The 141,668-nt window shown below is 47.2% G+C and overlaps 2 protein-coding genes and 1 non-coding gene across 4 annotated transcripts; all 3 read left to right on the plus strand.

Annotated features, from left to right (window-relative positions):
- Positions 1-2,587: 2,587 nt before the first annotated feature.
- Positions 2,588-109,580, plus strand: PPP1R16B (protein phosphatase 1 regulatory subunit 16B). Of its 2 annotated transcripts, none has more exons than XM_081560348.1 (11): positions 2,588-2,713; positions 31,459-31,800; positions 86,699-86,769; positions 91,520-91,665; positions 93,925-94,028; positions 96,003-96,127; positions 99,039-99,164; positions 99,686-99,761; positions 100,414-100,543; positions 100,636-100,804; positions 104,639-109,580. In XM_081560348.1, exons 2-11 carry the CDS (start codon positions 31,551-31,553, stop codon positions 105,146-105,148), a joined length of 1,707 nt encoding a protein of 568 aa, XP_081416474.1. In that variant the 5' UTR covers positions 2,588-2,713; positions 31,459-31,550; the 3' UTR covers positions 105,149-109,580. The 2 variants fall into 2 exon arrangements, with proteins under 2 accessions (XP_081416474.1, XP_081416475.1); XM_081560349.1 differs by having other exon boundaries at positions 100,640-100,804.
- A 2,913-nt stretch (positions 109,581-112,493) lies between these two features.
- Positions 112,494-135,162, plus strand: SACK1D (scaffolding CK1 anchoring protein D). The gene is made up of 4 exons (XM_081560347.1): positions 112,494-112,995; positions 125,756-125,923; positions 130,180-130,304; positions 133,738-135,162. Exons 1-4 carry the CDS (start codon positions 112,519-112,521, stop codon positions 134,705-134,707), a joined length of 1,740 nt encoding a protein of 579 aa, XP_081416473.1. The 5' UTR covers positions 112,494-112,518; the 3' UTR covers positions 134,708-135,162.
- A 2,073-nt stretch (positions 135,163-137,235) lies between these two features.
- Positions 137,236-137,370, plus strand: LOC145533627 (small nucleolar RNA U109). The gene has a single exon (XR_014074214.1). It is a non-coding gene; the product is annotated as a small nucleolar RNA U109 (small nucleolar RNA).
- The last annotated feature ends 4,298 nt before the right edge of the window (positions 137,371-141,668 follow it).

Genomic DNA, 141,668 nt, shown 5'->3' on the forward strand with positions numbered 1-141,668 from the left:
GTACATCTTCTTTGGAGAAATGTCAGTTTTCACTCCTTGTTCATTTTTTGTTATTTGCCTTTCTATTACTGAGTTGTAAGAGTTCCTTATATATTCTAGATACAAGCCCCTTATCAGATAAATGCTTTGCCAATATTTCCTCTCCTTCTGTGGGTTCTGTGGGTTATTGTATTTGTTTGCTAAGACTGCCGTATCAAAATGTCACAAATTGGGTGGCTTAAACAACAGAAATTTCTTTCTCACAGTTCTGGAGGCTAGAAGTCCGAGATCAAGGTGTCTGCAGATCTGGTTTCTCCCAAGGGCTCTCTCTTGGACTCGTAGGTGACCGTCTTCTCCCTGGGCCCACATGGCCTTTCCTCTGTGCCGGTATCCTTGGTGTCCTTCCTCTTCTTCCGAGGACACTAGCTATATTGGATCAGGGTCCCACCCTAAGGGCCTTAGTTTGACTTAACCACCTCTTTAAAGAGCTTATCTCCAAACACAGTTACAGTCTGAGATACTAGAGATTAGGACTTCAGCATGTGAATTTGGGGGGAACACAATTCAGCCCATTACAGTTATCTTTTCACTTTCTTGATGGTATCCTCTAAAGCATTTTAATTTTAGTGAAGTCCGACTTGTCCGTTTTTTCCTTTGTTGCTTATGCTTTAGGTGCCATAGCTAAGAAACATTACTTAATCTAAGGTCATGACTTATGTCTATGTTTTCCTCTGAGAGTTTCATAGTTTTAGCTCTTACGATTCAGCCTTATCTGTTATGAGTTAATTTCTGTATATGGTGTGAGGTAGGGGTCCAACCTCATTTTCTTTTTTTTTTGCATGGTAATCCAGTCATCCAGCACCATTGGTTGACAAGATGATTCTTTAAATTGTCTTGTCACTTGTTGAAAAGCAATTGGTCTGAAAAGTAAGGGTTTTTAGCTGGAATCTGTTTTATTCCATCGATCCCCATCTATCCTTATATAGTACTGCAGTCTTGATTATTGTAGCCTTGTGGTAAGTTTTGAAATCAGGAAGTATGAGTCTTCCACCCGATTCTGAGTATACTTATCTTCAATATCAAAACGTTGTGAATGGTGTAAATGAACAGCACAGCACGGGGATCTGGGCCCATACTCCAGGCATCATTTCAGGAAGGCAGGCTCCAAGTTCTATGCATGCCTGGAGAAATGGACTCCAGCCTTCTCAGCCTACAGCTCTTCAGGATAAATCAATGGAAACATTTTGCAGAGAACAATGATCCCCTAGGGTTACCTGAAACATCTCTTGAAGTCTTCCCCACCTGTTCTGCTCTCTAATTCTTCTACTTTGAAACAGTGTCATTCAAAACTGGATAATTAATGAACTGAGAGGAAGCCAGGGGGCAAATTGGGAAGCTGGCTTTCAGAGAAACTGGGGAGGCTGGAGGCAGAGAATAAACCCAATCCAGGGGTTTTCCCTTCCCCAACGAAGGTTACGGGGTTTTTCTTAGCAAACAGGAAATCACTAAACTCAGGTTATAGTGTCAGCCTCCGAAGAAGGTTGCTATACAGTACCGAGTAAAGGAGTTCTTTGAACAAGACTGCTAGGAACTGAACTATCATCCCCGAACTCCTCAAACCTAAGCCTTCTCTGCGCCCCTCTGGCTGGCCCTGGGGTGCCTCGGGCTCTAATCTGGAGGCTGGGAAAGCTCAGGAAACAAGGCCCTTTGTGCAGAAGAGAACTCGATTGTTCTAAAGCCAGTGTTCAGTGAGTGTGGATTCCAGAGAATGTTTGGGGATGGATTTGTTTCCCCTTTGTTTGTTAACTTTCTCTCCTCTTCCTGGGGGATGGGGTGGAGAGAAGGGTCTTCTCAATCCATTGTCCTGTAGAGAAAAGATGGTGCTAAGTGCAGGGGCCTTCAGCCCAGGAAAAAGGATTGGGTTAGATGACAGGAGCCACTGGCTGTGTTTTGCTTTCTATTTTAAGCGTTAGGTCTCAGGAAGGCAGCCCCTTTCTAGATCCTGCACCTCTCAAACAAGGGCAGACGTCAGTGGAGCTACAACCGCTTCCTTCCTCCTCCGCTTCGCCTCGGTCCCTCCCAGAAAGAGCAAACAACGCGATTCTACGTCGCGGGCCTTGGCCCCCATTCTCCCACTAGTCTGGCTCTCGTTTCCCACCCCTCATTTGGGGATTGGCTCCCACAGACCTGTCCCCAGTGCAAAGCCTGGCTGGGCTCCTTGACGTCCTAGGAAGCCTTCTGATTCAGGCTTCAAGGTAGGAGGAGACATGAACTGCTGGCACTGGTTTTAATGCTGTGTGACCTTGGGTGGTGTACTGCAGCTCTCTGGGCTTTCGTGATGCCCTTACATCAAATGGGAGCAAGAATACCGTCCTGGGCTTCCCCCTTTCCGAAGCGGTGATGTTGGAGGGTGGGAGGAAGACCGTAAGGAAAACTCTTTTCCGAACCCTGGTCGCGTCTCATCTGCCTTCAATTTCCAGCTGGCCAAAGGTGGTGGTGGAGCGGGGTAGGGGACCCTTGCCGGGAGCTCCCGGACCGTCCAGGGCGCGCCGAGAGCGTGCCCACCCACTTCCCGCGAGCTCAGGCCCCGCCTCGGGGGAGGAGCCGAGGGGCGGCGCGGAGGCCGGCGGCCGTACAGAGCTGGCTTCTGTCGCCGCACCGGCAGCTGCGGCTCGGGGACGAAAAGGACCGAGCCAGGGCCGGGAGCCGCCCGGGGCAGGGCTCGGGAGAGCGGGTGAGTTCCCCGGCGGCACGGCTGGCTGCCCTGCGCTCTGCGGCTTGACCGGGCGGGGGATGAGGATCGCGGCGGGGAGATGGACCCAGCCTCTGAGGGTCTGGCTGGGGGTGTGTGTGGAGCTTTGGCGAAGGGCCGGCGGCAGGAGATAACGCGGGGCGGGTGGGGGGGTGGGGGGTGGGGGGAGGGAGACTGGAAAGGCGGGTACCAGGCGAGCAGGGCTGAGGAGTCAGGCTGGAATGGGGGCGTTCTCCCAGGTCTTGCGCGCCGGAGACGAGGCCAGGGTACGGGGCTCACTGGCAGGTTGCTGGCTGGGGTCCTCGTAGCCGGATCTTGGGGCGGGCAGGGGGCTTGTTGGCGGATTCTGGTCTTTTGGGCCGCCTTCTGCCGAAGGGGCGCAATGCCAGGCAGAAAGAGCCCCAATCGGCACCAGACAGTCCGGGCTTCCAGCCTCGGGGCTGGCACGGGGGCGCCGCCCCCTCGCGTGGCGGCGCTCGGTCCCCGCAGGCGGTGGCAGGGCGCCGGGAGCGCTCCCTGCCTGGGCGGGAAAGGTCCCCAGGGCAGGCGCCCCCGCGTGCAGACCTGCCCCCCGCGGGATCCAGCTGACGGCGCCCCGCGGCCGCGGGGGAGACCCCGCGCGGGGTTGTTCCCTGCCTCCCCGAAGGGCCGCCGTGCGCCCGCGGCTGGGTCCCCGGCGTCCGGAGCGCTCCTCTCCTCCTGAGTCCCGCGCATCGACTCCGGCCGGAGGAGCGCCCCCGAGCGCCTAGGATGGACTGAGTCTGTGCAGCCTTCCTCGGAGAGGTCGCGCAGAGGGGTCTCCCCAAGGTCACCCGAGCTGCCCAGACCGTCCCGCGTGGACAGCTAGAGATAGGGTATTCGCCTTCTCCGAGGCCGGCTTCCCCCCGCCCCCCACCTCCTCCAGTTTGGACCAGCTTAGCGGGAGATGCTGATGATGCAGTTCCCAGCCTCGCGCGGATAATTGGAGCTTTGAATCTGGCCCTCCCAGGAGGGCCGTGCGGAAAGCCCTAGACTCGGAGCTCCCGGGCATCTCAGAAACCCAGTGAGAAAGAGACGCGGCTCCCTAAGAGCTTCTCAGAGCCGAAAGCCGAGCTGCTTGCGCGCGCATGTGATTGAATTCCACATAATGGGCCACTGTTCTCGCTATCAGAAGCGCCCACCAGCTCTCGGCGGCCCTGGGCACCAGGTGCCGCCTCTGAATCGCCCTCTGTGGAGGATCCGGGGCCCCGGGGTACCAGGCGCCCTTGCCCGCCGGGCTCTCCCTGGAAGGCGCCTGCCGTTAGCCTCCTGGGCCGGCGCGGGTACTTCCCAGAGGGCCCTGCCATTTCCTGTGGCTGGCGAAGCACCGGAGAAAAACCCTCTGTCTGGGAGGCCTCCTCCGAGGCTGGTCATAAGCATCTTAGCTTAGCCAGTGACTCGCTTTCTCCCTGAGGGCAAGGCACTTGGCCTCGGAGAGCCTCAGTTGCCTCTAGGAGATGGGGCTAATCAGGCCGTGGGAGGATGGGGGCAGGACCGTGTGAGGTCCTGGCAGCGGGATGCTCCGAGGTTAATACCCGGGCCTTTCAGAAAGCTTTGGAGTGGGGCGTGTCTCCTTTTAGGCAGGAGCAGAAGTGGAGCCCTGGTTGGTGGTTCTGCAGGCGCTGGGGGTGTTTCCACATCTTCCTCCCTCAGCTTTGTCATCAAGAGGCAGCTTGCAGGCGGCTGGTGGGCGCTGGTGAGTCCTTTGAGCTCCCAGCCTGCTCCCGGGCCTTCCCACACAACTCCCCTCCCCAGCCCCTCATCTCCCACCTGCCACCAGGATGTCGGAGGCAAGATGTCAACCAGACCACTTTGGACCTTCAACTTCGTGCTTCCTTGTGAATTGTAGTCTGTCCAGCAGTGTCCCTCTCCCTGGAACCTTCCTGACCCCTCTCCTGGTCCCAGCTCGTCCCATCCTCTGAAATGTCTTCTTCAAGAAGACCACTTGATCCTTCCTCCCCCATCATTTGGTCTCCTCCCACTGTGCCACTCATCTGCCAGGCTCTGGGTTGGGGCTCCTCGAATCCCTGTGCTCTCTGACTCTCTGAATCTTCCTTGGCTTGGAGGGACATGGCAGGCAAGGTCCAGTGCACGCGCAGACTTTGTTCTCTTTGGTTACTGACACAGGAGCGGAGGTTAAATTCTAATCCAGCTGTTAAGTTCAGGAGCTGGAGCCACAGGGCTAAGAGGATGCTAACGCAGGAAAGTGGGTTTTCCCCCAAGGCAGTAACCTTCTGCAGAGCATCTTTGTTCTCTTTGGAAACTGGGGCCCCAGGTTCTTCTCAAACCCCGCTCCATACCCAGAGTCAGCGTTCTCTAATCAATGGAGTCTGTGGCCAGCCTGGTTTTTTTGTGGGTCATGGAAGGCAGTACCTGGCTTCCTGGGCTGTGTTTGGACTTTCAGGAACCTCAGCCAACTTTGACCCCTCTGCCAATCTAATCACCCCTACCCCTATGCCACCTGTGCCCGGGACATGAAGCACTCAGTGTAGAGTGCGTCCCAAGTGGTATTTTTCCAGCAAAGGCTAGGATGGTCCTTTTTTATCCTGAGTTCATCCTAGACATTGAGATTTTATTTTTTTGGTTGTCCTGGGTGTGTGTTGCATGCAGGCTTTCTCTAGTTGTGGTGAGCGGGAGCTACTATTCATTGTGGTGCATGGGCTTCTCATTGTGGTGGCTTCTCTTGTTGCAGAGCACAGGCTCTAGGCGTGGGGGCTTCAGTAGTTGTGGTGCACAGGCTTCGTTGCCCCGCAGGATGTGGAATTGTCCCAGATGCCAGGGGTCGAACCCATGTCCCATGCATTGGCAGGCAAATTCTTAGCCACTGGACCACTAAGGAAGTCCCAAGATACTGGAATTTCAGGAGGGCTAGGACAAGCCTGCCTCCTACAGAAAGCCATAAAGTTGGAAGAGCAAGGGAGCCAGATAGATCTAGTTCAAATTACAGCTCTCTACCTAAAAGCTCTGTGACCTGGGTAAATTATTTACTCTCTGTGACTCCTGGTTTTCTCATCTGTAAAGTGGGAGTGATAGTAATGCCTCCTTTGTGGGGTTGTGAGGATTCTCTGAGCCCGTGATGCATAGAAAGTGCTTAGTGCAGCACCTGGTATGGGCAGGAATACAGGAAATGATGATCATCACCACCACCACCATTTCCTCCTTTGCACTGGCCTCTCCTAGGCCCCCTCGCCACCCCCTCCCACTCCAGGGGAAGTCAGAACTCTCTGCCTCTAGCTAACAGGACAGGGAAAGCCCCTCAAGCCTGGGGGCGGTAGGGGGCTGGTTTCTGGGAATCCAAGTTCAGCATCAGCCTGTCTCTAGGAAGTCTGTCATTTTGCCTTTCTCCTCTGGCTGCCATTTTGCAGGGTCTGTTGATTCATTCAACAGATGTTTACTCCCTTTTAGCCATGGTGCTTAGCGAGGGATTTCAAGATGAATAAGGCAGCTCTCAGGCTTCTCAATCTCCGGGCAAAAAAGTGATAGTGAGAACACAGCTTCCCTGGCAAGAAGAGAAGTGAAGAGTAGAGGGAGGGATGAACAGGTGGCCTCAGCTAACGAACCCAGGCTTCATTCCTGAATCTGCCACCTCACAGCCAGCTGGTGATGGACAGATGTGTTACCTCTGAGTGGTGATGTGAGGCGAAAAGGGAACCATGTGGGTAAAAAACCTCACTTCAGTGCCTTCTAGATATTAATCATTTCTTGCACATGTTGGCTGCTATTGTTTTTTTAATTTTATTTATTTCTTTGGCTGTGCTGGGGCCTCATTGCTTTGTGGACTTTTTTCCTCTGGGGGCTACTCTAGTTTCAGTGCACGAACCTCTCATTTTGGTGGCTCCTTTTGTTGTAGAGCATGGGTTCTAGGGCACAAGGGCTTCAGTAGTGGCAGCACTTGGGCTCAGCATTTGTGGCTCCCGAGCTTTAGAGTGCAGACTCAGTAGTTGTGGTACATGGGCTTTGTTGCCCTGTGGCATGTGGGATCTTTCTGGACTGGGGATTTAACCCATGTCCCCTGCATTGGCAGGCAGACCCTTTACCACTGAGCCACCAGGGAAACCCTGGCTGCTGTTATTATTAGTCTGCAGTCATCAATAGCAGGTGGGCAAATTTTGCTGTCGGAGCACATTTGAGCCCTTCAGACACAGTTTTCCAGGTGGCAGCTAATAAGGTGGGGTGGGGGGCAGTGGGCAGCCTGAGCTGAGAAAACAGCTTGTGCAAAGACATAGAGGCCTAAAAAGCATTTGGTGTCTTAGAGAGCAGTGGGCAGAGTTAACAGCTGGAGGGCCATCAACGTAGGGCATGACGGAAGCGAGGTCAGGGAGCAAGAGATCATTCTGCTAAGGGGTCCCGAATGATTAAATGCTTGTTCACCCAAAGCAGGACTCCTGCAACTTATGGAGCCATCTGAATCCAGTCAAGAATTTACTTCTGCAAGGGAGGAATGGCTGGGCTTTGCACGTTTGCTGATACGTTAACTGTCCTTTCCTCTTCCTTCTACCCGGAAAGCACAGAAGTTCCCTCCTTCTTCCTGAGATGCTTTTGCTACTTGCGCACCCGTGTCTCTCACCCTGGGACATTTCTCATTTGGAGGAAGGGGGTGTGGGTGGAGGGAACTCCACGATCTCACTCCCTTATTGATCATAAGAGGGTACTAAGTGCTTTTCTGGATCTTGGTCACCGTCCAAGGTCTTTGCTTGTATTGCCATCGAATCCTCATACAGACTTACTGAAGTAGATGCATTTATCCCCACTGCACAGAAGAGAAAACTGAGGCATAGAGGGTGAGGTGATTTGCTAAAGGGCTTATAAATGGTGAGAACTCATGTCTAGAGGTCTCTGAAGTTACTCTGGGCTTATGTGTACCACCTCATGCATGCTGTTGGTAATGCTGCCTGCAGAATGTCTGGCTTCTTTCACCATGCACCCCTGGATGCTAGACTGCAGGCACCTTGGCGATGGGTCACAGTGGGGTGTGCTCCGGGTATCTGGTGACTACCCTAGTCTCTCCTGGCCTTGACTTTTGGGAAGTTCCTGAGTGCAGGCGCTTGGCGATGGGGAGCTAATCTTGGATGTCTCAGAATTCAAGGCGACCTTCCTCGGCCTGCTAGTGTCCCACAAACGTGCCTTGACGCAGGCAGTTTGCAGCTTGATTGATGCAGCAGGTGTGGCTGAGCTCCACGGTGACCCCACGAAGGAATGAGTCTTTTAGGATGGCGGGTTAGAGCATCACGTGACCACACACCCTACCTGTTTACAGAAGACGTCAAAACAAAGGCTTGAATTTCCTTTTCCACAGGAGGCAAAGTTCAAGGCCAAGGTTCAAATCCTTCTGTTGCCTTTCACTGGCTTTTGGACCTTGGGCAATTTTTTCACTTCCTTGCACTTCAGTTTCTTCATCCAGAAATACAGATCATATATGCATGTATGTGTGTGTGTGTATAATTCAGGGTTGTGATACATAAAGATTTGTAATCCAACATAAAATCGACTTCCACATCATAGATATATTGATGTAGCATCCATAAAATTTTCCTCCATGGTGCTTAACATAACTGTGATTGTATGGCTATTTGTGGTCATTATTCTTTTACTGTCTCTCCCACGAGGTCAGTGGTTCTCGGCTGGGGACAGCTTGGCTTTCCAGGGGACATTTGGCAATGTCTGGAGACATTTTTGGTTGTCACAAGTGGGAAAGTGCAGAGGGGGCAGGGAGCTACTGGAATCTAGCGGGTTGAAGCCAGGGATATAGCCAGAAACTCTGCAGTGCCCAGGGCAGTCCCCCTCAACAAGGAGTTGTCCAACCCCAAATGTCAGTAGTGCCAGATTTGAGAAGGCTTACACTGGCCATGAGGCCCCTAAGGTCAATGACTCTGTCTGATTCATTCAGCCCTGTGTCCCCAGTTGGCCAGCATGATGGCGGGCACACAGGAGACAATAAACATTAAAGGGATGAATGAGGACTTGGAAGGACTTATGTCTCTTGGAGTCCAGGAGATTTGGCTTGTAGGACATTTTGAATGAACAGGAGAGAGACTCAGATGAACTTGAACGATGAACATTGGTCATTCAGGCCAAAGAAATTCAGACCAAAGCTATTTTCCTCCTCTGCCCCACCAAGGAGGCACTTGGGGGCCCGAATTATCTGAATTGTTCTATGATCACGGCTGCACTTTGCTCACATAGACACAGGTCTGCCCTTTATCTGGACAAGCAGGCTGGGGCGGGGGAAGGTAGGTGCTCACAAGGAACACCCTCTCAGCTGGGCCCCAGGGATTTGCCAAGCTGGGGTGCAGCTGCTGTCAGCTTCCTGTTTTTTTCCCTTTCTGGTGGAATGAAGGAAACCACTGAATGGCTGTTTTTCCACTGACATTTACAGCAATGTGATAGGCCTTGGATTAATGAGGTCAAGCTCCAGTGTGAAATCTGCCTGATAACTTGAAGCTTGGCCAACAGGAAGACACGGCTTGTTTTCTTTGGGCATTTGATGTCTTTGGATGGCTTTGGCTAGGGAAGTAGGGGTCACGACTCTGTACAAAAGACGGGAATGTTTTACGCCCCAGAATTACAGAGGCCAGAATTGTTGTCTTTTTTTTTTCCAATTTATTGGGAAGGTTTATTTTCACATGGACTTGGAAATAAATAATTCATCAAAACGAAGGTTCGCTGTGAGCCCTAGGCTGGCTGCTACATCGGGGCCATTGAAAGGATCACGCTGTTTTTCTGGGGCTCCCTGGGAGTCTGAAGGAAAAGACTGGCCCCAAAGGGTTTTTGGACAGGATAGAGCTGCACATGGATTAGAACTTATCCTGATGGGGGAAGGGGTCTCAAGCATATGCCTCAAATTTGCTCAAAATCTTGCGGGTTTCTGTAAGAGGCAGAATCTGATTCCTTAGGTCTGGGGTCTGGGCATCTGCGTTTAGAATAAGCTCTCAGAGGGAGTCATGTGCTGCTGGTCTGTGAACTGCACTTCGGGGAGCAAGGGTCTGGGGAACCCCAGGTCTACAGCTGAGGGGTCCCTGGTGTCACCCACTCAAGCAAATTCAGCCTGTCTTGCGTGTTCGCACAGCCGTCTGCTCTGTGGGCTGGCTTGCAGGAGAACAGACTTACCGTGCCCCGTCTCTGTGTGCTCAGACCTGGGACCAAGCATGAAGGAAAGGCTGCTTGCTCCCAAGGAGCAGTGGAAACATCCAGAAGAGGTGTGAGGGGCTTCTGGCGCTTCCAGAAACGTGTGTCGGGGGGACACACTGTCTTGGGTCCCCTGGTCACCTGGGGCTTGTTAAACACACAGATCCCTGGGCCCTAGACCAGCCTACTTGCATCAGAACCTGCCACGGTGGGGCCCTGGGAGTCTGTATTTTTCAAAAGCATGCCAGCCAGGTTGGCAGAGGGGAAGGAAGCCAAGAGGAAGAGCTGGCAGCATGTGGAAGTTCACTGCTCAGGAGGCCAAGCGTAGGGTTGTAGAGTTGTGGACTGCCTGATGGCACCTGGCTGATGGAGGGGCCAAAAGCTAGCTTGCTCCACTTGCCAAGCTTTGCATCTGCCTGGCAGGAAGGGCACCTTTTTTCTTTTTTCCCTTATTTATTTCTTTTTTGGTTGCACTTGGTCTTCGTTGCTGCTCTTGGGCTTTCTCTACTTGCGATGAGTGGAGGCTACTCTTCATTGCAGCGCACGGGCTTCTCACTGCGGTGGCTTTTCTTGTGGATCGTGGGCTCTAGAGTGTGGGCTTCAGTAGTTTAGTAGCAAGGCTTAGTTGCCGCACAGTATGTGGAATCTTCCTGGACCATGAAATGAACCTGTGTCCCCTGCATTGTCAGGTGAATTCTTATCCACTATACCACCTGGAAAGTCCCTTTTTCTTAATATTAATAATAATGGTTAGCATCTAGTTCTTATCTTATGAGCCAAGCACTGTTTAACTTTTGGTCCTCCTAGCAACTCTTAAGAGGTGGCCTTACTATGACCCTGATTTTACTGCTGAGCAAAGTGAGGCACAGAGAGGTTCCATGATTTGCCCCAGGTCACACAGCCAGTCGGTGGTGGAGTTAGGATTTGAATCCAGGCTGTCTTGCTTCTAAGTCCTTGCACTGAATCATGACACTCTCTGACTCTGGGCAAAAAATGCGGTTGTACTTCATAAGCTGTCCCTGTCCTGAGGGAGTGCCTTTCTCAGAGTTCTCTCTCAGGTGGAGGAAGGGCTGGCAGTGACTTTGGCTGGCTCTGGAGTCAGACCTGGGTTGGATCCTTCCCTCTCCCACTTACTGTTACCTTGAGAAGTTATTTGCTAACTTCACTGAGCCTCAGTTTCCCCATGTGTAAAATAAGAATAATAATAGTATGAGATGATATGATTATTTAACCTGTGTTGGGCACATAGGGTGTACTGGATACATACCAACAATAATCATTACCTTAGTATCTGTGCAGTCAGCCTCTGGGAGTCGTAGCTTCAGACAGGATAGGCGAGTGGAGCCCTATCACTTATGTCCCTGGTGCTGGGTCCGTTGTTTTGTTCACCCTGGTTGCTTATGTCTATTAGTTAGAGGCATTCCTAGCCTTTGCTTCTTGGCACTGGTTACAGGCCCCAGTATCCATGCCAACCTGGTGAGTTCTCAGAATTTCTTACCTCCCAGAACATTTTAGAGTCTCAGTCGGAACTGGCTTTATTTCCTGTCATCTAAGAGCAAGTAAAAGGCACTTATTCTCATACTTATTTTCTTCAGGGCTCTTGCCTCTTCTCGGTGACTTTCTCTGTCCCCAGCTTCCTTTCTGGAACTTGGTAGTCGTCACCTGTTCCCCCGTGAACTGGGCAGAGAGCAAACTCTTTAGAGTCATTGCCTACTGTCTTATAAGAGAAGGGGACTTCCTTGGTGGTCCAGTAGCTAAGACTCCATGCTCCCAATGCAGGGTACTGGAGTAGTTGCTTAGTCATATCCGACTCTTGCGACCCTATGGACTGTAGCCTGCCAGGCTCTTCTGTCCATGGCATTTCCCAGGCAAGAATGCTGGAGTGGGTTGCCATTTCCATCTCCACCCGATGCAGGGGGCCCGGGTTCAATCCCTGGTCCGGGAACTAGATCCCAAATGCTGAAAATAAAGATCCTGCAATGTGTAGCTAAGACCTGATGCAGCCAAATTAAAATAAAGAAACAGGGAAGACTTTCTCCAGAATTTCATTTATTTTCTTCTTTTTTTAATATAGAAAATCAAGCTTTTGTTTTCTTATTGCTGTACTTTATGCTTTTTAATTATAAAAATAAAGAGAAACTAAATTCAAGCAGTACAGAATTCAAGCAGTATAGAAACGTGGAAGATGGAAAGGGAAATTTTCCCAATGATCATCCACTCATTTCTTTTTTCCCAGAAGAAATCACTGAATGTTTTATGTCTTTCCATACATTTCTTAGGCATGTACAAATCCACATGCATTTATGTATATCCTATCCTCTTTTCTTTTTAACACATCTATACAACCCTTTTCCGAAACTTCCCTTTTCAGCTAATTTATCTTAGCACATGTCGACACATATATAGGTATACCTCAGTCCTAAAGGCTACCTGATGGTCCCATAATAAAAATTTACCATAATTTGTTTTCTAGTCCCTTGCTGGTGGTGAAGATTATTTCCGTTTTGTTTTTTTCCCCCTGCTACACATTATGATGCTATGACATCCTTGCTTATACAGTGTGTATCTTCATACACTAAGGTGATTTTATCTGTAAGGAAAATTCCCTGCAGTTTGAACTATGACATTGTCAAATTGTCCTCCCAAGAGGCCAAACCAGTTTCTTTTTCTTTTTTCTTTTGGATGAGCCACAAGGCATGCGGGATCTTTGTTCCCTGATCAGGGATTGAACCACTCCCGCCCCCTCTACAGTGAAAGCTCAGAGTCTTAACCACTGGACCGCCAGGGAAGTCCTGCAAACAAGTTTCTATTCCCTAGACTCTGTATGTGTGAATGCCCTTTCTCTAACATTGAGTATTGAGTACCTTTAATTTTTTTCCAGTCAGATAGGAATAAAATAGAGTGTTTCTTAGTCAAGTTCCACAGTACTTCAGATTTTATGATCATTTAGACTGTGGCTACATATTGTTAAATATTCAAGAACTGCATTTTACCTGACCTGATGCTTGAAATTAGAGATAAAAAATGAACTCAAACCAGTTCTTGCCTTTAGGTTGGTCCCCATCTCCTGAAGGAAGCAGACACATGGACAAATGAGAACAAAGAGGTGTGGTTCCAGCTGTGCTAGAGAAATGCATAAGTGAAGTTCTCTTTGACAGATTTCATGAATATTACAAATGAATGTGTAAAATACAGCATACACTGTGCCCCAGTGGGAGGGGTGATACTTGACATCCTCAAAAGAAAATGACTTGGTAGAAGCAGAAAAACCATGTAGCTTAGCTCTAGTGGTGGCAGCAGCAGAGGTGGGCAGCTAGGAAGGGATAAAGTAATTTTGAAATTGACTTTTTGGTGGTTTCCATGTTTACTAATGTTTGAGGGAGGCTGTGCAGAAACCCAGCTGAGTTTGCAGCTGGTGTTGATTACTGCTCACTGTTACCTGGGCAAGTGTGTATGTTAGTCCAGAAAGAGTGAGAACAAAGGTATAGAAAGCTGGTTTTAAAAATCCACAGGCTTGGAGCCCATTGGGGTTGGATGTGGGTGGCATGAGTTGGCGGTTACCCCGGGGGTTACAAGGAGGTGTGCTTTGAATGTACCCATTGTAGACTACATGCACAGAATGGGTGTTGAATGAATGAGTGAGCATCAAAGATGTCTCTGTCCTATAAAAGGGCCTCCTACTCAAAAAGAATAGATCCATTTAGAAATGGCTATGACCACCTGATCTTCACACCTGTGGGGAGACATGCCTTAGCTATACATTTTCTTTGGGCCACCTGTCACGGATAGCTCTTCATCCACTAGGAGATCTTAAGAACCACACACACCATGGCAAGGAGCAGTTGAGAATATCTGAAACAGTGCTGTGGAATGGAGCTCACCATCATTTTATAGCAAAACTTCTAAGCCAGGATCTATAGAGCCAACTTCAAAGCGTGCAGAGTTGAAAAGAGGCTGTGGAGCAGAGGCAGTCCTAAGTCATCCTTTCATGGATGGCAAGGCAGGGGCCGGGTAAGGTACATCTTGGGTCTGGCCCCTATCTTACCCCAACAGCCAGGTCTATTTTGTCTGGTTTGATGCTAGAGCTGTGGTTCCAAGCCAGAGGACCACTCCCTATGATACAACTGATGGAATAATGTCAGTGAATTTTAGTCTCTTCATCTCCCACCCTCCTGTCTACTCTCTCCCATTTATAGAATGTCTACTGCATGCTGGGTGACTCTAGGGTGCAGTCCCTAACCTTTTTGGCACCAGGGACCAGTTTTGTGGAAGACAGTTTTTCCATGGGCTGGAGGGTGGGGTGGGGGCATGGTTTTGGCACATTACATTATTGTGCACTTTATTTCTATTATTGTGATTATATAATGTGATATACAATGAAATAATTTTTCAGTTCATCATAATGCAAAATCAGTGGGAGCCCTGAGCTTGTTTTCCTGATATCCACACTATAATGCAAACGATGGGCAGTGGCCATAAATACAGATGAAGAAGCTTCCCTCATTCACCCACCGCTTACCTCCTGCTATGTGGCCTGGTTCCTAACAGGCCACACACTGCTATTGGTCCGTGGGCCTGGGGGTTGGGGACCCCTGCCCTAGGGTGGGATGGAAAGGTAAATAACATATTTCTTGTCTTTTGAGAGCATATAGTCCAGTGGAAGAGGCAGATAGGAAATTAACATTTGCTAGTTGAGAGCCAGTGGTCCATGGGGTTGCAAAGAGTTGGACATGACTGAAGCGACTTAGCATGCACACACAGTTGAGAGCTGCAGTAGAGATGCGGTCAGACTCTTTGGTATAGAGGAGAGAGAAACCCATTTGGCATAAGGCAGATAAAGAGCAATTCAGAGGGAATAAAAGGAGCATGGAGACAATATTGTGTAAATGAGACAAGGCAAGTCAAGTGCTGAGCACGGCGCCTGAAAAGCATTTAAGAGATGATAGATACTATCATTACAGCACTTGGGCTAGCTCTTAAAGAATGGGAGGAGCTTGCCAGGTGGAGGGAAAGAAGGGTATCACCACCCTAGGGAACAGTATGAATGAAGGACAGGTGGTGAGTGTGGAGGAGTGAAAACTCCATAGCTTCATAGAAGAGAAATCTAAATCTGGGTTCAAATCTTAGTTCTGCTACTCACTAGGTGTTACTTTGGGTGTGTCAAGATGAACCTCCCTTCTCCTAATCTATCTACTGGGGATAATGAGACCTGTTTTTATCTTTATTTTTTTATTATTTTAAAAAATACTTATTTATTTGGCTGTGCTAGGTCTTAGTTGCAGCATGTGGAGTCTTTGACCTTCATTTCAGCACACAGGATCTTTAGTTGCGGCACTCAAACTCCTAGTTGCAGCGTATGGGACCTAGTTCCCTGACCAGGGATTGAACCCAGGGCCTCCGCATTGGGAGCGCAGAGAGTCTAAGCCATTGGACCACCAGGGGGGTCTTGCTGCTGCTGTTGCTGCTAAGTCGCTTCAGTCGTGTCCGACTCTGTGCGACCCCATAGACGGCAGCCCACCAGGCTCCTCCGTCCCTGGGATTCTCCAGGTAAGAACACTGAAGTGGGTTGCCATTTCCTTCTCCAACGCATGAAAGTGAAAAGTGAAAGTGAAGTCACTCAGTCGTGTCCAACTCTTCGTGACCCCATGGACTGTAGCCTACCAGGCTCCGCCATCCATGGGATTTTCCAGGCAAGAGTACTGGAGTGGGTTGCCATTTCCTGCTCCAAGGGAGGTCTTGAGACCTGTTTTTAAAGGCTCCCTGTGGGAGTTAATTTACAGGTAGTATCTGACACATAGCGGAATTTCAGCTAATGGTGGGTACCATTGCAGGGGTGTGAATCCATCAGACCTATTAAGTGTAGCTGGAAAATTGAGTGTTTAGTGGACTGAGGTTGGGGAGGGAGGTTAGGATGGCCAGAGATAAAACTAAGCATGTCAAGGCCAGATACTGGATGGTCTGGACTGTGAGGCTAAGAAGTGTAGACTTGACTCTTTGGGCAGTGTGGAAGCGTTAAATGCTTCCCTACAGGAATTTCCTGGCAGTCCAGTGGTTAAGACTCCCTGCTTCCACTGCAAGGGGTGTGGGTTTGATCCCTGGTTAGGGAAGAGCCTGCCTGCCATGAGGTATGGCCAAAAAAAAAGGTTCCCTACAAGGGAAATACAGGATCAGACTTCAGTGCAGAATGAAAACTCCACCAGTGGTGTAGCTTGTGGGTTGGAAGGTAAGAGATGGAGGCAAGGAGATCACTTGGGGAAATGCTGCCTCTGACATTCCTGTCTTGGCAACCCACAGCTCACATTAGCCAAGTGAAAACTCCAATAAGTCCTGCGGACAAGTGCTGCCTGGAGAGGCAAATCAGGGCAGTGATTCAGTGCATGGGCTTCAGTGTCAAGGCCAATGTGAATTTAAATCCTAATCCTGCCTTGTACGGGCTTCCCAGATGGCACTAGTGGTTGGTAAAGAACCCGCCTGTCAATGCAGCAGACGTAAGAGATGCGAGTTCAATCCCTGGATCGGGAAGATCCCCTGAAGGAAGAAATGGCAACCCACTCCAGTATCCTTGTCTGGAGAATCTCGTGGACAGAGATGCCTGGCGGGATACAGTCTATGGGGTCACAAAGAGTTGGGCACAACTGAAGTGACTAAGCATGCACGCGGGCACACACCTGTCTCGTACTGGCTGTGTGACCTTGGGCAATTCCTTAACCGCACTGAACTTTAGTTTAACTCTTCTTTAAAATGAGGATTAATAGTACCTTTCTCACAGACTTGTTGTGGTCTTAAATGAGATAATGTAGATAAAGCACTTAGCCTAGCTCTAGGAATGTAGTAAGTGTTCAATGAAAGTTAATCATTAAAATTTTAAAAATTGTTTATTTCACCACAGAACTCTTCTTCTGTGTAATATCTACTGGTGTTCTACAGAAAGCACCCTGCTTTAAACTTTCTGGAGAACCAGCAGCACTTTCTGCTCCAAGAAATAAACAGTGAAGAGGGTTGCCCAGTTCTAACACAGTGGTTCTTGGAGGTGCATTAGACATACCTGGGGAGCTTTTGGAAAATTTCAAGGCCTGATGTGTGTGTATGGCTGAGTCCTTTCGCTGTTCATCTGAAGCTACCATAGCATTGTTGATCTACTCGATTCCAATGCAAAATAAAAAGTTTAAAGTTTGGAGAAAAATTTTTTTCAGGGCCTGGTTGCAAGTAAATTAGAATCTCTTGAGATGGGACCCTGTATTTTTTAAATTGTAATGTTTTGTTAAGGTAAAGCAAATACAGAAAAGTACACATATCCTAGGGCTTCCCTTGTGGCTCAGCTGGTAAAGAATCTGCCTGCAATGCGGGAGACCTGGATTCGATCCCTGGGTTGGGAAGATCCCCTGGAGAAGGGCACGGCTACCCACTCCAGTATTCTGGCCTGGAGAATTCCATGGACCGTATAGTCCATGGGGTCGCAAAGAACTGAACAGAACTGAGCGACTTTCACTTCACTCACACACATATCCTAAGTGAATGAATTTTCACAGATTGAACATGCCCAGGTAAGCCATTCAGTATGGGGCTTCCCTGGTAAAAAACAAAATATTAGTACCTCCCTGCCAGTCCAGTGGTTTAGACCCTGAGGTTCCATTGCAGGGGGCACGGGTTCGATCCCTGGTTGGGGAACTAAGATCCCACATGCTGCATGGTGTGGCCAAAACAAACAAACCAGAATATTATCAGTGCTCTAAAAGCCCTTCTTAAGTGCCTTCCCAGTCACTCCCACCCCAAAACCGTGACTTTGATTGATGATAACATCGATTCTTTTTGCCTGTTGTTGAACTTTATATAAATGGAATCATATAGTATGCATTTTTGTGTTTCGCTTATTTTGGTTTGCAGTGTGAGAGATCCAGATTGTGGTGTGTAATTGTGTATTACTCATCCGGGCTTCTGGACTATGTTCCACTGTGAGTACACCGTAAGTTTTTTTCCAGACTCAAGTTGGTGGACATTTTGAATAGTTTGTACTTTGAGATTATTATACAAATAGTGCTGTTAACATTCTTGTAAATGTGTTTTGGTGAATGTATACAGAAATTTCTGTTGAGTATATTCCTAGGAATGAAATTGCTGGAGTATAGGGCATCATATGTTCAGCTGTAGAAGATATTGCTTGAGCAGTTTTTTAAGTGGCTGTATCAATTTATATTTCTGCTCAGTTTATAAGAATTCTTGCGAATGAGTGGTTATTTTCTGTCTTAAAAAAAAAAAAAAAAAGGCCATTCTGGTGGATATATAGTAGTCTTGCTCTGGATCTTAATATAATTTCCCAACATTTCCAGGTGATTCCAACATGTAGCCAAGTTTGAGAACCTCTTTCCTAACAGGTTTTGAAAAAGCAAAACATAAATTAATGGAACTGTATAAAGAGATGTTATAATGGCAAGTGCCTCCCCATGGCCCCTCTTTGACGTCTATACCCAGAGTTTTTTATAGACCTGATCTGTCTAATCAGCAGAGGAGGATGCTTTTGTGATGAAAGGAGAATGTAGAGGTGTATTAAACCTGACAGCCTGTGCCTCATTCCTGTGTGCTTTATGTGGGCAAATGGTTCCTGATGGAGTGATCTGAAAGCTGGAAAGAGCCCATGACAGGATTTCAATCTCTTCTTCCAATTTAAGGCCTGAAAGAGAAGGGAGGACATGAGAAGTGACGAGTAGTCTACACAGATGTTGTCAGATGAAAATATCTGTTCTTCAGGATCAGGGTTTAAGGTTTTTTTTTTTTTTTTTTTTTAAGGGTTTAAGATTTTATGTTATATTTTTGCTCTCCAAAGCTTACCCAAGACCTGGCGCTTGGAAGGTGCTCCAGAAAAAAAAAAGTCATTGAAGTTGATATTAGAACTATGTAGAGGAAGGTACTGATGTGGATTAAGCTGATCTGATTAATAGCTTTGCATCTCTTCTTTGTGCTTTCTGTTTGGCAATTGCTATTTCATATTTGCTCATTTATTACTAGCATATTTTTCTTTATACCCTTAAAGGAAATAAAGGATCATCTTGAGGTAGATCTCTATTGATTGCCTTTCCTCTTGAGTTTGAGTCATATTTTCCTGTTTACTTTTTTAAAAATCTGACTGCACAAAGGCATGTGGGATCTTAGTTCCCTGACCAGGGATCAAACCTGCACTCCCTACAGTGGAAGCACAGAGCCTTAACCTCTGGACCACCAGGGAAGTCCATTTCCTGTTTGCTTAAAAATTGTTTTTCTAGTAATTTTAGGTTACATCTTGCATATTATGAGTCAGACGTAAGAGATCCTAGGTTCTATTATATTCTCAGAACAGTAATGACTATTCATTTATTTTTTTGGCTGAACTGGGTCTTGGTTGCAGTTCTCAGGATCTTTGTTGTGGCATGCATACGGGGTCTAGTTCGCTGACCAGGGATGGAACCTGAGCCCCCTGCTATGGGAGCGAAGAGCCTTAACCATGGGACCACCAAGGAAGTCCTAGTGAAGACTTTTTAGAAAATTAATCCGTTGACTTGACCAAACAAATTTTAAATTCAATTTCCCCTGGGTAGGCAGCAGCTGAAATCTTTCTTCAGTTCTTATAGCCCTAGTTGGGCGGCTTGGAACCTGCCCTGCACATGCATCATTCAGAGAGATTTGGACAGAATTTATACTCAGCATTTGGGGCTACCATCTGTGACTCTTTTCTGGGATGCTTTCTTCTCACTTTCCAACTGTAGTCACCTGAACTCTGTCCTTTAATTCCTCAAATGGTAAGAACAAAGGTTTTCATCCAAGTTGTAGCCACCATGTACAATGCTGAGTGGGGTCTGCTCTCGGGTAAAAAGCTACAAAAACACAGAATTTGCTTAGTGCAAATTTCTATCAAGTGTTGACTGCCCTTCAGTTTCTGTCTGCTTGCGTTTGAATAAATCTTGCTATTGTTCAGTCGCTAAGTCGTATCTGACTTTTTGCAACCCTGTGGACTGAATATCTAGTGCCTTCCAATAGGTAGTGTGTATGTGGTGTGTAGAGTTCACAATAGTTAAATGTGAGGGGATGCTATAAGAGTTACTATAAGAGTCCTATAAGAGTTACTCTGCTGTTACTAGAGCAGAACTTTTCTGATCAATAGTTTTGTTTACTAAGGGAGCATTAGGACCCCTTGCTTTTCTGACTAGCACATAGGAGAGTGAAAAAGTTGGCTTAAAGCTCAACATTCAGAAAACTAAGATCATGGCATCTCGTCCCATCACTTCATGGCAGATAGATGGGGAAACAGTGGAAACAGTGGCTGACTTTATTTTTCTGGGCTCCAAAATCACTGCAGATGGCGACTGCAGCCATGAAATTAAAAGACGCTTACTCCTTGGAAGGAAAATTATGACCAACCTAGATAGCATATTAAAAAGCAAAGACATTACTTTGCCAACAAAGGTCCATCTAGTCAAGGCTATGGCTTTTCCAGTGGTCATGTGTGGATGTGAGAGTTGGACTATAAAGAAAGCTGAGCACTGAAGAATTGATGCTTTTGAATTGTGGTGCTGGAGAAGACTCTTGAGAGTCCCTTGGACTGCAAGGACATCCAACCAGTCCATCCTAGAGGAGATCAGTCCTGGGTGTTCATTGGAAGGACTGACATTGAAGCTGAAACTCCAGTACTTTGGCCAACTGATGCGAAGAGCTGACTCATTGGAAAAGACCCTGATGCTGGGAAAGATTGAGGGCAAGAGGAGAAGGGGACGACAGAGGATGAGATGGCTGGATGGCATCACTGACTCGATGGACATGCGTTTGGGTGGGCTTAGGGAGTTAGTGATGGACAGGGAGGCCGGGCGTGCTGTGGTTCATGGGGTCGCAAAGAGTCAGACACGACTGAGCGACTGAACTGAACTGATGGCAATAAATGTTTGTTGACTGGCTAAATGGAAGCAGCTTTAAATTAAAAGTGGAATTGAATTAGAGGAGCAAATTACTAGAAAATCTTGAGATTGGTTACTTGTTGATGACAGGCATAAAATATATAGAGAGAGTTTGGTAATTTTCTGGAGAACATGATGAGAGGGTTGAAATAATATTAGGGCTCTGAGCGTAGAGTAGACCACAGTCACTAACAAAGTGAACCTGAGATTTCAACACGAGGAGATACTTTCAATTGTGGGAGTTATATCACTTTCATGGGGTTGAATCTATGGCTTATGGAGAATTTTCAACGGAAATAAAGCTGGTCAGAGGGGGAAGCAGAGATATGCTTAGAGTTCTGCACACCCAAGAGGAGCCAAGAGGAGGGAATCAAAGTGAAGGGACTTTGGCTGGAGATCAAAGAAGGGAGGAATGAAAGTAATGTAAAGGCAGTCGACTACAGCTTGCTTCTCTCTGCATGGTGACCTGGAAGGTCACAAATCCCACACGGAGAAACTTCAAAGCCTGTGTACTGCACAGAAACTTCATTTACCAAAATGCAGAGTGTCTGGAAACTTCCTGATTTATTCTACTGACAGTTTTATCGCCCAGAGAGCAGAGGAGAGAGGACAGTTGCTGTTATGAATCTGGTTTGGGAGCTGTTGAGTGAGGTGAAAATGAGAAAGTGCTCACCACGAAAGGGAACACTAGTCATAGGGGGATGAGCTCACAGGGTTTGGAAGGCAGATTTTATGAAATTCAGGATGAGATACATATATTTCCTGCCTAAGCCTCCAAAGGTGATGACAGCTCCAACAGTAAGGGAAGTTATGACTGTAATCAATTATCTTCACTCTGCGTAGATTTCATTTATTTTCCTGCAAGGACTCCTTTTCTTGCTCTTAGTCGTGCTTTTGTGGGCCATCTTTCCTCTCTGACATTTTCTCTTATTTTCAAGCAGGGGAGATGATAAAAAAAAAATACTTAACCATCATAGCATATGATTGATCAATCAGAAGAAATACCAGCCATAAACAACTGAAATAGTGCTCCTTACAGGTTCCTTAACCTGAGTCTCAGTTTTTTCCCCTTTGAAATGGGAACAAGACCTACATTACAGAGTTGGTGCAGTGATTCCAAGAGATGTTACATATAATGAATTGGACCTATGGAAAAATATGTTGTGCATAGAAGCTGCCATTATAACCCTGCATTCTTTATCTCTGGGTTCATTTTATCTACATATTTTATACGTTCTGTGATGCTTATGTTTAATTTCATTAAGCATATTTTTTTTACTCTATACTGATTTCAACAAGTATTTGTTTTGTTACCAATTGATCTATCTGGTTTATTAGTTAATCATCAACACCCTGGATTTCCTGAAATCTTACATTTCATGAGGAAGTTGTTTTAAAGCAGTTGTGACTCTTTTTGGCTGCGCTGGGTCTTTGTTGTGGCACATAGAGTTTCTCCAGTTGCGGCTCAAGGGCTCTAGAGCCCGTGGGCTCAGTGGCTATGGCCTGCAGGCTTAGCTGCCCTGTGGCATGTGGGATCTTAGTTCCCTGACAAAGGGTCAAATCCACGTCCCCTGCACTGGAAGGTAGATTCTTAACCACTGGACCACAAGGGAAGTCCTTCCTTGTCCTCTTATGTATGTAGACAGTAGAATCAGACAGGCCTGGGTTTGGATCCCAGTTCCCCCACTTATTGTGCAGTTAATTGGTGTCCATTGTCTGCATGGCTCTAGTCCTTTTCCTTCTCATTGTTTCTTCCTCCAGGGTAGGACTTTCTCCTTTGAGTCCAACTCTCTGTTTTTTATCGTCCTTGTTTCCTTGGAATTATTCTCCAAATCTCCATTAGCAAACAATATGAAAAAATTTTTTAAATTCCCATCCCAGCTGTTTTCCAATTGACTAAAGGGAAGGTGACAGCTTGCTAGGGATACCTTTGAGGTTTCTGAAGAGGAGAAAGGGACCTTGTTAGGAAGCAGACCACAGCCGTCTTCCTCCTTTATGGTGGTAATGGTGTGAAACCCAAGATGCTTAGGATGGAGGAGAGAGTGATCCCTGGCTGATGGTGCTCCTTGCCCCTCCCTCTTCAAGAGTGGACCCCATCTAGTTATAGGATGGGATGCTCATCTCTGGGATACGATTGGGAGAGATAGCAGTTCCAAAGGGGCTGCCATCCTTATCTTGAGTTGGCTCAGCGTACTGCTTTCTAGAACCAGAATCCATTCAATTTAAGGGGATGGAATCACAGAGGACAAGTCTTCATTTTACCCCCTAGCACAAGGCATTGGAGAAATTCTTATTAGAACCTAAGCTGTTCTTGACGCTAGTCTACCTTTGAGGCCATCGTGATTTTTGGTTCTTGGTTGAATGATATACTGAAATTGAGGGGCCCTTCTACTTAATCTGATAACTCTCTAGATGTTTGTGTTTAAGACTAGAGGATTTTGAACAATGGGGCGAAGGCAAGTGTTGAAATCCAAGTAGGCAAGTGTAACGTAAAACAGAGCTGCCTGCCCAATACCCACGCAGCCACTCCTTTATCTGTGGCAGACATTACTAATCGATCACCACATTCATTCCTCCTGTCATCACACGTGGCCTCATACCCTCTGCCCTCAAAGTGCTCCAAGAAGCCACTACCAACCTAAGAGTTGGCACAACAGAGGAAAACTTGGCCAAGGATGTCATGCTGAGAGAGGGAGGCAGAGGTGGCAGAGGCCCTCAAGGCTTAACCAGTGTGAACCAGTGTGAATAGCCCTCCTCTGTTCAATAAACGTGTAACCCAGGAGGGCCTTCTGTGGCCACAGGTGGCCTCCTTTGGAAAATGATCCTTCTAGCTGCAAAGGGAGTTTTTATCTCTCTGCAAGGGAGGGGGTGGACCACACTCCCTCAAGCCTGGAGGAGCAGTATGTGTAATTTGACTCCCATTTCCCCGTGCTTAGCTATTACATAAGCTTCTTTAGAAGACTGGCTGGTTTAGCACCGTGACTGTGACTGACTAATGTGTTCGTAGACATCATGTCAGCTTTGCATGTGCCCCATCTTTGGCACCTTTGTTCTGTCCCCTGCAGCCTCCCCCACACTGACATTCTTACCCACACCTATGTGGGCCTCTCTGTGGGTTCAGATTCATGGGGAGAAGCTCGGCATGGAATATGGGTGTGTTCACAGGTTTTCCTTTGCCCATTTGAGCTGTGGCTTCCTTTGAAGTTTTCTTGGAGCTGAGTCTGAGACAGCTGTCTCACCTTCACAGGTAGAAAGAATCTAAAATATCACCGATCAATATCTATTTGGAATGGTTCTTCCAGGCTAGGCTCGTGGGTACCAAATGCCGGGCAGCAAATATACATGAGTCTTCCTCCTAATAGAGATGATCTCTCTGCCAGGCTGGGAGTGGGGCTCACTGGACCAGTCCCTCCTCCAACCCAATATGGACCTTCTCTCAGCAGCCTCATGAGTGGCCACTGGAGTTCTCGGTGGCAGGGACGCCAGCATCACACCATGGCTGGACTTTGTTGAATTGCTGGTGTTGAGACAGTTTTTCCTCATTCTAGGCTGATCCTACTTCTTTTTCCTTCTTTTTTTTTTGCTGTGTCACTCCCCATATGAGATCTCTAGCTCCCCAACCAGGGATTGAAACTGTACCTCCTGCAGTAGAAGCATAGAGTCTTAACCACTAGACTTTTAGGGAAGTTCCAGGGTGATCCTTCTTCACTTTGCCTATGATCACAACTCTGCGTTCTAGAGAACAATGCTAATCCTTTCATTCATGGATTTTTATTAAGGCCTGGTCCTATATTCCCAGTGTGGTCCAGCCAGTTCAGATAGAGGTCATCTGGGCTATTATCTCAATGCTGGACATGATTCTCTTCCTGAAAGCTCAAGGTGCTTTAGTTGATCCAGCACTCTGTTCTTGTTGAACTTGTGGTTTTTGAGTCCTGCTATCTTGCCCTCTCCTCTACCCTTCTCCTCCAGTTCAGTTCAGTCGCTCAGTTGTGTCTAACTCTTTTCGACCCCATGGACTGCAGCACGCTAGGCCTCCCTGTCCATCACCAACTCCCAGAGTTTACTCAAACTCATGTCCATGGAGTCAGTGATGGCATCCAGCCACTCCTCCTCCAAGGTCTGGCCAAATTGGGTTGTAGTAAATGGGCTTCAGAGTACAGTGACAAATGAAGGCCAAGCCCAGGACCACCACTCAGTGGTCTGAATGAAGGAGCACAGCTGGGAGAGGCAGAGTTAAGGAACAGACCCTTGGAGACCCAAGTCCTACAACAGATTTTTAAATCAGAATGTCTGTCTAGGATGACTGTGCCCAAAATCTAGACGGTTTATGACAGCAGGAGTAGAACAGAGAGTCTACAAAATCCCATGAGAATGGGGATATGGGGAGGACAAGGCTAATAATTTCTAATTCAGATATTTGGGGCACCAAGGGCCCCAGAAGTCTCTTTGCGCATGCGTAAAGCATCTTTATACTGGGGAGTGGGGTGGGGGTGGGGGTGGGGGTGGGGAGGAAAGAGGAAATGATGCTATTATTCAAAGAAATGTGTTGTGGGAGGGTGGGGGTGTGTATCCTTTAGGCGCGAAAGTGGGTCCCAAGTGAGCTCGGAGGAGGGAAAGCCGTTGCAGTGTTTTGTTTTCCTTTTTCCCTCGTGCTCAGTGCTACAGGAAGCACGAGGCGCAAGCACTCACGGCCTTCCTCCAGGGTGCTGCCAATATTGTGTGGAGAAGAATAGCTGAAGAACAAGAAAAAAAAAAAAAAATCTTAACGTTTTCTTTCTAACAGCGTGAACTTTGAGACACCATCTGACTCATGTTTTAAAGTCTCTTCAATTTGAATTCACCTTCCTTCGTGTTGTTTTTCTCAAGGCACCAAGCTAGAGTCCAAAGATGTGTCAGGCAGCCGCTACCCTGGGCTGGAGGCGTCGCAAGGCCTGGGTCCCACCTCAGGGGGTGGACTGCTGTGGGAACTTGGTGTTGACCTTCCCCAGCCCTTCTTCAAGGCCAGCCCTCAGCTTGGGCCAGAAGACCATAAATGGCCCTTTCAGGGGTGGTGGAAATGTCTGGTGATACAGCCCAGCAAGAGACCACTCGTCTTGCTTCAGGCAACGTTGCCTCCTGGGGCTCCCATTCATGTATCCCTAAAAGTAGCATTAATATCTGTTAGTGTACTTTTGGCTACAAGTACCAAAATTCAGTTCAATTGGGTTAAATAACAGGGATGAAGTCCAGAGGTCCCTAAATTAAAGGACCCTGTTTCTCTCCTCTGACTCCCCCAAGCATTGGCTTTATCCAAAGGCCGGCTTCCTGCATGGCTAGGGCAAGATGACTTACAGCGGCAACCGGGGTTCACGCTTCCAGTTCATGAGCGGGCTGTGGCCAATCAGGGCCCAGCACGGAGTGATACTGGGCAAACTACAGAAACCACTACCAGACCGAGTCTTTCGATGGGCCCATGCCTTTCTTCCTCTTCTTGCTTTTTCAGAGACGAATCATCCCCCAAACAGCATTCCTGTAATGGTCTTCTTTTCACTTCGGAGGAGGGGAAGGGTTCTGTCATGCACCTCAACCTGGCCCCCAATCCCCGTACAGGCTTCCTCGCAGTTGCCCTCAAGGCTCAGCTCTCTGGAGCGCAGCCCTTGCTTCTCTACATTGCTGTTTACCAACTGGTATCAAGTTCAGCTTTGTCAGAGAGCAACCCGAGGCTGAATTGAGGCTCATTCTAGTTGTCTGTTCCGTCCTCACTGAGAGTGAAGGGCCTTGCCCTCAGACCTGGGGGCTGCCCACACGAGGGCTGTTTTGGCTCACCTGCCCAGACCTCACATGGCTATTGGTTGGAATAATTAAGTACCCTGCCCTGTTTCCCCCTTGCTTCTGATTTCTCTTCTCAAAGCGCACACACTTCCTGGATGACCTCACCCCGACATGGCCTCTGCGGTCCCCTCCCCTCCCCGCCTCTCCAGCCCTGACACCTGATTGTCTGGCATCCCCATGTGCCTAGTTCTCTGCAAGATGGTCCATCTGGGTGCTCCAGCAACACTCTGGGCTCAATATGTCTCCATGGAGCTGGTTTTCCTTCAAATGAGCTCCTTCTTGAGGATCCCCTTTAAGAGTTGAGGATTGCTGGAATTCCCTGGCGGTCCAGTGGTTAGGGCTCCATGCTTCCACTGCTGGGGACCCAGGTTAGATCCCTGGTCAGGGAACTAAAATCCTGCATGCTGGGAATTGCAGCCAAAAATTAAATAAAAACTCCCCCACTCTTAGAGAAAGAGTTGAGGCCATTACTTCTCCCGCATCCTGGCAGTTTGGGCTGTGTCCCCATCACCAACCAGGGCTATCTCTGGAAACATGGGCAGATGCACTGGGTCTCACAAGGGGGCCAGTCCACAGCTCATAGGAGCCAGTACTTCTGCGGGCTGCCCCAGCACCCAGGCCAGTGCCCTGCCTTGGGGGCTGCCTGGCTGCTGTGTTAGCAGCACTGATGGCAATTCTTTAATTAGACCAAGCAGGGTTTTCTTGGACGGGGGTGGGAGGAGGTGTGTGGGTCTATTGGGGGAAACTAGGTCACCTGAAAACCAGCAGTCAAGAGGGAGCTGTCCTGGAGCCCCAGCTCCAGGGAACCCAGAGGGGCGAGCCAATTGGGGGCTGACAGAGCAAAGTCAGAGAAAGGTGCCCTGGCCCCCTTTCTTGGCCCTTGGGAGGCACTGTCCTCAGCTTTCTCCAGGGGGCTGGGCAACTGCCCTTAATTCCTTTACTCAAGCAGACTGTCCAAGCCAGGGAAGGCACAGCAGTGACTGTCTCCTCTCTGCATGGGGCGCACCACCCTGGGGCTCAAGAAGGGAGCACTATACTGGGAGTTGGGCTCAGGATTCAAGTTACTGCTCATTCTTTGTATCCTGTGAATGTGTCCTCCACTCCCTTGTACCTCTGTTTTGTCATCCATCCAATGGGCAGGGACCGTCCCTGTCTTTACCTTGCTGTATCCCTAGCTGTCTGGCATGTGACAGATGTTCCATGAATATTTGTCAGCTGAAATAATAAGCTCTTAAGAGAGCTTCTTTTGTCAGATTGTTGTCATTGAGGATCAGTGGCCAGGTGAGGGATTCCCAAACATCAATCACAATTTTTGCCAGCATTAAATGCCATCATTCTTTAATTTTTCTTTGCTACTTCCTTGCAAGATTTCCAAGGGAAATAAAGAAAATTTATTTAAAAAGGAAATTTTATATCACCACCATAAATAAACAGTAACTGTGAAACCAGATCCACAGGGGAAAAAATCATTGTCATTACATTCTGTCGTAAATACTATCGTTTGCCCAAGGCTATGAGCCTGAGGCTGACTTTCTCTTTGTTTATAAGGGAAATTGACATTGTTATAAAAATGTTAAAAGTCTATTAGCACCCAACTGATAACTTTCTTCTGAAGAAAAAATTGATAGATTATTAAAAAAACAAGTGAAAAGGAGCTAACTTGCTGTCTTTGAGTCCATGTTTTATTAAGTCTTGTCCTGAACTTTTGTAAATTCCCTTGGAATGGGTTTTCTTTCTACACTTAGGGAAACACTTGGCTGGGACGATGGCTGGGGAAGTTCTTAGAAAAGGATTAAAGGCTTTAACAGAGTGATTGATGTGACTATTCCTAACTTCAGTCTTAGCATGTTTTTGGCACTTCCCACTTAGTAGGTGATCAGTGAATATTTAATAATGAAGAAATGGGTAATCATCTGTGTACAGACTCTTAGGGCTGACAGAAGATGTACAGAATACTTAGGCTGATCTGACATCAGTGGAAATTTTATTCTCCAGTGAGTGATGGAGAATTTGTCACTTCTAGAGACATCCCCTGGACCACAAGCCCTTGTTCAGTTGCTTGTTGGACAGCTCTGGAGGCCAGGTGCCTGTTTTTGGGTGCACACTGCCACTCCCCTGTATGTTGATCCTGGTCTTTATGGAGGAGACGCACAGACTGCCTTCTCTTTCTTGTGCAGATTGGACCTGTGGCTATTTCACCTAAGGCAGGGCTTGCAAACTGAAATGATTATGGGAACTACAGTGGTGGTGGTGGTTTAGTCACTAAGTCATGTCCAACTCTTGTGACCCCATGAACTGTAGTCTGCTGTCCATGGGATTTCCCAGTCAAGAATATTGGAATGGGTTGCAATTTCCTACTCCAGGGGATCTTCCTGACCTAGGGATCAAACCTGTGTTTCTTGAGTCTCCTGCATTAGTGGGCATTCTTTACCACTGAGCCACCAGGTAAGTCCTATAGAAGCTAGCAAGTGATGCCGGTTAGTGAAGGAGGTCAGATGGGAGTAATGGGAGGTAGTGGGCACTATGAAAAATGAGATGTGCCCCATCTAAAGCGGGCGGTCCTACTCAGTACTAGCTGATCGTTGCCATGTGAGCCCGCCATGGGAAGCTACTCAAGAAAGGCTGAAAATCTGATTTGGGGTATCAAAGCTTCAAGTTTTAAATATTAGCAGTGAATGACAATACCATAAAATATGGTGTGAACCCCAAACCAACCAAGCAAATATGATGTGGACCACGGGGGACTTTCTGGCTGTCTGGCCTTAAGCCACAAGTTACTCACTGCTTCCTCCAAGACTTCTATTCCCTTGGGCTAGGCAGCCCCATCCACTTCAGGCCATGTTTTTATTTTATTTTTTAATATTTATTTGTTTGGCTGCATTGGGTCCTAGTTGTAGTGCATAGGACCTTCATGCAGGATTTTCGCTGCTGTGCATGCATTCTCTAGTTGCGGCACGTGGGCTCCTGAGTGCTCAGGCTTCAGTAGTCGTAGCAAACAGTATTAGCTGCTTCACAGAATGTGGGGTCTTAGTTCCTGGACCAGGGATTGAACCCATGTCCCCTGAATTGCAAGGTGGATTCTTAACCACTGGACCACCAGGGAAGTCCCTCAAGCCAGGTTTGTGTGTGTTGGCTCCCAGAATTCCCTTCATGGTATTCAGCCCCTCTACATGCCTTTGAATATTGCCAAGCTCCTTCTCAGCTCGTGTCTGCCTTCCTCAGTGAGTGAACTCCTACTCATCCTTGGAGATTCAAATCAGTTGCCTCCTACTCTGGAGAGCCTTTCCTGATAACCCTAGCCAGAATAGCTCATCCATTTTCTAGCTGTGTGATACCGGATAGGTTAATTAGTCTCTCTGTGCCTCACTTTCCTTATCTGAAATGGAGATCAGAATAGTACCTAGTCTCATTAGGTTATCAGAAGGATCAGGTTAATTTACAGGTAGATGACTCCATGACAGACCAGCAGATGTGGTGTTTTCTAGAAGGCAGAGCTGATTCTCGATCCATCTCTGAACCAGGACTCATCACAGGGCAGGTTTCACTGTTTGATTCCTTGAGGAAGTGGGGAAAAGTAAATAGGTGGTCCCTTAGCTCCCAGTGAGTTCCTGCCATCGTGATGATTCAGCATGATTGTGAATTCAACTCTTCTGAGCTCCTTACTTTTAAAAAGGAGTATCTATCTAAGTGGCTAAAAAGCTGAGCATGCCAAGTTCTGGCAGAGAAACTGGATCACTCATAGATGGCTGGAGGGAATGAAAAATGGTACAGCCACTCTGGAAAACAGTTTGACAGTTTCTTATAAAACTAAACATGTAATTACTGTACAACCCAGCAACTGTACTCCTGGGCATTTACTCCAGAGAAATGAAAACTCATGTTCACACAAAAACTTGTGTGTGAATGTATTAGCCCCAGGCTGGAGACAACTGACATTCTTCAGTGAGTGAATGAATAAGCAAACTGGGGCACATCCGTAAAGTGGGGGTTGTTGTTGTTGTTCAGTCATGTCCAACTCTTTGCGGCCCGATGGACTGTAGCACGCCAGGCTTATCTGTCCATGGGATTCTCCAGGCAGGAATACTGGAGTGGGTTGCCATGCCCTCCTCCAGGGGATCTTCCCGACCCAGGGATTGAACCTGCATCTCTTAGCTCTCCTGCTTTGGCAGGCAGGTTCCTTACCAGTAGCGCTACTGGGGAGCATCAGGTCTTAGTCACGGCGTGGGTGATCTTCGTTGCCACACTCCAGCTTCTCTTCAGCTGCCTCATGGGGGCTTAGTTGCCCTGTGGCATGCGAGATCTTAGTCCCCCAACCAGGGATCAAACCTGTGTCCCCTGCATTGGAAGGTGGATTCTTAACCACTGGCCTCTTCAGAATAAGGTTCCTAAAGAGCTTATGTTTCTGTAGGTTGTATCTGTCAATATTTACCAAGTTATAAATTAATACAGAGACATTTAAAATACAGTACTCGCTTCTTTAAAAATAAGAATAAGAATAACCCCCTTCCATGTTATAACAATAAACTCCCGTATGTGTTATAACAGTAGAACAACCTTATATGAAATTATAAGATGACCACCAAAAGTAAGGATTATTGTATGACTGTGATGGAGGTGTTAACTAACAGTTGTAATCATATTGCAATATATAAGTATGTCAAATCAACACGGTTGTACAATTGAAACTTACACAATGTTATAGGTCAATTATATCTCAATTAAAAAGAAATGAAGGAAGGAAGACAATAAAATAGGGGGGCAAAGCGTTTGAAAGGTGGGACTGGGTGACCTCATCAGACTGGAGTTCTGAGCGTGACTCATGTCCATCCGTGTCTCTCCTGCTCCCCGCCACAGGCCCCAGCATGCCGCCCCAGCCCCGCAGGAGCGCCCCGGCCCCCGGCGTGCCGCGCTAGCCCCCAGCCAGGGCGCAGGGAGGCGCGGAGGCCATGGCCAGCCACGTGGACCTGCTGACCGAGCTGCAGCTGCTGGAGAAGGTGCCCACGTTGGAGCGGCTGCGCGCCGCCCAGAAGCGCCGGGCCCAGCAGCTGAAGAAGTGGGCGCAGTACGAGCAGGACCTGCAGCATCGCAAGCGCAAGCATGAGCGGAAGCGCAGCACGGGCGGCCGGCGAAAGAAGGTGTCCTTCGAGGCCAGCGTGGCCCTGCTGGAGGCCTCGCTTAGAAACGATGCTGAAGAAGGTAGGCCAATCTTGGGCCTGGTTGGTGGGTGGCCGCCTGGGCCTCTTGGATTCTGGGTTCTGTGCCATGGAGGGGGGAGCGTGGTGGGTTTGGCCCTCCTCGCCCACCTTTGGGCAGCCCCAGGCATCTTAGGAGGTGGATGTTCCTAGGAAAGGCGCTGGAATCTGAGACTTTTTTTTTTTAGACAAGAATGCCAGCCTTTGGCTAATATGTACTTATTTTCCTTCCCTCACACTAATATTGACTGCCAGCCTCCGTCTTGTATATTACAATTCCAGATACAGTGGTGAACCAGTTGGATCTGGTTTCTCTCCTCCGGGAGCTCAGTACTCAAGAGGACCCTGCCATTTCCTAAGCCCCTTCTCTGTGCCCCAGAACTATGCGCTGGTCCCTTTTATCGGGTCTTCACTGCAGAGGTAGATGGGTTAGACAGGTGGAGAACAGTGTAAGTAGACTCTGAGGTTAGATGACCCGGGTCTCAAACTGGTTTTGTCAGTTATTCCCTGGGTGACCCTGGCAAGTAGGCAAGTCTCTTCAGCTCCCTATACCTTAGTGTGTCTGCCTCTGTAAAATGGGGATAATAATAGCATCCACCTCCAGGGCTTGCTGTGAGCATTAAAGTAGAGAATACCTCTAAGTCCTTGACATGGTCCCTCATACTGTGTGAGTGATTAGTATGTTTTATTTTATTATATCATTACTATGTTTCATTATATACATTTATATAAAATTATGATTATGTATATTAAAGTATATTTATATAAGGAGTGGGTATATTTATATAAGGACACTCCTTATATAAGGAGTGTCCAGAAAGTCTGGAAACAGACAGATGTACACAATGTTGTCTGGGACATTTCCAGTCTGTAAAGCAGATGAATAAATAAATATGAACACATGCATACATTCATATAATGTTTCCAGATTTTATGGATACCCTGTACTTGTTATGTTTTATTTAACTATGTTATTATTATTATATGTCCTATTATCCAGATATCATAATACCCAAGAGGCAGGTGTAATAATACACATTTTACAGATGGGGAAACTGAGACCAGTGAGGTTCAGAAACTTGAGCAAGGGAGGAGAGATGGGATCAGAACTCCCAGGATCCAGGCTCTTGCCCCTGTGGCTCCACAGCCTTGTGGGTTTGCTCCCCATTGTAAGAGTGAACAGAGGATCTGTAGTTTGGCGGAAGCCCTCTTCTCTGAGCATCCTCTGAGGGCTCATGCCGGCTCTCTGTGCAGCTGAGATGTGTCCACGCATCCTGTGTTGCCTTTGGTAGGCACTGGTGCCTCCCTGAATATGAATCTCTTCTGCCTGTACTTGGAGGGACCCAGCCATGTTTCTTGGGTCCCTCTGGTCTCCTGCCTTCCCACATCCTCCAGACAGTTGGTGCTAAAGCAGCCAATGAAAGAACGGAGGGGTGGAGGCACTTACCACACTAGTGGGTATTAGGGCTTATGTATGTTGCCCCTTAGGTTCTAGAAGCCTCTGAGAAGCACAGGTCCCTTTCTTGTCTGGTTACAGAGCGCCCTGGGACTGGGCAGAGAGGCGTCCCCAGAACCCCTCAGCTGCAAACTACATAGCTAGAACCCGGGGTGAGCAGCCCTCGTGAGAGAGGCCTGAAGTCTCAGGCTTGGGGGACGGCCGCCCTGCGGGGCTCTTTCCTGCGTGTCATTTACCGGGTGATTCGGCAGGTCCCTCCCACTCAGTGGGCGGTGCGTCATGATGTGTGATTTTGTCGTGGGCGGCAGTGCCTCAGCCCTCCTTTCACACTCGTCTTCCATTCCCTTCTCCCCTGAGCCCCGTTTCCCTTTGCGGAAGGGGCTTTTCAGAGGCTCTGTGCGCTGCTGCAGAGCGTCCAAGCACCGCTTCCCACCCCGCCCTGCGGCACTCCCACCCCTACAGGTTAGAAAGAGTGCTGGGCTTGGGTCCAAGGTCCAGAGGCCCCTCGGTCCTTCCGTCCTGACTGTGACCTTGAAGAGCTTGTTTCACCTCCCTGGGTTCAATTTCTTAATCTATAAAAGGGGTTTTGAATACTTGCCCTCAAGGGGTGTGGCAAGAATTAGACAAGATCCCAGATGTCACAGCTGTTTGAAAAGGGACCCTGCACCAGTAGGGTGATCATTTTAACACATTTTCTCCACCCTGTGTGTGTGTGTGTTAAACAGACTTTAGTGTTTTTAAGAACGCAAATACATGCTTCTTGAAAAAATCAAACAACATAGAGATATAAAAGTCCTTTCCTTCCTCCCTCCTTTCCTTCCTTCCACGATTGATGTATTTCCTTCCACGATTGATGTATTTCCTTCCAGGCATTTTTCTCATTTACCTATGTGTTTGTAGACTTGATGAACTATAGAGCTAGTTTGCGATTTTTGTTTGCTTTGTTTTTTATGTAACTGGTACATACTAGATACATTATTCTGTAGGGTTTTTTTTTTCACTCAATAATATATCTTGGAGGTGTTTTCATGCCAGTACAATGGAATAATATATCTGCATTCTTTTTAACTGCTTCATAGTATTCCACAGTATGGATTCACCAATATTTTTAGCTAGTTTCTTTTTGTTGGCACATAAGTTTTTTTCAGTAGTTTTACTTTTGCCACAGTGAATGTTTTGTGCACACATGCAAATGTTTATCTGGATATTAAATTTGAATGAGAAGAGTGCTAGATCCTACCCTCCGCCCTGGCCTGGTCCCCTGGCTCTGGGGACAGCCAAGTGAGAGTGGAGGGCCAGAGCACTGTGCCCTGTGGCCTCGCTTTTGGGGTGCATTGAGAGGTGCCCTGGGGACCACAGGTGTCTGGGTTTTAGGCAGGGTGTGGAAGCTGCTAGTAGGCATTCTCACCAGACTATCTTCAACTTTCTGGCAGCACAACCAAGCCTGATGCTCCTAGCTGACTTGGGTAGCTTCTGTGTGCTGGTGGGGCTGCCGGTGGGGCGGCTGCTGGGGCATTAGCTCCCAGTGGGGTGGGAGTGTAGGGTGGCAGCTCCCCCGCTCCCCTGAGCTCCCAGCAGGGGCTGAGTCAACCTCCTCCACCTGCCAGGGTGATGTGAGTCATTCCTGGAGTAAGGCAGCGCTGAGGAACTCACTGACTTTCTTTCTGTAGCCCTGCATCGCCTGGAGGTTAATGTCCAGACACCAGGGACGCTCTGTGGCCTCCTGGGCCCCATTCTCAGCTTCCCACTGCTGGGTATCAATTCACTCTCCAGCCACCTCCAGCTCTTCTGGCTTCACGCCCTGCATTCTCTTACCCTTCCACCTTGGCATATGTGGTTCCTTCTGTCTAGAACATTCTTCCCCTAACTAACTCCTACACCCTTCAGGTTTGGGTTCCTGTGTGACCTTGGGGAGCCCTCTCTGATCCTTTTCTAGACCCTTTGCCCCATCACTTGGTAGAGCAGTAACTCCATACCCAGCTGGCATTTAGTGAGAGACGAGAAGCATAGTCTTTGAAGTTAGTTGTCCAGGATTCCTCCTCTCAGCTCTGCTGCGTACTAGCTAAGCAACCTGGGAAAATTCATTAACTTCTTGGTGCCTCAGTTCCCTGTCTGTAAAAATGAGGGTGATATAATATGCCTGCTAACCCTGTAGGATTACGTTGGGTTGACATATGTGGGAATGGTATGGTAAGAAGTGTTTATCATGGACGTATAATTTTTATCACTTATATGTGGAATCTAAAATATGACACAAATGAACTTATTTACAAAGTAGAAACAGATTCACAGACATAGAAAACAAACATGTGATTACCAGGGGGGAAAGGGGAGGGGGAGAGATAAATAAGGAGTTTGGAATTAGCGGATACAAGCTACTATATATAAAATAGATAAACAACAAGGTCCTACTGTATAGCATAGTAAACTCTAATGGAAAAGAATATGAAAAAATGTATATTTATAACTGAATCACTTTGCTGTATGAAAGAAACTAACACAATAGTGTGAATCAACTATTCTTCAGTTTTTGAAATTTAAATGAGAAGTACATATGATGTAAATTGCTACCTTGCATTATCCACTATTCTACACTTTCACATTCTTCTATTTATGTATTTATGTGAGCTTCCCTGGTAGCTCAGCCGATAAAGGATCCGCCTGCAATGCAGGAGACCTGGGTTGATTCCTGGTTTGGGAAGATCCCCTGGAGAAGGGGACGGCTGCTCACTCCAGTATTCTTGTCTGGAGAATTCATGGGCAGAGGAGCCTGGCAGGCTACAGTCCATGGAGTCGCAGAGAGTTGGACACAGCTGAGCGACTTTCACTTTCACGTATTTATTTGTTTATTTTTGGCTTCACTGCTGCACACGGCTCTCTCTAGTTGTGGTGAGTGGGGCTACTCTTTGTTGTGGAGCTGCACGGGCTCTAGGTGCTTGGGCTTCTAGAAGTCATGGCTCACAGGCTTAGTTGCTCCATGGCGCATGGGATCTTCCTGGGCCAGGGATTGAACCCATGTTCCCTGCATTGGCAGGTGGGTTCTTAACCACTGGACCACCAGGGAGATCCATTCTGCAGTATTGATGTGCCACTTGTAATCCATTCACCAGATGCTGAACATTTAGATGGTTTCCATTTGGGGTTTTGATGAATAATGCTGCTAAAAACATTTGTATGCAAGTCCTTTTGGGGACATTTGTTTTTCAGTTCTCTTGGGTAGTTACCTAAGAATGGAATTGCTGGGTCAGATGGTAAATCTATCCCAAAGTTAAGTTTCTTAACTTTTAAGAAACTGCCAAACTGTGTGGCAAAATGGCATCACCGTTTTACATTCTCAGACCTCCTTTCACAGGTGAAATTGTACATTGTATGTTTCCAGTGAAGCTCTGAGAGGCTGTGTCTCTTGCCAAGATCTCATTGGTTTGAAGTGTCAGACCTGGGACTTGAACCCAGATCTGTGGTCCCTGAAGCCCATGCTTTTAACCACTGGGTGGTCCTGGAATCTCTTGCTTTTGTTTTTTTTAGAAAATATGAGAATGATTCACTTGTGGTTCTGATCTGTGTCTCCATGGGCCTTAAGGCCCCTCGTGTTTCTGCTATCCTCCTGGGCCCTTACTATTGGGGGGGGGTCCCTGGATAAGCTTTTCATCCCTACCTGTAACTTCTTTCCATGGCCACATGAGCCAGCCTCTCTTGAAACGACCAAACATTCATGAAATTGTCAGGGCTTCTGTTCTTCCCTCAGAATGTGTAGGGCTTTCTTTACGGAAACCCTGAAAAAAACATTGAATAAAAAGTTGAGTAGTTCTTCTGTAGCCTGATTTTAACTCTTCAGCTATTATTCTCATGGTAAAGGTTTTCAAGCTTCTTTTTTTAAAGAGTGGAAACTTTTCTTTAAATGAAATATTGTGCAGAACCCCAATATGTAAAACACATGAAAGAACTATTCTGGCTGAGGAGGTGGGGGGTGCTGGCTCCTCTTCCCCTCGCCTCCCCTCTCTGCTCCCACAAACCTCTCCCCAACCCCCAGGTGCGTTGGCGGACATCTGGGCTCCGCACGCCAAGCTTCAACCATTGACTCATCTAAAGAAAATGCAGTTTGAACTTTCACTTTTGAATGAGTTTGCAAAGGGAAATTTCTTTTCACTTAATTATAAAAGTAATGCATCCTTGTTTGTAGAAAATTTTAAAGGTACAGAAAAAAATTAAGAAGAAAATAAAATCACTCATCCTTCCACTGAAGAGCAACAGTCATTGAAATATCAAAAAAAAATTTTTTTTTTATTGTTCTATCCATCAGAGTCCTGATTGGAAATAAAAGATGCTGTTAGAGTATTTTGAGGAAAGTTTAATAAAGAAGCAATTTGCAAAGAGTTTAGGGCAATAGTCTTCAAACATTTTGGTCTCAAGGCACGTTTATGTTTTTAACAACTGAGAACTCTTAAGAAATCTTATTTAAATAAGTTTTATATCAATATTTACCATATAGGAAATTAAAACTGAGGAATTAAAATAAATGTGTACTCACTGACTAAAACATAAACATATTAACTGTTGTACTAGTTATTTATTGTTGCATTGCAGATGAGCTCAAAATTTAGAAACTTAAAACAGTAAATATTGGGATTTCCCCGGTGGTCCAGTGGCTGACTCTGCTCTCCCACTGCAGGCAGCCAGGGCGTGATGCCTGGTCAGGGAACTAGATCCTTCATGCCACAACTGAGACCTGGCACAGCCAAATAAATGAATGAATTTTAAAAACTATAAGAATTAAAAAAAGACAAACATTTACTGTCTTACACAGTTTCTGTGAGTCAAGAATCCAGGAGCAGCTTAGCTTACGTGATTCCAGCTCAGGATCTCTCGTAAGTTTGCCATCACCTCAGGGTTTAACTGGGGCTGAAGAATCCACTGCCATGATGGCTTACCCACAAGGCTCTTGGCAGGAGGCCTCAGTTTCTTGCCGTGTGAGCCTCTCCCTTGGACTGCTTGAGTATCCTCTCAACATGGCAGCTGGCTTCCTGCAGAGTTTGTGATCCAAGAGCTAGAGCAAGGAGGGAATCACAGTGCTTCTTATGACCTAGCCTTGTAAGCCACATACCATTCCTTCTGTCACATTCTATTCATTAGAAATGATTCACTAAGTCCAGCCTACACTCAAGGCAAAGGGGATTAGGCTCCACCTCTTGAAGGGAGGAGCATCTGTGGACATGTTTTAAAACCCACCACACACGTTAACATAAATCTTTTTATGAAAAATGATATTTTCAAAACAAAAAAATGTAGTGAGGAGAGTAGCCTAGTTTTGTGCTTTTGCAAATCTTTTAAAGGTCTGGCTTAATAGAAGACAGCTGGATCCTTTCATCCACTTCTGAATTCAATCTGTTGTGGTATGTTATTTTGGTGGAAGTAAATGAAGAAAATCTTACCTCACACAGATATGAAGTTGGAAAAGGGAGGAAATATTTTAATTGCCTTTTCAGATAAATGTGGATATTCTTTGAAACCTCAATCAAATACAACAGGTATTTCTTGATGGCTAATTGCAATGTGGAATCTGAAACTGTATCAATGTTTAGCTTTTCTTAGGCTCTTATTGATACATTAAAATCCATTGGTTTGTCTTACATTTTGAATGACTGTTTTATCCACACATACTTTAAAAAAAAAAACCATAATGTATTGATCTGTTAGAAAGTATTGGCTTGGGTTTCCCTGGTGGCTCAGTGGTAAAGAATCTGCTCAGTCAATGCAGGAGATGTGCGTTCAATCCCTGATCCGGGAAGATTCCACATGCCTTGAAGCAACTAAGAGTGTGTGCCGCAACTATTGAGTCTATGCTCTAGAGACTGAGAACTGCAATTATTGAGCCCATGGGCCCCAACTGCTGCATCTGTGCACCCTAGTGCCCATGCTCCACAACAAGAGAAGCCACCGCAATGAGAAGCCCAAATACCGCAATGAAGAGTAGCCCCCAATCCTCGCAGCTAGAGAAAAGCCTGCCCAGCCATGAAGACCCAACATGGCCAAAAATGTAAATAAACAAAATTATTAAAAAAAAAAAAAAGAAAGTATTGGCTTACTTTTTTGGATATGACACCCAAAGCACAAACAACAGAAGCAAAAGTAAACAAATGGGACCATATCAAACTAAAAAGCTTCTGTATAGCAAGAGAAACAATTACTACAATGAAGAGGCAACATACAGAATAGGAGATATATTTGCAAACCATATATCAGATAAGGAGTTAATATCTAAAATATATAAAGAACTTTTACAACTCAATGGCCAAAAAACCAAATAATTGAATTTAAAAAATGGTCAGAGCACCTGAATAGACATTTTTCCAAGGAAGATATAGAAGTAGCTAACAGGCACATGAAAAGACACTCAACGTACAAATCATCAGGGAAATGCAAATCAAAACCATGGTGGGATATCACCTCATAGATTTTAGGTTGTCTATTCATCAGATAGATGAGAGATTATAATTTATCTGTTGGTAAGGATGAGTAGACAAGGGAACTCTGTGCACTGTTGGTGGGAATATAAATTGGTGAAGCCACTGTGGAAAACAATATGGAGGTTCCTTTAAGAATTAAAAATAGAGCTTCCATATGATCCAGCAATCCCACTTTTGAGTGATTTGACAGAGATCACTATTTGGTAGAGATATCTGCACAGCAGTATTCATTGCAGCATTATTCACTACAGCCTAAATGTTCTTCAATGAATGAATGGATTAAAAAATGTGGTGTATATATACATACACGCAATGGAATATCATTTGATCATAAAAAAGAAGGAAATACTGCTATTTGCAATAATATGGATGAACTTTGAGGGCATTATGCTAAGTGAAATGTCAGAGAAAGATAGATACTGTTTGATATCACCTATATGTAGAATCTAAAAAAGCCAAACTCATAGAAATGGAGTAGAATGGTTTTTGCTAGGGGCTGGTGAGGGTGGGAGTCAAAGGGTATAAACTTCCAGTTATAAGATGCATAAGCTCTGGGGATCTCACATGCAGCAGGGTGATTATAGTTAACAATGCTATATATTTAGAATTTGCTAAGAGAGTAGAATCTTAAATGTTCTCACCACATACGTGTAAAAAGGGTAATTTTGGGAGGTGATGGAGAAGTTGGCTAACCTTACTGTGGTAATCATTTTATAATAAATATATAAATCAAATCAACACATTGTACACTTAAGCTTTCACAATGTTATATGTCAGTTATATCACAGTAAAGCTGGAGTTAAAAGAGAAAGTATTGGTTTACTGAGTTATGCACATCTTCTAAGTGTTGACACATTTCACTATACAATGTAAAAAAATTATATTTTCTAACCTATAACAAAATATAACCTGCAAAAAAATCAAATCACCATACTGTACATTGGAAACTAATGCGATATTGTAAATCAGCTATTGCATATTGGTGCTAAGTGCTCGTCACTCGTTCATGTCCAACTCTTTGTGGCCCCATGGACTGTAGCCTGCCAGGCTCCTCTGTCCATGGGATTTTCCAGGCAAGAATGCTAGAGTGGGTTGTCATTTCCTACTCCAGGGGATCTTCCCAACCCAAGGATTGAACCTGTGTCTCCTGCATTGGCAGGGAAATTCTTTACCACCAGTGCCACCTGGGAAGCCCAAAATACTTCAGTAAAAAATTTTATATTTTTAACACCCGTCTCACCAGAAGATTCTTCAATTATTGGGAAACTATGAGGTCACGGTGGTTATACAAGTTTTACAAAATTCTAATTTTTACCTGAAAGCTAAAATTCTATCATTGGCAATAAACAATATCAGTGAGAAAATCTCTTTGTCCATTTTAGAGGAAAAGACTGATAACTGTTGTTTGCAAGTCATTCTTTAAGTAAGCATGGTGATCCAGGAGAGAAAGGGCTAGCTTAGTACACAACTTAAACCTCAACTAATGCAGATGGAAACAGTGGTCCTACTTTGTGCATACTTCTCATTTTGACATGCAGAATATTTATAAAAACATGTACTCAAGGGTTGAGACATAATATTAGTACATTTTATGTCATCAGCAAGGACATTTAAAAGTGAAACATATTGATTTTTTTTATTGTGGTATGTGTTTTGTTTTTGTGTTTTTATTAAGACTTTTTTCAGAGCAATTTTAGGTTTACGGCAAAATTGAGGGTAAGTTACGGCAATTTCCCATAGACTCCTTGCTCTCCCCCTAACTACCCACAGCCTTCCCCATTATCGACCATCCCCCACCAGAATAGGACATTTACTACAATTGATGAACATACACTGACATACATTAATCACCTAAAGTCAGTAGTTTACAGTATAGTTCACTCCTGGTGGTGTACATTTTATGGGTTTGGACAAATGTATCCATCATTATGGGCTTCCCTGGTGGCTCAGTGGTAAAGAATCTGCCTGCCAATGCAGGAGACATAAGAGACGTGGGTTCAGTCCTTGGGTCAGGAAGATCCCCTGGAGAAGGAAATGGCAACCCACTCCAGTATTCTTGCCTGAAAAATTCCATGGACTGGCGGGCTACAGTCCATGGAATCACAAAAGAGTTGGACATGGTTTAGCGACTAAACAACAATAACACGAAGCAGTGAAGACTACTGTGATGACTGGAACAGTCTGATGCTACTGGACTCGCTCTATTAAAGGCACTTTACCCACTGTTGCTTTTGCACCATCAGTGCAAATGTCAACACAGTGAAAAAGGCGAATAACATCTTAGTGCTATTATGAAAAGAGTTTTAACCTGAACACCCTGAAAGAGTCTTGGGGACCACTTTGAGAACTGTTGGTTTGCAAGAGATACCAAGGAATGGTGCATAACTCTGGGGCTAGTAAAAGTGGGGGTGATGAGCCCCCCAGGCTTGAAGAGGCCAAGGGATGAGACCCTACCTACATCTAAGGAGGTATTTGGTGGGAAGGGCTGCCCAGCAAGAGCAGTGGCTTCCTCCACCCACCTCAGCTGCCCTTCAGTCTTCTGCCCATGCTTCCCATTGCCAAACCCAACTGGGAAGCAGAATGCAAAGAAGTCTGTGATGTGTTCCAAGTGGGTTGGCTTCCCCAAACATGAGGAAGGATGGATCTGGGGGGTGGGGGTGTTGCATGGGGCATACTCAACCAAGTTGTCTTCACTCTATGTATCGACATACAAACACAGAGTGAGTATGCGTGTGTTTACAAAATAACTTTCACCCTAACGTTTGTCTGCTCAACAAAATTAAGTACCTCCTCGGTGCTCCAAAGAACCTAAGCAAGTAGTGAGATAAATAAGGGCTGGGATGGGAGGCCATGTATAAGCTATGATATCAGGGTAAGCCCCTTAGAGGAGGTGATCTGGGCTGACTTTTGAGTGTGGAGAAAGAGGGAGTCACATGAGAATCTGGAGGAAAGGGATAAAAGCATGGGGTGGGAATGAACTTGCGGATGGAAAGAGGGGAGGCAAAGAGGTAGCCTGGAGGACATTGACCCCGGTAGACTGTGGTAGGACGTGTACATTTAATTGGGTAGAGATGAAAAGCTACTGGTGGGTTTTGAGAGGGGGAAGCATGTGATGAGATAAAGATTGTGAAAAACTTCTGTTAGCAGCTGAGTGGAGAGTAGACTGTAGGAGTCTATTCCTATGGGGGCATGAGTGGGAACAGGGAGGCCTCATCACAAGCTATTTCAGGGGCCTAGGTGGGAGCCTGCGTGTTGGCCGTGGAGACGGAGAAACAAAGAGGTAGAGCTTCTAGGATTTGTGTGTCACGTGACAAAGGGAAGGACACACAGATGACTCTTGATTTTCGTCTTGAGCTTCTAAGTAGATGATGGTGCCATGTTTTGAGACTGGAAAGACTGGGGTAAGAGGGAGGTGAGAATTTGGAGAGAATCTAGAGTTCTGTAGAGTCACCCCAGTTGACACACTATTTTAACATCCAAGTGGTGATCTCAGGATTTAAAAATTTGGGGATCACCAGCTTAGAAATGCAACCTTTTTAAAGTGAAGGGATTGTCTGAGATCATTTAGGAAGCAAAACAGAGCAAAGAAGGGGCCCTAAGAGAAAGCCCTGGGTCACCTGACTAGCTACTTGTTCATCTAAGAAGAGAAAAAAGGGGGCCAAGAGCCATCTGGCAGTGAGGAAGAAAAAAAACTAAGATGTGACATCTCAGAAGACTAAGGAAGGAACTGTCTTTAGAAGAAACGTCTATCAGCTGAGTCAAATGTTGCTTAGAGGTCAACTATTTTATTCTGTCTTTATATAGTCTTTGGAAAAGATATTTTAAATGACAACCTCATACATCGTTGTCTGAATGTACCATAATTTATATAACCACTCTCCTATTATTGGATTTTGAGGTTGCTTCTAATTTTTGCGACTGTAAATTATGCCATGGTGGTTATTATTGTATAAGAGTATTTGGACACAGCTTTTGATGACTTACATAGGGTAGATTCCCAGAGGGTCAATAGATTCAAAGAGATAAACACTGCAGAACTTCAGTGTAAACTGCTTTTTTGGTCACCAGAACAGTTATTATCAGTTTATACCCTTATCGGCAGTGGGTACCAGGCCTGCCTCTGCATTCCCCATCAACACCAGTCAACAGCACTGAAAAGACACTTTGATGATGTATTTGATATATGAAGATTAGTTCTGTGGTCCTCATATGCATGTAATTGAGATTTTTAAGGTTAAATACCTATATATAAAGGACTTCCCAGATGGCACAGTGGTAAAGAACCTGCCTGCCAATGCAGTAGAAATAAGAGACATGTGTTTGATCCCTGGGTCGGGAAGATCTCCTGGAGGAGGGCACAGTTACCCATTCCAGTATTCTTGCCTGAGAATCCCGTGGACAGAGGAGCCTGGTGGGCTACAGTCCATAGAGTTGCAAAGAGCTGGACACAACTGAAGCGGCTTAGCACACACAGCATACCTGTAGATAAGCTTACTGGTCATTTCTTCCTTTCTCTGTCTATATTTTTGTCCATTTTTCTACTTATATTTCATTTGAAGTGGACATGTTTTTTAACTATGATCTTGCCAGCATCCGTTTCCCCTCCTTATTGCAACAGCATTCCAATTTTCCTTGCGGTAGGTACAACATACCTACAAGTACCAGTTCATATATTCTGGAAGAGCTGATTCCAGTGGTGAACATGTCACTCAGATCAGACCAATCATAGCTTTATACTCATGCTCTGGCAATGGCACCCCACTCCAGCACTCTTGCCTGGAAAATTCCATGGACGGAGGAGCCTGGGAGGCTGCAGCCCATGGGGTCTCAAAGAGTCGGACACGACTGAGCGACTTCACTTCCATTTTCTAGCATTAGACGCTCAATCGTGTCCAACTCTTTGCGACCTCTTGGACTGTAGGCTTCTTGATTTTGATGATTGTGTGTATGTTTGTGTGTGAGAAGGACAAGGAAAGGGAAAGAATGAAAACAGAGGAGATGTTGACTCTGTCATGTGTGGTGCAAATATATCCTGCATCGTGTGTGTGTTTGCTTTAATATTTTGTTTATGGTATATAAACTTTATGCCCTGGAGTCCTTAATTTTTATGTAGCTAAACTATGTGATATTTGCTTGATTCCCAATCATTTTGTTCTTTGCTTTTACCTCTCTAAAACAGGGGTCAGGAAACTATGGCTGGAAAGCCAAATCTTCCCAATATCTGTTTTTGTAAATAAAGTTTTATTGGCACACAGCCACAGCTATTTGTTGACACACTGTCTCTGGCTGCTGTCACAGCACAGTGGCAGAGCTGAGGGGTTGCAGCAGAGATCATAAGGCCTGCAAAGATGACAGTATTCACCCTCTGGCCCTTTACAGAAAAAGTTTGCTGACTCTGGCTCTAATGTGTTTCCTCATCCAGAGGTGTATATTACCCTCTATGTTTTTCTAGATGTTGTGGCCTTGTTTAAATCAGTTAAATATGTACTCCTCCTGGAATTCATTTGAGCATAAAGTAATAACTGAAAAGTCGGCCTGTCTCTATTTTGTTTCCAGACAATTATCAAATGTTCAGAATCTTTCCCTTCCCCATGAGTTTGCCATGCCACCCTCATACTCAAAACCATTATCTGTGAAGAAGGGTAACTTTCCAAACTGTTTATTCTGTTCTAACCATCTGGTTTTGTGCCAGTTACACACTGTTTTGATCCTTGTAGTTCTATATTGTGGCTTAATGTGTGATAGAAAAGTCCTTCATACGACTCTTCTTTTCAAAATGTTCTTGGATATTTTTGCATGTTCGTGTAATATTGAAGGCCTTTTGGGTTAGTTTTCTGCCCAAAGCTCAAAACTAGATTCCTCCAAAAATTGATTAGTGTCATAAATGGACACAGGGTTTCAGTTTTTCAAAATAAAAGGAGTTCTGGAGATGGATGGTGGTGAACATATTCAATACCACTGAACTATACACTTAAAAATGGTTGCGATGGTAAATTTTATGTTATATGTGTTTTACCATGATAACAAAAACTGAAAAAAAAATTTATCCAGGAACTGATGGGAGGAGAGAAAGAGACATTACTGTCTATTGGGTACAGAGGTTCAGTTTGGGAAGATGAAAAAACTTCTGGAGATGGATGATGGTGCTGATGGTTGTACAACGTGAATGTGCATAATACCACTGAACTGAACACTAAAAATTGTTAAAGTGGTAAATTTTATGTTGCGTATATTTTACAACAATTAAAAAAATTGTTTTGGGCTAAACTGGTATCTTTGTCATAATGAGTTTTTCCAAGCAGATGAGTAGTACATGTGTCTGTTGGGAAAGTATTCTTTTCTTTCCTTTGAAAAGCTCTAGGGTTTTTTTTCCATGTTAAGTTCTGTTTATTTCTTGAAAGGAGGGCTTTAAGTTTTTGTATATTAACTTTGTATCAAGCCACTTTACTGAACGTTTTAGTCTCAGTTTTTCAGTAGGTTCTTTTGGGGTTTTCTATGTAAGGAAACATTATTTGCAGATAGTAGGGTTGTCTGTTTATCCAAACACTGTTCATTCCGGGGTTTCATTGAGCCTGCCCTGCCTATATCCTCTCCTCCCATCTCTTCTCCCCCTGACCATTATGAGATATCACTTTGAGATTTGCAGACACATTCTGCTTTGTATCTTTCCTGAAGTCTGATTTGACTCACCCTAAGGTGAATGGCGCTGTCAGTTTCCTCATTCAGGTTGAGTCTGTCTGTTAGTATGACTTACGTTTCCATTGGTTTGTTGGGCAGCCACTGTTGACTCATATTGAGTTTATGAGAAACTGAAACTCTCAAGTCGGTGTCTCGTTAGTGAACTTACATCTTCCCCATCTGGTCCTTATGTAATTGATTAAAAAAAAAACTATTTATTGAAGTGTATTATTCATACAGCAAGGGGAAAAACTGGTTGCATTTTCATATGTTGAGCATCTCTATGTAACTAGCACTCACTCAGATCAAGAGGCGAAACAGCACCCCAGCAGCCTTCCTGGACCTACAGGTGATTTTCAACTTTGAAATCAAGGCTCTACATTTATCTTGTTGAGTTATTTTTTGGCTGTGCCACGGGACTTGTGGAATCTTAGTTCCCTGACCAGGCATTGAACCTGGGCTTTCAGCAGTGTAAGCACAGAATCCTAACTACTGGACTGCCAAGGAAGTCCCAAGCTTGTTGAGTTTTAAGCCCATAATCCACCCACTCAAATAATTTGGATGTCTTCAGTGATGAATTAAGATCAGAGACAAGAAATCCAACTCAAACTAACACATGTATACATAAAACTGCCAAAAAATGCCTCTGAGTAGATGACTGTCAGCAGTTTGAAGTGTATATCCTACCTTTTTTGGAACTTGAAGAGGAATTATTTCTTCTCCCAATCATGTCCTAGGTTCAGCAAGTCTCAGAATTGAATCTCATTGGCTGAGATTGGCTATATACTTACCTTTATGGCTCAGATGGTAAAGAATCTACCTGCAGTGCAGGAGACTTGGTTTCAGTCCCTGGGTTGGGAATATCCCCTGGAGAAGGGAATGGCTACCCACTCTAGTATTCTTGCTGGAGAATTTCATGGACAGAGAAGCCTGGTGGTTGCAGAGAAGCCTACAGTCCAAGAGGTTGCCAAGAGTTGGACACAACTGAGCGTCTAACGCTAGAAAGTGAAAGTGAAGTTGCTCAGTCGTGTCTGACTCTTTGCGACCCCATGGGCTGCAGCCTACCAGGCTCCTCCGTCCATGGGATTTTCCAGGCAAGAGTACTGGAGTGGGGTGCCATTGCCAGAGCATGAGTATAAAGCTGATTGGTCTGATCTGAGTGATATGTTCACCACTGGAGTCAGCTCTTCCAGAATATATGAACTGGTACTTGTAGGTATGTTGTACCTACCGCAAGGAAAATTGGAATGCTGTTGCAATAAGGAGGGAAAATGGATGCTGGCAAGATCATAGTTAAAAAACATGTCCACTTTAAATGAAATATTCATCAACAATTTCTACTCTGTGTTGTTTATAAATGCAATGAGCATTTGCATTCTAGATCAGAGGGGTCCAATAGAACTTTTTTTTTTTTTTATGGAAATGCCTTGTCCAATATGGCAACTGCTAGTCACATATGGCCAATGAGTCCTTAAAAGGTGACTAGTGTGACTAAGGAACTGCTTCAATTTCAGTTAATTTAAAATAATTTAAGTAGTCAGCTGTGGTTTAGCTGGAGACTACTGTACAGGACAACACAGCCCTTGACCATTACTCAAATCCTTGACAAAAATGTTGAACAGATCATAGCCAAAGACAAGAGCTTGGGGGCACAACCCCAGAGGCTGCCTTTGTATTAAGGTTTCACAGTCAATCATTACCCATTGGGGATATTTGTTCAACTGAAATGAATTTAACTATACTGTTATTTGTAGTTGGTATCTGGGAACAGTAGAGTCCACTTTCCTTTCCTACACTTAGGTGGAAGAGGCGGGCTCTCTGAGAATTAAATGATAACAAAACATGTAATGAATCAGAGTAAGAGATTCATGGACAAGCATTCATGGAACACGGTCTGGACATCTTCAGCCCAGCACTAGTGGTCAGTAGTGAATAAGAGACCTGGACAGGCCATGTTGAAACTGAGTCTAGCAAAGTCACTTTGAAGAAAACACAGTATTAACATCCTTCACAGTAGATGATGTTATAAAGAGAGCTTTGTCAAGAACAGATGCCTAGATTATTCTAAGTGAAATAAGTAAGAGAAAGATAAATAGAATATGATATCACTTCTATGTGGAATCTAAAACAAACAACCAAATTCACAGAGACAGAGACTAGAAGGGTGATTATCAGGGACTGTGAGATGGGGAAAACAGGGAGAAAGAAAAAAAAAATTTCCTCTCACCTTTTAAAAATGTAATTTTTGCAATTTGACAGACAGACTTGCTTACTTGTCTGACTTTTAAAATATTTATTTGTTTGGCTGCTGCATGTCTTAGTTGCGGCCCGTAGGATCTTGGATCTTCATTGCAGTGTGCAGAATCTTTAGTTGTGGCATGTGGGATCTAGTTCCCTGACCAGGGATTGAACCCTGGCCCCCTGCATTGGGAACATGGAGTCTTAGGCACTGGACCTCCAGGGGTATTCTGTCTGATTTTTAATAATATCAATACTTCCATGCAAAGAGAGAATGCAATGTGTTTTTCAATGGCAGGGGACAAAAATGAAGAGCCGAAGCTGATGTTGCTACAGATTGTTATAATTTATTTCCTTCATTTTACAACACTTACCAAAGAAGTTATGATCTTGACAGCCTTCCTAGTTTGCCAAAGCCTGTTTGAAAGCTATTATCCCATTCTCTTCAATATACCTCTGTTAAACTAATTTAAACTGAATGTCATTAAAATAAAACAAGGAAGCATCATAGATAAAAGTTATGCACTGCAAGTACTGTTGTTGTCAATTCAACTTAGGTAGATATGTTAACAAACAAGAAGCACAAGCTCATTTTTTACACTAAAAGCTTTAAATACCAATATAATAGTGTTTACTTATTTGAAGAGTGTATATAGACATTTAATATGGGGAATCACTATTTCGCTCATTTTATTATAATTTTAAAATGACAAAAACTTCCAAGTGTAACAGTGAATCTTTTTTAAAATTTTTATTTTATATTGGGTATCATTGATTAACAATGTTGTGTTAGTTTCAGGTGTACACCAGTGATTCAGTTATACATACATGTTTATCCATTTTTTTTCAGATTCTAACAGTGAATCTTTTTTTATCAGCATATATACACACTTTTGGGGCTTCCCAGGCGGCTCAGTGGATGAAGAATCTGCCTGCAATGCAGGAGACACAGGAGAGGCAAATTCGATCCCTGGGTCAGGAAAATCCCTTGGAGAAGGGAATGGCAGCCCACTCCAGTACTCCTGCCTGGGAAATCCCATGGACAGAGGAGCCTGACGGGCTACAGTCCATCGGATCGCAAAGAGTCAGAGAGGACTGAAGTGATTGAGCACATACATACTTTTCAGCAAATACACAGTTTTGTACTTTCTTCCTTTTTCCCTCTTTTGTTAGTTTGATTATATTTATTTGTGTAATTTCATGTCCACTGAATCCAATAATAAACACGGGCTTAAAAAACAACAGCAAGGACTTCCCTGGTGATCTAGTGGCTAAGACTCCATGCTCCCAGTGCAGGGGGCCTGGGGTTCTATCCCTGGTCAGGAAGCCAGATCCCACATGGCACAACTAAGGATCTTGCATGCCCCAATGAAGATGGAAGATCCCACAACTAAGAAGATCCCATGCTGCATACTAAGACCCAGTGCAGGTAAATGAATAAATAAAAGAACAGATGCCTAGGAAAAAAAAAAGGAGGCTAGGGGATCATTTGTGAGCAATGAGATCTAAATACTGTCCATAAGAGAGGACAATGTGAGCAACAACATTGAAGATTACCATCTTGTTGCTAAGGACAGTTTGATTATTGAAAAGGAGATTTCAACCCATGTTGACATAATGCCATTAAACGTGATGACTATGTATCTCCTTGCAACCTTCTGATTATAATTTGGCGTGCCAACCAAGTCTGCCTACAGACACAGAGTGAGTCGATCATGTTTAAATAAATTTCTGGCATGCAAGATAATTCTCTTTCTCACGTGAAACTGGCATTGTGGCTTTATTCAGTAGCCTTATATGTTTGGATGGTGTGAGCTTACTCTTGGAAGAAGAAACCACTTGGAGTAGGCTGATAAACCAAGGTGATGCCATTCTGAAGGATTCATCCAATTTGGTTCTCTCCTGGAACCTTCTTAAACCCGACACACCATGGCACTCAACCAGCATTTCTCCTGGTTATTGATAAGGAGGTATAGTACATGCTTGTCAAATGCTCAGTGAAGTCTAGACAGTTCCTAACGTTGGCATTTCTCTGGCTAGCAACCCTGTGGAGAAGATAAATGAAGTATTTCTAGCATGATTTATTCTTGCTTGGCTTCTGGGAACCACTGTTTCTCTTCTATTGGAGTGAGAAAATGGTCAGTATTTCTGTCTAAGAGACTCAGAGGCTCTTTAAATGCCAAACCATAAGTCCTTCTCTCAACAATCACTGATGCCAAAGTTACCAAACATGTAGAGGCAGGTTGGGGTTTGGAAAACAGAACAGTGTTCCAGAATCTGCTCAGAGTATTGCATCATCCTGTGTATGTATCCCACGATTGTGCCAACAAATAGAGCTGGTCCCACTGCCCCATCCTCTGTCTACCATATTTGATGGAGGAATTTGTGTCCAGAGCAGAGGGGAAGACTAAGACAGGATAAATATGAAACCCACTGAGTCTGGGAAAGGGAAATGGTCCCATTGTCATTTACACAGGAAAAGTCAAGTGAAACCCACATCTTGATGGAGGACTCAGAATTCCCAGTCCCTCAAGAGAAACCCTAGTATACAGGCTTTTTGGCTTAAGGACTCTTTGGGATCCTTGGGCACCGCAGATAGTACTGACAGTCCTCTGGATGAGTCACCATCAAGAACTATGCTGTATTGGTTGGCTGTTATTGTATAACAAACTACCCTGAAACAAACCACCTAGAGGCTTAAAATAGCTTATTATTTCTCAGTGACCCTTGGGATTGATTGAGCAGTTCTTTTCAATCTTGCCTGGGTTTCATGAGACTGCTGTTAGCTGCCTGGTAAGCCAGTGCTTGGGCTCAGCTGTGATGGCTGGGCTTCTCTCTTCAAGTGGACTTCCTCTAGCATGGTGGTCTTGGGATTCCAAGAAGCCGAGCTCAAAGCATTCATCAAACATTTTCTGGCATCGTGTTTGCTGATGTCTCATTGGCTAAAGGAAGTCACGTGGCCAAGCCCAGGGTCACTGTGGGAGGAATCTATATAGCCGGTGGGTACTAAAAGTCATGATTCATTGAGGGCCATTATTGTTACAGTCTACTCCACATTCTAGATTTCACTTTGCTCTAGACTGGAGTTCTAGCAACCCAGTGTGATTACCCTAGGCAAGGATCAAACACTGTAATTGGCTATTTATTTCCCTGGAAATATCTGGGATATATTGGGTAGACCAAATGCTGGTACCAGAGTCCTCTATCTGGGAACTGTGGGTCCTGGGTTGAGTATACCAAGTATGTGATTGACATGGGCTCAAACTGTGTGGCAGTCAGAATTCAGCACTGGGGAACAGTGGTTATGCCTATTTAATTTTATTGCTTATTAGCTGCATAGCCATGACAGTGATTTATGTGATTTCATAATATTATGTTGAACCCCCAGTAATTGGGGTTAAAGTCTGGATCGATGTTGAAACAGAAACAGGAACAGAAAAATAATCATCAGCCAGATGGAACAAATTATTAGTTCACAAATATAGTGTGCTCAATAGATAAAATCTTTCAAAATGTGGATGGCATAGGGGAGGCTGAATCAAAGGAGGCTTTTTGTGTAAAAGTTGGGAAGCTTTGCAGAGAGGGCGGTAGACTTCGGAGGTTAAGAATATGGAGTCAGACAAAACTAACTTTTAATCTCTCTTTTGTGACCTTTGGTGAGTTACCTTAATCTCTTTGTGCTCAAATTCCCCGTCTATAAAGTGGAGAGAATAATGACTGTGGCAGTGGGATTAGAAAGACTGATAGACATAAAGGCTGGACCGTGAGCATAGTCAATGTCACTATTAGTATCATCTACCATTAGCTTCCGGAGAAGGCAATGGCACCCCACTCCAATACTCTTGCCTGGGAAACCCCATGGACGGAGGAGCCTGGTAGGCTGCAGCCCATGGGGTTGCGAAGAGTTGGACACAACTGAGCGACTTCACTTTCACTTTTCACTTTCATGCACTGGAGAAGGAAATGGCAACCCACTCCAGTATTCTTGCCTGGAGAATCCCAGGGACGGGGGAGCCTGATGAGCTGCCGTCTACGGAGTCGCACAGAGTTGGACACGACTGACGCGACTTAGCAGCAGCAGCAGCAGCACCATTAGCTTCAGCTTTTTCTTTCTAATCTTTCTTCTGTTCATCCATACTGCCTTAATTACTCTCATTTTCTCTATCTGTTTACTCATTGCTAACCTTTTATTAGTCATTTACAAGAGTCTATTCTGATTGTAGTCATTTTACAGTTTAGTATAAAAGAGTTACAAAAAAATGTTTCACATTGATTTTCATTGTAAGCCAGTGGCAAGTGAAAGACTTTGACCACCCCACATAATGTAACCCTTAAAACCTGCTTGTATGAGAGAACCCTTCCAAAGTCCCTAAAATGAAAGGACTTGCCCCCTGAAGAACTTCTGTCAGGCCATTGACTGAAACCAGAGGATTCAAGGTGCCCAGGATTTCCTAATTTCCGTGTGTCATCTCTTAATTCATTTTGCTTGGCTTGAGCCATTTGGGTGTTTAAAACCCATCTATAATTACCAAACTCTTTGGAGGGACCTTAAATTGGTTTCTATACGTTACTTTCTCTAACCTTTTGTAGTTAATATGATCCATACCCTTGTTATTAAAAAAAAACCTTTAGATTATATCACAAAACTTCCCCCAAGTTCCTTGGCATCTACCATTTTGTCAAGGATAAATGGTGGCCAACCTTCATCTAAATGGGCCCGGTTTCTACATAGTCATTTCTTCCGGCTCATGACTTTCTTCTCCATTTGCTGCCCACGGATGCTGAAAATAACTTGTTTTCTGGCAAGCTTGGGATGAGGTTTCTTGTGATTTAATCAGATCCATAATGAAGCTCTCCCAGCTTTTAGGAGAGAGCATCCTGAACTGCGGGATGCTAGGGGCAGGGCCCTGGTGAGGAGGAGGAGCCTTTTGCTTCAGCATCCCACCTGGAACCAGGAGAGCTGCTCCAAGGCTATACCAGCCAGCCTGCCAGCGTCTTCCTGTGTGGTGGAGACACCTGGCTTTGCCTGGCAACGTTCCAAGCCTTTGTACCATGTGGGCTCTGCCTTCCCACTCTCTGTAGTCCAGACCAAAGGGCTCAAAGATAATAGGCAGGAAACATTCCATCTCTAAACATCAACTGCTTGGTCCAGGAAGAGACAGTTTCCTGCCGAGATAAGTATAGATAGACTAGGACAAGATTTGTCCTGATGAAAGCCAAGATTCCCTTGATTGTTCTAAGCTTTTAAGTCAGAAGAATATAACTCGAGATAATATGAGGGTGAAAGGGGAACTGGGGAGTGGCAGGGGAACTAGGGGCTGTGTGGCCATCTGAGTGGTTGACCGAGAATTGGATAATGAAGGAGCAGCTGAGGGAATGGGGAACTAGCAGGAGAGAGGGGAAGTAGCTGAGCAATGAGGGAGTAGCTGGAGGGTGTAGCTAAATCATGAAGGTGAAGCACAAAGTGGGAGTTACTATGGTGGAACAGTAGAAGGGTTCCAGACCTGGAGTGGGAGCAAGTACTATTGGTAGCCCCATTTTACAGATGGATAAACTGAGGCTTAGAAAGGTCTAATGACTTGCTCAGGTAAAAGGCAGAGCCAGGACTGTCTGACATCAGAACTTGCACTCTAAGCCTTGTGCCACAGACATGGATCACACCCCTGTGGAGTATTTATCCCTCTTCAGGAGGTTAATCTTCCCCGTTCACCATTTAATAGCACTTAGCAAGATCTGGGCCAGGAATGAGGGCTCGGGGGAGCGTCCTGCTTGAGGAAGGAAACTGAGAAACATAACAAGCCCCCATGGCCCCCACCTGCGGGTGCATGCAGCCACCTAGCAGCCAGGTTCCAAACTCATTCCCAACGAGGTCTGTCAGAGAAAGCCACAATTAAGCACTAATCTTTCACAGGGCACATCCACCGCTGGCAATCAGATCTCATTTGCACTGAGACATTTATAGTCCATGGTGAATTTCCATCATCTGTATAGAATGAGACATGGGAAGAGAAAGCTCCTGGGTTTGGGAAGTTTGTCTCTCTCTCTTCCATCCTTTCTGGCACATCTTGAGACAGACACCTTGTCAAGGGTCATACCTAGCTGATGTTTTCAACCAGGCACCTGGAAAACATTATGTGGCAATAATTCCAGGCTTCAGAAAAAAAAATGAATTCAATTTACATTTGGGTCCTAAAGAGCCTATTCTTATTTCATGAAAACAATGCAGTCATATCATATCATATATGATGTGGTGTCCTATTGCTATCTCCAAGATAAGCCATTCACTCTGGGAAGCTCTTCTTTGGTGAAATAGTTTTTCACTTAAAAAAGCTGAAGGTTAAGCTCTAATTAATGGAAGGGGTTGCGTTTTATACAGATTGATTGGTAGGTAGGTTTGGGGGCATGTCAAATACACCATCTTTGTCTCTGCAGCTGAAAATATATTCATGAAACCCACACAACTCTGTAGATTTCTTCAAACTCCATTTTTGGCAAGTATATTCTGGTCTTGGTGTGCTCTGGCTAATAAACAGCTTCTGACTCATGGAACTCAGTGACTGATGATGGGATTGACCTGGGTGCCTCCCAGGGCACAGCTGATGGGGGCCCCAAATCCCCCAAGTCATTTAAACCCAGTCTCTCCTGGTGGCCATGGCTTGGGGACCGTGTCTTGTCAGCTCAGGCTGCCATAGCACCGTAACATTGACTGGATGGCTTAAACAGCAGAAATTTATTTTCTCACAGTTCTAGAGGCTTGAAAGTCCAACACGGAGGGGCCAGCCTGGTCTGCTTCTGGTGGGAATCCTCCTTCTGGCTTGTCAGTGTCCACCTTCTTCCTGTGTCCTCATATTGCAGGGAGAGGGAGCCGGCAGACTCCCTCGTGTTAGAAAGGCACTAATCTCATTATGGCAAGACCTCATTTAAACCTAATCATCTCCCAAGGGCACCACCTCCAAACACGCTGGGATTTGGGGCTTCATCACATGACTTTGAGGAGGGGCATGGTTCAGTCCATGGTAGGCAAGTTTCAGTCGTCAGGCCAGACGCCTGGCTTCTTGGATGCTTCTTGGGTTTCCTGCGGTGCTGGAGAAGCTTGTGGGGATTCCCCGGGGCGTGGGGGAACACAGAAGACACTCGAGGCTGGAGGAAATTTCACTGCTGATTGGATGAGCTTTGGGGTCCTGGCTGACTCAGGATGTATTATATCATTTTTTAAAAATAGACTACTTATTTTATTTATTTTTATTTTGGCTGCACTGGGTCTTCATTACTGCGAGAGGGCTTTCTCTCGTTGTGGCGAGTGGAGGTTACTCTTTAGCTGCAGTGCATGGGCTTCTCACTGTGGCAACGTCTCTTGTTGCAGAGCATCGGCTCTAGGGCATGAGGGCTTCAGTAGTTGTGATGCACAGGCTTGGTTGCTCAGCAGCATGTGGAATCTTCCTGGACCAGGAATGAAACCCGATTCCCTGCATTGTCAGGCAGATTCTCATCCAGTGGACCACCAGGGAAGTCCAGGATGTTATCATTTTGAGGGGAGAACTTCGGTTAAAGGGAAGGACTTAAACTCTGTGTTATTGGGCAAATGAATGGGCCTGGTGGGTGTTTGGGTCATGAGATTTGAGGAGGGAGATATAATTCAGGTCCGTAAAACCATGGAGAGGGCAATGGGCTTGTTCATCAAATCTCTGAAATTACTCAGAGCAACTGAGGACGCACACATGCATGCACACTGAACAAGTTGCCTTTCCTGTCTGCATCTTAGTTTTTGCATGTAGATAGTGACTATAATAATAACTCTCTCAATGAAATTATGAAAATTAAATCCAGCTATGTATGGAAGTGCACCTCGGACAGTAATTGGCATATAGTAAGTGTTCAAGAAAGAGTAATTTCTTTCTTTTCTGCTGGGTGGTACCAGAGGAAATGAGGATGTTTTATTCAACAAAAACTTCTATAAAGAACCAGTTAATTCCACTCTTAGGTATTTACCCAGTAGAAGTGAAAACATATGTCTACACCAATACTTGTGCACAAATGTTTGTGGCCACGGTGTTTATCATAGCCCCAACGTGGAAACAAGCCAAGTGTCCATCATCTGATGAGCAGACAAACAAAATATGGCCTGTCCATACAATGGAATGTCCTGCCGTGAAAAGAAATGATACACGCTATCATGTGGATGAACCTTGAAAACATGCTAAGTGAAAGAAGCAAGACACAAAAGGTCACATATGATTCTGCTTACAGGAAATGTCCAGAATAGGCAAATCTGTAGTGACAGAAAGTAGAGTAGTGGTTATCTAGGGCTTGGGGTGGCAGTGGGAAATGGGAAGTGGCTGTAACAGGTATGAGGTTTCCTTTGGGGGTGATAAAATGTTCCAAGATTGATTGTGACGATGGTTGTACAATTCTGTGTGTGTGTGCTCAGCCACTCAGTCGTATCCGACTCTTTGCGACCCCATGGTCTGTACCCTACCAGGCTCCTCTGTCCATGGGATTTTCGAGGCAAGAATACTGGAGTGGGTTGCCATGCCCTCCTCCAGGGGATCTTCCTGACCCAGGGATCAAACTCGGTATCTCCTATGTCTCCAACATTGGCAGGCAGGTTCTTTACCACTAGTGCCACCTAGGAAACCCCAATTTGCCTAAAGTCATAATGTTGCGAAGAGACAGAACATGAATCTGAAAAGTATCTGGTTCTTTCCATCATCAGGATCAAAGGGGACATGGGATGAGAACCGGGGCTGGTTTGGCAGGGGGTGGGGAGTGGGGCGGCTCAGGGAGACAGAAATGGAAGTGTGGGAAGCCTACACCCTCACCCAGTGTAGTGGGATCTGCTTTGCAGGAGTCCACGGTCATGCATGGAGTTGAACTTGCCAACAGGGACCTTTGGGCTGAGGCAGAATGAAACTAACCAAGGTCGCGCTCCACAGACCAGAGGGGAAGTAAGAGGTATGCCGTTTCTCTGTGGTCAGACCAGGATTGTCTCAGGACCAAGAAATCGGGGAACTTCTCTATTTCCACACCTTTTGTAATCTGTGCTGTGGTTGATAAGGACAAGAGGCAACTTGCATCCAGAGAGACCCTCTGATGCTGTGCTGTCCAGGGAGGGGGTCCCTGTGGCTGGGAGGCTCCAGTCCTCAGCCAGGAGAGTCCAGAAATTCTCTACTTCATGACTCAGAGCCATGGCAGTGTCTAAGGCCCAGAGGAGCAATGAGAGTCAGATACCCCTATGGTTGCCATTTCCTACTCCAGGAGATCTTCTCAATCCAGGAATCGAACCTGAGTCTCTTGCATCTCCTGCAATGGCAGGTGGATTATTTACCACTGTGCCACCTGGGAAGCCCTGTACCACTCTTTAGATATAGGAAAAAAAAATCATTGAATTGTACACTCTAAATAGGTGGATTGTGTGGTATGTGGATTATACCTCAAGAAAGCTGTTTAAATATGAAAAGTCGGGGGGCAAAAAGAAACTTACCAGCACTCTCTCTGTGATAAGCACTTAAAGTGACTCCTAAATATTCACCCCTTGAATCCTCATAATGATGTAGGAGAGGTATTATTATTACCTTGTTTCTATGGTTGTGGAAACAGAAACACAGAGAGGTAAAGTAACTTGCTGGAAGTCACACAGCTAGCTAGTGGCACATCTGGGGACTGAACCCGGCATTCTGAGTTGTGCCCTCATCGCCACACTAAGCTGCCTCCTACTTTGTAGTAATCCAGACTGTGCATGATAGAGGGGTTCACAACCCCTCCCCAGCTTGGGAAGACCTCCACACTCCCCCATACTTCTCACAAGGAACCTTCTGGGTGGGCTGTGTCCAGGAGCAGAGCAGAGGGCTGCAGGTCACCCTCAGTTGTTGCTATTGTGCTTTCTTGGTGGGAAGATGTGCAGCTTGTCCCCCCGGTTTTGTGGGGAGGCAGCACCTGTAATTCATCTCCATTTCCCCCTCCTGCTCTAGCAACCTCCTCTGTCATCTCACTTGCCTTCTCACCCCTCGCACCTGCAGCCTCTTAGAGTCCCCCCAGTTGGCCAAGAAGAGCCAGCCTGAACCCTCCGCTTGCAACCTCTCCCACCAGGCCAAACAGCCATCGTGGCCCCAGGGTCAGATGATTGCTCTCCACTGAAAGTTCCAGCTTTGAGTTGGAAAGCTGGGTTCCTTTGAGTTTTGTTGTTGTTCAGTTGCTCAGTCATGTCCGACTCTTTGTGGCCCCATGGACTGCAGCACGCCAAGCTTCTCTGTCCTTCAACATCTCCTGGAGTTTGTTCAAACTTACATCCATTGGGCTTCTCTGGTGGCCCAGATGGTAAAGCGTCTGCCTACAATGCAGGAGACCTGGGTTCGACCCCTGGGTCGGGAAGATCCCCTGGAGAAGGAAATGGCAACCCACTCCAGTACTCTTGCCTGGAAAATCCCACGGACAGAGGAGCCTGGTAGGTTACAGTACATGGGGTTGCAAAGAGTCGGACACGACTGAGTGACTTCACTTTTCTTCACGTCCATTGAGTCGGTGATGCCGTCCAACCATCTCATCCTCTGTCGCCTCCTTCTCCTCCTGCCTTCAGTCTTTCCTGACGTTTGAAGTCTTCCAAGACCCCTTGGAGCCTGACTCCTTGTCAGGCTGTCTTTTTTGGACAAGCCCATGAGGCCCACCCTCATTGTATCCTCACTGGTCAGGGCCCTGAGCCTTAGGGTATGTCCACAGGCTCCTGCAGTATGACCATGTTGAGCGCTGACCCCAGAGGCTCGCCATGCTGACTCAATTCACAGTTGTGTCAGACTCCGTGGCTCCGTGCAGCCCTCTCAGCCTGGTGGGCCACCAAGGATGTGCTGTGAGATTTTCCCATGAGCCAAGAGGCTGGACAGCACATTGAGGGAGGATTTGTGAGTCAGCCAGGCCTGGGGTCCAGCCCTGACTCTGCCGTGGCCTCTGGCAAGTCACTCTATCTTGCCGAGCCTCAGTTTCACTGTCTGTAAAATGGGGTCACTGACAGGAAGCTGTGAGGTTTGAAGAGGAAATGTATGTCATGTGCGTGGGCACACTTCCTGGCGTGCGGCAAGCCCCTGATAAACAGCATCTTTCTTTATTATGAAAATATCCCCAGCCTGTATCTGGGCCGTGGCTGCTGGCTTCTTTTGAAGGCCTGGTATAGCTCTACCCCTTAACCTGGGCCTTCCAACTGGTCATTTTTAGCCTCCAAGATGCCACTTTTGGACTTTGTTTTGGGCTGGTTTGTTCTTCTCTCATCGGTGAGCTCAGCAGGTTCTGCTCGCAGCCCCATAGGCCTTGACCCTGAACTGTCCATGATACACGGACAGGCCCCGCCCACCCCACCAGCTATGCCTTTAAACTCACCCTGACTCTCTGAGCCCAGCCTTGTTGGGTAGCTGGGGGCCTGGCCTCTCCAGAGAGGAGCTTAGTACCCACTGGGGTGGGCTGGGCAGTTGGAGGGTCAGAGCTCGGTCAGTGACTTGAACCCAGGTCCCAGGGTAGGGAGAGGGTGGAGGCTAGATGTGTCTGCAGAGATCCAGGCTCTGAGATGCAGATGGAAGTAGGCGTTCCTGGTGACTCTGAGGGACGAAGAGTCTCTGACCCAGTTTGGGAGCTCCTGGCACACAAAAATCGATTTACAGACTGGCGCATTCCACTTAATTAGCCTGGCCTCCTTCTGGCTGGGGGAGAAACACCGTTTAATGGGGTGGGTTGGCCTGAAATCATGCCGGTGGCCTCAGCCCCCCTCCCGCGGGCTCTCTGTCCCTTGGGCTCTGTCCTCTTAGCCAGGCTGGAATTCAGGATGGCCCGCCTTTCCGATTTGGAGCGTGAGACAAATCCTACCCTCGTCTGACCCCAGGGAAATACCTCCGCGAACTGGCAAGTGTGAGACGGCCCTGGGGCCTGGGGTGTGAGGGGACTGGAGGAAGAAGTAGGAAGTTCACCCCAGCACACCCTGTCTCCCCGGGCATCCGCCCCTGCCGGGATGCCAACCTCTGAACTCTGACGGACACCTCCCCCATGCTCTGCACACTGCTGCGTCCTCCGCCGCATCACCTATTACCAAAGCCCTTGGACTTCACAGGTGAGGAAAGGGAGGCTCAGAGAGGGTGTCTTTTGCCCAGAATTCACACAGTGAAGACAATGCCTGTGTTCGTCCCTCTAGAACTCCTGGCTTCTAGTGTGATTCCAACCTGCCCCTGTAGAGCCCATTTCTATTTTGAGGGCAGCCCTGAACTTGAACTTGGGTAAACTCCAAGAGACGGTGAGCGACAGGGAAGCCTGGCGTGCTGCAGTCCATGGGGTCGGGGAAGAGGCGGACACGACTTGGCAACCGTACAAAAACAACAACCTCATCTTTCAGAAGCCCGTGAAGGCTTGATTCCTGCTCCTGGTTTTGGAGGGAGGGTGATCACTTAGGCTCTGGGCCCCTGGGGAGAGAGAGGAAGTCTCAAAACCTGGGTGTGCGGTCCTCTGTTGTTCGAGTGTGTGCCCAGTGGGAAGAGGCGGGTCCATGGGTTCCTGCACTGATTTGCTGGGTGATCTTGAGCAGTGAACTGGATCCCTCTGAGCTTCTTTCCCCGCTCTGTGAAACAGAGGAACTGCAGCACATATCTCGGGGTTCTGGTGAGGATTAAATGAGATGACGTACCCTTTGGGGTTTCCTTCCTTGGTGGTCCAGTGGTTAAGAATCTGCCTGCCAATGCAGTGGACACGGGTTCAATCCCTGGTCTGGAAAAACCCCACGTGCCTGGGGGCAACTAAGCCTGTGCGCCACAGCTGGTGTGCCCTGGAGCCCATGCTCTGCAACAAGAGAAGCCATCGCAGTGAGAAGCCCACACACCACAACTAGAGAGCAGCCCCTGCTCGTTGCAGCTAGAGCAAGCAAGCCCACTTGCATCAAAAGACCCAGTGCAACCAAAAATGATAAATACATTTTTAAAAATTATTTTAAAAATGACACTTCCAGTGCCTTGCACTTAGTATCCCACAAACAAGACAGTGGCTCACCAGTGCTCTTGTAGAGAGCTTCTGGGGACCTGACACAAAGCGCGGGTCTGTTTGCTTTCCTCTCACTCCGTGGATGTCTAGTGTGTGGGGCGAGACTCATGTTTCCCCCGTGGGGAGGGCACAGTGGGGCATGCAGGGGGCAACCTGGCATGGAGGTGGGCCTCCCTAACCCAGTGCCCAGCTCTGCCTGGTTATGTCAGGAAGCCAGGCACCATCTGTAGAGTTATAGCACTCCATGATCTGGAAGCTACTGTTTTTCTTTTTCTTCATAAAGATTTATTTATTTTATTTATGGCTGTACTGGGTCTTTGTTGCTGTGCGGGCTTTTCTCTAGTTGTGGCCAGCGAGGGCTACTCTCAAGTTGCGGTGCTCGGGCTTCTCATTGCGATGGCTTCTCTTGTTGCAGAGCCTGGACTCTAAAGCACTGGCTCAGTAGTTGTGGTGCATGGGCTTGGTTGCTCTGCGGCATGTGGGATCTTCCTGGACCAGGAATTGAACCTGTGTCCCCTGCACTGGCAGGTGGATTCTTCACCACTGAGCCACCAGGGAAGCCCTCCTTTTTTTTTTAATTGGAGTAAAATTCATATAGTATCAAATTAACCATTTTAAAGTGGGCAAGTCAGTTGCATTTGGTGCAGTCACAATGTCATACAACCATCACCTCTACCTAGCTCTAGAATATTTTTATTGCCCCCAACCCAGCACCCGTTAGCAGCTGCTCCCCAGTTCCCCCTCCCCCCAGCCCCTGGCAAAAACCAGTCTGTGTTCTGTCCCTGTGAGAAGTGAAAGTGTTAGTCACTCATTCGTGTCTGACTCTTCTGAGACCCTGTGGACTGTAGCCCTCCAGGCTCTTCTGTCTGTGGGATTCTCTAGGCAAGAATACTGGAGTGGGTAGCTATTCCTTTCTCCAAGGGATCTTCCCGACCCAGGGATCGAACCTGGGTCTCCCATATTGCAAGCGATTCTTTACTGCCACCGGGGAAGCAAGCCCCTCAGTCCCTATGAATTTGCCGATCTGGACATTTCATGTAAGTGGGATCATATGATATGTGAGCTTTGTGTCGGCTTCCTGCATTCAGTATACACATTGTAGCATATGTCAGCATGTCATTGCTTTTTATGTTTGGATAATAGTCCATTGAATGGATTTGCCATATTTTGTTTCTGTTTATCAGTTGATGGAGAAACTGCTGTTTTTGAAAGGGACTTGAGGAGAGGACAGGGCTGGACCCAGGACACGCACATGGACACGCATTCACACAAGCTACAACCCACCCTAAGGCTGATGGTCAAAGGGCACTGTGTAGTCACGGCTCCTCAGGCCTCATCAGCACGTTAATACTCGGACATTCAAGCTGGTACTGATGGGAGAGACAGAGGAAGTGGTTCCAGGGGGTGGGGATGGTTAAAGATCCACCAGGCACAAGAGGGTCAGCTTCCTGTGTGGTCCAGCCCGGGAGTCACCAAAGCTCATGGGTCAGACTCGGGGCTCTAGAGCGAGACGGTCTGGGTTCACATCGTGGTTCTTCTGCTTTCTGGGTGACCTTGATTCCTTGTGCCTTGGTTTTTCTTTTAGTTAAATGAAAATAATAACATCCACTTGAAAGGGTTGTACAGAGGAATAAATGAAGCCTGGCTTTAACACATGTCCAGCACAGAGGAGATTTCTAATACATGTCAGCTCTCAGCTGTCATCATTCTTGGATTGTATCCGGTGACGTTTAGCCCTAAAGTTGCAGGCTTGTGGCCGTGCTGAGCCCCTGACTGGGTGGGTCCCTGCTGTGTGCCCTCATAGTATGGTTCCCTCTGTTTTAGGGGTTGTCTGGTTACAGTGCACCCCTGTGACCCCCAGCAAGGCAAGGGCTGGGTCTGGTTTGGCTCAGTCCAGTACCTACCTCTGGCAAGGGCCTGTGAACAGCTGCACGCCTAGGGCACTTCTGCCCTTAACCTTAGGAGTCCAAGAGACCCGCCCTAGGGGTGAAGCCCATGCCTTGTTATCCTGAGATAATTTTAAATTCACTCGCAGACTGAAAATAATAAAGAGATCCCTTCTACCCTTCACCCGGTTTACCCCAATGGTGACGACATCTTACGAAACTGTAGTGTAATATCTGGAGAAGGCAATGGCAACCCACTCCAGTACTCTTGCTTGGAAAATCCCATGGATGGAGGAGCCTGGTAGGCTGCAGTCCATGGGGTTGCGAAGAGTTGGACACGACTGAGCGACTTCACTTTCACTTTTCACTTTCATGCATTGGAGAAGGCAACCCACTCCAGTGTTCTTGCCTGGAGAATCCCGGGGACGGAGGAGCCTGGTCAGCTGCAGTCTGTGAGGTCGCACAGAGTCAGACACGACTGAAGTGACTTAGCAGCAGCAGCAGCAGTGTAATATCACAAGCAGGAAATTGACATTGATATAATCCATCAACCTGACGAGATTTTACCACTTTGCATACTCTCATTGATGTGTATGTGTGTACTTAGCTCTTTGCAATCTTTAAAATCACAGATGCATACTTGTGTGACCACTACACACACGGTCATACACACAAAATTTTAAAATATTGAGGACATGTTGAAATGATGATACTTTGGAGCTAGTGGGTTAGAGAAAATATATTATCACAATTTCACCTGTTTCTTTTTCCATGTTGCTGCAAGAAAATTTAGCATGACATATACGACCCGTATTGTTGTATTTCTACTGGACAGTGGTGATCTAGAGCATTACCATCACTCCAGAAAGTCCCTCACCCCCTTTCCCAGCCATTTCTCTCCCTAATCCTAGGCAAGTGCTGTTCTAGTTTTTTAATTTTAGTGTTTATTTATTTGTGATTGTGCTGGGTCTTCATTACTGTGTGGGCTTTTCTCTAGTTGCGTTGAGCAGAGGCTATTCTTTGTTGCCGTGCTTGTGCTTCTCAATGCAGTGGTTTCTTTTTGGTTGTGGAGCACAGGCTCTAGGGCACTCATGGTTCAGTAGTCGCAGCGTGTGGGCGAGTAGTTGCGATTTACAGGCTCTAGAGTGCTCAGTAGTTTTGCTACATGCGCTTAGTTGCTCCACAGCATGTGAAACCTTCCCAGACCAAGGATCAAACCCATGTCTCCTGCTTTAGCAGGTGGATTCTTTATCATTGAGCCACCAGGGAAGCCCCTATTCTAATTTTTTTAAAAAAAATTTATTTATTTGACTGTGTCGGATCTTAGTTGTGGCACGTGGACTTATTTAGTTGCTCTGTAGCACGTGGGATCCCAGTTCTCCGACCAGGGATCAAATCCACGTCCCCTGAATTACAAGGTGGATTCTTAACCACTGGACCACCAGAGAAGTCCCTGATTTTTTTTGAACAGGTTTGTTGTATTTTTTATTTTGGTTTTGATTTTTTGAAGTGAAATCCACATAACATGAAATGAACCATTTTAAGGTGAACAGTTCAGTGGCATTTAGGACATTCACCGTGTTGTACAACCACCCCTCTGTGTAGTTCCAAATGCTTTTCATCCCCCCAAAAGGACACCTTTCCCCATTAAGCAGTCACCACTCTCTTCCCCATCATTCTAGCCCCTGGCGACCACAAATCTGCATTCTGTCCTTATGGGCTTACCTATTCTGGAAATTTCATATAAGTGGAGTCATGCCATATGTAACCTTTCAAGTCTGACTTCTTTTCACTTAGCATCGTGTGTTCAAGGTTCATTCACAGTGTAGCATGTGTCAGTACTTAATTTCTTTTAGTGACCTAATGTATGTACACACTTGGGGTGTTTCTACATTTTGGCTTTTTTCTTTTGTGAATGTGCTCCTGTGAACATGAGTGTGTATATATTTTTCTGAGTTTTTGTTTCCAGTTATTTGGGAGTAGAATTCTTCTTTGGTAGCTCAGCTGGTAAAGAACCTGCCTGCAAAGTGGGAGACCTGGGTTCGATCCCTGGATCGGAAAGATCCCCTGGAGGAGGGCACGGCAACCCACTCTGGTATTCTTGCCTGGAGAATTCCACAGACAGCGGAGCCTGGTGGGCTATAGTCCATGGGGTCACAAAGAGTTAGGCACAACTGAGTGACTAAGCAAAGCGCTTGGTATTTCTGTGCTTAATTTTTGGTGGGGGGGACTATCAGACCCCCTTATATTCCACAGCAGCTGCAGTTTTATGTTCTTACCAGCACTGTAAGAGGGTTCTTATTCTGCTACATCCTCACCAACACTTGTTACTGTCTGCTTTTTGATTATAGCTGCCATAGTGGGTGTGAAGTGTAAAGTTAGTTTTGCTTGTTCTAGAACATCATGCAAATGAATGTTGGAATCCATTGCATGGAATCACAGACTAGACTCTTGGGCATGAGACTTCTTTCTCTCAGCTTGTACATGAAGAGACCTAACATGTGTGGCTTGAGTGCCTGAAATTTCCTGTGGTGATCCCGGGAGTTTCTTAAAGGGGAAGATAAGGTCTTTAAGGCCGAGGTGGCAATTTACTTCCATACAGTGAAATTCCTTGCTAGGAAGGAATAAGTGCTTTGCTAAAAGAGAAAAGGACTGTGACGTATTTAGTGAAGTCAGTGAGGGGCATTTTCTCCAAGGAGGTGACCTTTAGGAGACCTGAAGGATAAGAAGGAGCCAGCCATGTGGAAAGATCAAGGTTGAGCCAGAAGAGAGCATTTGAAACAAATAACAGCGTAAGGGCTTCCGTGGTGGTACAGTGAGTAAGAATCTGCCTGCCGATGCAGGGGACACGAGTTTGAGCCCTGGTCCAGGAAGATTCCACATGCTGCAGAGCAGCTGAGCCCATGCACCCCAACTACGGAGCCCACATGCCTAGAGCCTGTGTTCTGCAACAAAGAGTAAGCCCCTACTGTCTGCAACTAGAGAAAGCCTGTGTGCAGCCACAAAAACCCAGTGCAACCAGAAATAAATATTTTTTAAAAAGAAATAATCGCATTAGCAAGAGCCCTGGGGAAGGGAGAGACTCTGGTGGTTCAGTATGAAGTTGGGAAGGGTGTGGAAGCAGTGGGAAGGCCTGAGGAAGCTTACGGCTGGCTGCAGGGTCATGCTGCAGCGGCCATGACCTTGTGTGCACGGCGAGTGGGTCCCAGGACATGAAGGGCCGTGCCCCATGCCAGCCTTCTTGCTGCCTTCTCAGCTCCAAAGGGCAGCTCCTCTGAGATGCTGTGGCTCCTCCCAGTGTCTTGCATTCTCTCCAGCTGGAGGGCTGAGGGGTGGGAAGTGGGGAGGGGTGCAGTCAGAGGCCGCAGAGTCTGAGATTCTGGGACCTGTTACACCCACAGTGACTGTTGCCCAGGACCCAGAGCAGGTTCAGAAGCCCAGGTCTCACCGGCCCATGTGCACTCTCATCCTCCCAGACTCGTGGTGGCCTGTCAGGGTGAGCAACGTACAGTGCCCGGCTCTGCCCACCTGGTGCCCTCCCCTCACTGGAGAACTTGGCATTAAAGCTCCAAGCCCAGATTCTCATGGAGCATCCAGAACAAAGTGTACTGCATGCAGAGTCCTGGCCTGGGGATGTGAGGGCACCTGCACCCCGAATGCAGGACGAAAGCTCACCCTGGCCCCGAGTTTGAACATTCTCTGGCATTGCCCTTCTTTGGGATTGGAATGAAAACTGACCTTTTCCAGTCCTGTGGCCATTGCTGAGTTTTCCAAATTTGCCAACATATTGAGTGCAGCACTTTAGCAGCAGCATCTTTTTTAGGATTTTAAATAACTCCACTGGAATTCTATCATCTCCACTAGCTTTGTTCATCATAATGTTTCCTAAGGTCCACTTGAATTCACGCTCTAGGATGTCTTTGTGGCTCTAGATGAGTGACCACACCATGGTGGTTATCTGGGTCATTAAGACCTTTTTTGTATAGTTCAAGGATATCTTTGGAATTTGACTTCTTTTGAAATGAGATGGGAAAACTACACCCAAACAAGCAGGTTTGGGAATTAAAGAGGAGAGGAACTCCCCCAGGGTCATCTGTGGGTCAGTCTGCATTCTGAGCGTTGATTTATTCATTCAACAAACAGTGTTGGTGCTTATTTTGTGCCTGGTCTTATGGTGAGGGTCAAGAGCAGATGTCCAATAATGTTTGTGGAAAGGAGGACAGAGGAGAGGGGAGGGGAGGGAGAAATCAAGGAAGGAAGGAAGGATGAATGGATAGACAGATGGACAGAAATGCCCTCACAGAGTCTGTAGACCTGAAACTAATATTTACAACCCAGCACAGTGCTGGTCAAAAAACCAAGTGAGCCACATACTTAATTTCAAATGTTCTAGTAGCACCTTAAAGTAGAAAAGAAACAGGTAAAATTAATTTGTATACTTTCTTTAACTTAATCTATTCTTTCAACATATAATCAGTACAAAAAATTATTGAGACATATGTTTTCCCATCTTTTTTTTTTTTTTGGTACTAAATCTTTCCAATCCGGTGTGCATGTTACACTCACAGTGCAAATAATCCAATCCGGGTTTTGCACACCTCGAGTGCTCCATGGGCCATTCGTGAAGGGTGACAGGTGGGTGGCGGTGCACAGTGCCTCCTGAGGGCACTTAATTCAGGCTCAAGGAGGTGGTGCTTTCAGTCTCACATTCGTCGACCCATTTCACATTCGCCTTGTGACTGTTGAGCCTCTCCTGCACTGGCGTGAGGGCTGGGTGCGGATCTGGCTGGTGGGAGGAAGGGAAGAATATTCCAGACTGAGGGCAGGGCCGACTGCAGGCTTGAGGAGAGCAGGGCTGCTGTCTGCCATGTTCACCGCTCTGTGCTCACACCTGGCATGGAGTTGGTAGCCAGGGAATATTCGTGGAGCTGGGGTGGAGCTGGCAGGAAGAGAAACTGGGTGTTTCCGGAACACGGGAGACACGGGAAGGAATGGGGAGACAGGAGATGGAGCGTCAGGATCACTGGAGGCAAGTGTGAAACCACTGAGCACCTGGGCTTCTCCCAGAACTCCTGATTGAGTTTTTCTGAGGTAGAGCCACAGGATTCGCACTTCTTGCAAATTCCCAGGTGCTGCCGCCATCACTGGGACCACACAGTGAGAATCACCGGGCTGGCTCCTGACAGTGTGGAGGCCATGGGCAGCCGTGAGAAGTTTTTTTTTTGAGCGGGAGAGAAGCACATTCAGGTCTGTGATTCAGGAAACTGTGTGGCCGCTGTCTCCTCCCCTGCCTCTCTCCAGCCAGCTCCTGGGTACCCTCAGCCCAGGAAGGTGCCTCAACACCTGCTCCCATCCTCACACAACAGGGAAGATGCGGTTGTGCCTCCAGAACAAGACAGAGACCCAGGTGACGTCTGATGTGTTTTCAGTCCTGTGGGTGGAAATAGAAACTCTTAGTCAGCTGTAGGGTTTGCTGAAGAATTTCCATGGTTAACAGAAATTTGACTGACAGGGAAGGGAGAGGGCTCAGGTTCCAGGGCACCTTGGAGGCCTGGGCTGGTGGCTCTGTGATTCCCGCTCAGGGCCTCTCATGAGGTTGTAGTCAGCATGTCACCCAGATGCCCATCATCTGAGGGCTTGTCTGGGGCTCGGGACTCTGATTCCACGATGGCTCCAACATGGCTGTCGGCTCCAGGCCTCAGCACCTCACGATGAGGTCTTTCCAAGGCTGACTAAGTTGTCCTCACAGCATGGCAGATTCTTTTCCAGAGCGAGTGGCCCAGGGAGCAAGGTGGAGCCTGCAATGTCTGCTGTGATCCAGCCTCGCAGGGCACATGCCCTTCTATGATGCCACATGTCAGTCAGTCCTGTTCAGTGTGTGAGGCACCTGCACAAGCATGGGAATCTTAGGAGGAAGCCATGTGTCTTGGGGACTGGGTGCCACAGCCAGAATGCCATTTGGCTCCACCTCGTGTCAGCCCACAAGATCTCCACAGATGCCCACCACCTGCAGCCACCATTTGGTGGCTTGAAGACTGGGCTCCACATTCCTGTGGGATGACTGTTGAGAAGGGGCAGAGCCAACTAGCTAAATACTCCTCCTCCTATTATTATAATACCAGTAATAATCTACTCTGGAGCTTTCCTGGTGTCTTAGACCACCAGGGAAGAATCTGCCTGCAATGAAGGAGACCTGGGTTCGATCCCTGGGTGAGATCCCTGGGTCAGGAAGATTCCCCGGGAGAAGAGAATGGCAACCCACTCCAATATTCTTGCCTGGAGAATTCCATGGACAGAGGAGCCTGGTGGGCTGTAGTCCATGGGGTCACAAAGTCAGGATATGACTGAGCAACTAACACACACACACACACACACACACACACACACACACACATCTACTCCATAATCTCTCTCTCAGATAGCCTCATGAGTTTATAACTCCTCTTTTACAGATGAGGAAAACTGAGGCTCAGACAGAGGCGGTGACATCCCTGAGGTCAGATCACTGGGAAACGGGCTCTGGATTCTTAGCTCGTCCACCTGTGTTTTCATGGCAGGGGCAATGCTTAGGTAGATTTCCTGTCCCTCATTGGTACATTTTCGTGGCCTCTTTCCAGGGTGGGAGTGAAGGTAGCAAAGGACAGCCCTTTTATCCGTCTGGCTCAGAGCCTGATTCTGGGTGTGGTGGCAGAACAGGAAACAGGAATAATGCTCTGAGCTGCAGAATTCCCAGCTCTTGGAACCTGGGATCAGATCTAGCTCTGAGACATGAAACCAACATGGCAGAGCAAGCCCAGAGCTCAAGTGTGGGGCTACTGGAGTCTCTTATCAGATGAGCGGCTTGGTGCGAGTTAATGAATCTCATTGTGCCTCAGTATCACTGTTTGCACAATATTAATAGCATCTATCAGAGAGGCTGTCTCCCTCCTGCCCAGGCCAGTGGTAGGGCTTCAGTAAGCTAACTCCTGCACAGTGCTAGGCACGCAGTAAGTGCTCAATGAGTATGAACACCTGTTAATCACTGGCTTGTTAGACACTGATGTAGCCCCTGTCTGTTCCCACATCTGGCTGAGTCCTAGGGATTGGAGGGTGAAAGCCAATGCCTGTTTGTCTATTGCTGGAAACATCAGCAAATGATCCCCAGGTCCTGAGCACATTCCCAGCAAACTACTCCAAAGTCCTATACTTAACTCTGCCTCCAGCAGCTGTGCTGGTCCTTCCCCAGCCAGGCCTTGCTATGAGCAGTGGATTCTAGAAGCTCTGGAAAACCTGCAGACTCAGAAAACCCCTCCTGGCCCAGCCAATTCCTCTCGATAAGAGAGTGGATTTTTCCATTCCCTGCAGCAGAAATGCTCCTGTTGCCTCCCCCCGCCCCGACGATGGCCCATCCAGTCACTCTGGTTTCTGCTCCTGGGCGGGCAGAAGATGGGGATTTCGACGTCACAGGAGGCAGTGCAGCAGGAGGGGAGAGTCCTAGGGACCTGGCAGTCCCGGGGCAGGTGGGCCTGATGGCAGGCAGCATCCTTATTAGGACTCAGGCATCTCTGTTCTGATGCGACAAGGGAGTAGTCTGTATCAGAAGCAACAAAACCGAACACCAGCAAATCAAACCCCTCAGCCGGCAAACAGGAAACAGGGTCTGGATAAAAATACCATCTTTTTTGCAGCTGCAGCCTCCACCATGCAGGTTTCAGAAGGTCATGCTCTTGACAGGAAATGCTTTTGGGGCTAGGGGTGGTGAGATGGTGGGGGAAGAGGTGAGTGAACAGCTGGCTCTTGGGGGCTGGTGCCCCCTTCATTCCTTGGCAGGTGAAGACATTGAGCCTAATCCGCTCACATCCCTCCTGGCCACGACCCCATGGTCTACCTTGGACATTGATTGATTTCTTCCTCTTCTACCTGAGACTTTTGTCGTGAGAATTAAATGACTGTGGTTTTCAACATGCTTTGTTAGCGGAAAAGCACGGCGCCAGAGATCAGCAAACTTTTTTTCTGCAAAGGGCCAGATAAGAAATATTGTAGGTTCTGTGGGTGGTACAGTCTGTTACTACAGAGAAAGCAGCCATAGACAATATACCAATATATAGAGTGTGTGTTTCAATTGCATTTCACTTATGGACACTGATATTTGACTATCATGTCATTTTCATGTCACAAAATATTATTCCTCTTTGATTTCCCCCCCACTATTAAAAAAGTACAGAAAGCATTCTTAACATACAGGCAATTCATAGTAGCAAGATTTGCCTACTTTGCGATACCAACAAAGGGGTTATTATTATTGTTGGTTGCTATTTAACTTCCTACCCAACGTAAGAATCCTGGCTTCAGCATTTCCTTCATGGGGTCAACCAGCTTGAGACCTCATTTATGCCCTAGAAACTCTTAGCAGGAATATATTTCTTACCATTTGGCTACCATTCTGTGTATGAATTTTGTTTTATAGTGAAAATAGAAAATCCTGATTATAAAGGTAATCTATACATAGTTTTAAATGTTTGGAAAATTCTGGCAGCTATAAAATAAAAGTCACTGATAGCCACAGTTAATATCTTAATTTTTATATCCAATGAGACATGTGTTTCTGTGTGGACACAACACGGTTTTTCCTTTCCAGTTGAGATTGCATTGAAAGTATAGTTTGGTTTTTTGTTTTTCCATTCTGTGTTATAGATCAAGCATTTTCCTATGTCATTAAAAATTCCTCTAAGATACCAGCTGTGGAATATTCCATTATATGGATGTTCCATATTTTATCTAAGCTGTCTCAAATTGTTTAGACATTTGGGTTGCTTCCAATATTTCTCAATTTTAAGCAGTGTATATAAACAAGGCTGTTGTAAACATCTTTGTCAATATGTCTCTGCCCCTCACCCCCTACCTGATCTTTTCTTTGGGATGTGTATGTGCCAAAGATTCCTAGGAAAAATTGTGGTTTTGACTTCTTTACTGACAATTTGCATTGCACTGAATTTTGCTTTACCAATTATGATTTTAAAAGGTTTCCTAACTGATAACAACTTCCCTTCCCCCCCGTCACCGCTAGCCCCAGACAACCACTGATCTGCTTTCTGTTTATGATTTCCTTTTGAAGTATTTAAAAAAAATCATCCTGAAGTTGATTGCCTCCTCTTCTTGCCCTGAATTCTATTCTGCATCCTAGTGGTGTCGCCACCCCCGCTTTCCTTGTGTTTGTGTTTGCTGGTTTTATATTTGAGCATCTCTTTATTTTCAGACTGTTATTTTGTTGAGCTGTATCTCTCATTAGCAGCACATAATCAAACATTTTTCTTTTTGGCAATGAAATCTTCATGGTTGTATAGGGAGAATAAATGATTTTGTTTATTGTTGTAAGATGTTTACATTTTCAGGCTTTGTGGCATTTATGTTTCTATGTTATTTCTTTCATTTTGTGACTTTCATGAATACCATGTTTTTTTGCATTCATCTTTTCCATTGATCTGGAATATATAAATCCTGATGTTAATTTCTCCGGTGGTTACCTTTAAAATGTTCAAAACTCTTGTATAATTTCCTTGGCCAGACAGGCAGAAGGAAGCCCAGACTGGAATTTGTTCCCATCCTGTATAACTCTGTGTTGAGGGAAGAAAGCAAGACCCAGCATCTTTAAGAGAAAATGTAGGAGCTGGGCAGACAGGCGTAGTGGGTGGCATGGGACACCAGAGCAGAGAAAACCAGCTGGAAGGTTCAAAGTGGACAGGTGGAAGCTGGAGGAATTTTCCCCTTCATAGGCAACTTGTTTTCTCTACCTAATATTGATAGGAGTGGATTTTGTTTTGGGTTATATTTGGGTGAGGATCTTTTATCACTAGTTATGCCAGAACCACCAGTTGTGCCTGGAATTGCCCAGACCAGAATTGAGTTCCCTGGTGGCTCAGTGGTAAAGAATCTGCCTGCAGTGCAGCAGCTACAGAAAATTCGGGTTCTAATCCCTGGATCAGGAAGATGCCCTGGAGGAGGAAATGACAACCCGCTCCAGTATTCTTGCCTGGAGAATCCTGTGGACAGAGGAGCCTGGTGGACTACGGTCCATACGGTAGCAAAGAGTCGGACACGACTGAAGTGACTTAGCATACACGCACACTTAATTAGCTAAGTAAGCTTGGGCAAATCAGTTTTCTTTTGAATCAGCTGATAATAGCACCTAAGTTATTGGGTTGTTGTGGAAATGAACTGGGATGAGACATTTAATGTCTCTGCATAGTGCCTCACACGTGAAAAATGTTCAATAAATGCTTGTATTATGATGGTTGTGAAGCCGTTTTAGTGTTTATGTGTATGCGCTCCCACCTGGAGGACTGGAAATATTTTTATCTATTGCTTGCCTAGAGATATGAAATAATTGGGCCATTTTAAAAAAAATTGAGGAAAGAAAAGTGAGGTGAGAGAGACGGGGTTGGGGGAGCAACAGGGATTCAGGAAGAAGCAGCAGTGCAGGGCGTCTGGGGAGAGAGGGGAATTGGGAGCAAAGCGAATACCTTGGAGAGTTCCCGGGCGGCCAGGCTCTGCGGGGCAGAAGGGAGATCAGGTTCTTGGATCTGCAGAGGGAGGTGCTTCGAGAATTCTGGAAGCAAAATTAGTGAAGGACGGGGACCTGGTACAGCTGAAGTCAGATGTGTTGATGAATGCAATAGGGATGGTCACAGTCGTGCTTCTGGACCAACAGCATCCTTGCCTTGAGTCCCTGAGATAAAGTACGGCAGGTGTGTGGGTGGGGAGGGCCGTGGCAAGATGCCTCTAAGTGAGGGAGCTGACCGAGGTGGGAGAGAGAGAGGCATGCGTACACAGGCACTGTCTCTGCAGCTTTGGTGGAGAGACCTTGCAGACCCACGTCCTCTCCACATCGGATGAGTTAGTTCTCCCTCCCTTGGAGGAAATCTAGTACATAAATATCTGCTCCTGCATAATGAAGTGATTCCTCGCCCACCCCCACACTTCAGAAAGACTATGCATTTTCCCAAAGGATTAGCTGTAGCTTATTTTGTACATTGGCTTCCCTGGTTTCTTTTTATTTGTTTGCTTATTCACGTCTTCTTTATTCTTTTCGAACAGTTGTAGTTTCACAGCAAAATGGAGAGAAGGTACAGAGATTTTCTATACACCCCCTCTACCTCTGGCCCCACACGTTATTATCAACAACACCCACCACAGTGGTACATGTGTTACCATTGAGAAATTTACACTGATAACGTTATACTCATCCAAAGACTGTAGTTTCCATTAGGGTTCTCTCTTGCGTTGTACCTTCTATGGCTTTGGGCAAATGTATATAATGACACGTATCCATCCTTAAGGTATCATTCAGAGTATTTTCAGTGCCCCCGCCCCAGATCCTCTGTGCTCTGCCTCTTCAAGCCTCCCTCCTCCCCAACTCCTGGTAACTAACAACCAATCATTTTACTATCTCCAAGTTTGTTTTTTTTTTTCCAGAATGTCATATAGTTAGAATCATATAGTATGTAGCCTTTCACTTTCACTTAGTAATATGCATTTAAACTTGATAGCTTATTTCTTTTTAGCACTGCATAATACTCCATTGTCTGCGTGTCTCACAGTTTACCACTTACCTACTGAGGGACATCTTGGTTACTTTCCAGTTTTGGTGATGATGAATAAAACTTCTATAAGTGTCTGTATGCAGGTTTCTGTGTGGACATAGTTTTCAACTCCTTTGGGTAAATACCAAGGAGTGAGATTATTGGGTTGTGTGGTAAGAGTATGTTTAGTTTTATAAGAAACCACTGAAAGCAGCTATGTTATTTTGCATTCCCACCAGCAATGGATAAGGGTTGTTTATATGTATGAGGGTCTATTTCTGAGCTTTATATACTGTCCCATTGATCTATCTGTTTATTATTTCACCAATACCATACTGCTTTGATTACTATAGCTTTATACTAAGTCTTGAAGTGCGGTAGTATCAGTCCTCCTACTTTATTTCACTCCTTGAATATCCTTTTTGAAGTTTTTAAAAAATATATTTATTTTTAATTGGAGGATAATTGCTTTCCAATATTATGTTGGTTTCTGTCATACATTAACATGAATCAGCCATAGGTATACATATGTCCCTTCCCTCTTAATATTGTGTTTACTATTCTGGGTCTTTGGCCTCCCAATATAAACATTAGAATCAGTTTGTCAATATTCATAAAGTGATTTGCTGTGTTTTTGATTGGGATTGTATTGATTCTATAGCTCAAACTGGGAAGAACTGACTTGTTGATAGTATGAAGTCTCCCTATCCATGAAAATAGAATATCTCTCCTTTTATTGAATTTTTCTTTGATTTCATCTGAGTTTTGTAGTTTTCCTCACATAGATCTTGTTCTTATTTTGTTAAATTTCCCTGGTCACTTTAGTTTTATTTTCTTTAGAAGAAGACCAGAACTTTTATTTGTTCATTCTCTCAATGAATATTTATTGAGCTTTTAGTCTAGGTGCTGAATATTCCAGATAAAAAGTCAGGCAAGATTTTCCCACAAGGAGCTTATAGTCTGAAGGGTCTGAAATAATTTTCCTGGCACCCTCCTAATGCTAGATACAGGTTACATATTTCCAGAGGCATCTGGATAGTTGACATGAGTCTCGGTCAACAACTGCCCAGCTCAGCCATGTGCCCTGGGCATGGGGGATCTAGAAGGGAGAAAATTAGAGCTTCATGTTGGTGCATCCTTGGCGCTCTTGTCCTCATGGTCATTCAGGTATCAGAGATGCTAAGAGAGAAACTGGCTTCTTTGTTTAGGCCAAGGGATGAAGATTTTGAGACGGAAAAGTCTCTGGGTCAGCCTGGGAGCATTGATTGGAGGACAAAGCATGAAATAACCCAAGAGAGATGCTCTGGCCAGTTCTGAGGCTTGGTTAGATGCCAGGCAGGCTCCCCTGACTCCTGTAACCATCACATATTGACCAGGAACCTATGTCAATGGTGGCTAGAAAGTTTGCGGTTCAGTACTACTTCTCCATTCCTCCAGAGTTGATAGTCTAGTAAAGACACAGACAGATTCATACACAACTACATTATGGTGTTAAGTGTTCTTGTGGAGGGAACAGAAAACACTTGAGAAGGGCACCTGGCCCAGCCTGGGGTGACTTCATAGAGGAAGCGACATGTAAGCTGAGACATTTACACAGACGCCTGGTTAAGGTTTAACTCTGGTGGTCCAGTGGCTACGACTCTGTGCTCCCAATGCAGGAGACCCAGGTTCCATCCCTAGTCATGGATCCATGCCCCCCCCCCACATGCTGCAACTAAAAGTTTGCATGCTGCAACTATAATGATCCCACACACCGCTATGAAGATCTAAGATCCCATGTGATGCAGCCAAATAAATAAATAATAATAAAGTAAGAATTAACCAGGTAAAGTAAAAGCAGAGAAAGATAGAGGGAATAGCACATGAGAAGGCCCACAGATGCAAGAGAGGGAAACAGTGGTGCCTGGGTGGTCCTTAAAGAGTCCACGGTGGTAAGGATGGGTGATGCCAAGAGAGGTGGGCAGAAACCAGATCACTTAGGGTCCAAGTGGCCAGTGGCCTCCTCCTTCCTCCCCTTTCCATTAAGTAAGGATTGAATACCTATTGTTTACCTGATACTGTCCTCAGCACGTGAGTACAGCAATGAACTGGACAGATGCTGTACTGACCTCTCAGAACTCCCAGGCTGGTAGGGAAATGAGTTTATAGCATGATACTCCAGGCCAGTGTAGACCCCTTTGCTCTCCTTTTAAAATGGAGATATCGAGACTTCCCTGGTGGTCCAGTGTTTAAGAATCCGTCTTGCAATGCAGGGCACGGAGATTTGATTCCTGGTGAGGGGACTAAGATCCCACATGCCACGAGGAAACTAAGCTCATGTGCTGCAGTGAAGACCCAGCACAGCCAAAAAAAAAAAAAAATTAAAAAAAAATAGAGATAGCATTCAGATACTACAAAATTCCTTCTTTAAAGTGTGCAGTTTGTGATCTTTATTACATTCACATTCAAGGTTGTATAACATTCAAGGTTGTATAACAATTACCACTATCTATTAATAGTTCCAGAAAAGTTTCATCAAAAGGACACCTGTACTCATAAGCAGTCATTCCTCACTCCCTGCTCCCTTTAGCTCCTAACAACCACTAATCTACTTTCTATCTTTATGGGTTTACCTATTCTGGACACTTCCTATAAATGGAATCACACAATATGTGATCTTTCTTTACTGGCCTCTTTCACTTAGCATGGGGTTTTCAAGAAACATCCATGGTGTAGCCCGTGTCAGCGCTTCATTCCTCTTTATGGCTACGTAATATTCCGTGGTATGACTATGCCACATTTTATTTATCCATTTCTCCACTGATGAACATTTGGCTTGTTTCCACTTTGGGGCTATTGTAAATAATGTAAATAAACATCGAGATACTAGTTTTTGTGTGGACATATACGTTCATTCCTCTTGGGTCTATAGCTAAGAGTGGAATCTCTGGGTTATATGGTAAACCTATATTTATATTTGGAGAAACTGCCAGTTTTCCCACAGCAGCTGCCCCGTTTTACATTCCCGCCAGCAGAGTACAAGGGTTCCATGTCCCCACATCCTCAGCAACACTGGTTATTGTCCAGTCTCCTTCTCTCCTCACATGCGCCCTGGAGGGGGGCATCCTGGGGAAGAACAAGGCCTGGCTCCTGGGGCCTGGGCCTGGGACTGTGACTTTGAGAGAAACCCAGGTCTTCCTTGCCCATCCTTCACCATGTCTGGGTCATGGCCCGGGATCCTGGGGTGAACTTCCTGCTGCTGGGATGGGAGGTACCAGCCCCTGCAGAAGCCACCATTAGACTTGACTCCACCCCCAGCCCAAGGCGGCTGGACTCCCCTGGAAGCAGCTATTTCTGGCTCTGTCTGCTAAGAGGAGGAGCAGTGGTGGGCGGAAAGGTTGAAGTTGCTCAGTGGAACGATTGGGGAAGCGCAGTGCGCTGAGGACCCAGGACAACCTTGACTTGGAAGGAGAGGAAAGAGACTGCTTCCTGAGGGTGCTGGCCCTTCAGGCAGGGTCAGAGCAGCAGGCTGGGCCCCCTGCAGCCCTGCCAGCACCCTGAGGGGGAAGCAGAAGGGGAAGGGGGGCCCAAGGATCTGGTTTGACCAGACTGCAGGTGCTGGATCCCATGAGACTGAGCAAAGTAGACCTGGGACATGAGGAAGGAAAGGAAGTGTGACCAGTGAGGGCACCGTTTTCCATGGAGGTGGTGCAGCCTAGTGGGTGGGGTGCAGCAGCTGGAGGCAGGCCCTGAGGATGCTTGGGGTGGGGTGCATGTCTGAGAATGCATCAGGGGAGGGCTAGGGTCAGGAGGAAGACCAACAGAGGAAGTGGTGAGGCTCAGGGTCTGCCCCGAAGTCCCCACTCCTCTGCCATGGGACCTCGGGCTAAGTGTTAACCTTCTGCCCCATAGTCCTCAACTGCAAACTGCTCTAAAGAGAAAGTTCAGGGATGACCGTTAGTGATCATCGTCTTATTATCATGTACTGAATGCTGAACTGTTGGTAACAATCTTGACCTTTCCTCTAGCTTTTTGTCAGCTCTGGGGCTCTCTTCACGCTCATATCTGCATCCATCTTACACATCTCTTGGCTGCCCACCTTCCCTTCCCCAGGTCCTTGTTTGGCATGATTTTAGCAAAATGGTTAAGCAGCCTTTGGAGACAGTCAGAACCTGGGAGTTAAAATCCCAGCTCTGCCATTCCTAGACACGTGCCCTTGGGCAAGTCATTTTCACGTGCTCAAGCCTGAGCCTCGGTTTTCCCACCTGTAAACTGGAGTGATGATGGTAGGCAGTTAATTGATAATAGCAGGTCATTGGTCTTCATAAGTGGATTAATGGAGTTGATAGACATAAATGGAGAACTAATGAATTTGATAGACATAAAGCACCTAACATAGTGCCTGTAACACAGTCAATGCTGAATTATAGAAAACACCAAATGTGTAGGGTAGACAGAGTGAGGACTGAGATCAGGAGCAGAAGGGTCATGATGGGTGTCTGGTACCTGGCCTGGGAGTGGGCTGCTGGTCAGCTGCCAGGTCTGGCTGCACCACCACTGGAGGCTGAAGGAGGGTTATCTGCTGTTGCATGTCTGTGCAAAATCCATGCTTGTTGCTCTTCAGTCCTTGAGTCACACTCTTTGTGTTGTGTCTGTGGGACTATGCACGTGTCCCCAGCGGTAGTCCGTGTCCCACAGTCCCATGGCCCCTGGAATGAGGAGCTGGAACAAGGAGCTCGGTGGACCCCCAGAGCAGTCCTTCCTCCTCTCATTCCTTTCTGCCTTTGCTCCTTCACACAATAAGATTGTTTAAAATTTTAATAAAAATTGTGCATATTTACAGTGTACAGCATGACGTTTATCTATGTATCTTTATATGTAGAGAGAAAAACGGTTAGTACAGTTAAGCTAATTAACACATCCATTTCCTCGATCTCTCGCTCTCTTTAGTCACCAGGTCATGGCCAACTCTTGCGACCCCATGGACTGTAGCCTGCCAGGCTCCTCTGTCCATGGAATTCTCCAGGCAAGAATACTGGAGTGGATGGCCATTTCCTTCTTCAGTCTCCTCATATAGGTTACATTTTTTTGGTGATATTGGCCAAACGGTACAGTTGCCGTTATGTAGGATGACTACATCTAGAGCTCTAGTGTGCGGCATGATGATTATAGCTAATAACGATGCTGTACTCAGTACTAGAAATTTCCTAAGACAGTAGATTTCAGGTGTTCTCACTACAATGGATATTTCTTGAGCCCCTGCTCTGAGCCAGGCTCCATGCTGGACACTGGGGACACCAGTCAGTGGGGGTTTCCTGCCCTCATGGAGTCTAAAAAGACTAAACAAACAACTATATAATTAATATATGGTCACTAATGACCCTGTAAGTATTGGTTGCAATAGGCACTGCTGCAAAGCAGAAATGCGAATGTGCAGGATACTATGGGAGAGAATAACTCAGGCAACTTGACAGAGATAGGGGTGATCTCAGAGGGCCTCTTGGAGGAAGTGACATTTCAGCTGGAATCGGAAGGATGAAGAGGAGTTTGCTGGCTCAAGTCAGGAAAGAAAGAGGGTTCCAGGTGCAGAAAACTCTATGTAAAGGCCTTGAGGAGCTCACTTTTTGTTTTGCTTTAAGAAATGGAAAAAGCCAGTGTGACTGAATTGGTGAGGGATTCAGGGAGGAGGTGCGGGTGGGATAAAGTGGGGGTGGAAGGGGGTAGAAACTAGATCATGCAGCGCCTAGGAGGCAGTGGGAGGATGAGGCTTCGTTGCTGGGTGCTGGGCAGGAAAGGAAGCGAGATGGAAAGGGAGGAGGGCCTGGTGAGTGGGTGTTCCACGAACATGATTGTGGAAGTCATGTGGCCAGGCGGCAGCAGCTCAGCCCCAGGGGACCCCCGGCAGATGTAGATTGTCCAAGGTCCATCTCCATCTAGTGGGCAGATACCTCTTGCCTTGCTGTCCCCCACCCACCAGAACAGGAGCCACACCTGTGGTTGCATGTCACTGACCAGCCCGAGGTCAGGCAGTCTGCTCCATGGGGTGGAGTGGGTCAGGTGGCAAAGAAAACATAAGCTTGTCAGCAGTGATTTCTCCCTACAAAGGCAGCCACCACCAGCTTCCTGCCGAGATGGGCTGGTTCAGCCTTGCTCGCTACAGCTGGAGACAGAGGGGAGCAGATGGCCCTGCTTGGCCCAGATTCCAGCCAGATTGCCAGGGAGGTGTGGGCGGAGCGACGGGGTTGGTGCTAGGCGCAGGAATACATGAGGGGAGGGTGGGAGCCACCTCTTTGCCATCTCAGTGGGGTCTCGCCTATATGGGGGGAGGATGGCGGGGGACATTGGCTGTGGCCTTACTTGTGGTCCTTGAACCAGCAGATGCTTGGAGCCCCCTAGAGAGAGATGATCCTTGTCTTTTAAGACCAGGTCAGGGGCTCTTGAGAAATGCAAGATATTCACGGTTACATCTCCAGCACCCAGCACAGAGTAGGACCAAGCAGGAGCTCAGCGTTTGTTTGTTTTAATATAAATGATAGTAGTAGCTCTCAGGGGTTGTCTTACTTAACCCTCATGGCATCCCCACAAAGGAGATGCTGTTGTGATCCCCATTTTACAGATGAGAACACTGAGGCACAGAGAAGAGGAATAACTTGCCTAAAGTCACAGATGAACAAATGCATGAGGACTCTTGGGTCATGTGGAAAAACTGATGGGCAAGCCTGGTGTTTGTTGGGGCTGTGGAAGCAGGGAGCAGACCTGAAGGTGGGCAACCAGGAGAAGTGGTGGGCGTGCCCAGCTGGAGAGGAGAGCGTGCCCTTCTTATTTATGTCCTTTCTGAGCCCCCACCAACCCCTCAGATCCCCCTAAGCCAGCTACCTCTATTGTGCAGGGTGCTCAGAGAGCAAGAGAAGAGCCTGGAGAGCTAGGGATATAGGATGACTAGGTTCAGTTGAGCAGGCTGCACACTGCACAACTTCAGAGCAGGCCATTCCCATAGACTCTGATGAAAATAACAAGATGGTAGCCCTGTAGACAAGACCACACCATGCAGGACCGTGAAGAACAGGGTCAGCAAATCTTTTCTGTAAGAGGCTAGATATTAAGAGTAAATATTTTAGGTTGTCCGGGCCATACATCTCTGCTGTAACTAATCAGCTCTGGTGTTGTAGGGTAAAAGCAGTCACAAGCAATATGTAAATGAATGAGTGCAGATGTGTTCCAAGAAATTTTCATTTATTGGAATAGGCTGCCTGCCAGATACAGCCTATGGGCCATAGTTTGCTGACCCAGTGAAGGCCGAGGAAGGATTCTGAACTCTATTCTTTTTATGTATAATTTTATTCATTTATTTATTTAGGCTCTGCTGGGCCTTTATTGCTACACGGGCTTTTCTCCAGTTGTGGCGAGCGGGGCCTACTCTCTAGTTTCGGTGTGTGGGCTTCTCATTGCTGTGGCTTCTCTTGTTGTGGAGCACAGGCTCTAGGGCACACCGGCTTCAGTAGTTGCAGCACGTGGGCTCGGTAGTTGCAGTTCCCGGGCTCTGGAGCACAGGCTCAGCAGCTGGGGTGCACGGGCTCAGTTGCTCCATGGCATGTGGGATCTTCCTGGACCAGGGATCGAAACTGCGTTGGCAGGCAGGTTCTTTACCACCGAGCCCCCGGGGAAGTCCTGAACTCTAGTCTAAGAGCAATGTGGAGCCAGGAGAGAGTTTTAAGTAGGGAGTGAGAGGAAGCAACTTTGTGTTTAACTTGGCCCTTGAGATGTCTCTCCATGTCCACTGGGGGCTGCCATGTTTCTGCTGTCCTGGCTGTAGATCTCTGAGCCCCTCTGTCTGCAAGAAGAGGCTTGGCCTGGGACTCAAGGGCCTCTGATACTTACAGAGCAGAGGTCACTCTGTCCACGCTCTCATCCCCCTCCTCCCTACACCAGCGTTTAGCCCAGCTCTGAATACCCCAGCACTACTGGTCACCATGCCTGGCCCCGGGGGCGGAAAAGAGCAGCCTTGTAATCAAGAGTCTGGGCTTAGAAATCAGAGGGTCTGGTTTTCTCTACTCAGTCTCGTGTGGCGGTGAGCTGACCCTCTGTCTCCTTTTCTCCATAGGAGGAATGATTAGACATGAACCCATGAAACAGAGCAGTTCTGCATCGACCCGGGTGCATAGGAGGGGCTCAGTAAAAAGACAGTGTTGAGAGAGGAATAGAGGAATCATTTTTTTAACATTAAAAAAATTTTTATTTATTTTTGGCTGCACTGGGTCTTCATTGCTGCAAGAGGGCTTTCTCTGGTTGCGATGAGCAGGGGCTACTCTCTAGCTGCGGTGTGAGGGCTTCTCACTGAGGTGGCTTCTCTTGCTGCAGAGCATGGGCTCTAGAGTTGTGGACTCAGTAGTGGTGGCACATGAGCTTAGTCGTCCTGCGGCGTGTGGTTTCCCGGAGCAGGGAATTAAACCACGTCCCCTGCATTGGCAGGCAGATTCCTAACCACTGGACCACCAGGGAAGTCCAGAACAATCATTTTGTTGTTGAACCCGCGAGGCAGGAAAGCCTGGCTAGGTCCTGGATGGTGGAGTCTTTGCTCCAGTGGGTTGTTTCCAGAACCAGGCTCCCAGCCAAAGTACAAGTAGAACCAACAGAGGGGGGCCTTGGGTCACGACTATCGATGGCTCCTTAGAGATGGAGATGACTTTTTCCACCTCTTGGGCTGAAAATAACTGCCTGACATTGGAGTAATTATATGTCTTAGGTTCCCACATGGCACAGAGAACACCCCAATAATTACCGCACTCAAAGACTGCTTTTGGCAGCTGACACTTAATTTCTGCCTCAAAGAGTGTCTCCTGGACTGGAAGCCTAGTTCACCAGCCACCTCCAAAGGATTTGAACCCTGGCCTAATGGGAGCAGAACCTTCCAGAAACTTCTGTGATGCCCAGGGACATCATGGTCACTTCTTTTCCAAAGGCCAGCTGTCAGGCCCAGGACACCCCAGTGGCCCGTGGACAGGCTGGGCCACAGTGATCAGTGGCTTTGCCATAGTGTTCTCAACATGGCCTTGAGGCTGAGACCAGTGCTGTGCATCCTGGTAGGAGGTCCCTGTGAGCAGCACTGAATACTCCAGACATGAGCCATTCAGGTCAGCCCTACAGGGTGGTCTGCTGTGCTGAGAGATGGATAAGCTGTGTCCTTGGACTGAGCTAGGAGGCCACCAAGTAAGTCAGGGTCCTGGCAGGGTTGTTGAGGATTTACTGTGTGCCAGACCTCAGCAGTGAGTGCCAGGTCACAGCAGACAGACCCAAAGCCCACCATAATTACCCAAATAGTTATATAATTATGGTTGTGATAAGGCTATATATGAGATGTATAGATGCTGTGGGTGTGCAGAATGGGGGAGTGCCTTCATCTGGGAAGCTTTAGCTGAGATGTAAAGGATGAGGAGTGAGACAGGTGTGTGTGTGTGTGTGTGTGTGTGTGTGTGTGTGTGTGTGTGTGTGTGTGTGCTAGAGATGGAATGCATGGCTGTGGGTGGATGGATGATTAGTGGATGGGTGGATGACTGGATGGATGAATGGATGAGGGTGGGTGGATAGATGGTGGGTGGCTGGATGAATAGATGGATGAATGGATGCAGGTGGGTGGATGGATGGATGGCGGATGGGTGGGTGGCTGGCTGGCTGGATGCATGGATGCAGGTAGGTGGATGGATGGTGGATGGGTAGATGAATGGGTGAAGCTAGATGGATGGATGCATGATGCATGCATGGATGACTGAGTTGTCCAGGTAATGAAAACAGGCAGTGCAAAAGCTCAGAGATCAAAGGAGATTTGGTGACTCTGTAGCTGACAAAAGACCATTGTGAAAGGTGTTTGGAGTTTAAGAAATGAGACTGGTGAGGCAGGTAGTTTGGGAGTACTGTATATAGCTGAGCGAACTCCTCTGCCCTAAGGGGGTGCCATTCTCACAGGCCACAGTGTGAATGGATGGTCCCGCTGGAACTGTGCGAGATGGAGGCCTGCAGACAGGGCACACATCATTCGGACCTTCTACACCATCATCAGGGTTTTGCACTTGTTGCCAGAGCAGTAGGGGGGCACGGAAGGGTCTGAGCAGTTGGTGATGTGCTTAATTTCCATGTGTAATGCCCCAAAGCAGTGCTGTCCAATAGAACTTTCTGTGAAGACGGAAATGTTCTATTTGTGCACTTTCTAATATGGTAGCCACCTGTAGTTGTTGGAGGCTTCCCTGGTGGCTCAGACGGTAAAGAATCTGCCTGCAATGCAGGAGACCTGGGTTCGATCCTTAGGTTGGGGAGATCCCCTGGAGAAGGAAATGGCAACCCACTCCAGTATTCTTGCCTGGAGAATTCCATAGACAGAGGAGCCTGGCAAGCTACAGTCCATGGGGTCTCAAAAGAGTCAGACATGACTGAGCAACTAACACTTTTGCTTTGTAGTTGTTGAGTCCTTAAAATGTGTCCAAAGTGACTGAGGAAGTGAATTTTGAATTTTTACAAGTTAACATTTGAAAAACTTCAAGAACTCGATGTGGCCAGTGGTTCCCTAGTAGACAGGGCAGCTCCAGAGGACCTGAGTGTAAACCATATATAAGCCCCTTGTCCCCCTGACCCCCAGCAGTGATGAAAGCATCTCGGGCAAGTCTGTGGGAGATGTTACCTCTTGCCAGGAAGTTGGGTGGAGACCTCAACCTCCCCATTGCAGGGACCTCTGTTCACACTCAGGCCAAGGGTACTGCTGGGCTTGTGGTTCCTGGATCCGAGCCTAATGAAGACAGCCCCCATCCCATGAGGTTCCAGCAACCTCATCTCCCTCCTCCACAACTCTCTGGGGTTGCCCAGCAGATATTCAGCGGGCAGAATGGATGACCTGCCCTCTACCCTTCCATAGCTCACTCGAGTTTGTCCCCCCACAGCAGAGGCAAATCGGCTAGGAAACCATAGTGGCCCTGCCCCAGCATGTGGGTGGTGACGTGGAGACACCGCCCGCCGTGGGCATTAGGGGATGTGCACTTTGGCTAGTGTTTTGAGGGAGCCAAACTAGGTGGTGTCTCAGATGATAAAAGTATCTGCCTGCAATGAGGGAGACCAGGTCCCTAGGTCGGGAAGACCCCCCTGGAGAAGGGAATGGCTACCCACTCCTGTATTCTTGCCTGGAGAATCCGATGGACAGAGGAGCCTGGCGGGCTACGGTCCGTGGGGTCGCAAAGAGTCGGACACGACTGAGAGACTCACACTTTCAGACTAGGTGGGCGTGGGAGGGGCTCCGAGGGGCCAGGGCTGGCTTGCTTCTGCACTTGCAGGACCCTGGCCTCTGTCCCCTGCTTTCTCAGCATCAAGAGGGCCTCACACATACGAGTCAGCTTATGTAGCGGGTAGACTTGAATGTATTGATGCAAAGAAGTTGTACCCGTATGTGTGTGCTGACCCCTGCATCTTGCCCTTTGCCCTCGGATCCAGGATGCGAACTAGGGTTTGAATGAGTGGGGGAGGATGGAGCAGGGAGGGTTGTAAGGAGTAAATAAGACTGATGGTGCCAGGACCTGGGGGACAGTGGGTCTTACCTGGGTCCCCCGCACCCCAGCACATGCAGTGTGTGATGAGACAGTCACCTCTTTCTGCTCTGTTGCAGTGCGCTACTTCCTGAAGAACAAGGTCAGCCCTGATTTGTGCAATGAAGATGGACTCACCGCCCTGCACCAGGTAAGGACCCCCTGGAGCCCCTGACTCCCTGCTCCCCACCTGGACATCTCCCTGCTTTTTCCTGCCCAGGACCCTCAGGGAGGAGGGGGGAGGGGAGCTGCAGCTGCCACTTCTGAAAGGCTCTTGTCTGCCCGGGAGACGAGTGTGTCTGTTACAGACACGCCCATAGAGCCCCGTGCCCACGTGCGTGGCACACACACTGCCTCTGGGGACAGGGAGCCTTTGTCCGCTGCATCCTTGCTGCCTGGCAAAGGGTTTGACACACAAAGCAAGTTTGTTCGGAGCTTGACAGTGTACGAAGCACGTTTGTTCACACCCACCAAGGCATCCGTCCACCCTGGTGACAACAGTGATTGACAAGGAGGTTATGGGACCTGCCTAAGGTCACAGCACTGTGGACTCTGGCCAGAAACCATGTGCTGTCATAGCACACAGCCTCTTTAGGGCAGTGAGATGGGCCCAAGCCCCCCTTGGCTGGGGAGGGGCTGCTCTGGCTGTCATCTCTCATTATCTCACACTGCATCAGCCCCTTCCCTGGGCCCCAGCATTCAGGCATCCCTGCCCTAATCCATCCTCCGTGCTGTGACCGCAGGGATGCCCAGACCCAACATCTGCTGATGTTACTCAGAACGCTCCCGTGTCTTCCCATAACACTAAGGGTAAGGAGCACCCCAGTGCCCCTGCCGAGCCGGCCATGCTGACCGCCAGGCCTGCAGCTACTTGACTTTTTGGTCCCTTGCACACAGTCTGCTCCCCATCGCATCTCACCCAGTGTTTAGGTGCGTGCACAGCTAGAGTCTGAGAGCTGTGCTGTTATGTCCACATCCCCTCCACTGAGCACCTCTGTCATCCAGCCAGTGAAACTCTCTCAGTTGTGTCCGACTCTTAATTCTCCAGGCCGGAATACTGGAGTAGAAAGCCATTCCCTTCTCCAGGGGCTCTTCCCAACCCAGGGATTGAACCCAGGTCTCCCGCATTGCGGGCAGATTCTCTACCAGCTGAGCCACAAGGGAAGCCCAAGAATACTGGAGTGGGTAGCCGATCCCTTCTCCAGCGGATCTTCCTGACCCAGGAATTGAACTGGGGTCCCCTGCGTTGCAGGAAGATTCTTTACCAACTGAGCTATCAGGGAGCCCTTCCAGGCATTAGCGTGACCATTTAGTGTTGGTCTCTGGTTACCCAAGACTCTGCACTGCGCGAGAGCAGAGCTCATCATGTCTCTCTCATCGGTGTATCCACTTTGTCCGCCACCATACTGGCATACAATAGGTGCTCACTATGTGCCTACTGAGTTAATGAGTGAACACACTGAACCTCCCTGTGCCCTGGCCCGAGTTTCAGAGCAGGTGGACTTGAATGCACTCCGGCTAGGCTCTGGAGCCCTGAGCTGGTGAGACCCTCTCCATCTCCCTCTGAGGGTGGGAAAGGTAACCACTGCCCTACTCATAAGCCCCGGGGGCAAGTCCCCACCCTCGGCCGTCAGCTTGGGAGCTCTCTGTGTGTCCTCTTGGCTTCTCTTCCTGTCTCGAAGGGCTTCATGCATCCACAAAGTCTAGCTGTGTGACCTTGGGCAAGTTACTTAAGCTCTCTGTGCCTCATTTTCCTCATTTGTAAAAGAGGCATAACAAGTGCCCATGTCACTGGGTTGTGAAGATTAAATAAATATACATAAAACCCTGTAAGCGTCATCTGACTCTGGATAAATATTAGATATTATTATTATTTATTATTATGGAGGGACTTCCCTGGTGGCTCAGATGGTAAAGAATCTGCCCGTGATATGGGAGACCCGGGTTCAATCCCTGGGTGAGGAAGATCCCCTGGAGAAGGAAACAGCAGCCTACTCCATTATTCTTGCCCAGAGAATTCCATGGACAGAGGAGCTTGGTGGGCTGCAGGCCATGGGGTCACAAAGAGTCAGACACGATTGAATGATTTTCACTCATTATTATGAAAATCTGTCACATGTTCACTTCTCAACAAAACCACTTCACATATGTGAAGCGTGGGTTGATCATCACAAGAACTCTTTGAAATAGTATTATCCCCATTTTACAGCTCAGGAAACTGAGGTTCAGGGCAGCACCATCCAATACAGCCTTTATGATGATGACATGTTCTGTGTATTGACACTGTCCAGCACCTTAGCTTCTAGCCCTACATGGCTACAGAGCTCTGGAAATGTTTTACTGAGAATTCACTGAGGCAATGCATGGCCAAAAGTTAGCAAGGTGCATGGCCCTAGTAACTCCTCAAAAAGCATTAGCTCTTATTATTGGCAGCGTGACCTGTTATTATTACTGCTGTTCTGGGGCTGTTGTCATTGTTGTCATTGTCATCATCACTACTGCTCCAGGACAACAAAGAAGCACAGTGACAAGAGCTTCCTATGGATTTTCTGCTCTTGGCAACAGGGAGCCTTCAGAGGTTTTGTAAACTGAGAGCGACACGGCTGGGTTAACAAGGAAGCTCCCTCTGGTTGAGGGTGTGTGAAAGGGGAGTGACAGGGAGAAAGAGAGAGATGATGAAGCCTCGGCCAGGGCAGTGGGGATGGGGACAGCAATCAGGAGATGCGATCCACAGCCGGTGATGGATTGAACATGGGAAGTGAGGGGGCGGGAGGAGTCATCCGGTGCCAGGTGCCATGGCTCACCTTGGGGAATACAGGCGAGGACGCTGCCCCCCTCTGCCACGTACCAGCCCCCACTGCACTCCTGCACCCAGGTCCCAGCCCAGCCCATGCTCAGCTCGAGCTTCCCAGCTGCAGACTGGCCCAGCCCCTGGGCATCTTTCCCACATGACTGCAATTCTGTGTGTGTAATCACGCCACCTGTCCACTGCCCTGCCTGTCTTCATATTTCTGCAGCCCCTCATGGTGGGATCTCTGGCCCTCTTGTCCCCTGACCCCACAGTCTGGGCTGCTCCTGGCTCCTCCTATGGACCAGGCCATCCCAAACTCTTCTGCCAGTGACTGCCGCCGGGGGACCCTCGCCTTTCCAGGCTGCCTCACTCTGGTGCCTTTGGCGCCCTCTGCTGGCGGTGCCCTGCCACTTCATGGTTCTCTCTACCACCTGAGGCAGTGCCCTGCTCCACTGGGTCACCTGTGACCCTCCTGTCCGGAGAGATGCCCCCAGATCCAGCCAATCCCAGGTGCATAAAGAGAACCTGGCATCATCTCTGGCACCATCTCTGCTCATTTCCTATATGTCCCATATGTCCAGGGCTGGCCCCTGATTCTTTTTTTCTTTTTAAAATATATATGTATGTATTTGGTATGTATGTATGTATGTATTTGGTATGTATGTATGTATTTGGTATGTATGTGTGTGTTTGGTATGTATGTATTTGGTATGTATGTAAGTATGTATTTGGCTGCACCAGCTCTTACTTGTGGAATGCAGGATCTTTTAGTTGTGGCATGCGGGATCTAGTTTCCTGACCATGGGATGAACCCAGGTCCCCTGCACTGGGTGCTCGGAGTCTTAACCATTGGACCACCAAGGAAGTCCCTCTGATCCCTGGTTCTGCTGGGAATGGGGGTGGGGGCTGTGGTGCCGCCCCATCCCCACGCCCCCCGAGGCCCTGGGCTCCCACAGGTGCCCCTGCTCTTTTTGCTGACATCCAGTCACTCCTCCCCATGCCTGCGGTCACTTCTGTAGGTCAGGCCGCCATCATCTCTTAAATGGGGTGATTTTGACATAGTTCCTCACCCTCCCACTTCTCCCTCCAGAAGCTTGTGATCGAAGTCTGTTCTCCGCGTGCAGCTGGAGAAGGGATTTTTTAAAAAACAAGTTTGAATTGTGCTGCTCCTCTGAGTATAACTCTGCAGTGTCTCCCATGCACTGAGGGCAGAGTCTTCCCTGGATGGAAATTCTGAGCCACAGGTCCACTGCCCTGTCCCCTGCTGGTTTCTCCGGAGGTCATCTGAGATCCTTCCTGCAGCCTGTAAAGTGGTTCCCCGTCTTCTGCCTCCTCTGTCCTCGCTTCTCCCTGCTCATGGCCCCGGCTTGAGCTCCCTCTGTCCCCTTGGAATCTTTCACTCTCCCTCCCTGGAATTTGGGGGCTCCAGTGGCTTTTGGAGCCCAGCATCTCTCTGCGAGCTGCCTTCTCATTGGGGCTGACCCACGTGTGGACACGCAGGAGGACAGACGTGGCTATCTCCTCGCAGGGACTCTATCAGGACTCCCTAGAGCCCTCAGGCGGCACTGGGTTTTTTTGGGGGAGGCTTGGTTATTTGGGGCTTCCCCAAGAACTAGCTTCTGGGTCAGAAATTCCTAAGTCAGAGCTTTCAAACTATAATCTAGGAGGCCACTGATGGGAAGGGGGACCTTCTCAACAACCCCAGCCCCACACATTCCAGCTTCAGCCTGAGCAGCCCTGCTTGAATTTATTGGCTATCTAACTTAGAGTTCTCCTTACAGTTTTGTTTGAAGAAAGCCTTCCGAAATTAAAAAGTAAAGGTTTTAAAGACTCATTCAAAATTTCGTCCCATTCCACCAACATTTGCAAAACATCTTATAGCTGACTTTATTTTTTATATTGTTTTCATTTTTTTATCTTGTACATTATTAACTTACTCACAAGGAAACAGGCTCAGAAAGGTTAAGTGACTTGAGCATGATCACACAATATGTACGTAATGGAGCTGGATTCAAACCCAGGCAGCTGGGCTCCGTTGTCCTTCTCGGGAACTGGGTGTGCCCTCGCCGTGACCTGCCCGGAGCTGACCCTGCCTGTGTCCGCCTTGCAGTGCTGCATCGACAACTTTGAGGAAATTGTCAAGTTGCTCCTTTCCCACGGTGCCAACGTGAACGCCAAGGACAATGAGCTGTGGACGCCTCTGCATGCCGCGGCCACCTGCGGCCACGTAAACCTGGTGAAGATCCTCGTTCAGTAGTACGTGCCCCTCCCCCCCAGGAGCAGCCTTCCCTCCGCCTTTGGTTTTTAAATTTTATTTATTTATTTTAATTAGAGGCTAATTGCTTTACAATATTGTAGTGGTTTTTGCCATACATTGACATGAATCAGCCATGGGTGCGCCTTTGGTGTTTTTCCAGGTCCTTTTTTTGGGGGGGCGGGGGGGTTCATCTCTTTTTTTTCTTGTCTCTTTGGTGCCTGTCCATTTTTCCCCACATTCCTTTTCCATCCCCGTGTCTTTCTGTCCGGTTTTCCCTCTCTGTCTCTTCTTTCCTCCCTGATCTCACTTTGTCTTTTTCCCTGTGTCTCTCTTAATTCACATTCTCCTCTTTTCATTCTCTTCCTTTCTCCCGATATGATGGTCATAAAATATGCAACACAATTTACCATCCTTGCATTCCAGGAATAAATCCCATTTGGTCATGGCATATAATCCTTCTGCTGTGCTGCTGAATTTGGTTTGCTAGTATTTTCTTGAGGAGTTTTGCATCACTGTTCATAAGGGATATTGGTCTGTAGTTTTCTTGTCGTGCCTTTGGCTTTGTATCAGGGTATGATTCTGTCTCTTTTCATCTCTTTTTCTCTATCTGTCCCCACGAGTCTGTATTCATCTCCATACTTATGTGTTGTTGCCATTTTTCTTTTCCTTGCTATAAAAAAGCAGGCATATTTCCTTGGCTCTGCCCCCTCAAATTCCATCCACATGCTTTTCTTGGGGGCAGAACCTACTTTGGGGGACACCACATAGCAATGTCTTTCCCAAGGATAAGGCCGTTTCCCTCTGTAGAGTTCTGACAGTCTTCCCCCACCCTGAACTTCTTTCCAGTCTCCTCAGGCTCTACAAACACAGAGAAAAGGCAACATTGAATTTCAAGTGTATTTCATTGAATTCATCTAATGATTGGTGGGCATTTGAGCTGGGCCAAGCCCTGTGCTGGGCACTGAACACTCAGGGATGCAAAAGTCCTGAGAAACTCAGCAGGAAATCAGGTGACTTCAGTCCCAGAACCGAGACAGAGTGAGATCAATGGTGGCTGGGGTCCCAGGAGAGCATCTGAGCACAGGGATTCAGGTATAGTGGCCAAGGGCAAGTGGCCTTTGGCAGAGGTCTCAGCAGAGCAGCCAGGACCCATCGGGTGGCTACTTGGGGGATAGAGATGCTGCCCTGGCTCAGAGAGGTGGATTAGCTTACCCAAGGGCACATAGGAGCTCAGAGAGGTCCCGGGGAGGGCTGTTAGGCCAGAGGACTGGCAGGTGGCCCGTGCCCACACCTCCAATGAGAACCTGGGTGTGGCTAAGTCTGCAGAAGCATGAGATGGCCAGCATCCAATCAGAGGTGGTGCAAGAGGAAAAGGAAGTGGATGCCAGCATGATACCAGTCCCCAGCGCCAATCTGTACCAGAATCATGGGTTTAAAGTGTGTAATCCTCAACCCCGCCCCATCCTCTTGAGAGACTCTGTTTCGGGAGATCTAAAGTGGAGCCCAGGAAGCTTCATTTTATTTCAGTGGTGTCTGAGTGATTCTGCCGCAGGGCAGCCCAGGACCAGGCGCTTGGGAGCCACTGGCCCCAAAGGAGAATTCTCCCACAGAGTCCCAAGGCTCTCTCCTGCCCCGTCCTGGTTTGCCTTTGGGGCAGGGACTTAGAGGAGGAATTGGGAGTAGCCTTGGGTGTCTCTGCACTTGGTCCAAGATTGAAATAGGACAGGGAGAAGTAGAAAGAGCTGGCCCATGAAAGAGCCACGTTTCCATCTTGAACCTCCACATCCTAGCTGTGTGACCTCAGACAAGTAACTGAACCTATCTGAATCTTGTTTTCCCTTGACTGAGATGGGGCCAATAATACTGAACCAAGAAGACTATTATGAGGATTATATGTGTGAGGATTAGATGATGCGTGTAAAGGGCTTAGATCAAGCCTGGCTCTTAGCAGATGCTTGGGAAGTGGTGCTACCACCATTAATTTTGTCTTTTCTCATTTGACATCTATCCTCGAGTGCCTACCTGCTGGTTCAACAGAGGAGGAAGCTGGGGAAAGTGGCACAGCTCTCCTGGGACTATGGCCCCTTCCCACCCAGGCCCCCTGATACTCTGGAGATGCAGTCCTTGCTGGGCTGCACCATTGTTGGGTTGTGGGTATTGGGGTGCACAGTGGGGTGTGGGTGAGAGGTTGGACAGTAGAGGCAGTCAGACCAACCCTCTGCACGTTCTTGGCCCTCACCCTGGTCTTCTCTCTGCAGTGGAGCCGACTTGCTCGCTGTCAACTCTGATGGGAACATGCCCTATGACCTCTGTGAGGATGAGCCCACCCTGGATGTCATCGAGACATGCATGGCGTACCAGGGTAAGGGCAGAGCCACCTGCTGTGAAGTGGGCTGGGTGTGGGGCTGTGGCGAGCGTCTCTCAGATCAGTGCAGGCGAACAAGTTACCTAGAGACATGCCCATCGGTTACTGCTCAGGAACTGGGACGGGACCCCCACGATGGTTGTTCCCCATGTGACGGACAAGGTGCGAACACAGAACAAGCCTGGAAAACGAACTGTGCACAAGGAGGGGCGTGGCTGTCATCTGTGTCACCCACACACATGGGCAGCCTCAGCTGGCCCCGTCTCTTCATCAGCTGTGACGGTTCAATTCAAAACATTCACAATAAAGATATATTCCCATTTGGGAAAATACAAAGTCAAGAACATTCACGGCTGCCTGCTCTGTGCCAGGCACCACTTGGGCTGCCAGGGACCCCGGATAAACAAGATGTGGGCTGTTCTCAGCTCACAAGTGAGCTTCAGAGAGGAAACAAATGCAGCAGAGACCAGCCTGCCCCTGCCACCCCAGTACATGCTCCTGAAAGGCCTCCTCTTTAGAAATATATCTCAAATCCAGACCCTGGACTGCAGTCTGAGGTCCTCCCCCCATCTCTGCCTTTGTGTTTCTGCCCAGATGGCTGCAGGAACCGCCCTTTTGGCCTGCGCGTTCCCTGGCCCAGGAGCTTTCCCTGTCCACTTTCTGTAGAACTTCCTAATAATTTTTGTGCCAGTCTGGTGAATCTACGGACCCACCCCTTCTGTATTTTTAAATGCAGTTATCAAAGCCATAGGATTACAGAGGAAACCACTGCTATTAAAGTAGGGCTCACCAAATACTTTTAAATGTGTAATATAGAAGCTTCATCGATTCATGAAACAATAAGATAACATGGTGTGAAAATACCTATATTTTCTGTTGGTGACAAAGTCACGGGCACTGCCAATTCTACTGTGAATTTGGCCTATGTTCTAATGGAAGGAGATGCTATAGCTCATTGGAAAATTAGTGAAAATAGGACTTCTCTGGTGGTCAAATGTTTAAGAATCCAAGAATGCATTGGCAAGCAGGGGACATGGATTTGATCCTTGGTCCAGGAGGATTCCACATGCTCCTGAACAACTAAGCCCGTGTGCACTAGAGGCCCTGCTCCCCAACACGAGAAGCCATCACAGTGAGAAACTTGGGCACCTCAACTAGAGAGTAGATCCCGCTCGCCACAACGAGAGAAAGCCACCACAGCTAGAGAAAGCTCGCACACGGCAACAGAGACAGCACAGCCAAAAAGAAACAAATAAATAAAAATTAAACAAAAAGTTAGTGAATTAGAGCATTCTTTTTCTCCCTTCAAGTTTACAGACCTCCCCTGAGTTATATCCAAGAATGCTTGGTCTCATGGACCTTTTTTTCAGAGCAAATCACTCTCTCCTTAGTAGCTGCCATTAACACTTAAATTTTAGCCAGAGATTCAGGCTTGAAGATGAATTTCTGAGTCCTTCCACCTCGATTATTCAGCTCTCCATTCAGAAGTGATATATTCAGTAATTCAGTTGTGGCCGTAATAGAGATTCACTGAGCATCGTGCCTGGTGATGCAAACACAGCTGTGGATGAAGGGGAAGAAATGAACAGAGACCTGATCACATAGAGTGGGCAGGGGAGGCCAGCTGAGGAGGTGATCCAGGCTGGACCTAAAGGATGAGACAGAGCCAGGAATTTGAGCAGCTGGAGGCGGGTAGGTGGGTGGTCGGGACTGCCAGGTAGAAGAGCTGTGTATGTAAGTCATTGATATTAATACAGTGCCGACTGGGTTCCAGGCTCTTGTTCGTGGCCCAACACGTGGTGTTCGTTTTCACTGGGCCTGGGAGAAATGATCTCTGAGCATGTCTTTCTACCCCCTTGACTGGCAGACCCTAGGAAACAGGAGTCATACCTGCCCCCTCTGCCCTCCCTCCCCGCCCTGGTGGGTTCTCTGCCTGGGAATGCTGACTCAATCCCCCCTCCCCCACTGCAGGCATCACCCAGGAGAAAATCAACGAGATGCGGGCAGCTCCCGAGCAGCAGATGATTTCGGACATTCACTGTATGATCGCAGCTGGCCAGGACCTTGACTGGGTAGATGCCCAGGGGGCCACACTGGTGAGGAGAGGGGCCAGGCTGGATTGGGCTGGGGGTTTGGGACCAGAACCCAGACCAGCTGGAGCTGAACAGGGCCAGCACTGGGTGGAGGTCAAGCCTACACAGTGGGGGCCTGTCTGTAGCCTTGAACTTCCTCCTCGTTTTGGGGACAGGGTTGCCCCTGGAATGTGGTCCTCCCATCCATCCATTAGTTCACCCATCCATCCATTGGTTCACCCATCCATCCATTGGTTCACCCATCCATCCATTCATTGGTTCACCCATCCATCCATTGGTCCACCCATCCATTCATTGGTTCACCCATCCATACACTGGTCCACACATCCATCCATTGGTCCACCCATCCATCCACTGGTTCACCCATCCATCCATTGGTCCACCCATCCATTCTTTGGTTCACCCATCCATCCATTGGTTCACCCATCCATCCATTGGCTCACCCATCCATCCATTCATTGGTTCACCCATCCATCCATTGGTCCACCCATCCATTCATTGGTTCACCCATCCATCCACTGGTCCATGCATCCATCCACTGGTCCACCCATCCATCCACTGGTTCACCCATCCATCCATTGGTCTACCCATCCATCCACTGGTCCACCCATCCATTCACTGGTCCACCCATCAATCCATTGGTCCACCCATCCATCCATTGGTCCACTCATCCATCCTGTCAACATACATATCCTCTGTGCCACATGCTTTACTAGACATTGGAGATAGAGAATGATGGAATCTTCTCTCTGTCTTTCTCATTAGCTTCACTCACTGTTTGAATTCAAGTCAGTGAAACCTTCTTGATCTTTCTTCATAGGCTTTCATAGCATGATACAGCTCAGTATTGGAGAGGTCTGCTTTTGCAGCCTCTAAACTGAGAACTAGAACATGGCTTTGGAAGCCCCCCTCAACCTTGCCCATGGCTGGGTCCATCTTGTCCTAGGCTTGGGGTCCATGTGATTTTGAGCACTCAGGGTCTCAGAATCTTCAGCTTTTCAGGTAGGGCTCAGCAGTACCAAGTTCCCTCACTGCCCCTCAGGCCTGACCTGGTAGCCCAGATGTGATCATTGGACTTCTACCCCTTTCCTGAGTCCCACCCTCTGCCTCATCCACCCCCTTTTTTTTTAAATAAAATTTTTAAGTTGATTATTTATTTTAGTGACATATAGTTGCTTTATAATATACTAGTTTCAGGTATATAACACAGTGATTGAATATTTTTAATAGATTATACTCCATTAAAAATTATTACAAAATAATGGCTGTATTTCCTTGTGCTGTACAATATACTTTGCTTTTTTGTTTTGTACATAGTAGTTGGTATCTCTTAGTCCTGTACCCCTATCTTTTCCCTCCCCCTTCCCTCTCTCTATTGGTGAGTCTGTTTCTGTTTTGTTCCATACAAACAAATGTCTTTGTCTTTGTCTTTGTCTAACTTTTTTCATGAAACATAATGCCCTCTAGGTTCTTGTATGTTGCTGCAAATGGCATTATTTCATTCCTTTATATGGCTGAGTAGTATTCCATTGTCTGTGTATACCACACCTTCTCTATCCATTAATCTTTTGATGGACACCTAGGGTGCTTCTATATCTTGACAATTGTAAATGATGCTGCTATGAACATTAGGGTGCCTGTATCTTTTCGAATTAGTGTTTCATTTTCTTTGGATATATACCCAGCAGTGGAAGTAGTTCTCTTTTTTAGGTTTTTGTGCCTCATGCTCTTTTCTAAGAAAGGGGTCCCCGCTTAGATCACCTGGTCAGCCCAGCACTCAAGAATTGAGTCAGGTAGTTGGATTGGACGCTGCATGAAGACTGGACAAAGTTATGGCCAGGGTGTGCCAGGACACTGCCCGCCCTGGATGGAGCTCCTCTGGGTCTGTGGCTCAGCCCTGTGGACACAGGGGTCTGCTTCTCTGGGGCTGGCCTCAGAGCGGCTTCACTCACATGGCTGGGCACATACTGGGTCTCAGTTCTTCCCAGTGAAGCAGGGAGGCGTACCTTCCCCATGGGGTTTTTGGGAGGACTAAATGAGATTCTACATGTAGGTGCTCACCACAGAGTCTGTAAACTCTCAGTAGATTCTGGTGATGAACTCATTATTATTATTAACATGATCACTTCTATTTATATAATAAATAACAAGGTCCTACTGTGCAACACAGAGAACTATATTCAATGTAATTATAGTTGTAATCTCCTGTAATGGGAAAGGAAATCTGGAAAAAAATATATGCAGATGAATAACTGAATTGCTTTGCTATATACCTGAAACAATGTAAATCAACTATAGTAAAACAAAAAAACAAGAAACCCACCAATATGACTCTCTCAGTCATAACTTTTTATTCCCAGCTATGTATGTGGTCCTACAGTTTTTAATGTCTTGCTGGCTGTGTGTCATTCTTAATAGCTGGCAAGCATCAAACATTTATAAATCAGATAGTGATACCAGTTTTTGTGTGTGCCTGTTTCAGATCACACCCTAGATCTGGAAATTTTCTGAAAATTAAAAAAAAGAAAAAAACCTAAAACCTCTGTTTGCCAGAAACTTATAGCCACTTGACCCCTGGATGATGCGGCATCCGGCCATCAGGGCTGTGTTCTGTTGAACCTCTGAGACTCCATCTACAGGGCTCTGTGCATAGTAAGCACTGAGTAAATGCTGATGCTTTAATGACAGGGGCTTGAAGACAGAGGAGAAGGACTCACCTCTCTTCCTTACCTTCTAGTTCCATACTGCAGACTTACTAATGCTCTGTAATGTGGCTGGTATTTCCACCTCCTTCTATTCCATTCTACTGGCCCCAAGTATGATCTGGGCCTTGGTCTGGGCCAAGTATGATCTCCTGCCTCCAAATGAGGGACCAGCCCTCATGGGGAGTGCTGACCCCTTTCCTCTCCTTCAGCTGCACATAGCTGGAGCCAACGGATACCTGCGGGCAGCTGAGCTTCTCCTGGACCATGGTGTACGCGTGGATGTGAAGGACTGGGATGGCTGGGAGCCCCTGCACGCAGCCGCCTTCTGGGGACAGGTAGTTGTCACCCACAGGGCTGTGAGAGAGGCCAGCTTATGGCCAACCTGCTGACCTTTGGGCTGCAGACCCACTTAGGGTGTTAACTACAGCCAGCATGTAGGATGTGAAAAGACCTACCGAGTTTGCCAAAAGGATTGTCAAGTTGTGTCCTAACAAGATGACAATCCAATTTGCCAAATTAGAAAATTTCCCACATTTCTGTCTTGAGTTTTTCCTCTTGTTTCCCAGATAGAAATCTCTGTAGCTTTTGCCATTCCTCTTTAAACACTTGACAGCTCTGGAGTTATACCTGACTCCTTCTGTCCCTCGGTATGGCTGAGTCATGCTGGAGGAGGTGTCAAGCCCAAGGCATTTGCCGGAATTCCCGGCTTTAGGGGACAGAGCCTTCCCTGGGAGTCGGCTTTGCCCTACCATTCTTTGGATCACATCCTAAGAAGCTTTGAACTCTCACTCTCTCCAACTCCTAGGCTTTCTCAGCTATGGGCAGGGGGGAACCTGGGCTTCTTCCTGTGTTTCAGATGCAGATGGCAGAGCTGTTGGTGTCCCATGGGGCGAGTCTCAGTGCTAGGACGTCCATGGATGAGATGCCAATTGGTAAGTTCACATGGACCACAAATGGCACATACATCAGCACTCACTGATTTTTTTGATGAGTGGAGGATAAATGGTTGAATATATGGTTGGATAGATGGTAGATGGATAGTTTGATGAATAAATTAATGGGTGGTAGATTAATGGGTGGATAAGTGGGTGAATGTATGGATGAATGAAAAAGAGGATGGGTGGGTAGACGATGAATCTATGGATGACTGGTTCAGCGAATAGGTAGACAGATGAACTAAAAGGTGAGAGGGATTGAGTGGGTGGGGATATATGATTTCAGTATCTTTCCATAATGTCTTGCTTGGGCTCCATGGGGTACCTGCTGGTTTCTCTCGATACATTTTCTATCAGTGGAGAATTGATGACTCCCCTTGGAAGTGATCAAAGGTGTATGAATCCTTCAGTCATAGCTGGAAATTGGGACTGTGCACGGGACCTGGGGTTTCCTCTTCTTACACTCCTCGAAGGATTGGGTGGTAGCCCAGGAAATAAGGCTGGGACTGCTTTTGCCCCTCCACCCACAGCACAAAAGATGCTGGGAGTTTTCAGTGGGTTGGGATGGCAGTTCCTCTGGTCTGGAGGGCCCTTGGGGATCACCAGCCCCTTCCCTGCCCCCCCGCCATGGACTCCTCCACCCTTTCAGACCTGTGTGAAGAGGAGGAGTTCAAAGTCCTGCTGTTGGAGCTGAAACACAAGCACGACGTGATCATGAAGTCACAGCTGAGGCATAAGTCATCTTTGAGCAGGAGGACGTCTAGCGCGGGCAGCCGAGGGTGAGTCGGGGGCGGGCCAGCCAGGGGCGCCCGAGGATGCTCCTGCCCGTGGAGCCTGGAAGCAGCCTCCCAGCACCCCCCTTTCCCCTTAGGAAGGTGGTACGTCGAGCCAGCCTGTCCGACAGGACCAACCTGTACAGGAAGGAATATGAGGGAGAGGCTATACTTTGGCAGCAGCGGAGTGCATCTGAGGATCAGCGGAACTCCAGCTACAACGGGGACATCAGGGAGACCAGGACAGACCAAGAGAATAAGGACCCGGTGAGAGCTTGCCTCCCACCTGGCCCCACTGACCACTGCCGTGGGAGGGGAACAGATGGAATCCCAGCCTGGCTTTGCTTCTTTATCTCAGAGCCTTCGGAGGGAGGTCAGCTGGCCATCGCCTTTAAACCAGGTGGATCCTGTCTGATGGGGGTGCCTGCCGTGGTTAATGAGGCGAGTGTAGGATGTCCACGTCAGAGCTGGTGATTGGCACACAGTAGGGGCTCATAACTGCCAGGAAGCGAGTGATCACCATGTGCCTGCTTGAGCTCCAGCAGAAGAGAGATTTTGTTCCGGCTTCCCAGAAGAGAGGTTCAGTAGGGTGGCCACTCTGGGAGAGAAGGGTGCTAAAACTTTTTTAGGGGAAACCTAACAAGATATTGAGAATTGTGTTGAGATATTGGATTGGAAGAAAAATTTTGGAAAGTAGTAAGGGGATGGCAGAACATCTGAGCAGCTGGCTCCAGGAGTAGCCTACAGTCTGGGCATTAAACTGCTTTCCTAAGAAGATGCTGTATTGTTTTCTGATAACTGTTGTAATGAATTACTGCAAAGTAGGTGACTTGACGCGAGAGAACTGTCTTTTCTCCCAGTTCTGGAAGCCAGAAGTCTAAAAATCAAGGTGTCTATAGGCTTGGTTCCTTCTGGTTATTGGAAGGGGACTCTGTTACATGCCTGTCTCCTAGCTTCTGACGGCTCTGGCATTCCTTGGCTTTTTGCTAGCTTGCCTCCAATCTCTGCCTCTGTCTCCATGTGGCCTTCGTTGTGCATGGGTCTGTGTCTCTGTTTTCTCTTAGAAAGACACCAGTCATTGGATTAGGGCCCACCCTCATCCAGTGTGACCTCATCTTAATGTAACTGATTACACCTGTGAGAAGACCCTACTTCCAAATAGGGTCACACTTAGAGATGTGGGGTGGATGTGAGTTTTGGGGGGACACTGTTTGACTCAGTACCAATGCACTCAGGTCCATGCCTGGCTTCAGTCTTGCTGAGTGGAGTATGCAAGTTTGGGGCCAGAGCAGAACTACTGGGCACAAGAAAGAAGGGGCTGACCATACCAGCAGTGGTGTGCCTTTGTGGTTCTTCCATCACACAAAGAGCAGCTGAAAACATTTCTAGCCAGTGTTCCTTGGAGGGATGCAAACTGTGTCAGTGGGACCCTGCTTCCCTGTGTGAACAAGGAGGTCATATGAGGGCTTGTCTTGCTGGCAGGAGTGAAGGCATCTGCTCTAAAGAATTTCCATCGTAAGGGGAGTTTAAGGGAGAATAGATCCATGTATATGTACAGCTGAGTCCCTTTGCCGCCCATCTGAATCTATCACAACGTTGTTAATCAGCTATACTCCAATATAAAATAAAAAGTTAAAAACAACAAAAAACAGAAAAAGGAGGGACTTCCCTGGTGGTCCAAGGGCTAAGACTCCTTGCTTCCAGTGCAAGGGACCTGGATTTGACCCCTGATCAGGAGATAAGCCGCAACTGCAGACCCAGCTCAGCCAAATAAATGTTAAAAAGAAAAAGATTTGATTCAAAGTGTTTTTTAAAAGAGAGACTCCCCACCGAAACGCTGACTGGGATGAAGCCCGCACACTCGGAGCTCGTGTTCTGCCTTTCCCCACCTAAGCCTGGGGGTTAGGAAAGAAATGAGTTGTAGACTGAAATCAAATCACATTTCAGATGCTTCCCCAATATGCTTTAATTATCTTTTCTTTGCGATTGACGTGTAACTTGTATAACCTACAGAAATCTTAAATGAATTTTTCAAAGACCTCTTACCAATGTGTACCTTCAGGTGAAAGTATACGCATTTCTGTCACCCCAGAAAGCTCCTACGTTCCCTTTTCCAAGCAGCCCTTCCACCCCAAAGATATGAGTGTGTGCTCAGTCACTTCAGTTGTGTTCGACTCCTTGGGACCCCATGGACTGTAGCCCTCCAGGCTCCTCTGTCCATGGGGATTCTCCAGGCAAGAATACTGGAGTGGGTTGCCATGCCCTCCTCCAGGGGATCTTCCCAACACAAGGTTTGAACCTAGGTCTCCCGCATTGCAGGCAGATCCTTTCCTGTCTGAGTCACCAGGGAAGCCCAGCTCAACCTGGTGCTCTGTGATAATCTAGAGGGGTGGGATTGGGGGTTGGGGTGGGAGGGAGGTTCCAGAGGGAGGGGCTATATGCATACCTGTGGCTGATTCATGTTGATGTTTGGCAGAAACCAACACAACATAGTAAAGCAATTATCCTCCAATTAAAAGAGAAATGCAGGTTCTCAGGCCCCACACGCGATGGACTGAATCATAAACCCTGGGGCTGGGACCCAGCACTCTGTGTTTTAACCAGCCCTCCAGAGGATTCGGATGCACGCAAGAATTTGAGAACCACTAATCTAAAGGTGTGTTTGCTCAGCCTGACTCCCAAGTCAGGTTTCTGACAGGACTCTGCACTGATAGCCCCCTGGGCTGGCTGTGGTACCCACTTTTGGCAGAGCTGACTCCCTGATAGCAGGCACAGCCGTGATAAGACAACGCTGTCTCTTCAACCAGTGGTTCACTATCTAAACTGTATAAGAAAATCACCTTGGGGAGGTGTTTTGTTTTTGTTTTTAAAACTGATATTCGGGCCGTAATCCCAGCTGATTAAATCAGTCTCCAGGCTTTGGACTCAGGCATTGTATTTGTTTATTTATTTATTAACAAATATGCTTTATTTTTTTGAGTAGGTTTAGGTTTACAGAAAAATAAGTGGGGGACTTCCCTGATGGTCCAGAAGACTCTGTGCTTCCACTGCAGGGGGCAGGGACTGGGGAACTGAGATCCCACGTACTGTCGTGTGGCCAAAAAAAAAAGTTTTTTGTGTGCCTTTTGACCTTGTTTATAGTGATTTTTGGTATGCTTTGTATTTTTGTTACTGTGAAATGTATCCACCTTTTCGTTAGAGTTTCTAGGTAGCAGCTCCTTTTAAAGCTCTTGTTACCCAGGGATTGCTGGGTATAAAAGATCTCTGAGTAAGAACCTCTCCCATTTGGAGCAGAGATTTCCCAGGAGTATAGGGAGAGGATTCTCAGTGACCAAAAAGCCCAACTAAGATTGACTTACACACACACAAAAAGAATGCACTGGCTTGGGTAACTGGAAAGTCTGGGCCAATTGGATCTGGGGGCTCAGAACATATCATCAGGGGACTTCCCTGGCAGTCCAGTGGTTCAGACCTCACCTTCAAATGCAGGGGGTACGGGTTCAATCCCTGATCAGGGAGATAAGATCCCACATGCCTTGAGGCCAAAAATCTAAAATATAGAAACAGAAGCAATGTTGTAATAAATGCAGTAGAGACTTCAAAAATGGTCCACATCAAAAAATCTTAAAAAGTATCACGAGGGTGCAGTGTCTCTCAGTCTCTGTCTCTGTCTTCCTTAATGTTGGTTTCACAGCCAAGCAGACCTTTTGGTGTGCTGTCTCCCCAGTTTATGACTCTCAGCCCCGGGGTTCCTACAGAAACAGAGCTGCTCTTCCCCAATTTTTCTAGCAGTAAGTCCCAGGGTTGAGTTTCATGGAACCAATTTCTGAACCCATTCCTGAACCAGTTCCAATAGTGAGTTTATTGATTGGCCAGGTCCCGGGGTCATGGTCTATCTCCCGGAGCAAAGATGGGAGTCAGTCGGGTCTATCAAAACCCACAGACTGGTGAGATTCCCCAAAGGAAAACGGAGGTCTTACTACCCAGGTAGGGAAAATGGAAGAGGACAGGTTCAAGCAATCATGCCCTCAGTAGAGGCGCAAGTAGGGGTGGGGTTCAGATCCCCCAGCCAGCTGATGACGTTGTCCTTCTCACCCTCAGAACCCCAGGCTGGAGAAGCCCGTGCTGCTCTCCGAGTTTCCCACCAAGATCCCACGCAGCGAAATGGACGTGCCTGTTGAGAACGGCCTCCGGGCTCCGGTCAGCACCTACCAGTATGCGCTGTCCAATGGGGATGTCTGGAAAGTGCACGAGGTGCCCGACTACAGCATGGCCTATGGCAACCCTGGCATGGCCGATGCCACCCCGTCCTGGAGTGGCTACAAGGAACAGAGCCCCCAGACGCTTCTGGAGCTGAAGAGGCAGCGGGCTGCAGCCAAGCTGCTCAGCCACCCCTTCCTGAGCACCCACCTGGGCAGCGGCGTGTCCAGGACGGGCGAGAGCAGCAGCGAAGGCAAGGCCCCCTTGATCGGAGGCAGAACTTCTCCATACAGCAGCAACGGGACCTCGGTGTATTACACGGTCACCAGTGGAGACCCCCCACTCTTGAAGTTCAAGGCCCCCATAGAGGAGATGGAGGAGAAGGTCCATGGCTGTTGCCGCATCTCCTAGTCTCTATGGGTTGGAGGAAAGAGATGCATGGGGAGAGGGACCCTGGAATCCAGGCCAGCCCAGCAGCCCTGGCTTGGGGGGGGGCGGGGCAGCTGGGGCGGGAAGGGGGAGGTGGGCTCTGCATTCCAGAGGAACTCAGAACCCACCTCTCAGCCAGCTGCCCATAGCATCACCACTTCCCACGGTTCTGCTTCTTGCCGCATTGTCTGCCATCAAAAAACAAGGCCCATCGTGGCTTCCTGACTCATCCTGCTGTCAGATTTGGGGAGGACGAGCTGGGATTCCAGTTCTGTTGTTGGTCAAGGCTTCTCTGGACCAGTACTCACATGTCACATATCAACACACACACACATACACACTCACACTCAATCAACATGTAGGGATGACACAGCTGGGCTCATGGGAAGCAGGTGGGACTGAGAATTTGTGAGCTCTTCCTAAGAGGACTGAGGTTAAGAAGATTCAGAATTTGTCACCACTGCCAACATGGCTTTAGGAGGGGAGGGGGCCTGCTAAGCTGAGACCTGTCATCCTGCCAAGAGTCCTACAAGGACTTGGTATTGTCATCCCCATCTGGTGGGAGCAGGAGGTCTTCTCTGTGTTCAGATGGAGCTATGGTAAAGAATCTGCCTGCAATGCAGGAGATGAGGGTTCGATCCCTGGGTCCAAAAGATTCCTCAGAGAAAGGAATGGCAACCCACTCCAGTATTCTTGCCTGGATAATTTCATGGACAGAGGAGCCTGGTGGGCTACAGTCCATGGGGTTGCAAAAGTTAGACACAACTGAGCGACCAACACTTTCACTTTCATGCACCCACAGCGGGTGGATGAGATGGGTGTAGACCTGCTCCCCACAGCCTTGCCCGTGCCCAGAGCCAGCTGTGTGAGCACCCAGGGACCAAGGTGGGATACCAGGTAATTCCACTCCTGGAATAATCCAAATCCTGTTTTACTCTTGGATGGAAGCATGAAAATGTGGAGAGGAGAGGGAACAAAGGTAGCATTTTCAAAAATGTGTTGGATTAATTCTTCTAGACTGTAAAACTCCAGGTTGGGGAGGGTGATCACTGAATTAGCTTTCTTTCACAGACAGTATCATGATCACTAGGTTTTACTGACTGGCATTAAAAAAAAAATGAAGCTAAGGGAGAAGCTTCAGTTGGAAGGGCTTTTCCAGGGAGAGAGGTGAGTTCGTGTTGTTAATTTCTGCAGACATCTCTGTTCAGCATGACAGAGCCCAGCGCCCTGGCCGAGCTTTGTGAATGGTCAGATGGTTTCAGTCCAGCCTGTCTCACCCTGTCCTCCTCAGACTGAGCCATCAGAGTGAGCAGTGGGGGGCTGCAGTGTCCCCCACCTCTCCCAGAGTGAATGTTCAGGACTCCCGGCCCAGCTTTGCTTTTTTAGGAATGCCTGGTGACATGGGTTTGCCAGTTGGCTCTTGTGAGCTCCTGTCTGGCCCAGGGGCTGCTATCCTGCCCCGGCTCAAGCCTGCAAATCCGAGGTGCTCATTTGTGGTCCAGCATTGTGCGCTGCATTCAAGTGGTGGTGCTGGAGTTGGGTCTTGCGCCAGCTTTACAATTTCATGGCCCCCAATCTTTCTGATGCTGGGGAGGGAAGACTAGAGGGACAGGATGTCTGCCACCTCTCAACTGCATCCTCTCATGAGCCCTTTGAAATTGTTGCCCACGAGTTGGGCGCTGTCCACGGGCTTGGCCAAAGCCTACTGGTGTAACTAACTAGCTGCAGGTCTGTTTCCTGCTCCATGCGCCTTTTACTTGTCCTAAAACTACCTCTTTAGAGCTCTGAAGGGGGCCCCTGAGGTCCAGATTCAGAAATTTGGGGGACAAATCTGGATTCCCTTTAACCCTTTTCTTTCTGAGCCTATGAGAAATTCTCCCTGCGAGACATCTGGGCCAGAGGTTGGGGCTGGGGGGGCCCCTTCTGCCACAGCACTAGTAAGGGTGTCCGCTGTTTGTCCCAGTCCTCCACTGTGGCCCCCAGGGCTCCTGTAGCCTAAAGGCAGAGCTGGATCCCAAGGGCTCTGGCTGATGCTTCACCAGGCGCAGGGCAGCTGGGCTGGAGAGCAGGGGCCTCAGGAGTCACTTCGCTCCTGGTGGCTCCTGGATGCAGGGAGAGTCACAGCATCAGACCACTCCCACCCCAGTTTCAGGGCAGATGCAGTGTAGGGTGGAAAGTCAAGTCAGGTGACTGCAGACAGGTGTGCATGATGCCTGCTACATCTCTGGGGTCTGGAGCTGGCTCTCTTATCATCTCATCCTATGACTGGGTCAGGGCAGGTATGATCCAAAACCCACATACCTTTAGGCTTTAAAAACAGTGTTCAGATGAGACTGACACTGGAGTTCCTCTCGAGCTGTGAGCTGGGAGGTCCCAAGGGAAGCCACATGCCCCTAGGGGAGAGCCGTGCAGGTTTTCGTATCTGTTTGCTCAGAGGCCAAAGACTGAAGGCATTTATTGCCCCCTCTGAGTCCTTCTGGCTATTTCCTCCTTCCTCCCTTGCTTCCTGCCTCCTGGGCCACTGTCTCCCACCCAGAAGGCTGGGAATCCCAGCTGATGGCCTGACAGGAGCCAACTGCAGGCTCTTGGGCGTTAGCTCATGTTTTCAGTTAGGGATAAACCATTCCCATCAAGTCCCAGGGGAACTTTCCCTGTGGATCTCCTCGGTGTCGAGGGACAAGCTGGGGCCAGGGTCATTGAGTTATTCACTCTGTAGTTTATTGAGTAGCTGAGGCTCACCAGGCACTGTGTTAGGCTCTGGGGATAAAGGAGGAATGAGGTAGAGTGAGGACACTGCTCTTTACAGTTCTCGTCCTTGGAGGACCACGAGTACCAGCAGCCCCCATTTGATTCAGAGACAGAAAAGCTGTGTCCTGGTCTGTCAACCCTTTGCTTTTCTGCTCTTGAGAATCCCTGGACTGTGGATTCCTTTAGTTTGGAGGTTGCTGACATGGCCACCCTTGGATAACATTTGCCACTAAATGGTGGAGATGCTGGGTCTTGGGTTCCAGGCAGATACCATCTGAAGTCTATCTGGAACTTTCAAGGATGGCTGCCTTCCCGCCAGCATCTTTTGGGCACTGTCTAACAGCAGTTTGAAGTCAGTGTCTAGAAGAACAAGGAGCCTGGAATTTGCTGCCAGATGCATCTCAGGTGCTTCAGCTCATTGTCTCTTGCTCGTTTATTACCTAATCCTCCTGCCCCACCAGTGGATAGTGGGAGGAAAAGGAGCTTCTCCTTTAACATTGAAGCCTTTCCTCATAAGTCTGCCTCTGTTCCTGGCAGATGTGGAGCAAGGAGCAGGGAGAAAGCTGGCAAGATCGACCAAATACCCAGCTCCTGGTTAGACCCAGGTCTGGTGGCAGTTCCTGGCAGATTAAAGGAGGCTATTTCTAAAGCATGTGCCACATAGCTCCATGTGAGTTCCAGCCCTTGCTTCCACCCTGAAAATTGGTGACACCCACCAGAGACTGAGCTGCTGGCTGGTAGCTCAAGGAAGTTGAATGAACCCTAAGCCTAAGTGACGATTTCAGGGTGTAATTCTCCATCAGTGCAGCATTGATGAAACTGCTGTGTACTGTTTGATCAATCTCAGCAGGCTCAGAAAAGTTAACAAGGGTGTGTCCCCTGACCTGCCCGCCAGTTGGCTGGCCTTGTCATAACGTGAGACCCATTTTGGTTATTGGTGTCAAATGCCTTTTGATCTGGAGTTCTCTCTCCCACTTGCTTTTCCAGAGCAGAATACTGGGATGCTTTCCAGAAGCGTGCTTCTTACAGGATGCCTAGAAGGACTCTATTTAATTCTTGCTATTGTGACCTGGGGACAGTCTCCCCTCCCCCAGCCTCCCCTCCCTAAGAGCCAAGGGTCATTTGGCCAGTGGGTGACTGCAGAAGCTACTGCCTTCGCTAGAAGCGCTCCTTGACAAGAGTCTTTTGTTGGCCAGTTGGTCGGAGGGCCTACTTCCCATGGGCGCTGTGAGTGCCAAGGTGCGGGGCCTGGCTCTGCGCACCCAGGAAGAGTCTGCAGATCCCCAGCCCCCCCGCAATAATTCACCAGACCAGAAGCCACTGATGTACAGAGAACACTTAAGAAAAATGTATTTTATGTGAAAAAAAAAAAGTTAAATCTCTGTATACTGTATCAGCAGCTTTGTGTAAAAATGGCAATCAAGAGAGTCTAATATATTTAAAACCTTTTTTAAAAAAAAAAATCCTTGCAGATCTTTGATATTGTATTGAAGTAACTTCCAGGTAAGCTCCTTGCCACGTGGCAGTGGTGGGCCATTCGAGACCGTGGCTCAACCGCATCCCAAAGGGGCGTGCCCCTGGAGTCGCTTCCAGTTGCCAAGGCCTGTGACAGAATTCGCTGTTAAAGAGTTTTTAATTAAGATGAATTAAATTCCTTTTAATAACACCTGCTCCGTGTGGCTGTGGTCATTGCTATGAGCTTGCTTGAACTATAAGGATTTGAATTCACAAAGAGGTGATGCCTGGGATAGACGGCAGGGAAGGGTTTCCCGTCCCTGCCCCCACCTCAGAGGCCTCTCCTGGTTGGCCCCGGAATCACAGGGAGGCCTGAGGACTCAGCCATGGAGCAGGTATCTTTCTAGACTGCAAGTAGGTGAAACCAGATGAAATCAAGAAAAGAAGCGCAGTTGAAAATGACCTTCAGGGACTTCCTTGGTGGTTCAGTGGTTGAGAATCTGCTTTCCAATCCAGGGGATGTGGGTTCGATCCCTGGCCAGGGAACTAAGTTCCCACATGCCTCCGGGCAACTAAGCCCATGCTGCGTGTGCAACAAGAGAAGACCCTGCACCACAACTTGAGAAAGCCTGTGCATCGCAACGAAGACCCGGCGCAGCAAAAATAAGAAAGGACCTTCATCCTGTCAAATGTTGCTTTTGAAATTAACATGGAGCCCTATGATAGCTCCTATAACATTCTCCCCACACTTTGAATTTTTTGTCTGATGACATATGTAACAGGACTGCCCTTCTCTTCTGTTCTCTTCTTGGGATGTGCTGACCTGTCCTTCTCTTCTCCCCACTCCATCCCTGTCCTTCTCCTCATATAGTTTACAGTGGGGAAGTCAAATACTACTTCACATTTTTACAACAACTCAGCAGGTAAAAAGACCGTAGTTATCCTCACTTCTGACCTCAGGCAATGGAGAGATTGATAAGCTCTATGGTTACACAGCCCCAGACAGTGGTCCTTGCTTTCATCACATACAGAAATTTGTGGGTATCTTGGAAGAGGATGAAAGCTCTCTTGGACCCTTCTGGATGCTGGCTGCCAGATCAGGGACACACAGAAGTTCCCACACATGGGCTTGAAAAAACTTCACAAACAGGCTGGGCATGGGGAGAGAGAGGAAGAACAGAGATATCTGTGTAGCAGTGGACATCCATCAATATGAAAAGTATATTGTTTTTAAAATGCTAGTGGTAACCTCTCACATTTATGAAGACTGTACAGTTGTACATATGTCTTCTCACACAAAGGGAATGAGGCATGAAAATTGGCTATTAGATTTAGTAATAGATTGGCTATTAGATTTGTTAGATATAGTGGAGCTCACAATGATCTTTTAATTAATTAATTAATTATTTGGCTGCGTTGGGTCTTAGTTATGTCTAGCGGGATCTTTCCTTAGTGGTACACAGATTCTCTAGTTGTAGCAGTATGTGGCAACTTAGTTCTCCAACCAGGGACTGAATCCACATCCTCTGCATTGAAGGTAGGTTCATAACCACTGGACCATCAGGGAAGACCCTCATGACGATCATGACAAGAGGTTTTGGTTGAGCAGTGAGGAATCAGCCTGATTGGACAGGATTCAAGACAGAATGAGAGGAAGACTGGAGATGGCAAGTACAGACAACTCGTTTGAGGCTTTATGCTATAAAAGTGAGAGCGATGGGGAATAAGCTCTAGAGGGATGTAGGCTCAAGAGAGAGTTGTTTGAAGGATGAAAAATATTTCAGCATGTTTGTATGCTGATAGGAATGAAACAGTAAAGCGGGGAGACTGGTCATCCAGGAATGAGGAGAGAATTGCTGGAGACATAAGCTTAGTAGTAGAGGGACTGGTGACTACCACCCAAAAGGAAGGAATCAGAGACAAGCTCAGGGGCAGTTCATCCATAGTAACACAAGGCCCAGTATGTGGGCAGAGATGCAGAGCAAACTCTGGGAGTTGGTAATGGACAGGGAAGCCTAGCATGCTGCAATCCATGGGGTCGCAAAGAGTTGGACACGGCTGAGCAACTGAACTAGACACAAGGCCCAGTATGTGGGCAGAGATGCAGACAGGTAGGAAGATGTGACGGGAGCATGTGGCACTATCTTCTCTGAGTGCTACTATTTTCCTCGGTGCAATTAGGAGGTAAACTCTTAAGAGTAAGAAAGAGAGGAAGAGGTAGAAGTAGGGAAATGTAGGCTAGCAGGCGACCTTAAGGGCCCACTTGAATTTCAGGCACAACTGGTAGACATCGTTGAATTTTCTCTTCTCCAGAATTGTATGTCTGCCCGGGTGCAGGTGGAAAGTAGGTGGAGAGTGGGGTTTAGCCAGGGTTAGGGGTTTGCCAGGCAAAAAACTGTGAGGTGAGAGAAGAGAAAGCTAGCTACCCTGAAGGCGCAATCAAACGAGTAGCTGTTATAATGGACCAGTATTTTTGAACGAACGAATGAATGATTTAAGTGCTGGGGATAAAGGCAACATGGCTGAGCCTCACCCAAACTCTGTGAGCCCTGGAGAGGCGCAATCAGTAGGTCAGCGTGCCACAGTAGGCCCCAGCAGGCCCCAGCCTCTCTGTGTGCACATTCCTGACTTCCTTGGGCCTTGCAGGGCCGCGCTGTGGGGCGGGCGGCAGAGGGCGCGCGAGGTTGGCGCGGGGGCCAGGCTCTCGGGTTTCAATTCAGGCTCTCAGTCTGTCCCACCGCCCCGGGTACCATGGCCACTTAGGCCTGGCACCGGCTCTCTTGATGAACTCAGCTCCCCCCAGGGCCGGAGCAGGAACGCCACCTCGGAGCAGGCACGTAGTAGCCAAGACTTAAATTCCACCAAACAACTCTGGAGCGAGAACGTGGACTCAGTCGCCGTCTTGCAGGGGACTGGGAGGGGCGGGGCTTCGGGGAGAGGCCGGGCCGCGGGGCACCAATAGCACGTCAGGGGGCGGAACCGTAGCGGCAAGCACGGCGTCCGGACGGTGCCGTTAGAAGAAGGCAACCAATGGGAGAGCCCGGGCGGGGCAGGGCGGCCAATGGCGCGGGCTGGTTAGATTCAAAGGTGCCTATAAAGTGTCCCTCACGCCCGTACTGGCCCTACCCGGGTAGCGTTTGAGCGCCGCCATGGCTTTTAGGTACGACGGCCTGGACGAACTGCCCGCCGCCTGCTTGTCGCCGTGTGGGCCGCCCAACCCGGCCGAACTGTACAGCGAGGAGCGGCGCTTAGCGCTCGAGGAGCTGCTGGCGGGCGGCCCCGACGCCTTCTCGGCGTTCCTGCGACGCGAGCGCCTCGGCCGCTTCTTGAACCCAGACGAGGTGCGCGCTATCCTGCGCTCGGCCGAGCGGCCCGGCGAGGAGGGCGCGGCGGCAAGGGCCGAGGACTCCTTCGGCTCGTCGCACGACTGCTCGTCTGGCACCTACTTCCCGGAGCAGTCGGACCTGGAGCCGCCGCTGCTCGAGCTCGGCTGGCCCGCCTTCTATCAGGGCGCCTACCGCGGGGCCACGCGCGTCGAGGCGCACTTCCAGCCCCGCGGCGCGGGCGCCGGTGGCCCCTATGGCTGCAAGGACGCGCTGCGCCAGCAGCTCCGCTCGGCGCGAGAGGTGAGCGGCCCGGCCCGGCCCCTCGGGTCTCCTCGGTTCCCGGTCGGACGGGACACCGTCTTCAGAAAATGGGAAACTGAGGTCTGCTAGGAGCTCTGGTCGGGGGTGGTTCCCCAACTCTCCCCACTCTGTGTGTATCCCCTCGGATCCCTGATCCCCTCCCCGTTCGCTCCTCGTGGCCAGGGAGAGTGGGAGGAGTCTCCATCCCCAAGAATGCGAATTGTGCTCAAGTTCCAACTCCTAACATTTACATTCCCTGGGAGGGTGACCGGAAGTCCTCTCCGTTCCAGCTTTCAGTTAAAAACCAGTTGTCAGATTGGCTGTCAGCCGACTCTAGATCCCACTTTCCGGAGCTCCTTAAGAGATGCACGACCTAAGAAGCGTATAACCTAGGAGGAAATTCCTCAAAGATTTTCCCTAGAGACAGCTGCGGGGCGTTTCGAGTCTATCATTGCTAGTCACCCCCACGTGTCTTGTTGTAGAAAGCAGAAGCAAACCAGATGGGCCAAGAGCCCTGACCCTTTTCCCTCCTGCCGGCCTGGAGGGGAAGTTGCTCGTTCAGTGAATGGGTGGGGCGGGGAGTTTGCATTTCCATAGGCTGGAAAAAAAAATGCAGAAAGCCATGCATTAAGTCATCTCTCCACGGTGGGTTTTGGTGCCGTTGTCTGGCTCTTAGTGTGATAAGGTATTGGGGTGCGGTGGGAGATTTTGTCTCCGTGCCAGCCCAGATGAGACTGCACCCAGGGTGCTGGGTACAGAGGGATCAGGGAGAAAGCATGCGGCACCCAAGGTGGCGGGGGCTGGTAGGGTATAGCAGACACCTTCCTCCAGAGCCGTGATCAGCTGCCACCTTGCTTGCTGACTAGCAGTGCCCAGCTTCCTGGCTGTTTGCCTATGGCAGAGAAAATGCAGGTAAAGCTCCAGGTCGTGGTAAGACTTCGTAGGGCTTATAGCTGAGTGTGTCTGACTGTGGTTATGATATCTGTACATCAGGTTGGTTAGTGTAGCCAAGCTGGGGACAAGTCCTGACTTAGCAGTGTTCCTAATGCCCAGTGCCCTTTGCCTGTTGGTGGGGTTGCAGTGGGTAGGGGATCCCGTAGGCTAGTGCCTTGCCACTGTGGGAGGATGTGTGGGTGCCAGCTAGGCTGTTATCAGCCCTGTGGTGCATTGAGTATGCTGAGGGTCCTTTTGATGCAACAGACACTTCTGAGTTCAGTGGGAAGATTGGAAAGATGGAAAAAGGCACCTTTTTAGAATAGGTGTGCATTCCCAATGATCACCTCTAGGGGGAGAACTTGGGCACTTGGAACTTGGGGAAAGGAATGAATGGGTCTCCATGAGAGAGAGGAATTGCCCTAGCCTCTTGCTTACATCTCCTTTTCAGTAGTATTGAAGGGGCACTAGAGCTGAGACCAGTCCATCAACTCAGTGCTGGCCTCAGAAGGGGCTCAAGGCTGATGCTCAGACTCCTTTGTCTTGTAGGCATTCTGTAATGCCTTTCTGGTTAGAACCTCCTGCCATGTTCTCTGCCCTGTATTTTCAAGATTCTGTATTTGGAACCTGGACGGTTTTAACTGAGAAAGGTGGTACGGTACCTTTAAATCTGATAAGTGTTTTCAGTGTCTCTTCCTTATGCCAGATTGCTTGCCTATTCAGTGCCTACTGTGTATCAGACACTATGCCCCAGGGGCTGGGGCCACAGGTGAAGGACATGACCCTTGCCTGCATTTGAGAGTTGACAATTGGCTGGTAGGAAGCAGTGAGGAGGTTGCTACAGGCTGAAGAAAGAAAGCTTCAAGAGTGGTGGTGACCTTGGAGCTGGGTCCAAGTGCAGGAGTGGGGCTTGTCAGAACAGAAGATAGGGACCTGCCCAGAATGGTGAAAACGCCTGGCATTTTTTTGAGGCAGCCACGTTCCTCACAGCTGGAGCACAGAGTATGTGTAGGTTAATGGTAGGAGAGAAGGCTAAATGGGGAGACTGGGACCAGACTGTTGAGGGCTTTGCACACACTGGAAGGACCAGTGTGGAGCCATCAAAGGTTTAAAGGGAGGAGAGGGACATGATCAGATTGTTGTCTTTGAGATTCTGGTGGGAGCCTGCAGGAGGATGGGTTAGAGAGGGGTGAGACTGGTGTCAGATGGTTGTCAGGAGGGGTTGTAGGGATCTGTATATGAGAAGAGGGTTTGTGCTAAGGCACTGCTGGGGGTTGGGCAGGGGGAGAGTTTTTGGTAGAACTGACAGGACTTGGTCATTCGATGGACCAGAAGAGTGGTGAGGGAGCAGGGCAGGAGAGGAGGCAAAGCCAAGGAGAAGGTATGGGAAGAGCTGAGATTTTTTTAGCTTGGGTGGTCAGTGATGCTACCAAATTAGAATATGGAGGAGAATGAGGCTGAGGGTAGGGATGAGGAAATGAGGTGGATCTGAGACACCCTAAACTTGAGGTCTCAGAGACCATCTCTTTTGTTAAAAACAAAACAAAACACAAAAGCATTGCTTTCTCCACCAGGCACTGTTCAAGCATCTCCAAGGTAGGTGTGATTATGATCTGCATTTTGCATGTGATGAAATTGAGGCATAGAGAAGTTTCATTTTCCTGAGGTCATGTAGCCAGGGAATGACGGAGCCAGGACTCAAACCAAGGCATAGCATCTCTTAAGCACCGTCAGCCACCATGCTCTGCCTGTGCCATGTAGAGATAAGGAGCCATCACTGTCTGCAGGTGGAGAGACATCTATGGAGGGAACAGGTGTTAGAGAGCTAATCTGGTGGCTGGTCCATTGCTGCTGCTCCAGGTAGAAGTGTGTGTTATGTTCACAGGAGTGGCCGGGTTGCTCCGACCATATGCTTTGAAGTTCAGGATCTGTGATGGCGAGGACTGTGAAGTTGCAGGTCTCAGTCTGTTTCCAGATAAGATGAGAGGCCATTCCATGTCTGTGTTCAGACGATGAAAGCACTTGACCGTGTGATTGAGCGCTTTGAGTGGGTCAGTATCTGTGCTAAGCCCTTCCCCTGGATTCTCTCATTTAACCCTCCTCCCAGCTGTAGGAGGAGACCACAACTAAGATGAGACTAGGCCCAGAGAGGTGAAGTGGCTTGCCCTCTAAGTTTGTGTGTGACGGAGCAGAGTGTGAGCCCAAGTCAGTCTGGCCCCCAAGCCCGGGCTCTCGATCACTCACCTCTGCACAGGGCCCCCCTGCCATGAGGGAGCATTGGTTCTTTGGTAGCCTTCAACAGTCTGGGCGTTTTTAAGGGTTTCTCAAGAAGTGGACTTTTAATTTCCACATTGCGTATCAAAGAAACAGGAAAATGATGACAACAGTACTAGATCTGCCCTTAGCAGTAGGAAGGCCAGAGTGGTCAGGGTACGGGCCGTAGAAGCCAGGCTCAGCTGGTGAATGGCGGTGTCCGATCCTGGCTTTGCGGCCTCGCCGGATGGTTCTGGAATGGGTTTCATCCTCACCCAGGACTCAAGCCACAGTTTGAGCTGTTTAGGCTTGCAGGATGTTTGGCGCTGAATAGCGCACACCACATATTGCGGAGACTGCTCACCTGCAGCCTTGATCATTCAGAAGGTGAGTCTGCCTGCCTTTCCACTCAGCAAGGACTTGTCCCAGGGTAGCTGGGTCTGAGGCTGTGAACCTGCCAGTCCCGCTCTTGGGAAAGGTTTCTGTGCACCTTTCAAAGTGTGGGTCTGTTGTGTTGAGTGAGGTCCAGCATCTTAAAAACACGATTTATGTACAGCGTGGCTTCTGAGTACAGATGACCTCGGGCTCAGTTGTAGGAAATATTGTTTTGTACTTTTTTTCTTTCGCTTTGGACCATTTGAGACCTGAGATGTTTGCTTTTAGGAGAATTTTGAGCTGCACAGAATTTTCCTGACATACACACTCTAGAGTTTATCCCTGTACTACTATATTTGTTGATGAGTCATTCATTTCTTTGTCTCTGTTACCATGTGAATCAGTGTTGGCCTGGGCTCTGGGCCCCACAGATCGGGTGGGAGTGGAGACCTTGCCTGGAGGTGCTGTGTGCCCTTACATGGCAATGGGCTGTTGCTGTGGCTCTTGGAATATTCCTAGTGTCCGGATGGGAGCTCCCAGGCAAAGCTCACCCTTCTAGGTGGTCCTGCATTCCCCAGAGCCATCGTTCCTACCAGCCACCCATTCCCTATGTGCTTTTGTTTTCTGCTACATTTCTGCTAGACCTCACCCTTGGGCATCCTTTTGATAACCTGAGCATTCGAAGGAGCTGTCATCGTGTTGACACAGAGTCCCGCCTCTTAGGAGGAGTAGCAGCTGAGGAATCTGTCGGAGGCCCCCCGTGTGCACGTGGCTGTATCTAAATTCAGGCCCTCCTGATCTTACACAATCCTCCTCAGAGTTGCAGTAGAACCCGTGCAGTGTAATCAGTTCCTGTGCGGATGCCCGTCTCAACCCAGGGCAGGCTTTCTCAACGTCGCCACTATTGATGTTTTGGTCAGGATAGCTCTTTGTCCCGAAGGATTGTCTTGTGCATTGTAGGGTGCTGAGTAGCACCCCTGGCTTCTACCCAGTGGATGCCAGAAGCACTGGCCCCAGCTGAAAAACAGTCCTCACATTCAGAAATGTTTCCCCAAGTGAGGGGGTCAGGGGAAGAACGAGTTGCTGCTTTGATGGTTAGTTTCTGTAGGAGGTGATAAAAAATTTTGTAAACAAACAGTGGTGATGGTTGACAATACTGTGAATGTAATTAAGGCCCCTGAATTATACACTTAGAAATTATTAAGATGGCAAATCTGTATGTTCTATATTTTCCTACAGTTAAAAAAATAAATCTCCAGACGTTGCCAGATGTCTTCCGGGGGGCAAAGTTGTCCCTGGTTGAGAACCACTGGCTTAGGAAGTCTCACTGATGTGTCGTTTTAAGACCTTACCCACCAGACTTAAGTGTGGCTGCTTTTTATTCCTTCCTTTTGATTTTATGCTTTAGCCTAAGGATTTCAGAATTCTTTCACCATTTCATCTTTTTTCTTTTTAAATTGTGGTAAAATATACGTAACACAACTTACCACTTTTTTAAAGTGCACCGATCGGTGGCATTACAGACATCTACCATCACCACTGCAGCCATCACCACCGTCCAGGTTCAGAACTTGTCATTCCCGCAACTGGAACCCCTGCTCCCATTGACCAGTGACTTCCCATTCCCTCCGCCTCCCAGCCCCTGGCCACCACCGTGCTATTTTCTGTCTGCCATTTCATTTCTTTGTTCTTTTTACCTGGCATCTGTCAGGCAGTTGAGAGAAGCTGCAGAATTATTCTCTGGTTCCTTTATGCATACAAAGTAAGTTCTCTCAGGAAGAGAAGTAGTAGGTATATTGGCTTTTTAAAAGTCCTAATGCAAGTGATAGAATCTCTAGAGGGGAATTTGGCAATATTCAGCAAAATTTCAGTTGAATTGACCTGTGGACCTAGCTATTCCATGTCTGTGTATCTGTCCCAAAGACAGATCTGATACTTAAATTGCTAACTTTGTAATAACAGCCCAAGAAACTTACAGAAAACAATAGGCACGAATTCAGGTTCTGCTGTGGACACAACAATCTTTTTTGTCTTTCAAGTTGATATCAAGATTGTTATTATGGCAAAAAATATGAATAGGGTTGTGTAGTTGGCTATTTTTTCCAGCACTGAATATAACAGCAAAAGGTTGGAAAGGCTCAAACATCCTTCAGGGATGGATTGGTGAGTAAACGGACCCTTCTGCACAGCGGAGTGCCTGGCAACTGAAAAGGGATGAAGACTAGCTATTTCCTGTGATGAAGTGGCTAGAACTGTACTGACCAAAGCAGGAGCCTTTGGCCACCTGTGGCTATTTACATTTATGTGACTTAAAAGGAAATACAATAAAAAACTCAGTTCATCCATTATACTAATCATATTTCAAGTATTTAATTGCTGCTGGTGGCCAGTGGCTACCGTGTTGGACAGAGCAGATACGGAACATCTCCGTCATCTCAGAAGGTTCTGTTGTACGCACTGGTCTAGAGCAGTGCGTATCATATGCTGCCTTTTATCTACAGGGGGATAAGAACATATATATGTATACATATACACACATATGCATACTTCTTCAGTAACATAAGTGAGGATGTGTACACATATATGCTTATTTATATTTTTTTTAAATGGGGAAATAAATAAAAAACTAGTTGAAGTTATTATGTTAGTAGGGAGGGGAGAAAGGAAGGGACAAGATTGGAAGCCAGATGTCTCTAGATGTAGCTTGTTTTGTCAGTTGGACTTGGGAGCCAGGCAGATGTTCTGCATAATTAAAAAATATAACTAACTCACAGTGATAAGTCCCTTCTCCCACAAAACACCTCTTGATGCTTTTCCTTCCTTTTGGAAAAGCCCAGGGGCTTCCCTGGTGGTCCAGTGTTTAAGACTCTGCTTCCAACGCAGGGGGCATGTGCCCTGGTCGGGGAACGAAGATCCCACGTGTTGCACAGCATGGCCAAAAAATAAAGATAATAGTAAACTTAAAGAGAAAAAAGAAAAAGCCCAGTCACCTGTGTACTTTATGCTGGAACAGTGCAGAGGAAATGCCACTGTATGTGCCTTGGCCCCTCACTCCTGGGGCCAGTGAAAAACTAGTTCTCTCACCCCAGCCTTCCCAGAGAGGCCCCAGGCCACTCTCTGCAGACAGAGGCTCCACTAGTACTTTAATCTGGTACTTAAATTGCTAATTTTATAATAACAGCCCATGAAACTTAGAGAAACAACAGGCACAAATAAATTGAGGTTTTGCTGTGGACATCGACATTTTTTTTGGTCTTCAAACTCTGAAGTTGATATCAAGATTGTTATTTAAAGATTTTAAAAGAAATCTCCAGGAGGTCATTTCTGTTCTGTTAAAATCTGTAAAACTTGGGGAGAAAATATAGGTCTTTTTTTTTTTTTTTTTAAATTTCAGCAAGAAGTTCTCCAAAAGAGACAGGAGCCCCAGGAACTTGAAGGAAGTTGACTTGGGTGTCGTGTGCTCAGTGTGAGGAATTCAGCAGACAGGCTCTTGTTGACCACTAAACAGGCTGATGCGTCTTTGCACATGCGCAGACCTCTGATAGAATTCCAAGCATCTCGAACATGTGTCTTTGCTTTATGATCGTGGGTGGGAAGGGAAAGAAACTGAGATGCAGTGAGAAGTGGTGAGTGACATGGACCTCTTGCTCCAGGCAGAGGAAGAGCTGGAATGAGAACAGGAATGACCCACCCTGAGTGGCCCCATGAAGCTCTCAGAGCCCTACCCCGCCCATGGTGGGTGCGTGAATCAGACAGCAGAGCTCAGAGGGGCTGTGTTTGAAGATGCTGAGCTTAGGTAGAATGACTTACCTAGGAACGGGGGCAAAATGAGAACTAGGACTATGCTAGCTGCCCTGTGAAGGCTTTCTGGATACCAGGAACTGTTACATGTTCTCTCTTGACCAAACCCACTGCAAACACTACAGGTGGGTAATGTTATTTGCATGTAGTAGAAGCCAGCACAGCAGAAGTAACTTGCCAGAGGCTACATGGTGCTCGGAAATGGAGGAGCCTGCATCTGTGTCCAGGTCTAACCCTGCAACCTCATCAGATAGCGTCTGTGCCTCCCAAGGTTTCCTGATTTAGTTCATTCAGAGTTAGCAAACCCGCCTGCAGAAAGAAGTTCCTGCTGCTGTCCTAGGGCATTCCGAGTTTTGTGTCTTTGGTGATCATCTTCCCTGGTGGACTCAAGCTTATATGCTTTGTGGAATACTCTACTCAATCCTTTCAGGATCTGTTCCAAGTTCTCAATCATTTGAAGACCGAGATTAGATTTGTTTGGGATAATGTTTAACAATTTTTGATAGGTAGCTCTGGGGGCGCCCAGACTGGGCTGAAATTCCAGCTCCTGCATTTGACTAAGTGTGTCACATTGAACAAGTCACAGAACCTCTGCATGCTTTATTTTTCTTTTCAGTAAATTGGAGATAACAATTAATGGGGTTTTCAGATCTCGAGATACTTCTTTAGAGCTTTTGGCAAACAGAAAAGATTCCAGTTGTACGTGGAAAGTAACATAAATGAGGGGGGTCTGCAGGATATTCCAGGGACTGCTACCTGTAACCATGTGGATCACCGGTCCCATGGTATGTCATCGGGGGATAGTTGGACTGAAGTGACTGAAGGAGGTAACTTGAGGTTGTGTCATCTGTGATGGTGACATGGGACTTGATGCAGGAGTGGCTGCTCTAGATGTGGCTGCAGAAGAGAAGGAACAGCATGAGGACCAGGCAGCAGACCAGCCATGCAGGCTCCGACAGCTGGATGTTTCCTCTTTAGGTGTCATGTTAGGACCAACATGCACAGATGGGCTTTGACCCTGAAAGACATTCACGAACCACTACTTGCAGAGCTTTCCAGCCCTAAGAGAACAGACAGTCTCTTTGCAGCACGAGCTGTTACAGGGCAATGCCCACCTGCCCATAGATCTCTCCTTGTCCATCCCGTGGTATGATTCAGGAAGTGGGAGTGATGACCACTTTCAAGTCCAAGTGTATCTTCTAGGCATGAACACCAACACCTCTGAGATATGGCCAGCCCTGGAGAGCAGGTACTCAGCTGGCTAGTGAATGAGCCCAGGTCATAGCTCAGTTCAGTGAAGAGGCTGTCCTTTTAGAGACTTGAGAAGCCCCAGGTCTAGTTCAACTACATAGGGCTTGGTTGCATGGGGCTAAGGGCAGAGATTGGGGGGGACTGGGTGGGGGTAGGTCTTGAAGGAAGGCAGGCCTTACTGCTGACTGCTTCCAGAAGTCTTAAGGGTCCTGCTCTAGAAAGAGGAGGGGATGTTGGCTACTGGGGGAATCAGAAGGAGAAACACCTCCATCCACCCTCTAACTACTCCGTGGGTGTGAGAGGCCAGTTCAAATCCAATTATTTTCAACACACAGGAAAGGCTGAGGCCTCAAAACCAAACAATGAAACTAATAGCAAATTAGATACTTACTCACTATGTAACAATGGTGGTGTTTGTACAGTTGTTTTGTTAGGGTGATGAAGCAAAATTCAGTTCGGCAGGCACCTTATACTATGGGCCTCGCTCCTGGGGCCCTGCTCAGCAACCCTCCAACCCTCTCTAGCCTGGCCAGCTGGGCTGGCCTCCTTGGCTCTGTCCCGGTGGTGCCAGGGTGCACATCCGGTGACTCCATCGTGCTGGGATACCCCATCTCATCTCCTGTCTCCCTTGAGGATGGGGACTGATGCTGGATTTGTTTTTCTCTCACTTTTTATGAGCTCGACTCTCTTCTCACATGTGTACATTCAGAACCCCTTTATGAGATTTTATGCTACCTCAAAGTCAATTTTGAAACCTCCCTCTCAGGATTGTTTCTTTTTCTGTTTTCTGTTGTGTGGACTTGAGTTCACAGCTGCCTCCTCTGTGACCCTCATGGTTTCCCACCTGGCCCACCATTGAAACCTCTGTTGCTGATTTTTGTTCTTTTAGTCTTCTTCTTTTTTTTTTTTTTTTTGGGCTGTGCTGTGCTACCCACTCCAGTATTCTGGCCTGGAGAATTCCATGGTCTGCATAGTCCATGGGGTTGCAAAGAGTTGGATACGACTGAGTGACTTTCACATGCGGCATGCAGGAGCTTAGTTCGCCAGCCAGGGATCGGACTCCGTGGAGCATGGAGTCTTAACCACTGGAGGGAAGTCCCTCTTTCAGTCTTTGTGTGCTGTGTGCTCAGCTGCTCAGTCAGGTCCGACTCTTTGTGACCCCATGGACTGTAGCCCGCCAGGCTCCTCTGTCCCTGGGATTTCCCAGGGAAGAATCCTGGAGTGAGTTGCCATTTCGTTCTCCAGGGGATCTTCCTGACCCAGGGATTGTACCCATGTCTCCTGCATTAGGAGGTGGATTCTTTACTACTGAACCACCTGGGAAGCCCATTTCGGTCTTTAGTCTTCCTAAGCATCTGTTGAACCTTCAAAGCAACACAGCAGGCACTGAGGTACGTGGCCTTGGGTTGGAGGAGGGGCCACATCTTCAACCTACACTGCCATCAGTGTCTTCTGTCCTGTTGGCTCCATCACTGCCCTCGCCACTCTTCCTAAACCTCCTCCTCTCTGTGACCTGTATGATCCTGATGCCTTGCTTGGCATCTGAGACCTTCCATGCTCCTGCACACTATCCTGTCTCTCAGTCACATGCTGTCGCTCCCTCTCATGCATACTCTGCATTCCAGCCAGACTGGGACATACCCCATCATTTCCTGCCTCTTCCTCTGTCATTACGTGGCTTCCTGCTGGATGTCCCCCCACCCCCAACCCCTTCTCTTCTCCCCTGACTAAATTGTCCTTATTTGTGGTTCAGCTCAAATGCCATCTCCTCCAGGAATCCTCCTCGGCTCTCCTCTGAGGGCCTGTGTTGGGTCTGCTCCTGCAAGGGAGATGCTTTACTGTCTCCCACTCCCCGCGAAGTGTCCCCCTGATTTCATTGCCTCTTACCGTGTGTGTACCACTTTCCTTGCCTGCATCCCAGGTCCTCGCTTTGTGGGTAAGTCAGGTATGTGTCAAAGTCTTTATAACCATTTTTCCTACCTAGCACAGGCTTCAGCTCACAGTAGACCCTGAAAGAAGTGCTGGCTGCATAATCGAACACTGATTTCATGCTTGAGCTAAGCCCTTTCCAGGCTTTGTCTCATTTAATCCTTGCAACAGCCCTTTGACGTAGATGCCAGATGCTGTTATCCATATCTACTGGAGGAGGAGAGTGACTGAGGCCTAGAGTGATTAAGCAACTTGCCCTGGGTCACACAGCTAGTAAGTCACAGAGCTGGGGTCTGCTCCTTGGCCTTTCTGCCTTTCAACCGCTAAATTACATGGGATAGATACAGCTCCAAATAGGATGTATAAAAACGCATTCGAGAATATAAACTTCTGGAGCTGCCACCAATTTAGAAAGAATGCTTGTTTTCTAAGTCACTCCCTCCATTGGGTTTTAGCTGTACCCTTTGCCAAAAATAGAAAGGGAGCCAGAGAGAGAAATACTCCTTCCCAAATTCCCTCACAGCAGTGACTTCCCGGGAGCTGGCATTTCAAGGTCCCTCCTCCTGGTAGACAAGACTATGCGATGTTAGAGAAGGACAGTGAAATTGTCCCTTTGTCTCTGCATTTTTTTGACACTCAAATATTGAGTTGGCCAAAAAGTTTGTTCGAGCTTCCCTAAGGTGTCATTGGATAATGACCCTTGAGTATTGTCCTGAGCTCTCTGGGACCAGAGGGATGAATCAGTCCTGTTCAAGGGTCTCCACCTCCACAGAAGAGGTGAGACCTGTAAATAAATCAGGAGTTAATGTGATGGGAAGAGTCTCGTGTTTTTACTGGTGAGGTTTTCCAGCCTGCAAAAGAGCTCCGAACCTTGGGCTTTGGGAGTGGTTTCTTAAGCTGACACCCCCTCCCCACCCTGGCCCCCAACCCTGGCTCTGACCCAGTGCAGGGGCTTGTACAAGACCTGCATGCTTTGATGCCCCCACGGCCCTGCCAGCAGTTAGCTGACAACCATGCTTTGAACCTGCAGAGGATGTGATTAGAGGCTTTGCCACTGGAGCAGCCTCTCTTGAGCACGAAAGCTGGGAGCCAGTAGACGTTTCTCTGCCCTGAACTGTCTGGACGGCTCAGACTCAGGACTGGTCACATAAATCAGCAAGCAGATACTGGAGGGATCTCTTGTACAGAGCACCTCATGTAACGTAGTCCTTTAATGCTCGCTAGGAACCGATTTTGAAGCTAAGGAGACAGACTTTCAAAGCAGCTATAATCTTCCCTAGGCCACATGGCAGCGCCAACTAGTCTGTGCTGAGTGACATTGATCAGCACAAAGGGCAATTGATCAGGAGAAATGGAGCCCTGTCCTTGGGAAGAGAGAAAGGACTGGTCCAAGCTCCAGGGCAGCATCTTTAGGACGTATTTCCGTGTTCTTGTTGCGGGCTTGCGTTGCGGACAGATACAAGAGAACTGCAGAGACCACCTTTTACAAAGGAGAGGCTGGCACTCCGGAAGCCATTTGGTTAGATCCTGACTGGTGGAGGGAGTAGACATCATGAAGATGTGATATGATATGCCGAGGCAGAAGGTGGGAGGATCAGCTTGCCTGGTTTGATCAGATTCAAGCCATGAGTCGCTGGTAGATGGGATGGTCCTTTCTAGATTATAAAAGAAAATCACATTATGATCCAAAAATCAGACAATAAAGTCAGGCTTGGAGACTGGTACACCCAGAAGGAGGCCTCAGAGAGACTCTTAAGGTTTTACATACATGTGTTATAGACATAGACAAAAAGCCACATGTCTAAGATAACAGTGTGTTAGCTGCAAAACCTGGATATCTTCCTGGTCTGAGCTGTAAGATGAGGGTTTTAGTAAAGGAAGAGAATTGAATGGAACAGGTTCATAGGCGGTCAAGGTAGTGGTTCAATTTATAGTTTTGAGAAATTTGCAGTGTGGAGGAGAGGGGCTGGGAGGCAGTTGGGAGGGTTAGCTGGGTCAGCTCCAGATTTGTAGGATACAGTGGCCTGAGCATCTTTGGAAATGGACAAGAGTCCATGGTGAGGGGAAGGTTGGTACTGCAGAAGGAGAAGGAAGGAGGGATAGGGTAGGGTGGGATCCTCTGGCAGCTCCGAGAAGGGGATCCAGCGTCCTGACAGCAGCTGTAAGGTGGTGTCCTTGTGGGCTGACCGCTGGCTCTTCTCCCTGCCCCACCCCCTAGGTGATTGCAGTGGTGATGGATGTGTTCACAGACATCGACATCTTCCGAGACCTGCAGGAAATCTCTCAGAAACAGGGAGTCGCTGTCTACATCCTGCTGGACCAGGCTCTGCTCTCTCAGTTTTTGGATATGTGCATGGATCTGAAAGTTCATCCCGAAGAAGAAAAGGTTTGTGTTACAATGTCTCTAGTTTCACCACCATCAGCAAGTAATGACTGTCAGTGAGCTACAGGGCAGTTGGTGGTGGTCTCCCCAGTGGAAGCGGGGAGGGACTGGAGGTCGTGAGCAAAGTCTTCTGCCTGAAGTCTCACTGGGAAGAATGGACAGAGTCAGGTTCAGACCTTGGCCATTCCTGGCAAGAGGCTGCCTTGGAAGCTGCTCCCTATTTTTTTTTTTTTTTTAGTGTAAAAATGTATTATACAATGATCATAAAAAAATGGCTAGTATTTTCAAAAGAAAACCCCCAAAATAATATCCTTATTTTCCCAAAATAAGGAAGTTGCCAGAAACAAAATGAGATGGAAATTCTGGAAAGAATTAGACTGGTTTCTTACACACAAAATGCTATTCTGTCCGTCACAGTAAATGGCATTTCTCTACTGGGGAGGGGAAGCTGCTGCTTTTGACTGCAGCACTGGCAGGCTCCAATTTTAATAGTGACGATCAACGTTTAGGGAGTCCTGCTCTGTCCTTGGCACTGTTCGAGGCTGTTGACAGTGTTATGACACTCCTCACAGCATCCCCAACAGGCGAGTGGTGTTATACTTGTTTTCAGATTGGGCAGTGTTGACGCCAGGAGCCCAGGGTCTACAGCTAAAAGGTAGTGGAATGGAGTTTCTCTCTCCGTCTGCTTGCCTCCAGCCCTGGTTTTTTTTTTTTGACAGCAGTAGGTCTTTGTTGTTGTGTGTGGGCTTTCTCTAGTTGTACTTGCACAGGCTCAGTAGTTTTGTCTTGCAGGCTTAGCTGCCCTGCGGCACGTGGGATCTTCTTGGACCAAGGATCGAACTTGTATCCCCTGGACTGGCAGGCAGATTCCTAACCACTGGACCACTAAGGAAGTCTCAGCTCGTGTTCTTAATCCCTGTCACATGCTGCCTCTCATTTCTTGTTATTATGAAAGTAGACTTTTTTATATCCTTTGCCCTGAGCATAAAAGAATTTGAGCCAAGTATTTAAGTGTAAGATTATATGACTTCACTAGGTTGTTTTTGACAGTCCATTTAAAAATGCGTCAGGTGAACCCAAGGGAAATGCAAGTCAGGCCTGGAAAGCGCATCATCCTCTAACCAGACATTCAGTCTGCTCTGCCATAGAGGCCGGCGAAGAAATTGAAGGTGTCGATGTTTAATTTCAAAGTGCTGTTGCTGTAATTGAGGCTGTGTGTGAGCAGCAGGAAGATCACAGAATAGCCTGGCCATGACTTTGATTGAGTGATTGGCTGTGATTCATCCACTCAGCAAAAATCTAGGTGTATTTGCTAACTCAGCTGCCTGCTATTGGTTGCTGCCTTTGGGGGGGTCTGCATCCTCTAGGAAGGGTCATAAGGAGGCCTGTCCCTTTGGCCTCACTTGTGTTCATACTCATGTCCTAACTTGTTCCTCGGGAAGCACCACCTTCCCCGGCGCCTTCACTCACCAGGGCCTGCCTGTGCTGGTGAGTCTGCCCCTTACCCCTTGGGGGCGACTGCTTCTGCCTGGTCTGCAGAAACTTGGCCACACCTCAGTGTGCAGGCACTCAAGAGTGCTTTGATTGTAAAGCAACTATACGTCAGTATAAAATAAAAATTTTTAAAAATAAAAAATAAATAAACAGTGCTTTGGGCTTCCCTGGTGGTCCAGTGGTTAAGAATCTGCCTGCCAGTGCAGGGGACATGGGTTTGATCCCTGGTCTGGGAAGATTCCACATGCCTTGGGGCAGGCAGCTAAGCCCACGTACCAGAACTACTGATTCTGACTTTCAAGCCCACGCTCTGCAACAAGAGAAGCCACCGCAATGAAAAGCCCACGCACTGCAATTAAAGAGTAACCCCCACTCACTGCAACCAGAGAGAGAAAGCCTTCGCACCAACGAAGACCCAGCACAGCCAAAAAAAACTAAGTTTTTTAAAAGTGCTTTGGACACAATCACAGAGGGCTATATAGTATTCCGATAAATGCCAAAGGGAAAGATGCACAAAATCACACTGAAATCTGCCCACAGTTAATGTTCTTCATGTTTGTATTATATGCAGGTCCTTTGAAGCTCTGCTCAGGAATTATCCAGCAATCCCTCCCCTGCCAGCTCCATGTGCACCTCTATGGAAGTTTCTAGTTTTTTTTTTTTTTTCAAATAATTTGATTTACAAAGGTGTTAGAGAAACAATATAAGGCATCCCTGAATACTCTGTGCCCAGATTCTCTAAATGTTAACATCTTGACAAACCTCAGAACAAATTTCAAAATCACGAAATAAACTTGATCAAGTCCTATTACCTATTTTATAGACATTGTGAATTTCACGAATCATTCCATGAATGCCTGTTTTGTTACCTAGGATGCAATCTGGGACCATATCTGGCATTTAGTTGCCATTTCTCCTAGCTTCCTCTCATCTGGAACTGTTCGTGTTCGAGTCTTAATGCCTTTGAAGAATATTAGCCAGTTTTCTATGGCATTTGTATGATGTTTCCTAATGGTTCAATTCATATTACGCATTTTTGTAAGAATAGCACAGAAACAATGTGTGTTATGCCATAGTTTGTTTTGTCTTTTGTCTTCATTATGAAATAATGGTAGAAGTTGTGAAGATAGGAAGATAGTATTAATACATACAGGGTTCCATGTATCCTTCACCCAGTTTCGCCCCAGTTACACCTTATATAACTTATAACATCAGCACCTGGAAATTGACGTGGGTACCATGTGGGCCTATTGTTCTGTGCCATTTATCACACGTGTGCATATGTGTAACCACCGCTATCAGAGTACAGATCTGTTCAATCACCGCAAAGACCTCCCTCATGCTGCATCTTCACAGTCACAGTCACTCCCCTCCAGTTCCCTTCTCTGCGTCTTTCATCCCTGGCAACCACTGATTTGTCCATCTCTGTCATTTTGTCATTTAGAGAACATTTATAGAATGTTATGTAGATGAATTCCACAGTATGTGACCCTTATAAAAAATATTTATTTTTAATTGGAGGGGAATTGCTTTACAGTGTTGTGCTGGTTTCTGCCAGACATCAACATGAATCAGCCTTAGGTATACATACGTCCCCTCCTTCTTGTGTGTGACCTTTTGAGATTGGCTTTTTTCATGCCTTTGAGATATGTCCAAATTGTGTATATCAACAGTTTGTTCCTTTTATTGCTGAACAGTATCATATAGTATGGTTAAACCACAGTTTAACTATTCACTCATTGATGGATATTAGGGTAGTTTCCAGTTTTTTACGATTATGAATAAAGTTGCTGTGAATATTTGTATACAGGTTTTTGTGGAGATGTAGGTTTTCACTTCTTTGGATGGTGTTATGTCTTGCTATAGTAATTTAATCATTAATTTTCTGTCTCCTGGTCCTTGAAGGTAAGGAGCAGGCCTTATATCTATTGTTGCAAGGCTTGGTACATAGTAGGGGCTTTCTGTTGTTTGTGGAGTGATGAGAGAATCAAACAAAAATCTTAGACATTTACTTTTAGTGTGTAAGATTTCTAAAGATACAGAGCTACTGTTCTGCTCCAAAGAATGCAGATTGGCTTAGTATTTTGCATTCCATTGTATATACATTTATGTGTGTCATTCTGCAAGGATAATTATACAATATATGGCCCCAGTGCATCACCAGAGCACCTTTTTGGTAAATGCGTACCTGTGGGAGAAGTAACATTGCTGATTAAGCCACATAATATGAGTGTTTCCGCCTCAGAAACCCTGTATTTAGAGAAGGCTTGTCATCTCTTCCTGTTCTCCATACCCATTATGGTGTGGGGATAAGTGTGGATGGGCTGTTATTTATTAGCAGTGCTATTATACAAGAGGAGAATTGTCAGCTTAGCTTCTTTAAGTCTTTGTTAAAATGTTATTACTAGCATGTTTTCTTTGATGATTTTATCCCCCACATTTTGTTTCAAAGTCATTGGTTGAATTCTGTTGTTTAGTGTCTCCAAAAAGTGAATCTTCTTTTAGAGCATATGTTCACATGAACTGAAGGTCTCAAACATAAATATGCATGCATAAAAAAGCATGCAAGAAGATGAACTTACGTGAAGTAGCATTACTTAAGTCCTGAGACTCACCTGGCTCATGTACTGTGAGCGTTGTTACCCAGCAGTGTAACCTCTCATCTGCCAGTACGTTTATCTGTTCAGAAATCGTAAACTAAGGCTTCTTCTATCATGTGCTCACTGGATCATTCATTTCTTTTTCTCCCACTCTCCTACCAACAGCTGATGACTGTCCGGACGATTACAGGAAATATTTACTACGCCAGGTCAGGAACTAAAATTGTTGGGAAGGTTCATGAAAAGTTCACACTGATTGATGGCATTCGTGTGGCTACAGGCTCCTACAGGTGAGTTTCTGACCCATCCATGGTTATTAATCTAAACTTTTAAGAGGAAGTATGCTCTGTGAAGGTGAAAGCTGCTTTTCCCTCTCAATGTGAGCCTTTATGGGCAAGCATACCCTCTGTGTGTGCATCTGTGGGTGTGAATAGGTGTGAATAGGTTAATCAAAGCCGCTTCTTGGAGTGGGTCGGGCTGCGGTCCCCTCCACTACCTTGTGGTTCACAAACCTAAAGTGCAGAGGTTGAAACTTGCCTGGAGACCTGGCAGTGAGGGAGTCCTCGATTCAAGGCTTAGCCAGGCTTGCAGTGGACGAATTGGGGATTAACAGTGACTGGAATAGGGGGGCTTCCCTGGTGGTTCAGCATAAAGAATCTGCCTGCAGTAAAGGAGTCTTGGGTTCCATCCCTGGATCAGGAAGGTCCCCAGGAGAAGGAAATGGCAACCCACTCCAGTATTCCTGCCTGGGAAATCCCACGGAGAGAGGAACCTGGTGTGCTATAGTCCAAGGGGTCGCAAAGAGTCTGACATGACTAAGTGACTAAACAACAACAACGGCAGCAAGAACAACAGTGACTGCATCAGTCTCAAATCCTGTTTCTCCAGGCCTTTGACCCACCTTGTCCCTGCCCACTTGAATTAAGGGCGGTTGTAGGCATTGGGCTCAGGATGGAGGGCACAGCCAAAGCTGCCTGCTTTAATCCTTCACCTTGATTCAAGCCTTATGATTTGGTGCTTTAGTCTAGAAAGTAGATCCATGCTTTTGGCTCCACCTTTGAAGTCTCCTGTTGGCGTGGCATCTTAGGGTAGAGAGCAGGGAATTTGAGTGGAGGATGTAGATAAGGAGTGGTAAATGATAATCTCCAGAGGTTAAGATATACCATTTTTTGGATGTGGCTCTGATGGTAGTGTGTTTTGCCATCTCTGTATTAGACTGTCTGATGGTATACGTGAGCTGAGGTGTGTCTCTAAAAACTGTATTTGAAGAAGCAGGCAGCCTTGAGTGATAACTGGGTGTCAGCCCTGGGTAAAGGTGGGTGTGTAGAGGCTTGTGAGAGGAGGCAGGCAGATCAAGAAACTCTTGGTGTCTTTCTTTTCAAACAGTACCATTATTGCTCAGAACAATTCGAACTCCTCCTCAATACTTCCTTTTATAAGAAGTTTGGCAATAAAAGGAGAAAACTAAGATTTTCACCCACAATAGGATTAATCTATGTTAACCAAACTTTCCAATTGATTTTTGACTATTCTGAATCTGAAATATAAAAATTGTTGCTGAAACTCGGCCTCTATTCACCAGTGCCAAATAGAAACACAAAGACAAAGTTTTAGGTGAAGTAGAAAAGAGTAGCTTTCACTGCTTTGCTGGGCAGAGAGGGCCCCAGCGGGCTCTTGATCTCAAGACTCTGTGACCCACCCGGGAGGGGCTGGTGAGGAATTTTATAGTGTTCAAGGAGCAGGGTGTAATCAGCTTGTGGACAGTTTTCCGGTTGGTTGGCATCAAGGTGAAGTTTCAAGCTTCATCAGCCTTCTGGTTTCAACCAGTCTGCGATCTATGTTCTTGCAGTCAGCAGTTTTCATATGGAGGGTTTCTGCTTCCTGTAGAAACAATTTGGGATGTGCGTCAGACCTTTCTCTCTATCTTTCGGGGAACTAGTAGTTCGGTGATTCTGCTGTGTGGCAGATTTATAGTCTAAACTGCTACCAGTTCCCCAGCCTGACGGCTCTTTGTTTCTACATCTTTACATTTCCCAATCATTAACTCTTGAGCTGGGATCTTACTTCAAAAGACAAGGACACAGTGGCTCCTACAACTACCCCCTCAAAATGAAATATGCTACCATTGAGGATGAGAATAAGGATAGTTTTCATTTGCTGAGGACATTTTTTTAATCATGGTGTTGGATAAGGGTCTTGTTTACATGATCTTACTGATGGTTTTCAAAAAGATCTTTCTTCTCCAGCTCTGAAAGCAGTTGTCATACGGTGAATTTGCTTTAGCCTGGGTTCTTGGTTGCAAGAGACAGAGTTGCTACTACGTTTTATGATTTTTTATGTAAACACCCTACTCCTGATACAAATTTTTCTGAGTCAGTGGGGTGATTGCCGGTGGTGCAGAAAGCTGGCTCAAACTACTTTATGCAAAATGGAATTTACTGTCTCACCTAACTTGAAAGTATAGAAAGGTACCGTTGGTTTTCAGCTCATCTTGACCTAGGGGCCATGTATTTATCAGAGCATTGTCTCCTATTTCTGCTTTTCTCTAGGTGATTTTTTTTTTTCGGGCTGCACTGGGACTTCATTGCCATGCATGGGTTTTCCCTAGTTATGGTGAGTGGGGGAAACTCTTCATTGCAGTGCATGGGCTTCTCACTGCGGTGGCTTCTCTTGTTGGGGAGAACAGATTCACCTGCCCCATGGCACATGGGATCTTCCCGGACCAGGGACTGAACCCATGTCCCCTGCATTGGCAGGCAGATTCTTAATCACTGGACCACCAGGGAAGTCCTCTCATGGATCTTTATTCTCAGTCAGGCTCTCTATTTGCAGGCAGAGGTCCAGGCTCCCTCATGTGAACTTTAGTAGCTATTTATTAAAGTGAGAGACTTCCTCTGTCTCTCTCTCTTGGTATCAGGCCTTGCAAAATTCCTTGGCTCTCACTGGCTTACCACCCACCCTGCATAGATCCCCTCATCTAAGGGGTAGGATACTCTGGCCAGCCCGGGTCACCTGCCCAGCCCTGCTGTACCTGGAGAGGGTGCCTCCATGCAGCTGGCTGGGGTGGGCGGGGTCCTGTCACCACAGGAAGGAGGGGGTGCGTGGCCACTAATCAGCTCTACACGTGTGTTGAGCAACGGTGTCATCATTAGAATGACAGGGCTGTCTCCGTCTGTGGAAACAGCAGCGTGGGGGAGGTAGTGAGGAGCACTGCCCCTGTGGTTCTTAAGGTCTGGGGCCTAGTCTAGGCTCTACCACGAGCTTCCCCTGGGACATCGCTAGGCACGTTCCTCACTCCTTAAAGGAGGGCGCTGCCCTCAGCACCTTAGGAGCCCTTTCTAGTTTTTAGCAACTCTGAGGCCGAGGATTATACGTTCTAGCCTTTTGGTTGAATACTAGTCTTTTTATTTTTTAATCTTTTGGCTGAGCCCTCTAGCACGTGGGATGTTTCCTGACCAAGAATCCAACACGTGCCTTCTGCAGTGGGAGGCTGAGTCTCAACCACTGGACTGCCAGGGAAGTCCTTTTTGACTTCGATGTTAACATATTCCTAGGTTATATAGTGTATTAAGGCTAGTTGGAATTCACACTGTATGGTAGATGTCCTGTCTCCTGAATTGTGACTCTTATGTCACAGGATGTCTGGGCTTTAAAATCAGGTTGAGACTAAGTAAATGAAGATCAGTCATCCTTATCAGCTTCTGTTTGTTTTTAATTCTGCAGTTTTACATGGACGGATGGCAAACTAAACAGCAGCAACTTGGTGATTCTGTCCGGCCAAGTGGTTGAACACTTTGACCTGGAGTTCCGAATCCTCTACGCACAGTCAAAGCCCATCAGCTCCAAGCTCCTGTCCAGCTTCCGGATCAGTGGCAGGTTTGACCATCTGGTCGACCAGAAACCGCTGTCCAAGGAGCTCACGCTGGGCAACCTGCTGCGGCTGCGGCTGGCCAGGCTCTCGAGCACTCCCCGGAAGGCTGAGCTGGGTGGCGAGGAGGGCCGGGCAGAGGCTGGGTGCGGGGCCTCCAACATCAGCGAGGAGGACTACTTCAGCAGCCGCAGGGACAGGCTGGAGGGCAGGAGAGCAACTGATGCCGCCACTCAGACGGAGCAGGGAGAGGAGACGCCCGCTGTGAGCACGAGTGACATGGGGACACAAGCCAGCGCGGCCACAGAGTGCGCCGGCACCCAGACCGCGGTGGCTACCAGGGTGGTGAGCTCCCAAACCATGGTCCTGACCACGTCGGCCACCACCCAGACTGACGTGGACGAGGGTGTTCTCTCCTCTCCGGGAAGCCAGTCTAAGGAAGGGTCACCAGTATCAAAGATGTCTGTGTCGCGCTCCTCCAGTTTGAGGTCCACCTCCTCTCTGTCCTCCCAAGGCTCCGTGGCCAGCTCCATCGGCTCCCAGACTTCCTTCAGATCCACTGACTTTGCCACGCCTGGACACCCCAAGTACCGGAGCACCCCCCACTTCGATCTGTGCTTCAGAGACTCATTCAGAAACTTGAATAAAGAGAGACAGTTTCACTTTGCTGGGATCAGGTCCCGGCTCAACCACATGCTGGCCATGCTTTCAAGAAAAACATTGCTTACCGAAAACTACCTCGGTTTTAATTCCGGAAGTTTTGTCAGATCATCCGCGAACTTGCTGGCAGTTCGAGAAATCACGCTTTATCCATCCTATCAGTGACGGCTCCATGCATTCAGAGCTCCTGGCCTCAAACAGGCTTGCAGTAGATGTCACTGGAGCATCCCGCTTTCCAGAATGTCTCCTGTCCTCATTGCCTTCCCTTCACTTTGATTTTCTTTGAACTCGATGAGCTGCATGGTATTTTATGTGCTTTATCTTATCATGTATAAACCCAGTCTTGGTTTTATGGTTTAAGCACTATGGGTACAGTTTCTTTGCACAATTTTAATATGGATAGCTCTTCAAGAGAATGTTTCAGGGTTCTCAGGTAATTCAGGTAAGAGATAAAATATGTGTCGCATTTTGAGATTTATGTGCTCTATTGTTTTAGAGGTTTGAATTGCTAGTTTTCATGATCAGAATCCTGTTCAGGGAAAAAACTCAAAACTCTGTTTCTTAGGTGTGTCCCTTCTTGAGTTTATCTGTGTTCTTAGCATTAAATAGATGTAAACAAATCTTGTTTGGTGGTTGCTCGTGTCTTTTTTTCTTCTTCTTTGGCACTTTTCTGTTTAACTCTAGGAATGCGTTACAAGTAAATGCACCTCAGAGCTATTTATGCATTTGTTTTTTTAATAGTCTTGGGTAGAAGAGTAGATGAGCCAAATTATAAAAGAGAAAATATTTAAGTTTGATGACATAAAAAAGTGTCAGGGTCACACCTTCCCTAGCGATATGAATATTGATGTCGCTAGCTCTGCAGTTTGAATGAGGAAACCTGCCAGAAATCTCAGGTCTCTTCATGTGCTCTAGCTTGTCTTTTTCAAAGAAAAAGCTTGAGCTGTTTAGACAAGGACTTTCAGTTCTGTGTTTCTCTGCCAGAGAAGGCCTCCGTGTGCATTCCTGGATTCACCCTGATATTAACTGTAGTGGCCTCATGGGCCTAATTTCATCAGATGGGTGTTTTGGCAATGATTTAGCAATCGGATATCCTGCAGTAGGGGTAAAAGAGGGCAGTGACAATTATCCCAGATTCCTAGTCCAGTGGCAGGCAATGCGACTAGTTTCTACACCCTGCTCATCAGCGCTGGTATGCCTGTGGAATCCTGTTTTTGCCTAGTCTATTTTGTGCATGGGCAAAAGGAAGAGAATTAGTTGATGGCTTCCTCCTCCTTCCGATTTGATTGGAGCAGAAGAGATCTGTAGTAGTGGAGGGTGTTGTCTGCCACATAAGCCGCAGGCTGATGCCCCCGGATCTGAGCAGGCCTGCGCTTTTCTTGTGTGCACTAGGACTCCTTTCTGGTCACCAGGTTATTTGCTGGGTTAGTGCCATAATCTGGACTGGGAAGCAGACCAGACAACTGGTTCCTGTCTGTTTGTAAACAACTCTGGCCCAAGCGTCAGATAAACATACTGTTATTTGAAATTATTTCCAGATTTAGATAATTTCCTATGTGCTATCTGTGACCCTCTCATCAGAGGAGTGGTAGAACAGCTCTTACTCCCAATTTTCAGGTAAGGGAACTGAAGCTCAGATTAAGTAGCATATTCAAGGTCACATGATTGGTAAATGGTGACGTAAGCATTTAAACACAGGTTTTCAGATTCTGAGTTCAGTGCTTTGTAATGTGACTATTCCTCTACAGGGAGTAGAGAGGCATTGGAGTACCTTTTTCTGTTGTTAATTCAAATTTTTTTTTGGCCATACCACACAGCTTGTAGGATCTTAGTTCCCTGACCAGGGATTGAACCCATGCCCTAAGCAGTAAAAGCATGGCACCCTAACCACTGGACTGCCAGGGAATTCCCAGATGTACCTTGAGAAGTGGCAATTAACGCCATGGTGAATCGAAAACATTAAAACTTGAGCTCATTCACAAATGCAGGTGTGTTTGAAATTTCTACTCAGTGTGTTCTATGGAGCTATTGGTAGGCATTCATAAGAAAGGATCTGTGTTCAGTTTGGCAAATGGATCAGATAAATTTAAACAGGATTCTTTGTTGCAGGACTACTGAGACTTTGGAATGAGATATTTATCACCGTGGCTTTCTCAGAGGAGGGCAGGTATGGCCCATCACATACTAATGACTCCAGAGCCCTTTTTTTGTGTGTGGAATAGGATGCAAAAACCATTATTTTCTGAAAGCAATGCCAGCGATTAGAAATAAGAACAAGAAGGACTTCCCTGGCGGTCCAGTGGCTACCACTCCGCTCCCAATGCAGGGGACCTGGGTTAGAGCCCTAGTCAGGGAACTAGATCCCACACGCCACAACTAAGAGTTTTCATGCTGGAAATGAAGATCCTTCATGTTGCGACAAAGATCAAAGATCCTATGTGCTGCAACTAAGACCTGACACAGCCAAATAAATATTTTTAAAAAAGAACAAGAGGTACATGGAATCCTAAGAAAATGGCCAGGACTGTCAGAGGAAGCAAAGCTTTCCTGGTGCTTGAGCTTTCTGAGGGGGAGATCTAAGGACCACCTACAGCAGTTATCTCGAGTCCTTGTTCAAAATGTTGATTTGTTGACCCCAATTCCAGGGGATGAGAGGGTGAGTATGGCAGACTGGTTCAAAAATATGTGTTGCCTCGCATGCGGAAATACCTGCTTCTCATTCCTTTGGAAGCAGGAACACATCCATAACATGCTACATTAAAAAAGGAGTTCTCAGGGCTGCCAACCTTCCAGTAGAGGTTGAGTAGTAGTATATTTCTCCTACATCAGAAAAAAGTATGTCCCTCCCTGGGAGAGAGTTATATTTTCTCATCTGTTTAATGTCAGACTTAGCCATTACAACTTGGCAGTAAATATTTTAGCGTATATTTGAAAGATTAAAAAAAAACATAACCACAATACCTTGATCACACCTAAACGTTTTGTAAAAATTTCCCCATATCAAAAAGTGTTCAGACTCTATTGTCTCAATATTTCCTCCCTGATGAGCTGTCTGAATTAGAGAGCTGTACAGTTTCAAGGCCAACGCAATCAGATGGCAGAGTTGGCACTCTTGAAAAACTGAAGGAGTCAACTGAAGAGATGGCCATGCCACTTCTGTGGGCAGTTGGGTTGGGGAGTATCTGTCTTTTACTTCGAGGATTCCGAGCAGCTGACAAGAAAACCTAACGTACGAGACTCACATAAGTGAGAAGTCACATGAGAGAAACCAGAGGGTGGGGAGTTAGGAAGGACACTGTCAATACACGCCACCATGACCGACACACTTTGGACACAGCACACACTTGAAGCTTCTCAGTAGCCAAGGCAGGAAGAGGAACCTGGTCAGATCCAGCAGCCACAGTGTCCATAAGATTAACTCCAGGTACAGGAAGAGCAATTCTTGGTACTAAGATCAGGTGAGAATTTCTTAGAAGAATCCTTTTATAAAAATGATACCGTGAAGTATTCTGATAACAAACACGACAGATGCTCCGGGGTGTGCCGCAACACCAGACTCCACAAGCTGTTTGTCTCAAGCTAGGAAGCAGTTGAATGCATCCGTACATATTCTGTGAGTATGGAACACATGCCTTACGTGGAGTATGTTCACAGAGGCATCGTTATTCTAGGTTCCTGGTGCCGTGCATCTGGAAATATATCCCAATTTGCCTGGCAGAGGTCCAGCGTATGCCCCCGAACGTGCCCTTTCACTCTCTGATAAAGCATACAGTCATCTTACCTAGAAAGCACCTGGCAGACCTTGCCCTCCCCAACTCACCCTGTTCCATAGATGCACAAAATTCCTCAGGCCTACATGATATTCTCCTAGTATTTAGCTGAGTCTCTCCTGGTGGATTCTCCACACCTCTGTACGCAGATTCCTGGAGCTGAGTAAACACTTTTGTTTATGCTAACACCTGTATGAGCCTGATCATTTGTATGTAAGTGAACAAACCAGACAGGTTTACATATGCTACAAGTCCCAGAGGGCTACACCTTAAAGTCAGTGGAAAATCCCCGTTGTAGTACAATTCAGGAAAGGCAATTCTGCAAAGAACTGTCTCGTTACAAGCTGGGGGATAACTCTGACCTGGCTTCCTGAAGGAGACCCAAGGGCAGCTAGGATTTTTCTCAGGAAGCCAGGAGTTCTAGTATAGTACATGAATACATGGGAGGCTACTTATTATTTTTGCTGCCTTCATTCCACCTCTGTTAATCTCATTCTCAGAAGACCCTCTGAGGGACCATTCTGTTTCCAGTTCTCAGTCCATGTGGTTCTGGTGAAGCTGAGCACACTTGACTTGGGGAGTGTATGACCAGGTTTAAGCCAGTCAGTATGCGATATTTCCTTGCCCTAGTGATTGATTCAGGGATGGATACGTGCCCAGCTAGATGCTTTTGCCAGGAATTTTTGGAAAAAGGCTTGATGCTAAGAGGATGCGACATGAGTTGACATGACCATCTAGTTACCATGTGACACCTGGGTCAGCAGGAGACAGAATGTTATGATCAGAAGCAAGTCTTGATTATGTCCTAAGTGCCTCAACGCAGCTGTGTCTCAAATCAGAATTACTTGGACTTTTTTGATTATATGAGCCATTTTTGCCTAATAAAAATGAATTGGATTTCCTATTACTTGTAACATAAAAGACTTCACTGGTACAATGATGAAAACTCCAAATCCTATGCCTCCTAAACACGGCCAAGACAGATGGGCTATATTTCAAAGCAGAAAGTACCAGTTAACCATCAGAGGCAGAGGAAAACTTCTATAATATACCTATGGAACATTTTGAGGACTATGTGGAAAATCTGTCATTTGGAAGTTGTAAAATGTAACAAAATGATCAAACTTTCATGGAATTGTTGGAAATGAGCTAAATACTGGATGCCATCTCAAGAAACAATGGGTTTAATGAGTAGTTATTTTAGGCCATTCTTTCTGAAATAGTTAATTAGGAAAGATAAGATAGTCTATGGAGACCATTCCTAGTTTGTGGCAATAAAACCACTCATCAACATCTAGGGTATTACTCAGATGCTTTCTGTAGTAGAGGTCTTTGAAAGCAAAACAACCCATTAGAGACAGTTGGGCTGAGAGAACTTTTTGAGGCAGATAAACTAATTCTCATCAAGGAGAGTTAAAACTCAAGGAGAGTTAAAACAGTTTTAAATGGTCCATGTGGTTGAAAAACCACTGACCTGGGAATTAGCCTAAAGTCTAGTTTCAATTCCGATACTAAATTAGCCCTTTCATTCTGACCAAGTTCTTTCAACTCCCATGGGCTGTTTTTGTTTTTTCTGTAAAACAAAGAATTTAGATGATTAAAGTCTCCTCCAACTGTAAGATTATGATCTGGTAATTTGCACATGGCCATTGCACTCTGTCTTTGTAAACAGAAAGTCTTCATCATATAAATCGTAGTTTATAAAATATAGAAATCAGGGACTTCACTGGTAATGGTTAAGACTCCAAGCCTCCAATGCAGGGGGCATGAATTTGTTCCATGGTTGAAATTAAGATCCCAGATGCCGCGCAGCATGACCAAAATAAATGTAAATACATATAGAAATAATAAAAAGTGGCATTTATTTCATTTACCCTTGTATTTATGTATTAATATAAACCCTGTTTTGTATACTTGGGGCCTTATTGAAAATAAGACAAAAATAAAACAAGGAAGGGTCAATGTCATTAAGAATTAAAACTATAAAGCATGGTGTTCACATATACATCACTCAGTGGGCACTTTGCTTTGAGTTGTAATAATATGATGCATGTTCTCAAGATGCTTCCAGTGTAACAGTGAAGACAGATTTTAGTTTAACTAAATGAGTGTTAAATCACAGAACAAGCACACAGGTTCTGAGTCTGCAGGAGAATACTGAAGCTGGATTGTGAATTTAGAGAAGCCTTAGAGCTGACATAAGGATATTTTAAAGGATCTGTGGAGAATTTTAGGCAGAGATGATCATGTATGGAACCCGGTTTTCATTACGGAAATAAAGGGAATAGTTGGAAAATGAGTGTATATGTGTAAGTTCTGATTTTTCCCCTGGTGAATTTCCTCTGAGAGCTAGTCACAGCAAACACTGATTGGATGTCCTATGTTGTAGGCTACCTTACATGTTTTCACATTTAATAAAAGCTTTTTAAACCTCATGTTAAAACTAAGATTAGATGACAGCTAGGAGCTAGAAAGGGCAAAGTGAGGATTCCAAATTCTACTTGTCTCCAAAGCCTTTGACCTTTCCACGACTACCATTTTGCTCAAGGAATGAGAATTTTTTTCACAGCTCTAAAATACATAGATTCTGCACCCTCTCACTTCCTTCCAATTAGTTGCCTACCCATTAAGCATTTCCAATACTCCAGTGTATAAGCTCTCATTAGTGGAATCTTTCTCAAGCCGGTTACTGGTAAGAATCTTCTGTAGCATGTTTTCAATGCAGTTTTTAGGCCATGTCCCAGGATATTCTGATTCGGGATTGGATTGGGGGTCTAGAATCTGTACTTTTAACAAGTATTCGAAACATGGGTCATGAAACTGGAGGAAACACTGGGCCAATGTCCTGGCCCAACAGATCTACCCATTTCTAATTTTATTTCAATCTATTCTCCCTTTTCGGCATTACTCTCAGGGTCTCTGGAGACTTCCACACTGGTTTCCATCATTTTATTTACTGCTAATTATAAACTTTTTTTGGTTTTGTTTTTAGTTTGGCTGCCCCTAGTCTTAGTTGCGGCATGCAAGACCTAGGTCCCTGCCCAGGGATCCAACCCAGGCGCCCTGCATTGTGTGCCAAGTCCTAACCACTGGACCACCAGGGAAGACCCCAAACACCACTGCTTATCTTGCATTTACTCATTTACTCCCAGGACACCCTCGCCCCTCCCCTCTGGGACAGAAGCTCATGAAAGAGACAAACTGCGGTGCCTGGGCGCAGGATAAGCGCCCAATATTTACGGAACCACAAAATCCACTAGGTAGTTACTATTATCCTTCAATCTGAAAATGCGGAGGAGACTAAAAGAAATAATACACCCGTGATAGCTTACAACGTAATGTTAATTTGGGATGCA

The sequence above is a fragment of the Giraffa tippelskirchi genome, chromosome 13 (genome assembly GCF_054371585.1).
Source record: "Giraffa tippelskirchi isolate mGirTip1 chromosome 13, T2T-mGirTip1v1.2.pri, whole genome shotgun sequence".
Classification (NCBI taxonomy): Eukaryota; Metazoa; Chordata; class Mammalia; order Artiodactyla; family Giraffidae; genus Giraffa; species Giraffa tippelskirchi.

Coding starts and splice junctions, on each gene's coding strand:
- PPP1R16B (XM_081560348.1), top strand. CDS start 31,551: ATGGCCAGCCACGTGGACCTGCTGACCGAGCTGCAGCTGCTGGAGAAG. Junction 86,770..91,519: donor GACTCACCGCCCTGCACCAG/GTAAGGACCCCC, acceptor TCCGCCTTGCAG/TGCTGCATCGACAACTTTGA. Junction 94,029..96,002: donor GACATGCATGGCGTACCAGG/GTAAGGGCAGAG, acceptor CCCCCACTGCAG/GCATCACCCAGGAGAAAATC.
- SACK1D (XM_081560347.1), top strand. CDS start 112,519: ATGGCTTTTAGGTACGACGGCCTGGACGAACTGCCCGCCGCCTGCTTG. Junction 112,996..125,755: donor AGCTCCGCTCGGCGCGAGAG/GTGAGCGGCCCG, acceptor CCCACCCCCTAG/GTGATTGCAGTGGTGATGGA. Junction 130,305..133,737: donor GTGGCTACAGGCTCCTACAG/GTGAGTTTCTGA, acceptor TTAATTCTGCAG/TTTTACATGGACGGATGGCA.